We start from the raw sequence: 131,325 nt of genomic DNA on the forward strand, positions 1-131,325 counted from the left end.
TTAAAGCTATTGTTATCCAATTTTTTTGGCCTTCAAAACATCTTAACCCTCTGGGCTTCTTCGCCCGAAAACGGGCGAAAACTTGAACGTTTCAAATTGTTTAATTTTTTTGCTTCATCGGATGGGGGTGAAACTTGGTGACTTTTGTTTTATTACCTATATGAACACACAAAAAAATCAAGGAGATGATTCTGATATGTTAAAGGGTCGTAAAAAAAAAAGTCACACTTAGCTTCCTCCCGCCCGAAAACGGGCGACATAGGAAATGAATGGGAAATACGAAAAAATAGGAAAACTCAGAGAAACTTTTGGTGGTACAAGCTACAGATCAGCCACTGTGCTGAAAAAAAGTGTACAGCAATGAAGGGGTGACACTCCAGAACATCAAGAGTGCAAATAAGACACCCTCCCCCCACACACACACACACCTACACACACAAACACACACACACACCTACACACACAAACACACACACACACCTACACACACAAACACACACACACACACACACACACACACACAGAGAGAGAAATTGACTGGTAAGACTGAAACAGCAAATTTTGCCCCAAACTATATAAAAATGATATAATCATAATAACTCCAAAACTATAGCAAGGAGAGTCAAAAGGTAGGTATCGTTTGAAAGAACTCTTTTTAAATTTTTTGAAAATATAAATTACATTACATTTGGACATTGTCCTGCCAAGAAACAGCGGATAAAAGACAATATATATATATAATTTTTATGATGATTTTGCATATCTTTCTTATTTGTCATGGAATAACTCAGGAAGGAAATAAGGTAGGAGGAAAATTCTTTTTTAGTGAAGTCCCCCTACATGTTAGCTGCATCTGGATAAAAAATAATTTTTGGACAAAGGAATCAAAAGTTACAGCATTTGGAAAAGAGATAGCCTTTTTGTACAGTCTTTGACACCCCCTCATGGGCAATTTTTTCTTCATGAAGAATATCTTGTCATAAAAGCAATAGATTATGTTAATTTTGGGCTCATTTTAATTGTAATAATATGCTGTAAAAAATGAAGTGCCATTTTCAATTATCTGAGAATGTTTCATGAGCTGTATGATGTTTTTGACACATTGCAGTACATTATTTTATAGATTATGAAAAAAAAGAAATTCTATTTATCAGCAAATAACTCAGCAATACTTAAGAGTTTTTCAAAGTGGATACATTCACTGTAAAGTTCAGACTCTAAGCTTTCAAATGACATCAACTTTGTGTTAATCAAGGCAAGATTTTTTAAAAATATGGTAAAGAATATTTCCGCAGCTAGGTGGCGCCTGCTGGCGGTACACTCGGTTTTAGAGGGATTACTCAGCACTCGTTAGGAGTTAATAAATGTAATTAGATGCATTAAAAAACTGAGATCCTAAGCTTTAAAATGATATATAATTTGTGTTGTTCCATTCAGTGGTTGCTTAGTAATAATTTTTTTTTCTTTCCGAATGGGAATAAATCAAATAAATAAATAAAAAAGCTATAGGCCGCCTATAGGCGGTTATAGGACATGACACAAATTAATACATTTTGAAGCCACTAGATGGCGCTCTTCTCAGGTGAAATTTTTTTTTTTTAGGCCTGCACTCTATTTTGATGTGAAATGTTGCATTTATTGAAAAAAAAAAAAAAAAAAAAAAAAAAAATAATAATATATTAATTCTAATGGAAAAAATAGCTCATAAAAATTATATAATTAATGCAAAATATCATAAATTCCAAAAAGTTTAGTAATAATAATCAGAAAACATTATAGAACAAAAATATATTTGATTGGTTATCCTGAGAAAAAGTAAAGTAAGATTTTAAGGCTTCGCCCGTTTTCGGGCGGGAGGAAGCTAAGTGTGACTATAATATGAAGAAGCCACACATGTAGATCAGAGAAATACACATTTTCGACACAGACTGATTCATGTTCCATACTGGTCACACAAATATCAGGTCAGTTATTACAAGATGCATAATTGTATTTGATTATTTTATATCCAATTGTTGATATTTGTGTTTTGAAAAAGTTTTTGATTCATGTTTTGACTCCTAACCAATTTTCTACATTAAAAATTTTCTTTTTATTTGGGCTAATAAAAATTCATTTCGGGCTACCAAAATCTGAAGAGTGCCTGTCCGAAGGGCAACCAGCGATTTAGAAATTTTGCGAGCCCTATATATTTATTTATGTTTTATTTTCTTCAGTCATATTTAGAACAAGAATCATTTGATGACATATTCAAACACTATTTTAGGATCATAGTGCAGCCCCAAAATACTCATTAATTTTCATTTTAAGTCTTTATACTTATCCTTCTCCCACGAGCTTATCCCAATATTCTTCAAACCACTTATTTGTCAGCAAGAAGCTTTTAATCATTTAAAAATAATGAAATTTAGTATGGTCTCTTCAGAAAAAGTCTGAATAATTATGTTGTTTCATTTTTACATACAGATGTTAGGCTACACTGAATGATGATTCAACATTATTTCAACTAAATTCTGACATTTTGTCTCCACAAAAGTAATTTGAACATATACATTACATTGTATACATTACACTTGCATTTAATCTGTTTTCTATGTAGGCCTATACAAAATCACTTTTGTAAATTTAATATCAATCTGACACTAAAATTAAACATCTGGTCCTTGACCCTATTGAAACAAACTCAGTAACTGATTTTTTATTTATTTTGGCAGATCAGCTCCTCCCACAGCAATTACAACATCAGTGAAGCAATAAATGCTGTAAATTCCCATCAGCTACAAGTGAAGATGAGCATCAGAGCATCAGGACGAGCTCAAATCTGCAGAATGAAACACGCTGAAGATCCTGAAGAACAAAGAGGTTGGTGTTTATTCTACATTCATTCATGATGCTGAAGAACATTCATGTTAGAAACATTCAAGCACTTCATCATATTTAGGTAAACAGTTAAACTATGAAATGGTACAGATTTTCAACAAATGTTTAGTAGAGGGTAGTTTGAGAAACTTTCATATTGATTGTCAACATCAAATCAAGTATAATTTTAGCTCTGTTTAATATGTGGTTTCACAAACCATGTTTTTGAGAGTTACTGTTAGTCTAACGGCAAGTAGGACTGTACAGTTATATTGGAGACCTGTAAAAATGGTTAACTATCGTGTTTGTGTGGGATGTACGAATACATCAAAAACAGGGGAGATAGTAGGGAGGTTAAAGGGGTCATATAATGGTACATGCACTTTTACAAGTTGATTGTACTGAAATGTGTGTTGGCAGTGCCTGTACACAACCATCATAAAATGATAAAAATCCATCCAGTGTTTTTTTTTGTAATCTTCTTATATATTTCCTCCTGTCTCAAATCAAGCTGTTCGATATTGTGACGTCACAAAATCGACGCCCCTCCCACGATGGCTGATTGACAGCAGCGTTTCAAACACAGACCCGCCCTCGCGAGCGAGCTGTCAATCATAGCACGCGCCGACCGGTGCGTTCATTGTTGATAGCTGGAGTGCTGAGTAGAATGGCGTCTAACGATTGTGGTGTTCTGTTCTTGGGTGTAGTGTTGTCACGATACCAAAATTATTGTTTCGATACCGATACCAAGTCAAGTATTGCGATTTCGATACTTTTTCGATACTTTTCCTGAAAAGGGAGAAACACTCTCAAATATCATTGCTGTGCTTTATTTTAAAACCGGGACAACATTCTAATCATATAACACGCTAATAAATGAACATATGAACAGCAGATATATTAAACATTTGAACAAAATATGAAATATCAAAATATAAAAAATAAATTAGAGCAATGACATTCAAGGTAAAAATAAATAAATAAATTTAGCAGCATTATCTCATTTATCATAAGAAACATAAGAGTTACCAGTAATAACTTTATCTTGATTCTGAACTTTGAATAAAAATATGAACAGCGATTATATTAACCAATGTTTAATATTGGTAACATATGATAAGCCTCATTGGTGATATATTTGACATATGGGGAGAGAGTTGTGGAAGGCCTATACTTCATGTTAAACATAAATATATAGCAGCAAAGACAACGTCGGCATTGTTGATGCACTTGACGGCAAAATAGGCTACAGAATAATTCGTTCTGTATTGAGAGGTGCAATATTTGAAAATCAATAATATTTTTTTTAATTACATTTATATTGTATTTATGTCAAAACCTAGAGACTTTCAAACATCAAAATGTAATTTATTAATATGCATTCGTGTCAAAATGACATAGAAATCTTTCCCTATTCTATTTTGCCTGGAAACGCTTGCGTGTCGCGTGAAAAATAGGCGTCGGTTCTATTTCTGGCATGCATGGGTTTTCCGCGCGTCTCGAGCTGTGCCTGAGACGCGTGTCACGCAGGCAGTTAAATATTTTATTTCGCAGGCCGAAATAAAAACGGACACGCCACGCAGCCAGTGTGTCGCCGGCCTTACAAATCTGGAACTGGAACGCGGTCATTCTTAGAAGTATCGTTACTAATACATTTAGGAATCGTGACGTTTTTAATTTTCCGATTTACTTTTGAAGTATCGGTGCACCGTGCAACAGAGCAAGGTAGGCAAAGTACTTCCATATGTCACTCCTCGCGTCATCTTTTTCTACGATGTGGACCACTTGTGCTCGCACATGCAGCCATCTCGCTGTAGTGTTTTGTCACATGACACTGACAGCAGCAGCTTCTTTGCTGCGTGCTTCAGGAAAAAAAAACAGACGTCCAGATAGGGAGGCGTTTTTTTTTTTATTTTTTTTTTTTAAGTATCGATACTGATAAATTTAGGTATCGTGACGTTTTTAATTTCCGAGTATCGCGATACTTTTGAAGTATCGGTACACCGTGCAACACTACTTGGGTGTAATAAGGAACACAGCAGTCATGCTGATGTTTCTAAATCCGTACAGCTGAAGACGCAGTGGCTGAGTTTGTTTTCGAAGGGAATATTCCCCACGCCACGATCAACGTCAATGCTGTCATTTTTGCATGAATCATTTCACACACCAGACTGCTTTACAAACGAGGGTCAGTATAAAGCTGGATTTGCTAAGAAGCTGCTCCTGAAAAAAGGATCAGTACCAACTATTCGTGTTCCTGCTGAACCTCCAGAAGAACAAGTGAGTGTAACGTTTTATTGACCTTTATATTAATTAGGGGTGTGACGGTTAGTATATATAGTTGAACACCGTCATTAGAACTCTATAACCGCCAAAACTGTGTTATTAAAATATTTTTTACAAAAAAATGTTATCATAAAGAATGTTTAAATACTAATTAAAAACAATTGTTAACAGTCTGTCATTAAAGCAGCACTCAGTAGCTTCGGGATTTCTTCGCTGTATTCTCGCTTTTTGCTCGCAGGTTTCTCTCTAGAGCTCCCCCCGCAGCTTCGGAATAGATATTTGACAACACTGTTGTAAAAACTCTTTGGTGATTCTCAGACACCAGAGGCTAGTAGATCAACGACATCAAAGCAGATGGGACATTCTTTAAAACGTCTTCTTCATTCGGGTTCGGACAGTGTGAGGGAGCGCAATAATGACAGCATTTTGGCAGATTTCTTTTGGTCGTAAAGCAATTGTTTACATCGCGAGACCTGATATCACGCGAGACTTCCTGCCGCGGCTGCCGGCGGCCCACCGTCTCAAAGTTGCAAGTGCGAATTTTCCGCTCACAGGCACCAGGGGGGTGCGAAACGACCACCATTCAACCCGAAATAAGTAATATAACCATTCCAATGACTCCGAAGCTGTTCAGTTAAGGTAAAAAAGTTACTTAGTTCACCTTTAATGGTCTACGTCGTTTCCAACTGTATTCGATTCTGAGCTGGTTTTGACCAGGTAAAATGAGTGTTATCTTACAATACTAATGAGAATTTTTAATTAAAGTATATTACAAACTTTTAATTTAGACCCTAAAGAATCATATTAGCTTGTACAAAAATTACATTATATGACCCCTTTAAGTGACTTTAGACTTCAAGTCATGATGCAAAGGTCCCCTTTGGTATGGAAGTACCTTAGGGCCATAGAAATAAATTTATCCTAAGACACACGTAAGATCACATTTTGTATCTTGTATACGCACATTTTTTAAAAATGGCCACCGACCATACTTGAGAGGCCCATATCTTTGCTTCTGTTATAGCTATAATGACAAATTTGGTATCAACGTGTAGATTTTTGGGGTCAAGGAGTCCAATAAAATAGGTTCCAAGACTAAAAAACAATAATGTTGTCCTTACCATGACAATTGGAGGTGAAGTATGCAATTTTCTATTAAAAAACGCATGCCAAACACAGTGTTTCGGCGCCAGAGGTTTTTTCCTAAAATGTTCGATTTTGACATCTTAATTTCAAAAGGTTATATCTTAAAAGTGATAAAAGATAGAGACTTTCTGTAAATTAGAGAAATATTAAGGATGACCCAAAGTTTATGTAGGGTTTACATTTTCCCATCTAATTTGCATATTATGACGTCATTATGGTGGCGGCCATCTTGGATTATAGAATTTTCATTAAAAAAAGTCTAAATGATAAAGTTTAAATGATAAAATGCAGCACTTCTTTCCCTCCAAAATGTCCCTGACCTTCTGTATGCTATATTGCACAATACTGAATGCTCCGGTAAATAGTAAGTAGTAAACAAACTGTGTAAATCATTACTAATAAATTGTAGAAACAAACCGAATGCATGTAGCGGTTGGCTTTTTGCTGTAGAGATTTTCCATTTACTACATACAGTAAATCATCCTCATTGGCCAAGTACTCAAAAGCCGGCATTCCCATCAGCTTGCGATAGACTATGCATAATAGCCCCTCTGCCCCATGTCACACCGTCTCTGCTCCTGCTACGAGCAGCGCGGCCAGATCTGCCTCGTGCGCGTGCTGAGTGTGCACAGTTCGAACTACTGTCATTGCGACTCCCCACCCTGCCTCCACGTTGCTCCCTAACTGTCCTATGAATACTTCGACCTCATCTAACATACCCAGTGGCATTAGACAAAGAAAGTCTCCACCACAATACTGTCGCCGCGATTGCGGAGAGGCACACACGGTAAAAATCTCCCGCCTCGTTCCCCGCAACACTTACACGCCTGCTAACTTCGCAGTGCGCTCGTCATAGAGGGCTGTCAAGTCAGACATTGCCAGTGATTCCCCTGAGCAACGATAGTCCTCGATGTATTCGAGCAACTCATTGTGGACATGTGCTCTGATGACCTGAGTTGCATTACTTTCAGTTGAGTTACATCCAACAGTTTCTGCTTTTCTATAGAGCCTAGTCAGGCATGCACAGCATTAATAGCAACCATGTCACCAGCAGCTAGTTCAGCCAATAGATGCCTGTCACCCACCACCTGAGCACATTCTTTCACTTTTCTTTCCAAGCCAATGGTGGCAGCCCTCCTCAGTTCCTTTTTTTTGCCCACTTCACCACAGAAGAGACACAGTTTATCAAATGGTTCACATGATGATGTTGAGGGTCTGGGTAAAGCGAGTATGGTGGACTTGTCACTCATGCGCCATGTTTTTACTGGACTCACAGACTCTTCATGCTTTTTTCTTTTTCTTGCTCTCTCAACTTTTTGTTTATCAATCGCATTTCTGCAGCTTTTGTGCCAATAAATACCGTTTTGGCGCTTGTAAATGTGACGTGACGGATCCCTAGCGCACGTGAACCGATCATCTCTACTAGATAATAGTAAGTTAAATAAACATGAATGAACAATGCTAAAAGAAACAGTACAACTTACCGAAATGTATATTCATCATACATAATATCAATCAATCAGTGTTTTTCAACCGCGGAAAGGGTCAGTAAAACAGCTGGAGAACAATTGTCACATAACATTTACCTCAGGAAAGCCATTTGATGACCATAATATAGGCTGTAGCAGGTTAGTTGGCTAGAAAAAAAAAACAGCCATAGAGAGTATTTAGCTAAATATGTGTACTATATTACATATTTATTATATTTTTACTTATATCATTAAATAAAGTTGTTATTATGATAAAAAAACGCATTATATTTAATTTGAATTATTTTTAACCTTAAATAATACTACCAGCTGATAGTGGTGCAACGGATCATCATTGATCCGTGATCCGTTCGGATCAATATCTTCGGTTCGGCACACACGTGATCCGCGGATTAATTTATGAAAAAAAAAAAAAGTTGTGCGCATGTTCAGTCCACACACAGCGTGGTAATGGCGAGCGGAGGAACAGAGGAGCTTGAAAGCCCCGCGTCATTTAAATCCCCTGTTTGGAAGCATTTTGGCTTCCTTGGAACACGCATCTATTTCGCTTCAAACGCTTGCTTTATCATTATACGCGCGCGGCGCGTCCTATTCGCTTTGAACGCGCGAAAGGATTCAAACTGTTCAAGCATCGAACTAGACGCGAAGTTGACGCTCTATTCGCGTATGGTGTGAACGAAGCAAAATGAACAGGCTGCGATGTATGCTGGAATATGTGTGTGTGTGTGTGTGTGTGTGTGTCAGAGAGAGAGAGAGAGAGAGAGAGAGAGAGAGAGAGAGAGAGAGGCACGGGCGCGATCGAACAATCACACACACACACACACACACATGCTGTTTAAAAGCAAAAATTATCTCATCTTTTGGACATTCATCATATTGCATTGGTTTTCATTTCTTGTCCTCAAACAGAGTAATTTGTTTATTTTGAAGTTACACATTCTACATTGATTAAAAAATAAATCAAATGTGTTTTTAATGGTAGTAGGCCTATCATTTTATACAGAAATAAATGATTTATAATTCAGATGAGAATAACGTTAAAGTTAATTAAAATTTTAAGGAAACAAATATATTGATCTGGAATATAGCAAATTAATTTTAAATTCATTCAGGGAGCCTGCAGTTACCAAACATATCTCAAGGTCTTTTGAATAAAGGGTGACAGTCTTTCATTATCAACTGTTGTTGTGGACTATATAGGCTACTGGAGAAGTATTTGTTCTCCATTTGAGTGAGACGTTTTTATGTGGCTAATTGAGCAAAGTGCGCCCACTGTTGATTTTATATATTTTAATTTAATATTTTAAAAATGTTACAAAAACTTGTGTTTATTTGTCTTGTCTTGTCTTTTTTTTTTTTTTTTTCTGATCCGAAAAATGATCCGATCCGTGACTCTGATCCGAGAAACGATCCGAACCGTGAGTTTTTTGATCCGTTGCACCCCTACCAGCTGATAGGGCTCTCTGTATGTTTACAGCATTAGGTGAGCTTTTTTTTTCTTGAGAAAAATTAATGCCTATCTTGTGTACCTAATATTTATCCAAATTAGTCAACCTTGACATGTGCTGGTTTAAGCAGGGGAACCTTCCGTGCCATGCATGATTTCAAACCATGACGTCTTAGTGTATTACCAACAGTAACCTTGGAAACGGTGCACTGTAAAAAGTAAAACATTGGATTAACTTAATAAATTTGAAGTAACCATTCACAATAAAGATTTTACATTGACCTAATGTTCAGAAACCATTCAGTTCAAACTAATTTTCTGCATTTCATGCAAACTCTTTTCTGAATTTGGTGTAAATCAATATTTTAAATTGGCTTAAATAAATTAAAAAAAAGACTTGATCTAAATTGATTTTTCTTCAATCTGAAATATGTATTAATTGCAAGTAATATAAAATCTCAACATATATATATACACACATACATTTTAAATGAGTCAGATCAAACGTTCTTTTAAATATTTATTCAATTTTGTATGAAAATCACAGTGTTGAGGCAAAAACAAGTAACTAACAAAATAGCATCAGGCATAAGAGACATCAGGATTCAAATTGTCCTTAAAAGATATTTATTCTTGCAAGAATAGTTCCCAGTCCATCCACAGTCCAGCTGCAGGCGGAGTGAGACCCAGAGCAGAGGTTGACCAGCTACTTTATAGTGTTCTATTCAAAAGCTATCTCCTACAGCCCCCACTAAACAAAATAACAAAAGGGACCCCCCCTTGAACCCTTCACAGCACAAGGAACAAAAGGGACCCCCCTTGACCCCTCCCCAGCACGGGAATCTCCTTACCTCTGAAATCTCACACACACACACCCTGCAGCTGTATCAATATCATAAAAGAAACTCAAAATACAGCCAAAGAACGCATGGCATTCGTTTGTTAAATCGTTGAAAATAAAATACAAAGAAAAGATGAATTTTCCCACAACAATTCCTCCTCTTTATCATTCTCTGATAAACAACATAGAAAAATTCACTCTTGTTTTCTAATCAAACCCATTATACTATTAAATCTTTAAGAATATAATTAATTCAAGTCTTAATTCAAGAACAGTTATACCCTTCATGTATATCAATACTAAGCCCTAATTTGATTCAATCAAATAAAATCGCAAAACTTTTCTTCAACCATTAATTGGTCAACATTTTCTCCAGATATGTTGATCATCTCGTTGCCTCATGGACGTTCCATCTTCACCAATATGACACTTTGCATGCCGTAGAGAGGATTTTTTTTCCAACGTTGGCAGGGGAGATTTGTTTCTAGCACATATCATTGATCCCCTACTTTATTCTTTGCGCTGGCGTGTGAGGTTGTTGATGTTGGTTGGTATAGTTTAGGTCAGATGCTTGGACCCAGGTCTAATCATCCTTCAATCATTTTCAAATCCTTACAAGATTTTCCCTTAGATCACGATCGCACCCCCACTGGAATGAGTCATTTACTGTCTACTGTCACCTGCGAATGGAGGCCTTAAGTGATTTTGTTAGTGAGCGCTTGTCTTGTCGTCCCGTTGGTGTGACCTGTGAAATTTTCAACCTGAAACATATCACCGGATAATTTCTTGCTCATTGAATAGCACTCAGGGTCCTTGTTCCCCTGAAAAAAACATTCAACCCATGTTGTTCATGTTAACAAAACAATACAGAATCAGTTCTGTTTGGTTCAATCCATCCTGACATCCTGCAAAATGAAAATTTTAAGTTAGGCATTACACAGGGTTAGGCACTGTTTCTTCACTTTGCTCATGCCATGCGCAAAAGTCTGCATCTTCTGTAAAGAAAAACAAATGTTGAGGTTATTGTCACATAGTTTTCTTTTGTCTGCTGTGCTGCCACATCTGCTCCGGCGTTTCCTGTCAAAACAATTCTTGTTATTAGCACACTTAAAATACAAACAATGCACACAATTAAACCCAATGTCCTCCCAACATTTATCTTCCCACCTGTGCGATGGCTTTCAGCAAATGTGAACCCCTTAGTAAACCAGATCTAGCTGGTTAATACAAATAAAGTTCTTCAAATAAACCCCTCCTGGACTTTTACTGTCCTCATATACCGATGAGGTCAAAGCTAGATAACCTCTCAGCCTGCTGTGAAGACAATAGGTTTAGCCCTCCCCCCCTGGATTTACTGTTTTCCCACCTGTGAGGCCGAAATGTCTTTGTTTGTGGCCTGAATACAAATTATTCATACTAAAAAGTTCAAAGACTCATCTGACCACTTGTTTTACTGTGCGTTCTCTTGTTCCCGCCATGAGCATATTCATCCTCCTCTTGATGCACGACACCCATCTCGTGCATAAATTTAACATAATAAAATTCTCTTACTTTTATCAGACGCTTTTATCCATAGTGACTTCCATTTCAAAGTACACATTTACATTCTTATCAGTTCTTGCTTTCCCTCGGAAATTGAACCCATGACTTTGGCGTTACAAGCGCTAACGCTCTACTGTTTGAGCTATAGAAAACTGCAATATTTGTTCATATTTATTTGGTAACATTTGTTTGGATAAAGTTTGCTAACCCAAACGTTGTCCTTCAGCCAAATTTCCCTTAGACATCTTTCTTTGCCTCTTAAACAAAAATATTACTTAAAGCCACAATTTCATCTTCTTATCAACTTGTTTTTAATTATGGCCTCTTAACCAGTTTCAAAGCATGTCTGTTCATTATTCATTTGATTTTAGAAAAGTCAGCTGGATTGTTTTGGTTCATTATCTTATTTTGCTCCAGCTTTCTTTGGCTGACTGATAACAGAAAGACAGACAGAGTACCATCCTCTTCCTCCACTCAAGCAGTCTCTTTCTCTCTCATTATAAGCAAATAATCTTTTCAACAGCCTCCTAGGACTGTAACTAAAATAATCATAGTCATAGTCAATCCTTAATAGTTCACAAATGTCAAAATACAAATGTTTGACTCAAATTAGAACCGTTACAATAATCTAAAATACATTATGCTATGATCTTTTTTTCTAAGGTTATTTTTAGTTTAAATACTCAATTCACCTAACCTTCGTTTTTCAGAAATTTCTCTTGACTCATCACAAGCTGTTCTCATCTTTAGCCACCACCATGTCTAATGACCTTCAGGAGTTAAAAACTAGTTCAATATCAAACATTTTTCTTTGCCCATAAGGCAACCAACATCATGTTCCTTATGTCACATCTTTGAAAACAGAACGGTCAAATGTTTAAGGTGACAAGCTATTCGAAGTCCCCGTAATCAAGATGGTTGTTGGTTGTGCTCTGTGATTCTATTTACATATTACTGAGATTGGATGTAATTGTCTCTATATGATAATTAAGCTCTTTTAAGTGAAGGAACATTTTGATATATATATATTGGAGTGGAAGTTGTAGGGAACAGACCCCTCTTTGATGCTCTTGGCCCCAAGTAGCATCACAACCACTCCCTTCTTGTAGATAACACCTCCCGAACCTGGTGGGCAGGTGCCCCAGTGGCGGCGATAGTCCCTGTCTTAGGTTGTTCCCATCTATGGCCATCAGAGAATCTTACCCGTCTTTGGGATCTACGCCTCCTGCACACTGAGTTATGGCTCTACTTCACTTGAGCAAAATTATCATAGTTTGTGGTAATGAAATTTATTTATTTATTTATTTATTTATTTTTAATCGAGGTAATCAAGAACCATCATATCCACTTGGAACATTTAATATTGACATTCAGTGTACTGTTACTTCTGTAGCCGGAGCCATCAGCCCTGTTTTATGGTGGAGGCTAAAATGAGACAAAGTCACTGGTCCTAAAATAAACAAGTTCAAAACAGTATTATTTTAAAGACTTCTTTAAAGTCTTTCAGTTTTACTTTTAAAACGTTTTAAGTACAAATTGCTCTTTGAATGGCAATGATTTCCTTTAACATCTCTGTGTCTATGATTTTCAACTGAAACACTGTGCTTTACACAGGCTCAGACAACAGCTTTCAGCTGATATTGAATGAGAGAGAGACTCTTGAGGCATTCAGGACTGGTACACTGCATTCTCATAAACTTTTAACTTCAGACTTTATCTACCATCTTAAGGCATCTTTTCCATAAATTACATGTATTATAATTTAGACATTACAAATATCCACTCAGAATGAGTCTCTGTTGCACTGAAACTGTGGCAGTTTCAGTCACAGCACATGCCAGATTCAGATAAGCAAACCTCACAATCTTATCTTTTAAAATCAACATTCGTTTCATTCAAGACACAATCATCCTTTTAGTGACCGGTACTTTTAAAATATTTTGCAACTCATTTAGTCTTATCTGTAATTTTATGTCAACCGGTACTTTTTATAGTTCTTTCCTTTCAAAAGGAATTCCTTACACTTAAATCTTTCAATCTTCTTACAACTTTCAAAAGTTCCAACTATCAACTTTATTTCTCCCTCATTTACTTTTACAGTCATACAGTGCGCATACAGTCACTGAATGACCCAGCTGACTGCAATAAAACACTCTCTGTTATTCTGCCTTTTATCTTTCTAACAGCTTCACCCTATTTTGCACTTTGATGCAACAGAGCCATTGATAAGCAGTTCTCTGTCTTTTCTTTTACAGTTGCAAATTCAATTTCAATAGCTGAAACAATCTTCATCATATTAACATTGATCTACTTTCTAACCCATATTAACACAGACTTTTCTCTAAATTTGTGTCATTTTGGCACTTTCTTTGTTTGGAGCCAATTAAGTTATTGTTTATCTTTCCAATCACAATCAAACTTTTACAAAACATCATCTGCAAATCTCTTCAGAGCATGAGCAGAACTGCTTACAGCATTTGCTCTCTTTTATCTCACTATTTATCAGGACTGTTCAGTTACTCTTCATACAGTATTAAAACTTTAACGTGTCATTAATTTCATCAACACTGGTTTTAAAAGCTTATTCTTCTATCAAATGGTTAATTTGCAGATTCAACATAAATCACAAGATTGTATTATAATTATTCAGTCCTACTTATCTCTACTGTTTCACAGAAAACACAAGATTCTCTAAATCTTCTCAGTCTCTAAATTACACAGACAGCTATCTTAGCCGCTTGCACCTTCAACTCTTGTTACAAAAATATGGCAATCTATTCTTCAATACCCTTGTTTTCATAACATTAATACAATAAAGCATTCACATCGTCATTATTGGCAGAACATTAATTTTCATAAGCGACACGGAAAATCTAAATATTCTAAATGGGTTTCACAAAGTTTCTGATTAACTTTAGTCACACGTGTCTAGGGAAATTATCTCCAACCCATAATTTCCTTTATAAAACAATATATTTCCTTAAATGGCTTAATATCAACAAAATATCCAATCTTTGGACATTTTCTAATTTGATATTATCATCAACAACACTGATTACAAAACAAGTATACATTTAACATCCAGAAGCTGGTTTGAACAAGCAAGCGCTGTTGCTGTACTCCCAGCATAGCTGGACCCTTTAGGTTCAAAAGACAATCGTTTTACTTAATGAAACATTCCTTATCCTTATATCATGCCAATCCCTGTTAATCATACTCAACGCCTTATTTTTATCTAAAACTCACTTTTCATACCATTTCAACTTAATTTGACTTAATCAGGCGTTCATAAATAGTTCCATGAACTCTATCGTTCCCTACATGTCAGTTCCTTCTGTATCTGTTCTGTTCTATCTACAATCCAACAATTCACTGTTTGTAATTTCCATCAGGAAAAACATTCTATCTTTCCCTAAATGCTAATCCTTTCTGCATTTATTTTCGTTTTCTTCTATCTGCTTCTTTCCCATCCAACAATTCACTGTCCGTTCACAGTTTTACACTCATGAACAAACTTCAACAACCCTTTCTGACTAGTAACGGATAAGTTAGCATTTCAGAAAACCCTGTAGGCTACCTTTGTACAATCTCATATGCTCATCATTCACAACACTGCTCAAATCATCAGTCATAGCTTTGCTCAAAGTTTCATCAGCCACACATAAAGATTTCCAACTGTTTTTTTTTTTGTTTGTTTGTTTGTTTTTTGTTTTTTTTCATTGCAGGTAGCAGAAAGTAAATCAGCGTATGCATTCGTGTGTGCGTCCTTTACACACATGTTTAACACACACATAACAACCATTCTGTTTTCCCTCGTTCTTTTCTATTGATTCTTTTACGACATTGAGTCTTATCTTACTCAAGGTTCCCGCCTAGGGGAAATACATTTACATTTACCACCATCATTATTTCTCTTTTGACAGAAAATTGGTGTATAAAAATGATCTACTTTACTGTTAGATGACCCCATTTTGGCTGAGTTCCTCTTTTCTGGATTTCACAATTCGACACGTGTCTTACAGAATCTGTCAAACGTCTTCGACAGACCCGATCTTTTACTCCGAGATCGGACGGACCTCTGCTTGTTTACGTTCCACTCAAAGTTTTCTCACGTGCGCTTATTCGCTCGCTCAATTCTTTTTACTTGATTAATTCAACCTGGTCTTGTAATTACGTTCCACTCAAAGTTCCCCCACGTGCGCTTATTCGCTTGACTCAATTCAATGTGGTAAAACTTCGAGTAGAGCACAATCACCCAGAAACTTCTTAATCCTGTTTTAAACTTTCTCTAAGGTTTACATAAATTTCGAGTAGAACGTAATCATCTCAGCAGCTGTGATTTCTCTGAATCACCAGTGGATCCCCTGTCCACTAACGAGCTAAGTGAGGCAGAAACTGGTCTGCTTTGTCAGATCGATTTCTCCCCATAAAATTTGTGATTAACTCACCTCTCGCTCGTACCAAAAAGCAAAACTCAGCCAATATGGTTCACGTTCACTCACAATTATCAAAATAATTTAACTGTCTCTTACCCGAGATGCTTTTACTGCCTCCGAGTTCTTTCTGAATCCAGTGGGTTCCTCCTGGCCCTGATAGCAGTTTTGGCTCTTCTCTCTCAATTCGGCGAGGTAAGACTAAAGCCTTTTGTGCTTTAGGGTGATCAGTCCGTCAATACGCTTTCTCAGGGCCAGAAGAAACCTCATGGTTCGCACTTCTGACACCAACTTGTTGTGGCAAAAACAAGTAACTAACAAAATAGCATCAGGCATAAGAGACATCAGGATTCAAATTGTCCTTAAAAGATATTTATTCTTGCAAGAATAGTTCCCAGTCCATCCACAGTCCAGCTGCAGGCGGAGTGAGACCCAGAGCAGAGGTTGACCAGCTACTTTATAGTGTTCTATTCAAAAGCTATCTCCTACAGCCCCCACTAAACAAAATAACAAAAGGGAGCCCCCCTTGAACCCTTCACAGCACAAGGAACAAAAGGGACCCCCCTTGACCCCTCCCCAGCACGGGAATCTCCTTACCTCTGAAATCTCACACACACACACCCTGCAGCTGTATCAATATCATAAAAGAAACTCAAAATACAGCCAAAGAACGCATGGCATTCGTTTGTTAAATCGTTGAAAATAAAATACAAAGAAAAGATGAATTTTCCCACAACAACAGTTTTTAAGATTAGACTTTTTTGGTAAAACAAACATTGTTTTACAAATACAAATGTAATTCTGAGACAGTTCAAGTAATCAGTTCATTGCAAGTTGAATTTCATATATAGCAGTATTAAAATGTGAATATATCATATAAGAACAAAAAGAACAAGAATAAGAAATAAGAACAAATAGCCTACCTAAAAATACTGCTTCTCTCAGGAATTAACATTTTTGGCAGAAGAAATAAATGTAAATCAAATACAAAACATAGATATTACCACATCCAGTCAACAACAAACTTACTGAACTACTATTACGATGTTGAACATTGTGTTCATCAAAGCACTGAAATGGAGGCTGTCAGTCAGTCACTGACTATGCAGCAGTGTGCAGAGGCGACATATTTAGTTCTTTTGGATACTTGAGGTTTAGCACATATGTCAGTCCAAATAACATTGCTACAGCAGCTGCGGTTGAGGGCACGTTAATGAGGACCTCTGTGCCCTCAATGAGAACCCTGGTGTCTGTCTCACTGATTAAGATAGCCATTGGTTGCTCCAGTCCATCACCTGGCATATCCTGGCGAGACAATACATAGTAATGAATAAAGAGTGCTGACCAGACCCAGTTGAGTGTGTGAGAGACACCTATGCTTATTATGCATTTCCTGAACTGAGTGAGAGTGTAACCCCTGTTGTGTGATCATAAATGAGTACACCTCTGCTTGTTTTGCATTTCGTAAGCTGCATGTATATGAGAAAGACCCTGTTATGTGTGTGTGCCTGTGTTTATATGACATCCCTGCTAGAGAGAGAGAGAGAGAGAGAGAATAAACAGTTGAAAAGCAGGTTCAACAAGTTCCATTGCTAGCCAGCTATAATTTCACAGACTAAAACATATAAAATCCGCGCTCATATTGGCATGAGCGCCCGGAGCTGAGCCAGTTAGCCTAAACTCTGTGCGGGAAACGTTAGCACCAGGCTTGTGCACAATTCAGAATTGAATTGAGAATGACTCCTTAATTCCAGTTCAATTTTTGAATTTGAATTGAATTTGAATTGATGTCAAAAACAGAATCTAGAATTACAATTCGAATTTGAATTAAAGGAAGCAGAATTGCAATTCAATACAAATTCAAAGAAATTCATATACATATTTTAAGTGAAGTGTTTAACAATGAAGCTTTACAGTATATGTCAGATATGATTGCATTATAAATGATATTAGTTTGAACTACTTGTACAGATTACAGTAAAATTATATGTTTTCCCCCAGCAATGAATGTTAAAAGCTCTAGTCACAGAACAAATAATTAAGTCTGATTTATTGTAATTGTCATTTTGTGGAACATGATGGAACATGACTCCATTTCCCAGAATGCTTTACTTTAACCAAGTATTTAAAATGGTTGCTAAACAATTTGAGGTGGAAATTAGCTTGAAAGCACAATTTGATGGGCAACACTGCATTTTTTAAGTTTCAGAAGTCCCTTACAACTTCACTCTGCACCTGTTGAGAGAATCTTTAGTGTTGCAGGAAAGATATTCAGACCAGAATGGTGCAGACTCAATGAAAAACATTTGAGGAGCTATTGAGAATTAGATGAAACAGTGTTGCTCAGTAATTTTTTGCATTGGAATAAATGATAACTGCATTTACAACAACTTGTGTTTGTGTGATTACTTTGAAATGAAAATTACATTGGAACAAAACTAATTAAACAACATTGAGGGGGTAATTTATTTCAAGAATTTGATCAATATCTATTTTAGAACAAAATGTATGCAGGGTTGAGGAGTAAATAGTTACGTGAAATGAAATTTCTGTTATTAAATTACAAAATTAATGTAATTGTATTTAGTTGTATTACTGAGGTAAAATGTTTAATTCAATTAGTTACTAATCAACTTAAAATGAAATTGCTTTGCATTGATAAAGTTATCCAAATAAAGTAATCCAAACCACATTTATAATGGGTAACTAATAACAGTAAGCAATAACATTTCCAAAGTAACCTTCCTAACACTGAATGCATGCGAGACTCAACACATTCGTTCTGTTGTATGACTGTGTGGAATTTCTTTGAATTGCCATGAATTTAATTCCACTTCCTGTCATTCCAATTCAAATTCAATTCAACGTCCTGTGGGGCGGAGTAAATTCAATTCAAATTCAAATTCATGAATTGAATGGAGGCCAATTCTGAAATTCTGAATTTTGCACAAGCCTGGTTAGCACACGTCACTCGCATATTGAGGTGATTCATTTTGTCGGCAAAGAAATGCAATATACAAGCCTTAGTCATGAATACAACTTTTTTTTTCATTTCTTTTTTTACAACATTCAGAGCGAGAAAATATTTTTTTCCTTTCATAATATCAGTTCAATCAGTCTATATAATATTAAGTTCTTGGATTTCCCAAGAAAATTGTTAGCTGTAAAATGGCGCCATGTTAACGCTATAACAGTTACCGCTAAAGTCAAAATTAACGTTAGCTATAATAACTTCTAATCTGCGTGTCTGATCATTAAATGATATGACGTTAATGCTTTTCAAGTATTTAAATGCTGAATGAGTTTCCCCATTACATTTATGCTAGATAGGTCGAGCTAGCCTGTAAACACAAATGTTAATGGTCACTTGAGAGACGCCCAGACGGAGGTCCCGAAGCGAGCGGCGAGCCATAACGTTAGCTGCGGAGATCCGCGAGAAGGGCCCGGCGCACGTCCAGAGTCCTATGATTTCTAAGTGGGAGAACTTGCGAAATAGCAGGGGGATCAAATACTTATTTTAAATGTAAATAAATTATATATATATAATGTGTATGTATAATAAATAATGTGTGTGTGTGTATGTATATATATATATATATATATATATATACACACACTCACCTAAAGGATTATTATAGGGGTGTAACGATTCGTTTTAACAACGATTCGATTCGTATCGCGATTTGTGGTTGTCTATACGATTCAAGGACGATATTGGTTCATTTAGAACGATACGATCCGAAACGATTCAGTGACTTGAAATCGATTCAGTGACTTTTTAGCCAAAAATTCTTGTAAGGGAATCCGGTTTCAATTAATTATGGATATAAACAAACAAGTAAACGATTCATGTCAAATGCATTCACATTTTATTTGAATAAAGTAGGACTGCAGGATTATGACAAAAATGATAACGTCCCGGGTTACGTATGTAACCCTAGTTCCCCGAGGGAACGGACGCTGCGTGAAAACGCTGCGGGGAACGCCCCAGCGTGACGCGTCTGAAGCATGAATGAAATCAGTCAATGGAGAGATGTCATAGCGAGTGACGTCACCGACCAGGAAGCTATAAATATCCCTTGAGTAAAAAACGCCACTAGCTTCACAGTCTCTGAAGCAAGCGCCCCAGGGGATGCAGGGAGTATGGCAGGACACGCAGTTCCCTCGGGGAACTAGGGTTACATACGTAACCCGGGACGTTCCCCTTCAGGAACTACCGCTACGTGAAAACGCTGCGGGGAACGCAATACCAACGTCCCCATGCGAACAAATCCCCGTAGTGTGTGCATTAGGGAGCACAAACTGACGAGAGAACTTGGGCCCCAGGAGTGGAGCAAAAATCAAGACTATAGAACTTGATGAAAGTATGTGGTGAGGACCAGCCTGCCGCATCACAAACATCCTGAAGGGCTACTCCGGAGAGGAGAGCCCTGGAAGCAGCCATACTCCTAGTGGAGTGGGCCCGTACAGCCAAAGGAGAAGGCTGACCGGCCGACTCATAAGCAAGCGTGATGGCCTCAACCACCCACTTGCTCATTCGCTGTTTAGAAGTGGGACCCCACTTGTTTGGGGACCCGAAGCAAACAAAAAGCTGTTCAGACTTCCTCCACAGGGCAGTTCTGTGGACATAGGCATCTAGAGCCCTAACTGGGCACAACCAATTAAGCTTCTCCTGGTCTGGCGTAGTAAACGGAGGAGGACAAAAAGCCTGCAGTATGACGGGCCTAACTGAAGTGGTTGGGACCTTAGGAACATAACCTGGCCTCGGGTACAGGAACGCTTTAGCCATGCCAGGCGAGAATTCCAGACACGAGGGAGCCACTGACAAAGCCTGAATATCTCCTATCCTTTTGAGAGATGAGATAGCAAGCAAGAATAGAGTTTTTAAGGTGAGGAATTTCTCAGAAACTTCTTCAAGGGGCTCGAAGGGAGCCAGGGAGAGGCCATCCAAAACGATGGCCAAGTCCCATGGTGGTACCCTCGTGCGTACTGCTGGCCTCAGCCTCAAGGTGCCACGGAGGAAACGAGATACAAGTGGGTGTCTCCCAAGAGGAACTCCACTCGAAGGGACGCGGTAAGCAGCTAGGGCCGCCACGTACACCTTCAGTGTGGAGTGGGATAACCCTGTAGAGAGACGGTCCTGCAGAAACTCCAGCACTGTACCAACCGGGCAGTTAACTGGGTCCTGCTGGCGCTCTCCACACCACGAGGTGAAAAGATTCCACCTCGCAGCATAAAGTCTCCTAGTGGCGGGAGCTCTGGACTGGAGGATGGTCTCAACGACCTCAGTCGAGAGACCAAGATCTATGAGCTGGGCCCCCTCAGAGGCCAAGCCCACAGCCTCCACAGTTCTGGGCGAGGGTGTAAGATGAACCTGCTCGCCTGAGACAATAAGTCCCTCCTGACCGGTATCTCCATGGGAGAGCCGTCGAGAAGGGACACAAGGTCCGAGAACCATACTCGGGCCGGCCAGAACGGGGCTATCAGGAGTAGCTTGACTCCGTCCCGGCGGACCCTCTCCAGAACTCCTGGGAGCAGAGCAATCGGGGGAAAGGCGTACAGGCGAGACCTCGGCCACGCCTGTACCATAGCGTCCAGCCCCAGTGGGGCTGGGTGGCTGAGAGAGAACCACAGATGACAGTGTGATGTCTCTCTGGAAGCAAATAGGTCTACCTCGGCACGACCGAAGTGCTCCCAAAGGAGCTCCACCACCTCGGGGTGAAGTCTCCATTCCCCGGGCCTCGGCCCCTGTCTCGACAGGATGTCTGCCCCCTGATTTAGATACCCCGGGAGATAGATCGCTCTCAAAGATAGAAGTTTCCCCTGGGACCAAAGAAGGATCTGACTGGCTAGTTTGCACAAAGGGCGCGACCTCAGACCCCCCTGATGGTTTATATAAGAGACCACTGATGTGTTGTCTGTGCGTACAAGAACATGGTGGCCCCTTAGGTCCGGTAGGAAATGTTTCAGAGCCTGAAACACCGCCAACATTTCTAGACAGTTTATATGCCATAGGAGATGATGGTCCTGCCATAGACCCTGAGCTGGGCGACCACTCATGATCGCCCCCCAACCTGTGAGAGAAGCATCTGTCGTTAGCACTAGGCGACGACAGGAAGCTCCCAACACAGGACCTTGGGACAGAAACCAAGGATCGCTCCACACGACCAGGGCTCGAAGACAGCGTCGCGAACACAGGATCGTGCGGAGCGGATTCCCCCTCGGGGAGAACCCCTTGGTTCTGAGCCACCACTGCAGCGGTCTCATGTGCAGCAGGCCGAAGGGTATAACGCTGGACGCTGCTGCCATGAGACCTAACAGCCTCTGGAACTGTTTTACAGTGATTAGCTGGCCTAGCTTGATCTGTTTCACTGCGGCAAGAATCGAAGCAACATGAGCAGGTGACAAACGTGCCTGCCTCGTCGTCGAATCCCACACTACGCCAAGAAAAGTGGTTCTCTGTACTGGAGAAAGCACACTCTTCTTGGTGTTCAGTCTCAACCCCAATTTTTTCACATGAGCGAGAACGACATCTCGATGCCGAACTGCTTGATGTTCCGACTGAGCTAGGATTAACCAGTCGTCTATGTAGTTCAGGATGCGGATGCCCTGAAGCCTCAGCGGGGCTAGAGCCGCATCCATACACTTGGTAAAAGTTCAGGGTGACAGTGCTAGGCCGAACGGAAGGACCCGGTATTGGTACGCTTGGCCCCCAAACGCAAACCTCAGGAACTTCCGATGTTGAGGAAGAATCGATATATGGAAGTAGGCGTCTTTTAGGTCTATCGTGACAAACCAGTCCTCTGAACTGATTTGTAACATGATCTGTTTGAGAGTAAGCATTTTGAACTTTAGTCTCCCTACAGTGCGATTCAAGAGACGCAGATCTAAAATCGGACGTAACCCCCCATCTTTCTTCGGAACAATAAAGTAACGGCTGTAATAGGGCTGGGCGATATGGAATTTTTTTTATCACGATATGTTTTTCCATATTGATCGATCTCGATTCTTATCACGATATGTAGTTTTTGCAGATGCTGCCAGTGTAAGGGACATCCTGAAGCTTGAAGAAACAAGATATTCACTGAAACTTTAGAATAAAGTTTAATAACATAAAAAATTAAAGAATATGCCTTTCAATAATGAGCACAAAATATTTTTGTTAAGGTCTTCATGCAGCCAAAGGATTCACATTACACTCCCACATTTATGAATCTTTCTAGTCAAGAGAGCAGTGTATTTGGAGGTATTGAAAAATACAAAAATAAAAGGTTGTGCACATCATTTGTAATTGCAAACATGAGTCATCTCCCTTTATACAATAATACAAACTTTTACTTATTGAAACATTGTATATAAACTAACAGCTGTGACAACTATCACATCAAATTGCTTTGGCTGGACAGTGAACATCTCAAGTAGCCTACAAAAAAAGTAAACATGGCCCTGGCACAAATACTACCTGTAAGATTAAGGTAGATCTCTAGAACTGTTTTATAAGTAGAATGAAATCTGAGCCAAAATTGCACAAATATGTAAACATAGTAAACCAAGGGCTGGGCGATATATCGCATGACATTGTTAGGCACATCTCGTCAGTAAAGCCGGTTCCTTGATTAGTAGTAAATCGCCATCACCTGCTTTCAGATGGAGCAGCATTTACAACACAGAGACGTAGTTAACTGACAAGCTGAGCCATATCGCATTAATTATCACGGATCGGGATCGCCTGTGATAATTAATGCTATATGGCTCAGCTTGTCAGTTGTCTGCCATATCCAAACCACGCGTCCAAACAATTGACGTCGTGTTACCTTTTTTTTCAACAATGTCTTCGGTCTCGAGTTATGTAGTGATGTCGCCTTCACATTCGGCATTATTTCCGCTGTCCTCAACTTCAGTTTCGCTCAATTTTTTTTTTTTCCTTTTTACAACTTTTTTCCCTCTCTCTCAGTCTCCTTCTGTTTACTGTAGCCACGGTGCTCGCTGAGAAGTGGGCGTGCCCTGCCGGCAGATACGGCAGCCGGCAGATACTGTTGCGCTTAGTTTTTCATGTGATATCGAATAATACGTCCCAAGCATATTATCGAAATCGTTCAGAATATTATCGCGATCCCGTATCGAGATCGAATTATCGCCCAGCCCTAGGCTGTAATAGCCTGACTCCCTGCTGGGAGGAGGAACCCGCTCTATAGCCCCCTTTTGAAGAAGAGTGATAACCTCCTGTTCCATTATCACAGCCTGCTCGGGGCCCACCACAGTAGGAAGGACCCCTCTGAACCGAGGTGGACGAGACCTGAACTGAATAGCATAACCTCTTTCGATCGTTTGCAGGACCCAACGAGACACATTTGGAAGGTTTTTCCACTCTACCAAAAATTCTACTAAGGGAACCAGCCTCTGTTTGAATAGTCGGCGTGACAGACACAGCGCCCTGTAACGGCACACCGGCAGGGAAACACTGGTCTGAACACACTAGAGCCCTCCTCGGAGGCGGCGAGCGTCCCACGGGAAAACACTCGCCGGGCCCTTCTACGCCCTGTTTTGGCAGGGTTAGTAGAACAGGCCCCTGAGGGAGCCGGGAGAGACAGGGCACCATTAAAGGAGGTGGACTCGAGTCTCTCACGGCGGGGACCACCCTCAGAGCCCAGGTGCTGACAGCGTCAGGACCTTTTCGACGTGGCCTTCTTAGCGACAAGAACTGTTCTCAGAATCATGCATTTAGATCATGATAACCACAGATAAAACCAGGCATAGCCTGTAGCACCTCACTATCATGGCAAAATGTAACTTTATGGTTTCTATGGTATTTTTATGAAAAACAGTAGCCTAAATACATTAAATACTGTAATTATAATCCATTAGTCCTTTAATACATTGTCTACATTAATAATATAATACAATTATATTATTATAATAATACAATAATACAATTTCAGCGCTGTTTCATCTGCCTTTAAACTGCTTAAATCACTGAGACATTTGTGTTCCTCGCTGAATTCAAGCTCTTCTCGCTGGATCTCGTGAGCGAGAGCGATCAGAGTAAACACATCTGCTCTAGTGAGCTCGCGGTGCGCTGCCGTTTGGACTTTGACCCGAGCGGATAAACGGTCCGTGTGGTGCGCGGTTCGAATGAGTTTCGTTCCGCTTTTGGCGCATAAACATTATCGAACATTTATCGACCTCTTGATATCGTTTTATCGAGAAAAATTATATCGCGATAATTATCGTTATCGACGTTATCGTTTTATCGCCCAGCCCTACGTTAAATTAATTAGCTGGGCACTGTGCGCTGTACTTGGTAGCCTTGTTGTCCGCCTAAATGAATTATAAATAAACATAAAAAAACTAGTAGGCTATTTGCAGTATTAAATCGTTTTTGACGTAATTATTTTGCACTGAAATGAGTCTGACACACGAGTCTGTCGGCTGTCGGCTCTGACAGCGTTGCATCACGTGCACCTGCGCAATATCATAGCCTATGATTTCCGAAAATAGTACTATGTTGTCAACTAGTGATATCATGACAAGAACTTTTGAGGAATATGCAACATAATTTAGACAATTGTTTCTGTCATATGTATTAATAACTGACAGACACTATAATTTCAGCCGCTCTGTGCAGCTCGCATAGAGTGAGGCTGAACCTATTTTTTACAGTCTATGGGCTGAACATAGGAGCTCAGCTTCGCGGCTGAGACACGAATAGACTATTAACTTAAAGCTTTTACTCTTAAACATTTTTTAACGCATTTTAAGACAGAAATGTTTAAATATAAACATAGAGTACTTTAATTTACACATTAATTGGTTGTGGTGGTTAACCTGCAATTTACACTTTAAGGAAAGGCTGTGAAAGATGATTCTCTATCCAGATCAGCCTGTGATCCTGAATGTCTTCCATATGCTCTGCATTGTGTCTTTCAGATGTCAGGTATTTACGGCTTGCACGATTTGGGGAGAGTAAATATTATTTAGATTTTTAGTTTCTTTAGAAGAAACTGCAGCGCTCTTACACACACACACACGGCAGAACACACAGACTTCATATTTAATTAGAAGTCTGTTTGAGCTTTAATATTCACAGTCACTAGCAGTGGCGGCTGGTGCTAAAAAAATTTGGGGGGGGCGCAACAAACTGAATTATTAATCCAGGACTGAATGTAGGCTTATTGTTAAATAACAATTTAACAGTGATAATGTAGCTATCATTAGCCTAAAGTTTAGCTAAAACTTCAGCCGGTAGGGTTGGGAAATAGCCAATTGCCAAATAAATCAGAATTTTTGGGCTAAATGGCGATGTATGATATAATCTGAGTATTTAATTATTATTTTCTATTTGAATATAAAAAAATAAAAATAAAAAAAAACTATTTATTTTTTTAAATATTTAATATCCTAATCAATATTGTCCAACAAACAATGTTCATATTGAAGGTTATAAAAACAAACATACTGTGTAACCTTGCTGTCTATCTGCAGTCTATCCAAAAAAGGGGTCAAATCACATTACATTCTAACATTGCAACATTACAATCTAAAAACAAAATAATGTTTTTTAAAGAAGTAGTTAAATTTACTAAACCAAAAAAAAAAAAAAAAGCTAATATCATAAAAATACACATGTAGGTTTGAAATTCTCTAGCACATTTATGTTCACCAACAACAACAAATATTCAACAACAAATGTTTTAGCTAAATATATTTATAATTTAGTGCTAATGTATATTTTAGTCAGAATAATTGCGCTCCTATTCTATTGCGCTCCGTCTGTTCGGCGCGCATGCTCTGAACGTCTGAACGAGCACCCCCGCAACGAACGCGGGGGCGCTCGTTCACGGAAGTATAGCTTGCAGAAAGCTCGCCCACTCATGACAGCAAACTGGAAATATTGACTTTCTAACATTTACAGATGGAGAATATGTCCGTGAAATGTAAGTTATGCACTGAGGAAATTATTGGATGTCACTTCAGCTTATGGCTAAATACTAATAGAGGTACATTTGTTTCCACCAATCGCTGCACAAGTTAAGGTTACGTATGATGATGAAAGCACGTTAGTGCGAGCCCTCCCGGAAGCCATAGAGAATGCATTGCAGTGCCTGCAGTTCGAAAAAAAAAATCTTTGAATGTAAGTCTATGGGAAGACTCTGGGCGATTCTCAGCCAGAGTGAAATCGCCCAAAAAGAGCGTGACTTGGCGCTGATTGGACTATATCCAGAGGCAGAACAACAGTGAGTGACTGCTCTGTGGTTGAATGAGATAGTGATTGAAAAAGCCCTTTCACACTTTGGTGGTGCGTCGCCCGATCGCCCTAATGAAGAAACCGCCGCTGGTCACTAGTCTGTATCTATATCTGATTATTTGTACAGACCTACTTTTGATTTATTCATCCCACAATTCTGTGACATTCCGTTTTATACAGGAAGTTCCATTAGTGACTGGATTCTGTGATTCTGCATCTCGGGAATCAAATGCTCTGCATGGTTTTTGCAGTATTAAAGAGAGTTAGTTTTGTGAGTTATTTATTGTTGCGTTTTAAAGTTGTTAATATTAGTGTACAAAGGGTATGTATTTAATAGCGGTCCACTCTCTACACACTCTACATAGCGCTCTTCATGGCCATTGAATAGAGACAGCCGCTGTTTCAGCAACGCACCGGTATGAGTTTATGAAAAATACATATCGTCTCGAAATTGAAACCGGTTTAACGCCCAGTATTAGTCATAACCTCCGACTAATAATCAGACTTATGAGTTTGTGACCGTGAGATCAGCATTATTGGCCGTGGTGAAACTCTAAGTGACACTGGAATTTAAATGAACCAGTAAAATATAATGTAAAGATTAAAATAGAGTAATCAAATGTTTATGTAACTATGATGTAAATGATCAATAATGAATTGCCGTTCCAACTTGAACTGGAACGCAGCGAAACTTGTTTCTGGTTTCCCACGTTCACATGCGAATGAATGGGAGTCATTGGGATTAAAAGTCTAGTGTGACTGGACTATAATAATTAAAATGTTTTAAGTAAAATAAATTACATTTTAAATTAGATAATTGTGTCATTGATCAAATATATTTAATAGTTCTTGCTACAGAAACATGGGATTTGTGTCTATAATGTTTTAAAAATAATTATTAGAAGATCAATGTACCTCATTTATGGAAAGTAGTTTTTGTTATTACATCAGAGCTCTTTTTATGTCCTTTCACTTCATATTCCTCTCTTTGAATTATTTTTGTTGTACTGAAAATGAAATAACTTTCTCTTTCATCTCAGACCTGAGTGAAGTGAAGGAGGAGAGCGAAGAACTGAGTGAAGTGAAGGAGGAGAGCGAAGAACTGAGTGAAGTGAAGGAGGAGAGAGAAGAACTGAGTGAAGTGAAGGAGAAGAGAGAAGAACTGAGTGAAGTGAAGGAGGAGAGTGAAGAACTAAGTGAAGTGAAGGAGGAGAGCGAAGAACTGAGTGAAGTGAAGGAGGAGAGTGAAGAACTGAGTGAAGTGAAGGAGGAGAGCGAAGAACTGAGTGAAGTGAAGGAGGAGAGTGAAGAACTGAGTGAAGTGAAGGAGGAGAGTGAAGAACTGAGTGAAGTGAAGGAGGAGAGTGAAGAACTGAGTGAAGTGAAGGAGGAGAGTGAAGAACTAAGTGAAGTGAAGGAGGAGAGCGAAGAACTGAGTGAAGTGAAGGAGGAGAGTGAAGAACTGAGTGAAGTGAAGGAGGAGAGCGAAGAACTGAGTGAAGTGAAGGAGGAGAGTGAAGAACTGAGTGAAGTGAAGGAGGAGAGCGAAGAACTGAGTGAAGTGAAGGAGGAGAGTGAAGAACTGAGTGAAGTGAAGGAGGAGAGCGAAGAACTGAGTGAAGTGAAGGAGGAGAGTGAAGAACTGAGTGAAGTGAAGGAGGAGAGCGAAGAACTGAGTGAAGTGAAGGAGGAGAGTGAAGAACTGAGTGAAGTGAAGGAGGAGAGCGAAGAACTGAGTGAAGTGAAGGAGGAGAGTGAAGAACTGAGTGAAGTGAAGGAGGAGAGCGAAGAACTGAGTGAAGTGAAGGAGGAGAGAGAAGAACTGAGTGAAGTGAAGGAGGAACATCATGTCAAACCTGGAGAAAAACGTTTGACTCGCACAAAGACTAAAAATAAATTTTTAAAGAAAAGAAGAGCCAAGAAATCTACAACCTGCACTCAGTGTGGAAAGAGTTTATCAACCAAACAAAGTCTTGAGATCCACGTGAGGATTCACACTGGAGAAAAGCCATTTAAGTGTGTTCAGTGTGGAAAGAGTTTATCAAGCAAACAAAATCTTCAGATTCACATGAGAGTTCACACCGGAGAGAGGCCGCACACGTGTGATCAGTGTGGAAAGAGCTTTAAAAAAAAAGAACATCTTGATGTTCACATGAGGATCCACACTGGAGAAAAGTCATATGCATGCAATCAGTGTGGAAAGAGTTTTACAACCAAAAAAAGTCTTGTGATTCACATGAGGATCCACACTGGAGAAAAGCCGTACGCATGTGATCAATGCGGCAAAACATTTATTAGGGCATCAAACCTGAAGACACACCTGAGAGTTCATACGAAGGAGAAGCCGCATTCATGTTCTGTGTGTGGAAAGAGTTTTTCACTGCGGGGTAGTTTACATAGACATCAGAAAATCCACACTGGTGTGAGAGAGTACATGTGCTTTGAGTGTGAGTCGACTTTTATTACAGCAAACTGTTTAAAACTGCACCAGAGAATTCACACTGGAGAAAAACCTTACAAGTGTTCACACTGTGACAAGAGATTCAGTCGATCATCACATCTGAGAAGACATGAGAGGATCCACAGCAGAGAGATGAACACACTGGAGAGAAGCCGCACACGTGTGATCAGTGTGGAAAGAGTTTCTCTTTTAAAACTCACCTGAAGCGACACATGAGGATCCATACAGTGGAGAAACCGGATCACCATGATCCACGTGGAGAGAGGTTCTTTCAGTTTTCTTCAGTGACTCACTCAAATGGAAAATAATCACAGTCTGAGATAACAGTGAGTAGTTCATCTTTATGTGCTGAGCATTAAAGCCTCTCCTGTGTAAGTTAGTTTCCTAACAGCCATGATGAGCAACAGGACATCTTGGTGGTTGCTTGCTATCTGATTCACATTTTTTCACATTATTATGAGAGATTGAGTTGTAATTATAAGAAAATATCTCATTTTGTAAAATTCTCATTACAAGAAAGTATCTCATTATTATTAGAACATTTCTCTTTATGAGATGTTAAGTCCCCAAATCTTATTGTTACAAAAATTAATTATGAGATATTAAGTCATTACTAGAAAGTTTCTCATTACAAGAAAGTATCTCATTATGAGATGTACATCATTTTAAGAGAAAGTATTTGATTATTAGGAGCAATTATCTTTATTTTGAGACGCATGTCATTATTATGATGTTGCTGATTGTTATGGGATTAGCTGTATGTTTTAATTATGAAAAAGTATCTCATTACAAGAAAGTGTCTCATTATAATGTGAAAGTTTCTTGTTTCTTAATTTATTTTCTTACCACATAACTCATGAGAGTTTCTCATTATTATAATATACTAAGTCATAATTATGAGAACATTTATCATATTGTGACATAGTCGCATTATGTCAGTGGGACAAATGTGGCGGAGGGAAATATGCCGCCGCCTTGTGGGGGAAATGTTCAGCAATTTACTAAGACTGAGTGAGCTAGAGGATCCTAGTCCCCCCACCCAGAGCTTTTAGTCTTTGTACAACTGTCAGGCTAGTTGTATGTGGTGTCTATCGTGTTGCAACGTGTAGATGTTTATGAGGCGACGAGGTGTGCTTCAGGATTGACTCAATACATGGCAGCCACCTGAAGTGTGTGTGTGTGTGTGTGTGTGTGTGTAGAGAACTCAGGAGTTAAACCTAGTTGACTGCAAAACCCGCCCTCCCCCAATCTAACAGGATAGCTAAGACTCCCCCACTCCTTAATATAAGTGACTTAAAATTAGCTTAAACAGTTTTAGCTTAACTAAAAAGAAAAACATTTATTCATACTGCATTATTTGTAATTATTCTGTTTTCTTTGTTTTCACAGGAAGCGTTAAACCAATTTCAAGTGCAGTCAAATCAAAGTGAAATAAAAATGTAGAAAACAATAAAGAGATAAAATCAATCAATTTGTGTCCGTTTCAAGTTCAATCTCTACACAATAACAATCAAAAACAATCTTAAACTTTTTAAGTATACTGAAACTTTTCAGTTACAGTGCTATGCATAAGTTTAGACACCCATACTAAAGTTGACTAAAAAGAGGAATAAAAAATCATCTTTTGGAAATTGAACTTAATGCCTTAATTAAAAAAAATAGGAAAAATCCAACCTTTAAGGACACCAATTTTCTTTGTGAATGAATAATGCATCGTAAATAAATAAACGTTCTTCCTTAAAATACAGGGTGCATAAGTTTGGACACCCCTATGTTAAATTCCCATAGAGGCAGGCAGATTTTTATTTTTAAGTATTTTTTTTTTATTTTTTGTTTAGGATACTATGCATTCTGATAAAATTCCCTTGGCCTTTGGAATTAAAATAGCCCCACATCATCACATAGCATTCACCATACCTAGAGATTGGCATGGTTTTATTTCAGTTAGCCTAATAGCTAGTTTGATTTGCATTGAGAGATGATCTTATGGAAAGTACCCCATGCCAATCTCTATAGGCCTATAGTTGGCTGTTATGTATCCTGATTGACTTTATGATTAGTTAAATCTGTTTTGCACATGCATCGCCACAGAGTTAACCATTTCAGACAGTACCGGGCAGCCTCTGTCTCGTTCACTTCACTTCTGTGGGCGTTACGCAGAGCTCAGTGTGGCCGCTCCAATTTACCTTCAATGACATCTGTCAAAACGCGTCAAAAGAGGCGTTTACGCAGAGCAGGGTCATAAACGCGCAGAAAACGTGGCTGTGTGTCTGAGTCTGAGTTCAGCGAGCTCCACGGAGCACTCCTTCAGTCTATCCACAGAGCGCTCATTCAGTCTATCCACGGAGCGCTCTAAACTCAGACAGAGGCTGGTCACTTCCCCGGAGCAGGGCGCGAGCTCAGGGCCTTGCTGAACTTGGTTCATCTGGTCGTGCGTAAAAACATTGGTTCTGAGAAGTGCCAGCCGTGCGCGTCATGTATATTCCGTAACACCTTCCAGCAAACTCTGTCCCTCAAAAAGGAAAGACGCCGTCGCCCTGGTCACATTACGATGGTTAGAGTCCTGCACGGGTTCGGGTACCCGTCGGGTGACCCGCAAATTTTGCTCAAACGGGTGAAAAATATCCAACTGTGTCGGATACGGGTGCGGGTCGGGTCGGGCACGGGGAAACACGGGTCTAAAACAATCACATGCAAACGTAAAAATATAGCCATGCATATTTTTAGGAACACATCTACAAAAATATGCCTGTATTTCAAGTTGATAAAATAATTCAAAATCCACATCAGTTTATTTGTGCCCACGCGCCACGCCCTCCCAGGATAACGTTACCTACTTTCAGTTTTAAAAATTCATCATAACCGCGCGCGCGATCTGCTTGCAGTCGTCGAGATGGATGCTGAGGAGTTGAAGAAAATAATAGCTAGTGGAGATTGTAAAGTTGTCGACAATACGTCATCAAAAATCAAGTCCAGTGTGTGGGAGAAATTTGGTGTTATCTGAAGAAAATATGGTGAAAGGCTTTGCTGCATTTTCATGCTGGATTATAGCCGCAAATGTGGAACTTCATCGCTGAGGAAGCACACAGATAACTGGTAACAAACCAAGCCGTTAATTCTATCTAACAGTATTTTTCAAACTTAACACTGTTAAGTATGTGTGGTGTGCAGGGCGTGTTTGAACCCAAAATTGTCAGATGTAGGCTAGACGAAATTGCGTGGCATATAGTGTTGTAGCCACGTCTGTTCGATTGGTAAAATGTTAGTTTTGTGGTAGGCTAATGTTAGCCATGTTCTTCATGTACCGGCCTTTTGACAGCTTCGGCTGAAGTTGTCCTTGTGTTAATTGTCGTGTGATAACCTGGCAATAAACATTTTTGTAAGTGTGTCTATAATGTGATTGGCTAAAATGATTTTATTTCGGGTGCGGGTCGGGTGTCGGTTCTATTTTAAGCGGGTCGGGTGCGGATTTGAATTAGTGCTGCTGTCGGAAAACGGGTCGGATGCGGATTTACAAAATCGGACCCGTGCAGGACTCTGACGCTGGTTACTCTTCAAGTTTGATCAAATGATTAGAGTTTTCCAAAACGGCCCAACTCCCTGTGCAACACGGCGAAATGCGCTCTCTTTGGTCCATCAGTGCTTGAGTCACTGATCACATTAAAATAAAATATCTCATGATAAAATACAAAATTGACTGATTTATTAATGTATATGCATAGTTCTCATCAGTCGGAATCAGTTGTTGTATTTTTGATCCTGAAAGAAAACAGAACAAAAGAGTGAATCATAGGCCTACACGGAGTCTGTACGTGTTATGCTATATGCTTAATAGAATAGAATAGAATAGAATCGGGCATTTATATAGCGCTTTCATATGTACTACTGTACACCCAAAGCACTTTACAATCATGTCAGGGGATCTCTCCTCAACCACCACCAGTGTGCAGCATCCACTTGGATGATGCGACGGCAGCCACAGTACAACGGCGCCAGTGCGCTCACCACACACCGGATATAGGTGGAGAGAGGAGAGAGAGTGATAGAGCCAATTCAATGTAAGGGGAATATTAGGAGGCCATGATTGGTAAGGGCCAATGGTGTGTGGCCATGACACCGGGGTTACACCCCTACTCTTTACGAGAAATGCCATGGGATTTTTAATGACCACAGAGAGTCAGGACCTCGGTTTAACGTCTCATCCGAAGGACGGTGCTCTTTGACAGTATAGTGTCCCCGTCACTACACTGGGGCGTTAGGACCCACACAGACCACAGGGTGAGCACCCCCTGCTGGCCTCACTAACACCTCTTCCAGCAGCAACCTGGTTTTCTCAGGAGGTCTCCCGTCCAGGTACTAACCAGGCTCAGCCCTGCTTAGCTTCAGTGGGCAACCAGTCTTGGGGTACAGGGAGATATGGCTGCTGGGAGATAATTTAATGCTTAAATTATGTCTCCGCTGCGGCTGCGCATACAACATATTAAAAACAAGAAATTTTATGACACAAAATTTTGAAATGTAAGCTTAAATCAAACACATTTTAATTAGTATTCTGTATTTATATATATTTTTTAAAACAACAGAGAAAAAAAAACAACAAAACAAACAGGTGGCTGACCCCTAGAGGGGTGGGGAAAGGGGGAAATGATGTTCAATGGATGGCAGGGTAATGTCTCTTCACTCAATAATGCTCAGCGATTGTCCTCGCGATCCTGACGACAGCAGCTTGATTCAACGAGGCCGCAATCCCAGCTGATGGAGGCGCAATGAGAAGACGAACAACACACGACCCTATCCGACGACTAAGCAAACCTTTTTTTACACGATCAGTAGCAGCATTCACTGTTTCAAGTTCGTTTGAACAAATAAACCAAAAACTGTATATAAACAAAAAAGAAAACACAAGAGTATTTTAAGTCCCTGTAAATTCAGTTGAGCTCCTGGCCCCGCCCTTACTGTCGATGACACACTGGAGCTGCCACCCTACTGTCAATGACGCACTAGAGCCGCTGAGCTTCTAGCCCCGCCCCTACTGTCGATGACGCACTGGAGCCACTGAGCTTCTAGCCCCGCCCCTACTGTCGATGACGCACTGGAGCCGCAGAGCTCCTGACCCCACCCCTACTGTCAATGACGCACTAGAGCCGCTGAGCTTCTAGCCCCGCCCCTACTGTCGATGACGCACTGGAGCCACTGAGCTCCAGTCCCTGCCCCTACTGTCGATGACGCACTGGAGCCGCTGAGCTCCTGTCCCCGCCCCTACTGTTGATGACGCACTGGAGCCGCTGAGCTCCTGTCCTTCCCCCTACTGTCGATGATGCACTGGAGCCGCTGAGCTCCTGTCCTTCCCCCTACTGTCGATGACGCACTGGAGCCGCTGAGCTCCTGTCCCCGCCCCTACTGTTGATGACGCACTGGAGCCGCTGAGCTCCTGTCCTTCCCCCTACTGTCGATGACGCACTGGAGCCACCGATGCTGCCCCCTCCCCTATCAGTTCGCCGCTCAACCGCGAATTACTGTCAGTACTATTTACTACATCCTTCAGTTTGCTAGCTAGCTAGCTATGCCTTCATCACGGAAATGCGTATCGCCTGGATGTGATCACTTACAAAACAGATCTGTGTCCTTTATTAAATTTCTGAACAATGATCATATCAACAAGAGGTGGATTATTTTTGTGAAGAGCCTCCTTGTCAAGTTCTGTGTGTTTTCTGACTGACCACAGCTCTGCCCAAACTTGAAAACTGCTTAATCTCTGATGGACGCAAAGGACAACTCAAATCTGTTCACTTTCCCCCGGTTTCACAGATCAAGGCTTAATCCTAGTCCCAGACTAAAATGCATTTTTGAGCTGTTTTAACTGAATGCAATTTACACTGACATATCTTAAAATATGTCACTGCCATGATATGGCAAAATATGCCAAAACTGCCAAAATATGTCTCAAGTACTTATTATTACCAGTAATGTTTTTTTTTTTTTAGGCATGTTTATAAATGCTACTTAAATGTCCTAATTGAACTAAGGCCCAATCCTGGCTTAATCTAAACTCTGTCTGTGAAACCGGGCCTGTATGATTTATTTTCTTAAAGATGGTTTGACAGATTGGGATGGAACAGAATACCTTTAAGATACACAAACAAAAGACATGAATTAGTTACAAGTAAGTCTCAATAACATTTTCTCAAAGTAATAATAAAAAATGTTACTGAATCAAACCAAACAAAGTAATTTAGATTAACCTAGGATCTCTAATAGTTAATAATTAAAATACCAATCCCATAATTAAACTTATAAAATAATTAAACAATACACATGCTTAGAGTAAATTACTTCTGTCAAGTTCTACGTTCACATAATAAAGTCTTCACTATTTAACTTAAATTGCATGTTATTGTTACCATAGATATCATATATAAACGCTAGATGTCTTATGGCGCAGTCACTTCCGGCATCACCGTTCGGCCATCTTGTGACAGTGCTCTGTGCATTAAGGTGAATGATCAGCACGCACACAAATCCTCTTATCTCGCTGAAATCTTGACGGATTTACAAACGGTTTGGTTTCTTACAAACGTTATTAACGTGGCTATAATTCCGAATGCTTGAACATGTATGTTATAATTTTTCATATGTATGCAGTGTATGTATGCAGTGTCATAACTACATCTCTGACGTTTATAACAAACCAAACCGTTTGAAAATCGGTAGAAAAATGAGCAAGTTATGGTTATTTAAAAGTACATGCACCATTGAAGTAGTGAGCGAGTACACTGTCGCAAGATGGCCGCCACGTGCGGACGTCGACCTCCATTGGCCAGCAGTGCGCACGAGACATCTAGCCTTTATATATGATATCTATGATTGTTACTCTCCCTGTGGGTGCGCAGGTCAATATGGTCCCAAGAGCACTTCCTGAGCAGTTGGTTCCACCTACTCCGGTTGCATGGTTGCCCCCTGCAGGTTGGGAGTGCTCTGAGTGTGCTGGGTGAATCCAGGCTGGAGTGCTCAGTACAATTTGTAACCATGAATTGACACAACACTCCTTGTTGGAGAGCTGAAGATCACCACCAACATCCGCCTCTGTAGTGATCATTTTACACAGGGTAGTTTTATAAACTTTCGTCGGAGACAACTGGGATTCACTGATAATCTGTTAACGCTGTTACCGTGAATGGGGCAGAACCGACTTTCTCCTGCCTCGGCCTTCATCCTCCCGTTGCGCCGACAACTGGTGCCATCATCTGCATTGTGTGCCCGCGGGTCAACTTTCCCGTGAGTGGGCGTGATTTCAGCGCAGCCAGCGGACACGTCCCCAGCGTTTGAGAGCAGAGACCACTGCTTATTTTTTTCTAATTTTTGATGTCTTATTTTATTTACATGCTGCTTTTTTAATCTTTTTTTATTATTTCCTATCTGCCGCTGCAATCTGCCATTGCTGTCCTGCAGTAAGAGAAGACTCAGTTATTAACTGCTGGATTCTGTACTCATCATTGTTGTTCTATGAACAGAGAGATCTCGTTATCCGCCACTGCATTCTGCCATTGCTGTTCTGTGATAAGAGAAGACTCAGTTATTAACATAGACTGTAAAAAATATGGACAAAGCGTCTGTGACGTCACCCATAGACTTTCTGAAGAACGGGTTTGAAGCCGTTTATGGGGGGTATGGGCGGCGCCATCTTGGAAAATCTTGGGAAACCCTAACCCCGCCCACCTTCTGACACAGCGCGCGTCACTCAGCTTGCTCTGCTACTCCGGTTATCTCTGTGTATATTTTAGGCAACGAAATATGTTATAAAAAACCATACTAACTCTTTTCGTTTTCATTTAAAGAAATCTTAAACATTATAGCCACACATTCAGGCAACGCGTATTGATTATATTCACTGCACATAACGTTTGCCTATTTATAACAAAACGAAATATAAAACACAAACCTGCCTCTTTTCGTTTAAAATATAATATAAAAATATTAAACATTTTAATATGGTCCAGGCAATATGTGCATTTCTACTAAACAACAGATGTTGCAGTAAACAACATTACAGATCATATTCGTTGTATTAAAATTTAAAATGACAAAACTCAACCCAGTCTCTTTTTGTTAAATTTCAGTTTTATCAATATTAGCTATAAAAGTATAAGTAAAAGGTAAAGTTACAAGAAGCTATACAAATAAAGCAAACAATTCAGTCAAACATAAAAAGTCATGCGCGCGATCTAGTCTAACCATACAACGGTAAAGTTAAATATAGCTTATAAAGTTATGAAACTTCCCCTCAGCCAAAACGATTGCCCAGGGAACAAATTATAGATTCACGAGACCAAAAATCGCCCGTTAGATATACACAAGACGAATTATATCTCATGTTTAACCACTACAGAGACGCCAGAGTCCGCGCCAAACCTCAGAACGTCTAGCCGATGAAAAGCTGTTCCAGGCGGGGTACATGAGCGCCGAGCGCCCGGTCATCGCTGGATCTCACAACTGGATACAATTTTCATAAATCTTTATAAACAAACCACAGATTTGAGCTTTAAACAACTACATTCTCGCCTGAAAAACTCTTAAAACTACATTTCATGATACAGAAACAGTAGTATTATATGTCAACTGTATGAAAAAATGGCGCTTCTTATGTTGTCATTCTCCGTGGCGCTGCCTTTCAGCTGTCAATCAAGCTGTCAATCAAAGTTAACCACGCCCTTATTGTCATACATTTTATATCTAAATACTAACGAGTTAGAAAAAAATTCACTACCCTCGCCGTTGTCAGGCACTCGGAACCTATCGAAAAATCCAATAAAAGTCCATGGGACCAACCTGTAAAAACATGAATTTATGCTGTGAAAACGGACATTTTAACATGGGGGCTATGGACATTTGCTCCCTTTTGGGACCTTCCCCTAGCGGATTTTCGATGTATTGCAGTTTTTCGCACTTCCGGGTAGGCTTCATTTTTCAGATCAGAATGTTGCCCCTTGGTTATTAACTGCTGGATTCTGTACTCACCATTGTTGTTCTATGAACAGAGAGATCCCGTTATCCGCCGCTGCAATCTGCCATTGCTGTCCTGTGGGAAGAGAAGACTCAGTTATTAACTGTTGGACTTTGTCCCCCCCCCACACTGTTGTTCAGTAAAAGGAGATGACCAACTGCCGGCTGGCCTGAGCCTTCCTCCATCGAAGACTCCTTCGACCTGTTTCAATGAGCGGCCCCTACGAGGAGTTCTGCGTCAGTGACATTGCCTTAAAGTTGTTTTTACATTCAATAAAAAGAATCAAGCTTTTATATACACGTCGTTGTCTGGCCTCTTGGTGTACTTTGGTGTAGCTCCTCCGGAGTGGTGGTGGTCCTCGGCCCTGTTACACATGCATGATTATTTTTACTCTTTTCTTGTAATCACTCATATGGGTCTAATAAATTTAATGCAATTAAAATTAAATTACAACATTAATGTCTTATCTTTAAGAATGGAAAACAAAAGACGAGTTAGCAGGAGAGAATATATGAGACACTGGAGAGTAGCTAAAAATATTCGTTCTAATCGTCACCAAAATCTGGCCAAAAACCATATTTGCACTAATTATATACTTCAAGATACCTTACAACAGTGTTCATCCTCTGCAAGTTCAATTTCAGAGTGTAGCACAGCTTGTTCTTTAAGAGAGAGTGAAAATATATCCTTAAATCAAGAGGAAACACTCAGCAGCGATGAAAGCACTCCAGATCATGACACATATTTGTCACTCTCTGAAGAGGATGATGGAACAAATTCTTTGAGAGAAGACCTCATTGCATGGGCCAACAAACACCAAATCCGACACTGCGCTTTAGATGACCTTTTAAAAGTCTTGCGTTCACAGGGACATTACACATTGCCTGCTACAGCACGCACACTTTTGAATACTGCACGAGCAGTTGATATTCAGAATAAATCTGGAATGCAGTACATTCATCTATCATTGCCTGAAGAAATTGAAAAAGCATTGAAAAGGTATCCTTCTGAGGTAACTTCTAGAATTGATTCTCTGGAGATTTATTTCAATATTGATGGACTTCCACTCTACAAAAGTTCATCATTGTCAATGTGGCCTGTGTTGTGTTCCATTCATCTTGAACCAGTGATTGTATTTCCTGTAACACTGACATTGGGATCTCAAAGACCCTTGGATCTTACATTTCTTGAAGATGCTGTTACAGAAATTAAACAATTACTAGAAAGTGGTCTTACATTTGATGGAAGGATAATTCAAGTCAAGATGAGGTGTATTGTATGTGATGCACCAGCCAAAGCAATGGTGAAAAGAACCAAGCAATTTTCTGCATATTATGGTTGTGACAGGTGTGGACAAAAAGGATGCTGGGAAAACAGAATGACATATCAAGAAGTTAATGGGTTTAAATTAAGAACAGATAATTCATTTAGAGCTCAAAATCAACCAGAACACCATAATGGAAGTACACCTTTGACCGATTTACCAATTGATATGATTGGCCAATTTCCCATTGACTATATGCACCAGGCATGTCTTGGTGTTATGAAGAAATTGTTGACAATTTGGACAAGAGGGGAAAAGGGACGAAGACAAACCATGATGTCCATTGGTCAGGTAGACATAGTGAGTGCAAGGCTTCTTGATCTTCAGGGATGCATTCCTTCATGTTTTGCTAGAAAACCACGAAGTCTGTGAGACCTGGAAAAGTGGAAGGCTACAGAGCTTAGACAATTCCTGGTTTATACGGGAAAGCTGGTTTTACCAGGAGTTCTGCGGCAAGACCTGTATGAGCATTTCCTAAGTTTCAGTGTTGCAATAAGCATCTTACTCTCCCCCTCCTTGGTCAGCCAACATGCATCATATGCACACAAGTTGCTACAGTATTTTGTAGCTAAGGGCAGGGAGCTGTACGGACCATCGTTCTTGGTGTACAATGTACATTCAGTGCTTCATCTTGCTTCTGATGCAATGACTTATGGCTGTCTGGATGACTGCAGTGCCTTCCCGTTTGAGAATTACATGCAGAAGTTGAAGAGAATGGTGCGCTCAGGAAAGAGCCCTCTTGTACAGATTGTGAAAAGGATCAAATAAATCCAAGATGGCCCAACTTCACAAAGTATTCAAAGAGGCAATGCAATTTCTTCAAAGCAGCCAGACAACTGCATTATTTTGGAAGATGGCAAATATTGTGAGGTCATTGATAAAACAGAGGATGAATACCTGTGTCGAGTTTTTTTCTGCAACCATCTCCCCTCTTTATGGAGCCCTGTTAATCATCACTAATAGGAGCATACATGTGCCAAAAGAACACTGTTCTACAAATGATCCCAAAAGAAAAAGTCAGTCAAAGTAAAAGAGCAATCAAGATTGATCAGAAGCAAAGAATAGTCTATTTGACTGTCCTTCACAATCATGACAAGTAGACATCAACAAATTCTCTCTGTTCTGGATACTTATTATGTGTGCAAATTATGTGAATTATAACTTTAAAAAAAAAAGAAGCTGTATTATTATACCACTAATTAGTTTTGTTTTTTGATTACTCGTGCACCTTGTCTTTCAGAATGTTTTCAGTTGTGGAATTCACCTCAGATCACAGTGTAGCTGTAATCCCTAATGCATGGAAAGAAATATTAGACAAGGTAAGGGGTATAGACTTACAGTACTGTGTGGAAATATTGTTAGATTTATAATTCTATTGTCTTAACATAGTATAACTATCATAATATGGTTGGTTTCTAATAATAGAGGGTATGCATAGCGTGACGTCACCATCAGCCGGAGTGACTGCAGTTACGCCCACTGAGTGGTAAAAAGACTAACCGGCACCATTGCTTTTCAGCGTGAATGCCGCAAAAAAACACTTAAAACACATGTACGGGAAAGCTTTGAGATTGACTGTACAAATAGATTTGACAAGAAATCTGAGATATATTTGTATATGCCTATTGACAGAATTGACAGAAACAACTGGACTCAGGAAGAGGAACGTGAATTTGCAGTTATTTTGTGACAATATGTTGACTTTTGAGGTAAAATCATACCCTATATATTTTATTTTTATATATTGCATTGACAACTCATAAATTAAATATTTACCATATTGTATTTAGCATTCATAGGCAAATTTGCTTTTATTTAATTTATTTAAATTTTTATTTAAATTTGCAAATTTATCCGGCATCGAAATCAGGCACATATAAATGTCAGGAAACACGATTCCTGGCTGCATGTCAATATTAATGGATCTTTGGTAAGTTGCAAGGAACACTAGATTGAGTACAACCTTTACTTTAAAAGGGTAATTATTTGCTTTAGTCGTGTTAAATCCAGTCATGCAGCAGCTCAGTCCGGCTGAGGGGTTGTGTCCCGGCGGGAAAGTGACGTCAATGCATACCCTCTATATAGAAGTCTATATGCTTAATATGTAGTTGTGTTTGACATATTTTGTATCGGGGGTCCCTGCTCTCTGTCTCTGTCAACTAAGGGGTACTTGCCCTGAACAACATTGAAGACACCTGATCTAACATCACAATGTTCTGTATATGTTATATGCATGTAGCAGATTGTATATTTTCTTACATCTCTCTCTCTCCCTCTCCCTCTATCTCTCCCTCTCCCTCCCTCAGAACATCTATTGTTACTGGCCACCCAACAATGTACAAAGTCTTAAAAAAAAAAAAAAAAAGACCTTACCAGATAAACAAAAGTGGAACAGGCTACAAATATGTAGAGTCTTTAAATCATCAGGTATGTCATGTCATTTGAGATATTGGATTTAAATGGTGATGGAGGGTTTATAGTTGCTGGTATTTGGAGTTGGTAAAACCAAAAAGAATGTGTATTAAAAAATGTATCTAAAATGTGTAAAATATACAATGAGTTCTTCATTCTCGTCATTGTAATTAACAAAGTTTTAATTAGCTGATATGTAAAGATTTAGATAATGTTTTTTATGCTTTGTTAACAACCATAAAGAGTTCTCAAATCGGAAAATGTCATTAAGTGCTTTAAACCAACCTTTATTAGACATTAATTGCATTCATATTCAGTGTTGCTTAATTTTTTTTACAAGTACATTAAACACAAGCACACACATTTCTATGAATTATAGGGAGTATCCATAAAAATAATTACTTTTTATACTGTAGAAACTGTATATTCTTTCCCCTAAACCTAAATGATGTAATTTAACAACATAATCTACTGAGTAATTTTAGGTATTTCATATTGATAGCATTATGCTATTTATTGATTTTTTTAAAGCCACAGTATGTAACTTTTTTGCTTTAAAATTAACAAAAATCACTATATCTATGTTATATATATTTTTTTTGTTGTGTACTTACATTATCCCGACTGTTTCCAACAACTTTCAAACCAGGAGAAATTTTAATAAAATTTTTAGACACGGCACGTTTCTTTATTTCCGTTTTGTCGCAGTCAATGGCGTCATATCCGCGTTGTCCCTGGTTTCCGCCTATGGTTTCCGCTCGTACTGCCATGGTAACCAGAGCTATGAGCAGAGCCTGTCGGTACACGATTCGTTCCACCTGCACGATCCGTTCTACGCATGCGTAGTAGACGCAGTAGAAAACGCGCATGCGCAAATGATAATTCTATTTTGCGACGATTTACGACACTGCACGATATGTTCCACGCATGCGCATATTTGTACCGCGAGACTTAATTCACTCACAGCGAAAGAAAATGGATTTCAGCGGAAGAAACGAGAAGTTTGCCCTTTACGATGCCGTTAGGCAATATTTGTTTGACGGGTTAGTGGATGTGGCATTGAAGAAGAAGATCTCACGAATGGCTGCAAATTTCGCTGTAAGAGGTAAGTGAGTGTGGGCATTTGAAATAATACTAGCTAGGGCTGGGTAACGTTACCAAGTTCGATACTTTTTAGGTACCGACCGAATTACCTATCGAGTATTGAAAAATTACTTCTTGTTCGGTACCAGATTTCGATACCTAAAGGGATAACTCGTCAAAGTCAGTGCTTAAACAAATACATAAGAAATGCACAACGACACACCTAAAACATACTCATATGAGACGCGCGCGCACACACAAACTCTCCACGCACATACTCAATGAGACGCGAGCACACACACAATACCCTAAAGATGTGGAAAAGTCGATCAAAAGTGTGCCTACATTTCTCCAGGCTCACGTTCAAAAATGTGTTGGTTAGTCACAATTTTTTTTTTTTCAGTAAGGAAAAGTGATAAAAATCGTGAACTTAAAACATGTGCAATGTTACAAAAGATTTCTGTTTCAAATAAATGCTGTTCTTTTGAAATTCTTATTCATCAAAGAATCATGAAAACATTTATCATAGTTTCCAAAATATTAAGCAGCAAACTGTTTTCATATTTCTGAAGGATATGTGACACTAAAGTAATGATTTTGAAAATTCAGCTTTGACATCACAGGAATAAATTACATTTTGAAATATATTCAAATAAGATTTTAAATTGTAATACTATTTCACAATGTTACAAGTTTTACTGTATTTTTGATCAAACAAATTAAGCTTTGGTGATCATGAGCTCTTTATAAAAAAAAAAGTGCACTGGCTAAGGAGCATGAGTCAAACTGAAAAAATAAAACCAAAGTTTTCTGAGGTAATGTGTTATGTAATCTTGTTAAAAATGGATTTCATAAAATTGATATCAAAAAAAGTATCGTTCAGGAACCGGTATCGGAGTCAAGGTATTGGTATCGGTATTGGTATCGAAATTTTTTTGAACGATACCCAGCCCTAATATTAGCATTGTTTTAGTTAACACGTGTGAGCATGTCAGTAACATTCCATCTAGTCAGACATAGTAACTGCCAACATTTTTTCACCACACATGTTTGCATCCCTGAACAAAGACACGTGCACATAAGTGCTGTATTGTAATACCAAACAAAGCATCAAAATCATTACGTAACATTAACAAACATTGTTTGTCTATCACAGAAAGTAAATTATTCTACACTGGCCCCAGTGCTCAATTCATGAGGCTGGTTGTGCTGTCTGATGAGCAGAGGCAGGCTGTCCTGGAGGAGTGCCACAACAACCCTGGCACAGGGAACCATGGGGGCGTGAGGGCGACCATGGACAGGGTTGTTGTGGGGTACTACTGGGATAATATAAAGGCAGATGTGGCAGACTGGGTACTTTTTTGGAACTTTCATGGAATTTAACACGATGGCTCTCAGGCAATTAATTGATTTAGTGGCTTTGTTTGACTTCAGATAATTATTTGGTCTAAATAATAAATGTATCCATCAGGTCACAGGGCTCGCAAAATTTCAAAATCGCTGGTTGCCCTTCGGGCAGGCACTCTTCAGATTTTGGTAGCCCGAAATGAATTTTACTAGCCCAAATAAAAAGAACATTTTTAATGTAGAAAATTGGTTAGGAGTCAAAACATGAATCAAAAACTTTTTCAAAACACAAATATCAACAATTGGATATAAAATAATCAAATACAATTATGCATCTTGTAATAACTGACCTGATATTTGTGTGACCAGTATGGAACATGAATCAGTCTGTGTCGGTGGCTCAGCCCCCAATGAGGGTATGATTTAAAAAAAAAAAAGGTAACACTTTAGTTTAGGGTCTAATGCTCACTATTAACTAGTTTCATTAACATGCACATGGCAGGGTTTTATCATCACTGAGGTCCCGAATGTGAGGTAGGCTAGTTAGGGGGGTTCAGGGGCTCCCCCAGGAAAATTTGTATTTCTCTGATCTACATGTGTGCATTTTAAGATGTTTTGAAGGCCAAAAAAATTGGATAACAATAGCTTTAAAACCATGTCATCCGACAGTAGATTATTTGTCAATACCTGCTCTCACTTCTTATCCATCACTCTTTCTTTTTCTCTCATCTTGCCCTGTCTCTTCCCCTCCTAAAGCTGAACTTTTTTAATTTACTGAAGGCTACAAATTGTATTATATTAATTCTCAACATGTACACATTCATTATTCATTTTATGCCTAACATGATGAAAACGGCTTTGTTAATGTTTCTTGTCCCCTCACAGTGACAGTAAACTACCGGTTATTATTACATTACATCGAGTCACGTTACATAGGCCTATTTTCAGTTAAAAATGGCGAAATTCGACAAAAGTATATTTGTTTCAAACGAAATCGAAATCGATTATTTTTGTCATTCGTTTCACATTTATGACCTAAAAAACTGTCAAATGTGAAATGTTTAACTGTTAGTTTAGCTACTTACATCTTATCTGTTATCTCGCACTTGACTGCGTCAGTCGCTCTGCTCAAATTCGCGCTCAGCAACTTCTGTGAACATAAATCCCGCCTACTTTGTTTTGATTGGTCATCTCAAATATTCTGACACTGAAGCAGTGACGGATCAATGAGACTCAGATGAACACACACACACACACACCCTGTGCTCTCTTTCTGACGTGCGCTCTGCTCGACGCCACTGCGGATTAAAGATGAAGAACACGCTGAATCTGATTATAACAAGACTGAAGCGAACACTATTTCAGATGTTTCAGATAGCCCAACGGGCAGGCCGGTTATGCATTTTGGTAGCCCGACTGGAAAACACTATAGCCCCGGGACGTCGGGCAGGCGATTTTGCGAGCCCTGGGTCAAAAGCTGTCACAGATGCCAAAAGAATGACCCCATAAAGACTGTGTCTCCTGCCCTTCACCCTATTAAGGTAGAGCTTACCTTGGTGTACCACTTGAAGCAACAAGTTAGGTGATGTGGTAATATTACATATCTCTACAGGTGAAAGAGCCGTGGGAGGTGGTCGGTATGGACCTCATTGGTCCACTGAAAAAAACCATGAAGGGCCATCAATACGTCCTCACGGTGACAGACCTCTTCACGAAGTGGGTAATCGCTGAGCCTTTGAAGTGTGGCTCCAGCACTGAGGTGGCTGAGGCACTTGTGTCAAACCTCTACAAATTTGGTATGGTCCGGAAAATCATCACTGACAGGGAAAATACGGAAAGTTAATGTTGCGCAGTTAAGGCCCTACTTTCGGCCACAAGGTATTGTAATAATCCTACTTGGTGACATAGCAAATATAAACATGACACTTGACAATGACGATTAGTATTTACTTTCCTGTTGTGTAGATCATAGCCATGAATCTGAGGGCAGCCAAAACGATGCAGAAGACATTGGACTCAATACATTGCAGATATGCTCACTGAATATAAACCCAACAGATCGCTCAGATCATTAGGATCATATCAGCTAGAAATACCAAGGGTTCACTCTAAGCATGGCGAGTCCGCTTTTAGCTATTATGCCAGCCGCAGCTGGAACCAGCTTCCAGAGGAGATCAGATGTGCTCCTACTGTAGTCACTTTCAAATCCAGACTCAAAACACATCTGTTTAGCTATGCATTTACTGAATGAGCACTGTGCCACTGTTCGTCCGACTGTTTGTACTGTATTTTATTTTTTATTTTCTAAACTGTTTTAATTATTCTTATTTCTTTTTATTTTTTAAAATTTTTCTATGTAAAGCACTTTGAATTGCCATTGTGTATGAAATGTGCTATATAAATAAACTTGCCTTGCCTTGCCTTGCCTTGGTGGACCACCAGTATGCCAATAAAGGTCCACTGTGGTCCAAGAGGTTGTGTCCTCCGCAAGAACAAGTGGTGAGTGCCAAAAGAAATGGGATTGTTCACATGCACAGCTTGTTGGTGTGCTTTAAATAATAAATGCATAATTGCTCATTCCTAACAGGGATATTTTTTATTTCTAGCTGACCTATGTGCTGGACAGAACACGTCCAGCAAAAGAAATTGTTGTTCTGGATTGGCCCAGTTTGTCTTCAAAGGGAGGACTTTTGGAGCCTGGGGCTAGATGAACAGGTGGAGAGCAATGTAAGTGGATATTGCTGTAAAGAGTTTGGATGGTTCTAATGCCTTTATTGTAATTATGCAAAACATTATGTGCTTTCAGATTGGGAATGCGTGCTTCAGGCTGGTAGAGGAGGCAGCCAGGAGACATGTATGTATTTGTATTTACCTTGATGACTTACACATAAATTTGTGCAAAAGTGAGTACACCTCTCACATTTTTCCCAAATACTTTGTCTTTTCATGGGACAGCACTATAGAAATGAAACTGTGATGCATCTTAAGGTAGTCGCTGTACAGCTTGTATAACAGTATAGATGTATTGTCCTCTAAAAATAACTCTACATACAGCCATTAACGTCTAAACAGCTGGCAACAAAAGTGGAAGGTAGAGGAGAGCAAGGAGCTTTTGTGAGATATGTATATGAAATGCAGACATACAATTTTATTCAGGGAATGGATGTCCACATTGCTGACCTATTTGAAGTCCCTAAGTGGAAACTTAGGGAACCTAGTTTGCCGGTAAGTTGCATAATGTGTTGACAAGTCCAGCAGATACACCTCTTTAAGTGAAGATATGTCAAAGGAGATCTGAACATATATATTTTTTTTCATAGGACAATGTGGAATCTAAAGACATCATCATTTTGCCAGCATGGTCTAGGGGGTCACAAACAACAAGCCACTACATGCTTTGTGTACAGTTACATTGTTTTTTAGTTTTTCCTATATTTTTAAACCAGTTGGTGCCCCTATAACTGACATTAATAGAGTATGTTCTTCACAGGTGTTATTAGTTGCTAAGAAGGAGGCTATTTTTCTGGACTCAATGGCCCTCATTTATCAAAAGTGCGTACACCAAATTTCCAGCGTACACCTGGCGTACACCCAAAACCACGGTGACTTTGAGATTTATCAATATGGACGTTGGCGTACGGCACGCTCAAATCCTACGCCAGCTCAGGAGGTGGTGTACGCACGTTTCGAGTGTGGGAATGCGCAGAAAAACAATTTCTAAAACCATACAACGCACTGACAAACTAAAAGATATGATATATTATGACCCACTGTAAAAAAACAACAACAACATAGTAATTATAAACTTAAGTGTTTATTTTTGTGCAACATGGACTTCAATGTTTAATTTGTGTGACTTTACCAAAGCATTTGAATTGTAGGCATATGTATTCCTTAAGTTGCGAGCCTGTGCGCTTTACCTGACGTTTCAAGCCTTGTTTATACTTTCGCCTGGCTCCGCAGCGCTAGTCTCCGCAGACTGCGCGCGCACCTCCCCAAACGGACGAGGCGTTTATATTCGACGCGCTCGCTGTTGTACTATTCTTTGAAACGATGGTTAGGCCAGGGTTAGGCCCGGCAGGTGTGCACGGGGTTTAGTAATGAAAGGCTTTCAATGACCAAAAAAAAAAATAATTCAGACTGACAAAATAATAAAAATGAAATTCTTCTTCTTTTAAATAATAATAATAATAATAATAATAATAATAATAACGACATTCTTCTTCTAAATAACAATAAGCGTCATTAATAATAAAAATCTAGAAATCAATTTTGTTTCTTTCCACTTCCCTGGTTTCGCTTTCTCTTTCTCAAAGAAGTTTCTCTTCTTTGCCGTCTTCCGTGTGTCCATGGCGTAAAATGAGGGCGTGGGGGGAGCGGAGACTTGAATATATAGGGGCGTGTTATTCTAATGACGCTCGTTTTCAGCCGCGGCATTTATCAAGGGCAGGTATTGCGTACACCTGGATTTCAAAGGTACGCACAGCTTAATAAATCAGGCGATGAGAGGAGTGTAAGCATAATCTTACGGCAATATATACGCCCGTTTCTACGCAAGAATGATAAATGAGGGCCATTATGTCCAAATGGGTTTGGAGATGAGAAATACCGAACCATATTTAGGTTTGAAACGCATAAGCAGAGGACATTAGCAAGGTTTGACCTGTGACCGAATAAGGCTAACACAGAGAACAGAAAGTGCATGTAGTTACATGCTACTATGGAAATTAAAGTTAATACATGATAGGGGGTGTTTTCTACATTTTTCATCCAGTTAAGCCTGAACAGCACTCTGAAAATCTTCAATCTGATGCCACTGTGTAACAGCCTTAACAAATACAGATCAAACTGAGTGAAATGGACTGATATCCTGTTCAGGCAAAGCCTTGTTCTCTGACTTTAGAATTGAGTAAAAGCCTTGTTCTCTGGCTTTAGGATTGAGTAAAAGCCTTGTTCTCTGGCTTCAGGATTGAGTAAAAGCCTTGTTCTCTGGCTTTAGGATTGAGTAAAAGCCTTGTTCTTTGGCTTTAGGATTGAGTAAAAGCCTTGTTCTCTGGCTTTAGGATTGAGTAAAAGCCTTGTTCTTTGGCTTCAGGATTGAGTAAAAGCCTTGTTCTCTGGCTTTAGGATTGAGTAAAAGCCTTGTTCTCTGGCTTTAGGATTGAGTAAAAGCCTTGTTCTTTGGCTTCAGGATTGAGTAAAAGCCTTGTTCTCTGGCTTTAGGATTGAGTAAAAGCCTTGTTCTTTGGCTTTAGGATTGAGTAAAAGCCTTGTTCTTTGGCTTTAGGATTGAGTAAAAGCCTTGTTCTCTGGCTTTAGGATTGAGTAAAAGCCTTGTTCTCTGGCTTCAGGATTGAGTAAAAGCCTTGTTCTTTGGCTTCAGGATTGAGTAAAAGCCTTGTTCTTTGGCTTCAGGATTGAGTAAAAGCCTTGTTCTCTGGCTTCAGGATTGAGTAAAAGCCTTGTTCTTTGGCTTTAGGATTGAGTAAAAGCCTTGTTCTCTGGCTTCAGGATTGAGTAAAAGCCTTGTTCTTTGGCTTCAGGATTGAGTAAAAGCCTTGTTCTCTGGCTTCAGGATTGAGGAAAAAACCTTGTTCTATGGATTCAGTTTTGCATAATTTTTTTTCCAGACAACTTGCAGGAGCAGTGGCAAATGGACCGTGGGTGGAGAAGACGGGCAAAGATTTTGATGTAACTTTGCTTACTATGTAATTTTGCCATTTCATTTTGCTCAGCGGACACTATATATGGTTGTCAACATCACATCTGAGTAACTGTATATTACTTTTCAGCCATTTCCAGTTCAGTCAGATGGACAGAGCTGTGGGATATTCATGCTTATGGTAAACTTATACAATTCCTATTCATTTTTTCCTGTTTGTCCTAAATCTCCGTAATCATTATTTTTCTCTTTAACAGTATGCCCTCTGCATCTGTACTGGTGCCATGTTTCACTTTTTGGATGTAAGTTGTAATTCATGGAATGTATGTATCCAAGAATGTTAAAAAACAAACAATGCAAGACTCCAATATTACATGTGTATTACAGACTGACATACCATCTATTCGGAAGTGGTGGTGTCTCCAGATTCTGGAGAAATTCTCGATCGCAAGGTAGGACACATTTCAAGCAGTAAAACATTGGTCTGCTTTACAATTATGCTACATTAAAAGTACCATACTTTCGAATAGGCATGGGCAGAACTTCGGGCAGCACTTTGCCTTCTGGACAAAGGAGGCAGAACAGCTGATGGCAGGCACCCTACCACCTATTTATAGGATTTCTCGACCCCAAATATTCAAGGTATGGCCAAACTAACCAGACAACCATTTTCACGTATGCATTCTATACAGGTAGGTCTCAAAAAATTAGAATATTGTGGAAAAGTGTGTGAATTACTGAATTAAATGTAAAACTTGGAACTGATACATTATGTAAGGGATAATGTATAGAGAGGCGGTCGTTATAGCGAATAAATAGAAGATCGTAACAAACAGTTCAAGTCAAGTGGGTCAAATGTACACCAATAATGCGATTATTTCCAATGATCAGAGTAAGGAGTTAATCGCAGTAAGATGTTTACATGACTGGAGCAAACCTCTTCACTACATGCAGTTTTTATTTTCTGATTATTCACACATAGCCCAACGCAGAGCACAAATGATGAACTCATATACTGTCCACTGTTTTAAATTTACGTACGTTAAATAACAAACGGGTTCTTATGGATGTATTTTGTTATTCTGTGCCGTGATAAAGAAAGAAATATTATGTCAGTGCCTGTAACAGTTTTATCCACTGCTGTCACATTATTTGAGCTGTTTCTGGATGAAAGCAGACTGCTGACAGTGAGTCGTGTTGACAGAGTTCAGGGAAAACTTCCTAATGTCAAGTTTAAAATGAATACACGCTTAAGGTGCGTGACAAACACGCGCGCTACAGTTAGTGCGATTAAAGTGTTTACATGGCCGCATACTGCGATTAAAAAACGCAACACGTCCAAATGATCTGACAGCGCGGGCGGGTATAGATATATACATAGATGTCGCCTTGGCTACGGTTTCGTTCCAATGAACTGCAGTAGCGAAGGCGACATCTAGTGTATACATCTATACCCGCCAGCGGGTGGGTATAGATATATACACTAGATGTCGCTTGGCTACGGTTTCGTTCCAATGAACTGCAGTAGCCAAGGCGAAATCTATGTATATATCTATACCCGCCCGCGCCGTCGGATCATTTGGACGTGTGCTGTTTTCAAGAGATAACAACGATATAAATACTGTTCATTTTCTCACACCAACCGCTCGTTTCGTGTCTTAGGCCATCAATGTGTACTTATGATGGGGAATTGTTTCATTTGGACGATGGGGAATTGTTTTAATTTGGACTCTGTGCTTGTGTTTTGAGCCAGTGACCATAGACCTGCATTATATGACTGACAGACAAGAACGGTTTGACCTAAAAATATCAAAATTGAAACTACTGCGGAAACAAAGACACCTACATCTTGGATGCCCTTGAGGTAAGCTAAAACATATCAAAAATTAATTTCAAAGTGAACTATCCCTTTAAACACAATACAACTAACGTTACACAAATATGCCGCAAGTTGTGCCGCCTGGCCGTCAAGTGTTTCATCGCATGCGTGGTACCGATAGTGTAGGAAAACAGTGACGTAAACCGTGACGTTTTCTACTACGTAATTACGCGCATGCGTAGAACGGATCGTGCAGGTGGAACGGATCGTGTACCGACAGAGCCCTCTGATTAACCAAAGCGACAGACGCAGACAACTGTGGAGTTCGCAATGTTTATTTGCACGCTGTTGTTGTTGTTTCGGTCAAACATTATGGACCATGGCAAGCAGACTTTGGATAAAAAAGGATAACTAAAAGGAGAATCAATATCAGCGCGGTGTTTTCGAGATGCCGAGAGCTCCCATCGACAGTAGCTGTAAACGAGAGCTCCACGTCCGAGACTTCGACCGCTCCTACATGTACTTTATTAAACAGGTGAGTACATTTACATAAAACTAATCAATGTTATATAGTTCAACAATGATAAAATGTTAGAATATGATCTGTATGTTATTCTAATGTTGATCTAGCTTACTGCTAGTCAAACTAACACATACTTTTAAACACATTCAAATGCAGTTTAGTGTGCTAACGTTAGTGTAATGTTAGACCAATGAAACAGCGCTGCGTTACCTCACAAGTTTAATTTGTCTAATAAACTGACCTGTGAGTTGTAATTCTGCGTGTAGTTCGGTAGAATGAAATGTCCATATTCCTTTTATATCCGCGGGACTCGCGTCGCGTTTGGAGCTGATAGCTGTCTCTTAGCAATCCTGAACTGCTTCATATCACAGTCATGATAAAAGCATCAATGTATTCAGTCATCCATAAACATTATTAGATCGGCCGACTTGACGTTGACGACAAGATCCATAATTCTTAGCAAATGTTGCGTCATCAATCTACGCCTTTGTTATTGTAAAGAGGTTAGCGACCCCTAGTGGAGAAAAATTCCATACTGTGGCTTTAAGATATGTTTAACTTTGGGGGATAGGCTTAATATAGTCATAAACATCTTAATTCTAATGCAATTATTGTCCAACAAAGGTTGGTTTAAAGCACCAATGACATTTTCCAATTTTCCATGACTTAATCTAAATTGAGAACTATTAACAGTTAATAAGTTGTTAACAAAGCGTTATCTAACTTTTTACATATGAGCTAATTAAACAGTAACACTTAATTACAGTGCCTTCGAATGAAGAACTCACTATTTATATTTAGTCTATTAATATATTAACTCAGTGGTTCTCAAACTTTTTGGGTCGCGCCCTCCTTTAAACTTTTAAAATGAATCTGGTTAAATGTTTGGCAACAGTTATTTTAACCTTAAAAAATGGAGTGTGTAGCTTTTCATTTCTTAAAAAAACAAAAATGTATGCACCTCTTGATGGAAATAAATGTTATGTTATTTCATTTAAGAGGTGCATACATTTTTGGTCAAGATCTTGTATTGACAATGCAAGAGTCCAGCACTCTGTAAATTCTCCCAAATCCCAAAGGATTTCAATTAATTTAATGTCTGGACTCAGGTGCCAATTTCAGAAGAATCAGAATCAGAATCAGAAAGAGCTTTATTGCCAAGTGTGCTTGCACCCACAAGGAATTTTTCTTGGTACTGAAGCTTCCAGTGCACATATACAAATACAAATACAACAAGAACATAGTAATACAAATTCTAAGAATAAAAATATATAAAAAATAAATAAAAATAGTATAAAAGTAAAAAAGTAGGGTCACAGTTGGGTTTAGTCTGAATAAACATTTACAGATTATGAACATATTTACAGTATTTTGAGTAGTATGAATAATATAAATATAAATATCACCTGAATTAGAGAATATTACACTAGACAGTGGGAGTCTAGCGCATGTTACAGATTATAAACATATTTACAGTATTTTGAGTAGTATGAATAATATAGATATAAATATCACCTGAGTTTATTGCACTAGACAGTGGGAGTATTGCACTTACAGGCATATGCTTTGGGGGGCATGTTAAGTGTTCAGAAGGGAAATGGCCTGTGGGAAGAAACTGTTCCTGTGCCTGGATGTTCTTGTGGCCAGTGATCTGTGTCGCCGTCCTGACGGTAACAGTTCAAACAGGGGGTGTCCAGGGTGAGTGGAGTCCGTGATGATTTTACCTGCTCTCTTCCTCACTCTGGAAGAGTACAGGTCCTGGAGGGTTGGCAGGGGGGCACCAATAATCCTCTCTGCAGTCCGGACTGTCCGTTGTAGTCTCCTGATGTCCGATTTGGTAGCTGAACCAAACCAGACAGTGATGGAAGTGCTTAAAACAGACTCAATGACGGCTGAGTAGAACTGGATCAGCAGCTCCTGTGGCAGATTGAACTTCTTCAGCTGGCGAAGGAAGTACAGTCTCTGCTGGGCCTTTTTCACAATGGAGTCAATGTGATTTGCCCACTTCAGGTCCTGGGAGATGGTAGAGCCCAGGAACCTGAATGACTCCACTGCTTCCACAGTGCTGTTCATGATGGTGAGAGGGGGGAGTGCTGGGGTGTTTCTCCTGAAGTCCACGATCATCTCCACTGTTTTGAGCGTGTTCAGCTCAAGGTTGTTATAACTGCACCAGACAGCCAGCTGTTCAACCCCCAGTCTGTAAGCAGACTCGTCACCATTTTGGATGAGACCGATGACAGTGGTGTAGTCTGCAAATTTCAGGAGCTTGACAGAGGGGTCTTTAGAAGTGCAGTCATTAGTGTACAGGGAGAAGAGCAGTGGGGAGAGAACGCACCCTTGGGGGGCGCCAGTGCTGATGGTGAGGGTCCTGGATGTGAGTTTCCCCAGTCTCACTAGCTGCTGCCGGTCCGTCAGGAAGCTGGAGATCCACTGACAGATTGTGGATGGCATGGAGAGCTGAGTCAGTTTGGCTGTGAGAAGATCAGGGATGATGGTATTGAAGGCCGAACTGAAGTCCACAAATAAGATCCGTGCATAAGTCCCAGGTCTGTCAAGATGTTGCAGGATATAGTGCAGTCCCATGTTGACTGCATCATCCACAGACCTGTTTGCTCTGTAAGCAAACTGAAGGGGATCCATCAGGGGTCCAGTGATGTCCTTCAGATAGGCCAACACCAGTCTTTCAAACGACTTCATGACCACAGACGTGAGAGCGACAGGTCTGTAGTCATTAAGTCCAGTGATTTTAGTTTTTTTGGGAACCGGAATGATAGTGGAGCGTTTGAAGCAGCAGGGAACTTCACACTGCTCCAATGATCTGTTGAAGATCTGCGTGAAGACTGGGGCCAGTTGGTCAGCACAGGCTTTTAGACAAGCAGATGAGATGCCGTCTGGGCCTGAAGCTTTCCTAGTCTTCTGTTTTTTGAAGACTCTGCTCACGTCCTCCACACAGACCTTAAGCTCAGGTTGGATGGCAGAAGGGGGGAGGAGAGGGGTTGCAGGAGGTGATGGTGGATGTGTGAAGTGCACATCAGGGCGGGTGTGAGGTGTGAGTCTGGGCTTCTCAAACCTGCAATAGAATGCATTGAGAGTGTCAGCCAGTTGTTGATTCTCCACAGATGGGGGGGATGGTGATTTGTAGTTGGTGATGTTCCTCAGGCCTCTCCAGACTGATGCCGGGTCGTTGGCTGAAAACTGGTTTTTCAGCTTTTCAGAGTAGCTTCTTTTAGCAACTCTGATCTCCTTTGTCAGTTTGTTTCTGGCCTGGTTATACAAGATTTTATCCCCACTTCTGTAAGCATCCTCTTTGGCATGACGAAGCTGTTTGAGTTTCCCAGTAAACCATGGTTTATCATTAGTGAATGATAAGAATGTCCTGGTAGGAATGCATGTATCCTCACAGAAACTGATATATGATGTTACAGTATCTGTGAGCTCATCCAGATCGGTGGCTGCATCTTCAAAAACAGTCCAATCAGTGCAATCGAAGCAGGCCTGTAGATCCTGCTCTGCTTCGTTGGTCCATCTTTTTACAGTCCTTAATTCAGGTTTAGCTGATTTCAGTTTCTGCCTGTAGGTCGGTATAAGATGAACCAAACAGTGATCAGAGAGCCCCAAAGCTGCCCGTGGGACGGAGTGATACGCATTCTTTATCGTGGTGTAACAGTGGTCCAATATATTACTGTCTCTGGTAGGACATGTAACATGCTGTCTGTATTTTGGCAGTTCACGGGAGAGATTTGCTTTGTTAAAATCCCCAAGAATGATTAAAAGAGAGTCTGGGTACCTTTGTTCCATTTCAGCTATATGTTCAGCCAGCTGTTGTAGCGCCGCGCTCACACACGAGTCTGGAGGAATGTAAACATTCGCGAGAATGAATGAGGAAAACTCCCGCGGCGAGTAGAAAGGTTTACAGTTTATGAAATGCGCCTCTAAATTAGGAGAGCACATCTTCTTCAGTGTTGTTACATCTGAACACCAACTTTCGTTAATGTAGAAACACAATCCACCACCTCTCGTTTTCCCCGTTAGTTCCGCGATGCGATCCACTCGGAACAGCTGGAAGCCCGGCAGATGTAGTGCGTTGTCCGGTATGGCTTCACTCAGCCAGGTTTCAGTGAAGCACAGAGCAGCGGAGTTTAAAAAATCCTTGTTAGTGCGGGTGAGGAGAAGAAGTTCGTCCATTTTGTTAGGAAGAGATCGGAGATTCGCAAGATGAATACTGGGTAGTGCAGTGCGGAGGCCGCGCTCGCGGAGTTTAACCAGCGCGCCGGCGCGCTTCCCGCGTTTGCGTCTGACCGCGCGTTTTAACAACACCGCTGCCCCTCCAACGAGAATGTCCAGTAAAACGTCTGAGTAATCAAAATCTGTAAAAAACTTGTCTGGTGTGTGTTTCCTAATGTCCAGAAGTTCGTCTTTGGTGAAACTGATAGGAAAAGAATGACTAAACGCAGAACAAACGAACAAAAACAACACAATGACTGGAGAGCTCCACACCGAGGCAGCCATCCGCGGCGCCATCTTGGATGTTACCAAGATGGCGAATCTTGGAAGAATCATTTTCACAATTTATGTGTGAAAATGATTCTTCATGCCATTCTTTCACTATCTGAGCCTGATTGATCTTGACATCTTCATCCTGAAATATGGCCATAATATGTCTTCCGACATTGTTGTTTAAGAAATGAAAAGTTATAGGCCTACACTCCATCTTTTAGGGTTAAAAGAACTGCTATTTATTTATTTTTTGTCCAGGCAGTGTATTTTATAAAAAAAAAAAAATTGTTGTCATTTTCATATCAACTAACACACTTATTTATTTAGTTGACTACATAACAGCCATTAAGCTCATGAGAAAAGCTGAAACCTCCTCATGTCCCGAACTCTCCGATTCCTCCATCACCGAGAAAAGGCCAATCAGACTGAAGAGACCACCACTACATCTTTTAGAGTCAGATAGTGATATCACAGATATTGAAGACAGTATGCATGAGTTCACATTTCTTTTTAGTTAATTAGGTAATTACTATGGCAGATTTAAATTCAATAAAAGTGATTTTTTTTTAGGTAATATCAACACCATACCACCAGCAAAAAGACCAACCCTGCCCTCTCCACCAAGAACAATGAAACCAAGTAATTTTTTTTCTTTAGCAATTTACTAGGTTTGATGTATGAAAGCAACTATTATCTTTACAAATTAAAAATGTATTTAAATATGCAAATGTTAATGAAATAGAATCATAACACTATTTTTGTCATGATTCTGCCATCTTGTTCTTGATTTTTCTCTTGTCTTGTGGCAGAATCATGACAGACCCATGTTTTATGTTCACACACATGTGCTGCGTTCCAAACCGCATACTTCCCTACTATTTAGTATGGGAAAAAGAGTAGGCGAGCGAAAAAGTATGTACGAATCCAAAAGAGTAGGCGAGAATAACCTGGGTGACGTACGAATTATCGCGAGATTCGGACTTAAGTGCGTTCCAATATGCCTACTTTCCTACTATATAGTAGGCGAAAACAGTACGTGAAGGAAGCAGTACGTTCGAAACATCAGTATTCATAAAAGAGTAGGCGAGAAGTTCCCGGATGGCTTACTTCTTCCGGCCAGATTTTTGAGTGCTCATCCGATGGATACTCTTCTATCCCAGGAGGCCACGCGAGAGGATACGTCATTATCAAACAGCGCAGAGATCGGCGACGCGGGTGCTTTCAAATGTGAGTAAACACAGTTCCTTTTGTCAAAATTGCATGTGTTGAACTACTGTAGAGTAAACTGTTGAATTGTTGAAGGTGTAAAGACGTTACACAGTGTAGTATAGTTGTGATTTTGCTGTAAAAACACGTTTTATTGTATACAACGTTAGCTAACAGGGGAGCTCCAGTAAAGACACGTAAGTTACGTCTCTAAAGTGGATTTACATAAACAAACCATACATCAAAGACGCTTATTTTAAATGTCTATTTACATCTGACAGGAAAATCTTGAAATATCACAACATGAAATAGACATCTGAGTGAAATGTGTGCTATTATGTAGAACAAATCTATAAAGTAACTAGCGTTAAACATAAGTTATCTATTTTATTTGTCCATTACTGTTGATAAATTGAGGAACATTTATGTTGGATAAAAAGTTAAAACAACCTCAACATGTAAATGTAGTGTTGAGTTCATAAATCACAGAGGTAACGTGGATCTTGTCTGGATGTTACAGGGTCAGATGAACTGATGTGTGTTTATCCGGTGGAGAGTGGCTCATGAAGGCTTTGAGTGAGTATACTACAGAAATGAATAACAACTATTTAAATCTTAAGTTGTAGTTTATTTTAATTATTGTAATTTCAAACAGAGCTATTACAGCACTTTTCTGATTCTTGATTTCTGTGCATTTGCCGCACAGCTTTTGTGGTGGAGCAGGACCTGCAAGGGAAGATGATGGCGGCATTTGTGGAAAAAAAGTGTTTTTGTCTTCTAGATAATACTGAAATCAAATGACATTGTGTGGTTAAAATGACTGCTTTTGTGTTATATTTGTGCATTTTGTAGGATCTGAAATGTCAGCGGGCTGGTGTGAGCACTGAGGATGAGGAGCCCAGAGCTGAATCCTGGAGATGGTCCCTCCATCACTCCACTTGCCTCAGATTGTGAAGCACAACACATCACGCAACAACCTCCGCTACAAGGGAACGGCTCACCTCTGGCGGTCAGCTGATTCATCAGAATAAAGTTGCAGAATGGGAACCGCTGTGTTGAGACGGCAGAAGGATGTGGGGTTCAGTGCCTGTAGTCTACATAAATGATTGTAGTTTGAATAAAGCTTGTTTCATGTGTTGACTTGTATATGCATTTGTTTATTGTGTGATGGACTTTCATTCATTCTTTTACTAATTTATTAATATTTCTCATTGTTGTCAGTAAATAAAATATAATTATTTAATTAATGTTTGATTTAATTGTTTGAAAGAAGATGTAGATATGTTCATTATATACACATCTAGAGTGTATTCAATCATGCATAGCTATGTCATATGACATACATTACAATTTGTTTGTTTTATTGAATTATATAATTTTCAGTAAAAAGTCATATAATTAAGTATTGGTCAGCATTTATCGTTGTTATTATTGTATGTTTTGGGGTGGGATAGAAATGCAATTCATTCTGAGGTAATATTCATTTTTAATATTAATGATACTTAAAATTTTCGAGTATAAAATCAACAGTTTTCCTCCAAAGGCGAATCTTCGCACAGCTGCCCTTTGTGCAGACATTACAAACGCTGAGGAAACCCGTTCTAGGTAGGGCTGTCGAGTTACTGATGTTATGAGATCTGTAAAAAATCTCATTATGTATGCAAACCCAATATATATATATATATATATATATATATATATATAATTGGTTTGCATACATAATATGAGATTTTTTACATAGGAAAAAAGAACCTACAAGGTTGAATATCTTAATATATATTTTCTTAAATAATTCATTATAATACATTAAAAAAAGCATTTTTTGTTATTTATAGGCCTGAGAGATGAAACGACAGTTAAATTCAACAAGAAAAAGAGGAAAAAATAAAGCAGTTAGCCACTTTTGCTTGTGGATGAAAATATTTGGATATAAAAAATTAACAACATATTCAAGAGATGACAATTTTGGGATTTCGTAATAAAAATAAATAACATCGTTAAGGATAAAACGGTAGTTCACATTAGTAAGGTTAAATAAAATAACTTAAATCAACCCTAAATGTATTCACAAAATAAATGGGCAGCAGTTTCTTCAAAAAGACCACAAAATGAGCAAGTTTAATCAATATCAAGATATTTACAGATAGATGAATTAAACGTGTCCGTTCGAATCTTTTAAGTTGTTGCGCGTGTGATAACGCGTCGTAGGTCACATGATAACGTCAACATGGCAGATGTCCGGTTCGCATTCATACTCAACGAGATTTGGCTATTAAGTACCTACTCTTTTAGCGCTCGTTAAGTAAGTACTCATTGAAATTAAGTACCTACTCATTGAGTATGCGGTTTGGAACGCAGCCATGGCCTTTTGCTGGCCATGTGCTTGTGTTGTCTCGTTCCTTGCCCCGCCCCCCTTGTTATCCTCGTTTAGTCATCATTGCTTTACCCTTGTCACCTGTTTCCCTCATTAGTTTCTCCCTATTTAATCCCCTTGTGTTTGCTGTCCTGTGTTGGTTCATTGTCATTCTTTATGTGAAAACCAAACGTGAGTAACCTGTTGAAAGTCTTGTGAAGAGTTTGATCCTGTCTTAGCTGTTAGTTTATTGTTCAGTTTTCAGTCTGAGTCTTAGTCTAGTCTTGTTAGTCTTATATAGTCGATCCTGTCTTGTTTTGCCCCCTCGTGGGTTTTGTTTTCCCTGTTTTTCTGTAATAAACGTAGTTCACTTGCACACTGTCTGCATTTGGGTTCATCTCCTTGCATCATCATAACAATTTTAGAACAATAATATAAATATAATTTCTTTTTTTGTAGCAGCAAGAGTGGAGTCACGGACATAATTCAAATGCTGATCAACACCAATACAGTATGTTACATCTTTTTAAAATGAAAAAGCATGACACTTTGCAACTTGATCATGACGGAGCACTGGTGGTTTCACATCTGTTAAAGGGTCAGTTCACCCAAAAATGAACTTTCTGTCAACATTTACTCTTCTCAAGTTGTTCCAAATCTGTATGAGTTTTTTTCTTCTGATGAACACAAAAGAAGATATTCTGAGGAATAGAAATACTATGGAAGTCAATGGGGACCCAAAACAGTTTGGTTATCAGCAATCTTCAGAATATCTTAATTATTATTATTATTATTATTATTATTATAATAATAATAATAATTACATTTATATTGCGCTTTTCTCTGCACTCAAAGCGCTTTACATAGAATGGGGGAATCTCCTCAACCACCACCAATGTGCAGCATCCACTTGGATGATGCGACGGCAGCCATATTGCGCCAGAACGCCCACCACACACCAGCTTACTGGTGGAGAGGAGACAGAGAGGAATCTTCTTTTGTGTTCAACAGAAGAAAGAAATTCATACAGGTTTGGAACAACTTGAGGGCAAGTAAATGATGACAGAAAGTTCATTTGTTGGTTGAACTATCCCTTTAATGAAATCGTGTGTGTGTGTGCCTAGAATCAGCAGCAGGGGCTGTCAATGGTGGACATCACCCAGATAATGGAAGACAAAATCAGTCATGTAAGTAATGTATAAATGGGTAATCCACACCTAAAAATGAAAAATTATCTCATCTACTCTTCCTGTCCCAGATGTTTTCTTTCTTTTGTAGTACACAAACAGTTTTTTCTTTAGAAAAAAACAACAACTTTAAAGTATTTTTCTCTTACACACATCATTTTGCTTCAGAAGATACTGATCCATCAGCTGGGGTCATGTGAATTACCGTTGGGGTAAAAGTTTGAGTGGTTTTTGAAGCGTCACCTTTATGGGTCCTGTACATTGGCACTATATGGACTCACAGAGATGTTTTTTTTTTTTTTTTTTTTTTTTTTTTTTTTTTTAAATCTTAGTTTGAGTTCATCTGAAAAAAAAGGAAAGGCATATACATCTGCCACAGCATGAGGCTGAGTAAATGATTTTTGAGCAGAGTACTACCCTTTTAAGTAAATATTTGTGTGTTTTTTTATTCATATACAAAAATTGCTTTTCTTTCAGATGACTTTAATGCAAAAGGGCAAAACTGTACTTCAAATAACAGTAAGTATTGTGTCATATTTTTAATCAACCTTATCAGCAGATGTTCTTACAAACTTAAATGATATAACAGATTTCCAGTTAAATGTCCTCATGAAGCTGGATAAAATAATCGCAAAGCAGGAAGAGCATTCTCTAGTATTTCGCCGACTACTGCAGGCAAGAGAGGAAGATACAGGGCCAGAGAACCCTATTCTAGCTATTGGTCAGTTATCTGACTTTCTTTCATTTGAGGAGAAGCTGAGGGTGGATGAGTTCAAAAAAAAAAAAAAACGGTTAAGAATGTTTTGATGTTTTATTTTACAAAATACAGCTGATCTGTAATGTGTATATGCATATTATTTGACTTAGAGCATTTAATTTAAATTCAGGTTAAATATCTTTCTACAATTGGAGGACCAAACTTTGGGGAAACGGTGCGGCGAATGATGAGAAAAATTGCTCCTTCTGAAGTGTGGGCACATTACAGTGTCGAAGGAAGGAAGGGGAAGAGGAAACTTGAAGAACTTTCTGTTTATCGAGTTCTACTATGTAAAAAAATAAAATAACAGTATTTGCATATATTACTGTAATTTTAATTATCTTAGATTTAATATCAGGAAGCATTAAAGTGACAGAATTCTACATAATAGCCATTTCTCAATGTCAAGGAAGGATCCTCGGAAGCCAGAATTTCGAGGATGCTACGTCATCGACATCCGTCGAAGGACTGTTCCAATGTCGAGGATCCTCGGAATTTCAACCAAGGACTGCGTCCTTCGTTCGAAAAATATCCCATACACAGGAAAGGATGCATATGTGTAGCCTTCGCGCTCTTCGCGCTCTCAAATCACCCACAATCCTATGCGCGCAGCTTTGCTATCTTGTTCAAAAATACAAAATGTCAGATGTTAGCGGAGTCGGAGCGGCAACGGGGCAATATGCTTTCAAATGTAAGTAACGTATATTTACAAATTACTTAAACATTTTTTTGTATTAAAAAGTACAGATTACTACCGTATTGATATTATAAATTATACAAATTACGTTATTGATGGCTAACTGAACCGGACCTGTCATTTCACAATTGTTAGCCGTCACGGCATTTCTTTTGTAAATAACTAACTTAGTTAAGTTGTCCAAAGTAATTTAACGTTAATATTATACCATTCACAGCGTTATTCATAGCTTTCTCGTCTTTTTTAACAGGGACCAAGGAACAAACGGAGGCGTTCATTCGTCTCCGTGTAGAAAAAAAACAGCTGTTTACCGGGGGGAGAGACACCGCGGCGAACGGATATTGGTGAGAAGCAAATTATTTAATTTTCAGAAGTGATAGCTGTGTAATCTTCTTTTTATTTCTCCCCCCGTCATTCACATAGGCTTATTTTGGAGAAGATGGGGCTCGAAGGGAGGGTTTCCCACGCCCAGGCAAAAAAAAGAGTTGGACAATTTAAAAACCAAGTACAAGGTGGGAGACAAGTATGGAAATAATTGTTTATCCACATTTTAATGTAACTTGTGATTTTTGAAGTAAGCCTTGAATGTTAATCTGACAGACTTGGGCCTGCTTCCAGTAAGTATATGCAGGGTAGTGTACAATAGTACTAATACACTACCATTCAAAAGTTTGGGGTCAGTGAGAATTTTATTTTTATTTTTTTGGAGGAAAGAAATCAATACTTTTATTTATCAAGGAATAATTAATTTGATCAAAGTGACAGTAAATACATTTAGAATGTTACAAAAGATTCTATTTCAAACAAATGCTGTTCTTTTGAACTTCCTATTCATCAAAGAATCCTGGGGAAAAAAAATGTATGTAATGTAAAAACCAGGGCCAAGCACTGTACAAAGCCGCGTTTCCACCGCAGGAACTTTCCCCAGGAACTAGGAACTTTGGGCTGGTACTCGATGTGTTTACACCGCAGGAACCAGGGTCTAAATGAAGTTCCGGGTAAATATTTCCCCCTCCGATAGTCCCTGCTCATGAGGTAGTACTTTTTCAAAGTTCAGGAACTTTCAGGGGTGGGACTTGTGCGCTGCACAAGCTGATTGGTTGTGTTCACGCCGCATTTTGGTTGGATGACTCCACGCAGCATTTTCTTTATTTTTAACCTCCCTTTTAAAAAGTGGCTTCATGCAGTAAAGTTGTCTGTCTGCAAATATGGAATTTAATAAAAAAAAACTGGGGGACTGGCGACGAGTTTCAGGCTTTATTATTTGGGTATTTGTGGAAGAGGAAACTTTCTGCGCGTTCGTCACAGCCATCTCACGGCCAATGTCCGCAATAGCTGATAACATACAATTTTATATCTAACGTTAGCATTACGAGCTCTGAACACGCTTTATCAGTGCTCGTCTCTTTTCTGCCACAGCTTTTAATATTAAGTCATTATGTTTACACATTGTCATCTATTGCAAGGCAAACCATGTTACAAATTTACTATAACAGGATTGAAATAGCGCATTGAGGTTGGTAACAAACAACTATTTAGCTACAAGACTGTCACTATTTATGATTGATAGACGGGGTTCAGGCTTTTTTTTAAGCGTATTTGCGCAAAAGGACATTTTTGCGCGTTCGTCCCAGTCATCTCACAACATACCTTGTCTAATTTTATAACCATACGAGCTTTCTGAACACGCTTTAGTATCAGTGCTCGTCTATTTTATGTTAATTACATCGTTAGTAAACCAATAACTGCAGCACAGTTTGAATCTCCTCCATACTTATAAATGTGGCGCTCAAAACTGATTACTGTCCGTCGCAGACTGGGAGGAGCAGTTGCGCGCAGTTTACCTTCCCGGTACTTTAGATCGCGGTGTAAACGCAGAAAGCAACCGGTCTGGGGCAAAAAAGGTTCCTGGGAAAAAGTTCCTGGGACAAATTGTTCCGGGTAATTTCGGTGGAAAAGCGGCTCAAGAGGTAGATGAAGGGAGAGGCGAGGAAGAGGAGGAGGAGAGAGTGAGAGACAGCAGCAAAGAGAGAGCAGGGCACAGAGGAGAAGGGAGCGAGAGGATCCAATCCTACAGCTACTTAAGGAGGATATTAAATACCAGAGGGAGGCAGATGAGAGGAGGGAAGCAGAGGCCAGAGAGAGGTCCAACTGCTTTTTTTTTGCTGTTGGAGAGGTTGGCGGAAAAATAAAGTCAATTAAATTGAACTGGTTTTGTCTTTGCCCCTTAATTATTTAATATAAACTGTATATCCATTTTTAAAAAAAAACTTGTTCTTTAGACTGCAATAGAAAAACCATGTATTGAACAATATCTTCACCCTTATTTTACAACGTTTTGTGATTCGGTATTCCAAGCTCTACAAAAAGCATTAATTTCATCTTTGTTACATAAAAATTTTTTTTTTTAAACATTTCTATATTGACAACTATATACATGAAGCAGCAAATTCATTTAGAAAACATTCTCATATCTACAACTATATACAACAACTTAAACATTTACAACTATATACAAGAAGACGAGAAGAACACGGCCATCAGCCACACTGTCTACAGCACCGCCGGTGCTGCTGTTGTTGCTTCAAGGCTGCAGACAGAAGAAGAAAGTTTAGGTTAGTCCAGTGGTAATCCAATCTGTCATGTAAGATGATAATTGATTCTACAACAGTTGCAGTATATTTAATATTGTATCACTGAAGGTAAATAAAATATACTTAAAGGGATAGTTCACCCAAAAATGAAAATTCTGTCATCATTTACTCACCCTCAAGTTGTTCCAAACCTGTATGAATTTCTTTTTTCTGCTGAACACAAAAGAAGATATTTTGCAAAAATGTCTGTAACCAAACAGTTGATGGACCCCATTGACTTCCATAGTATTTTTTTTCCTACTAAGGAAAGGCATAGGTTTAGTTACCTATGATCACGCGCATGAACTCGACAATCGACTACTTTGGACTTCGACCGAAAACAGGATGTAAACACAGGTATGTGCGCTGGCTGAATTAACGTAACTTTTATTAATATCTTTCACATCTACTGCAGTCAGATTCACCCGTGTTCACTCTGAAGGAATCACTCACATGGCTGGTGCACTTGTAATGACACATCAAGGATGTTAAGAGGCTAAAAGCAGGTTTAAAACTTGCCCCATTGAAGTCAAGAGGGTGCAAATTTTAAAAAGAGGATAACACGGTGTAGGAAACACTGATTTTTGTAGTTGTTCTCTGTACTGACAGCACTCCAAATTTACAAAAAAAAAAATGAGCTCAATGTTAAAATTGACCGGAGTTCTCCTTTAATAAAACTGTATAAAGTGTGTTTGATGGTTGTGTAAATATGAGAAATTCCGTGAACTGCTCTCCTCACCTCAGAAGACTCGACGCTGAAACTCCATGAGGGAAAAAACGGCGCAAGCAAGCGGTGACGTCGTCGGCCTCCGACGCATGAGCAAACGGGACACCCCGGCAGCCAATGAGGGCCACGCAGATTCCAATATTAACTAGTAGCATTCAATTAGTACTATTTTAGAACTGAAGTGACTCCAGTCCAGTTACTAAATGTGAAAGGATTTTTTTTTTAAATGAAGCACAAAACAGGAAGAATTATGCTGATAGAGCACATCCTGTATTTTAGTGTATTTTAATGATTATTTAACTGATCATGTAGAATAATACATCAACCAGAGCTGCCAACTGTCACACGTTCACCGTGAGACTCACGCGATTGACACTTTTGACACGCTCTCACGCCACACATCCATTTTCTCACGCACAGAAAAATCGCAAAGCAAAGAGGACACGGAGACCGTCAGACTAGATCAGGGGTCACCAACTGGCGGACTCCGGTCCTAACCGCAAAATGCGTCCATACGGACCGCGAAGCCTTTTGACATAATGAAATAAATGCCGCTATTTTCTAATTAAATCACATTTATTTCAGGCACATCAAAGTCAGTTCAGAAGAGCCGTTTGGGTCCTACAGCGCAACGGGTTGCTATGGTTGATACTACAGTTACTATGCTGTTCAGACGTGCGTAGTCATGCGAGCAGTGAAGAGAGCAGAGAGCGCGCAGACAGATGAAACTTTCAGTGAGTGAAAAACGCAGATAGATAAAACTTTCAGTGAGTGAAAAACAATGGCATTTTCAAAAATTACTAAAGTTGACGCTGAAAACATATTCCGAGATGAATAGGTGGAAAAATACGCATTTATTCTTCCTGCATCGAGCTGTACGAGGCCTGTGTGTCTCGTTTGCTCTGAGTCTGAGCAAAAGTGTCAAAAGTGGAAACATTAAACGTCATTACGAAGCTAAACTAATGGTGCGTTCAAGTCATCTCGTATAGATCGGATTTACGAGTTGAACGCACTTGAACGCCACCACAATGTCGTAAATACAAGTGGGGAGCTCGGGATTTTCTCTAAGCTCCGATCTTTACGAGTTGGGGGCGTGTCAGTGATTAACATGGCGGAATACACAATACGTAAAGGTATTTAGCTGTGATATTGTCAGGCTTTTCTATTAACAGCTCAGTTAGCTAATCGCCAACACAGAATATGATAGTATTATAATATAACAATGCAACATGTAACAATGTGTTGGCAGTGGCTTCATAAATTAATTAAAAACATAAAAATACAAAGTACACCTGATGCACATTTCTTTGTTCTTCATTTTCTAGAACAAGAGTTTAAGAATCTTACTGTATTTTTGTGTAATTAATTAAGAGAAAGTACTCCGCCATTTTGCTCCGACGAAAGTGACTTGAACGCACATGCCGTTATAAGCACGACTTCCCACCTCGTACGTACGAACTTCCCAGGAGGACTTGAACGCACCATAAGACACTTTGAAGCAAGGTGAGGGCACGGAAAATAAATGAGCTCAAAGCCCAGTATGAGCGATCTACACGGGTCCTCTCTCACTCATTCACCGCCCAACAACGAGTGTTCACTGAGAATACAGTGGATTTTAGACAATTTTATTAACATTTCATAAGAGGTTATTTACATTTTTATGGACTTAAAGGAACAGTACAAAATAAGAGATAAAGGGTTTCTTGCACTTTTTCATTTTTCCAACACTGGTGGTGGCACTATTTTTGCCTGTTTGTATTCTTAATGATATTGCTGATTATCTTTTACCAATGCAACTTGAAGCACTGAAGAGAGCAGTGTTCAACATTAGATACATTTAGTTAAGTAGAGACAATACATGTAAATGAAGATAAAATGGGATATGAGATTTCTGATTTATTTGAACAGGGAGGTTTGCGTTCATTGATTGTGATTGTTAATCTCAGTTCAGCCAAAAAAAAAAAAACACTTTAGTTTTCCTTTTAAGTTGTTAATGTTGAAATTAATGTATGTTCAGTGCATATTTAGAGATGAAGGCATTTTGCACAGTTTCCTTTATCATATTTTTGTCAGACATTGTTGCTGGTTGAATTCAGATATTTTGTACCAAAGCAGCTTGAAGGACATAACAGAACAACATTAAAATGAGATCAGTTTTGTGAAGGATTACTTAAATCTGCTTATACATAAGAAAAACATGTTTATCCATAACATTATATTTTGTTCAATGAACAATTTTTTTGTTTAATCTACACTCATTTCTTTAGTCTAGTTAAACCCATCAATTCATATTTTTAGGTATATAATTGTCGGCATACCTCACCTCGGCTGGTGAGGAGGGTTCATTTACTGGACCTCAAGCGATTTTAGTTGAAGACCCCTGGACTAGACAGAGCAGGTTACTTATGATATAAAAAAAAATCTCAGCTCTCAGATTCTCTCGATTTTATTAAGAAATTCAAGCAATAAATACCGTTTGGCGCTTGTAAATGTGACGTGACAGATCCCTAGCGGCAGAACCCATCATCTCTACTAGCTAATAGTAAATAAACATGAACACTGTTGAAAGATACAGTACGGCTTACCGAAATGTATATTTCTCAAACATAATATCGATCAATCAGTGTTTTTCAACTGCGGAAAGGGTCAATAAAACAGCTGGAGAACAATTGTGTCACAAAACATTTACCTCAGGAAAGCCATTTAATGACCATAATATAGGCTATAGCACGTTAGTTGGCTAGACAAAAAGAGCTATAGAGAGTATTTTGCTAAATATGTGTACTATATTACTATTTTTACTTATATAATTAAATAAAGTTGTTATTATAATAATTTAAAAAAAGCATTATATTTAATTTGAGTTTTTTTTTTTTTTACCTTAAATAATACTACCAGCTGATATGGCTCTCTGTATGTTTACAGCATTAGGTGAGTTTTTTTTTTTTCTTGAGAAAAATTAACGCCTATCTTGTGTAGCCTACCTAATATTTATCCAAATGAGTCAATATTAAATCAAATCACAAGAATTGAATTGAAATCATGAAATTTGTGTCAAGCAATAATACAAAAAACGAAATTGTACGATGTAAATATTGTGTATATTGTATAGTATTTCCATAATTCTAACTCCAAGCAAAACTCAAAAGTTGGCAGCTGCATCAATTCTCCTAGACATTTCCTCTGCATTTGATACAATCTCTCATAGTATTCTCATTTCACGACTCTCTGCTCTTGGTATTTCTGGAACTGCCCTATCCTGGTTCACCTCCTACCTGTCTGATCGCCAGCATTACATCTCCAATCCGCCAGTCAAAGTCCACTTCTGCCTCTGTCCTGCACGGTGTTCCTCAGGGTTCTGTTCTTGGACCTCTTCTCTTCATTATCTACATGCTTCCACTAGGTGATATCATACGTCATCATGGCTTCAAATTCCACTGTTATGCAGACGATACCTAACTATACATCCATTCCCAACGCAATTCTCCTTTCCCAACACTTTCCATATCAGCTTGTATTGATGAAATAAATGCTTGGATGGCCAGTAATTTTCTCAAACTCAACACAGACAAAACAGATTTACTTCTTATTGGTTCACCTCAAACTACATCCCGGGTCTGTGTTGACAATCTCAATATTGCTGGAGTTCAGGTTCAACCTTCCACCACTGTCAAAAACCTGGGTATAATCTTTGATTCCTCTCTTTCCTTTCTTCCTCACATCTCCTCTCTCACTAAATCTGCCTTCTTCCACCTTCGCAATATTGCACGCTTACATTCATTTCTTACCATCAGTGATGCTGAGACCCTAGTTCATGCTTTCATCAGTTCACGGCTTGACTACTGCAATTCTCTTTTCTATGGCCTACCAAACTCATCATTAAATAAAATTCAATATATCCAGAATTCTGCCGCCAGAGTCCTCACTTACACTAAGAAATCTTCCCACATTACTCCCATCTTACGCAGTCTACATTGGTTACCCATCCGCTATCGCATTCAGTACAAGATACTCCTTATTACATTCAAAGCACTCCATGGTCTTGCCCCAAACTATATCTCTGACCTCATACATACACACCTGTCCGCACACTTAGATCATCTGATACCGGTCTGTTGAAAATCCCACGACACAAACTATCATCATTTGGTGGAAGGGCTTTTTGCACCGCTGCGCCAACTCTTTGGAATTCAATTCCACAACAAATCCTTGTTTCCCTGACCCCTGAATGTTCTGATTTTATATGTACAATACCTCTACTATGTTATCTTTCACAGTTTATATGTATCCTCTCTATGTCATGTTTCTATGTTTTGTGTATTTGCAATTATTGTAAAGCGACCTTGAGTCCTCAGAAAGGCGCTATATAAAATAAACATATTATTATTATTATTATTATTATTATCAACAGACATATTCAGCACAAAGGTTGCTAAATACAAACATTAAATCAGCTCATGTAATCACCTAACATGCATAATTTAATTGCCTCAAAACCTCAAAGCCATATAAATATAGGTTTAGGAAGGATGGTTGGAAAACAAGCATATGTGGAGAAGTAGAAACTGTGAGCCATGCACTAATGGACTGTTAATGTCATTGATCAGAAATAAATCTCATGTACTCAGAGCTGTCGGAAGCTGGAATTTCAAGCTATTTATAATCATTAATGTACTAATAGACAAAACTTTTTTGCACTTTTTAATTCTTCAAATGAACTGAGGAGGGCAGCAAAAGCAAGTAGTACAAGTAAAAATATATAGTGCGATAATGAAGTATCTTAAAACAATAGGAGTAGATTGGAGAATTTGAAGTATAGGGGATAGAGTTTTTATTTTTTTTTTATTTTTTTTTTATTCTTTTTTTAGTTGTTTATTGTTTTTTTAGTGCTTCACACTCCAGTCCAGTTGGTGGCGGTAATGCACCGAAAGTTGGTTTGCCAACCGCCATAAAACACCAAACGAAGAAGAAGAAGAAGAAGAAGAGGAGAGGGGCAGTTCACGGTATTTCTCATATTTACACTCCATCACACACACTTTATACAGTTTGATTAAGCGACAGGCTCATTTCTGTATTGTTTTCATCGATCACAGCGATACTTGTGCGTCTTTTCTGGCGTCTTCCTACTGAAATAAACATTTAGTGCAACAGCAGCGAGCATGAGGAGAATATGTTGAGTTCATTCAGACCTGAGCGATTTTGTGTTCGTTTGTGTGATTGTCTCGATGTTTGCAGTGAGAACTGTTACTGAATGTCAAGAGTTAAAGTTTGAGATCTGTGAGGGGAATTGATGCTGCCGTTTTATTTGATCTTTAACAAATTAAATGTGTTACTCCATATTGTTAATATACTGGAACATATGTCTAAATACTTCACATTGAGCTTAATGAGGATTATAATTTTTAGGATCATTGTCGGTTTTAATCTAATAACATTAGTGCAATAAATGTAGTTACTACAAAATCAAAATATATATTTAGATATTGACATGATGCTGCTGCTGTAGTTATTTAGATGAGGTGGTTAAATAAGATGAATGCCATTAGTGTTTTTTTTTTATATTTTTTTATGTTTTATCTTTATCATGTTGTGAGAACCAACAGTATTATCTTTCAATAGAGCAGTTTCACAGGCTTTTATCATGTATCCTGACTCAAATAATGTGTTTCTAACAGCAAACACTCAGAATAAAGTGAGATGATCTGCTGATGATCCTGAATGGCTTGTTGAATGAGTGTTGATAGTCTGAGGCTCATCAATATTAACAGATCTGCTGAAAACACTCTTAATTTCATGACAATAGTTCCTGTTTTCACCTCATTTATTATGCTGATGTCTTCAGATCTCCTGTAAATTGACACTTAAAGCTCATTGCATTGGTGTCAGCAGACTGTAGCCTATTTGTTGCTCACAAAGATACATTTGAAGAGTTAAGATGCAACCATCTGAGTGCCATCTGAAATTTTCTTCGAGAATGATCATTTTTATATTTATATTAATATAATTATATATATATATATATATATATATATATATATATATATATATATATATATATATATATATATTTAAGTTCAGTAATTTCACTTAAATGACAATTAATAGGTAATTTCCATTGCCATTTAAGTGAAATTACTGAATTTAAATATACTTGATAAAGATGATCATTCTAGATCTTGCTTTCAACTGTTTTTTTTTTCTTCTGTTTTTTTTCTGACCTTTGTCAATATTCGGAAGACATTATGATGTTTTATATACTTTTTTTGTTCTAGAGATATTGTAATGGAAAAAGCAGGAGAGTGTTCTGGTTAGCCATAGCATAAGTTATAAATTCATGAATAGGCTACATCAGTTACTTTATTTCAGACAGACATAAAGGCTTAGATGTGATATTTAGTATAAAAACATATTCAGGAACTGATATTATTTTTTTATTTTGTCAGATTAGCTCCTCCCACTGCAATTACATCACCAGTGAAGCCCCTCTCACTGTAATTACATCATCAGTGAAGCTCCTCCCACTGTAATTCTCCAATAAATGCTGTAAATTCCCATCAGCTACAAGTGAAGACGAGCATCAGAGCATCAGGAAGAGCTGAAATCTGCAAAGACTGAGTTTATTAAAGAGGACAGTGAGAACATGAGTGATCCAGAACCCTGCAGAATGAAACACACTGAAGATCCTGAAGAACAAAGAGGTTGGTGTTTATTCTTCATTCATTCATGATGCTGGAGAACATTCAGGTTAGAAACATTCAAGCACTTCATCACATTTTTGATCTACAGTTAAACTATGAAATGGGTACAAATGTTTTTTGTTTGTTATCAACAAATGGTGAGTAAAGGGAGGTTTGAGAAACTTGAGCAAAACCAGATTTGTAAGGAACGTTGTATTAACAGGGTTTTTCCTACATTGAAATTTAAATTAAGCCCGCCCTAATTTACCTGAAACTCGAACTGCAACATTTGGGAAAGCAAGCGCAGAACATGGAAAGAAGAGCGAAGAGAAAAACAGCACAAGCGTACAAAAGAGTAAAATATTGCCAGCTCCAGTCTATTTAACGGATCTTCTATCGCCCTATAATCCATCGCGCTCTTTAAGATCACTAAATTCAAGGCTTTTGGTCATACCTAGGATATCCAGATCCACCAAAGGAGGAAGAGCATTTTCACATTTAGCTCCAAAACTCTGGAATAGTCTTCCTGATAGTGTTCGTTGCTCAGACTCGCTCTCCCAGTTTAAAACTAGATTAAAGACGCATCTTTTCAGCCAGGCATTCATATAATATTTTTAATCTTACAGTTAAATCCGGTCTCTATAGTTCATAAACGCCAGAGGAGAACTGGCCCACGACTGAGCCTGGGTTCTCCCAAGGTTTTTTATTTCTCCATTAGGTCACCTGATGGAGTTTTTCGGTTCCTTGCCACTGTTGCCTTTGGCTTGCTCAGTTGGGGATACTTAATTTAATTTGCTTAATTTAATTTAATTTAATTAATCAATCAACAATGCTATTGATCAGCATTACCAAACGTGGACGTTTTACACTAGAAACAAACACTGATGTATTATTTTAATTGAATACTGTGAAGCTGCTTTGATACAATCTGTATTGTGAAAAGCGCTATACAAATATACTTGACAGACACTATCATTTCAGCCACTCTGTGCAGCCGCTCTGTGGAGCTCAGCTTCGCGGCTGAGACACGAATAGACTATTAACTTTAAAAAAAAAATGCTGCCACACTGCCGATGTCTTTGTTGACATGGTAGAAGAAGACTGAATGACTATGAATTAAACGCTCTAACAATTAAATAATATTCAGCAAACCTTCTAGTAGCCTACTTTCTTCAATCTGTCTCTCTTCTCCAGTGGGTTGGGCTAATCCAAAAGAAGTGAAACCAAGGGGGGTGTTCTGAAGACAGATTGTTACCTGTGAAACAGGGGTGCTCTGAAAACACCCCCATTAGCAATTAGTGCTTTCCACCTGATGAAAATGAATGCGGCAAAACTGATGAAATGACCGCGGCAAAAAAATCGACCAATCAGAATTTTGGTCGAGCCAGAACGTATCGACCAAATCATCGACTAATCGACTGGGAGATTACAGCCCTAGATAATAGGGTTTAAAAAGACTTCTGTAGAAGTTGAAGTATCAACTCAAGCTTTTTACTCAAGTAAAAGTACTGGTTTCAAACCTAATTAAAGTATAAAAGTAAAAGTAATGTAATGAAGGACAAAAGCCTAGGCTGCGGCACAGGGGCCTATAGTGCACTACCCCACCTCAAAAAAAAAAAAAAGCCAAAAAGCTTTTTCCTACAAGCCATAATGACTATGTTATATTAAAATGTTAATGTTGAAAATTTTGGGATGCACTAGGCTACCTGTTTCAGCCGCATATATGCCCATTGAAAATTAACACATTTTAAGTCAAGTCAAGTATATTTGTATAGCGCTTTTCACAATACAGATTGTATCAAAGCAGCTTCACAGTATTAAATTAAAATAATACAACAAGGTTTGTTTCTAGTGGAATTTATTGATTGATAAAATCAAATTAAATATCTATTTTATCTATTTTAGTACAATGCAAATACATTAAAGAACCATATACACTCACCTAAAGGATTATTAGGAACACCATACTAATACTGTGTTTGACCCCCTTTCGCCTTCAGAACTGACTTAATTCTACTTGGCATTGATTCAACAAGGTGCTGAAGCATTCTTTAGAAATGTTGGCCCACATAGGATAGCATCTTGCAGTTGATGGAGATTTGTGGGATGCACATCCAGGGCACGAAGCTCCCGTTCCACCACATCCCAAAGATGCTCTATTGGGTTGAGATCTGGTGACTGTGGGGGCCATTTTAGTACAGTGAACTCATTGGCACCAGCCTACACAGTGGTAACAAGGCATGATGGATCCATGTTCTCATTCTGTTTACGCCAAATTCTGACTCGACCATCTGAATGTCTCAACAGAAATCGAGACTCATCAGACCAGGCAACATTTTTTCAGTCTTCAACTGTCCAATTTTGTTGAGCTTGTGCAAATTGTAGCCTCTTTTTCCTATTTGTAGTGGAGATGAGTGGTACCCGGTGGGGTCTTCTGCTGTTGTAGCCCATCCGCCTCAAGGTTGTGCGTGTTGTGGCTTCACAAATGCTTTGCTGCATACCTCGGTTGTAACGTGTGGTTATTTCAGTCAAAGTTGCTCTTCTATCAGCTTGAATCAGTCGGCCCATTCTCCGCTGACCTCTAGCATCAACAAGGCATTTTCGCCCACAGGACTGCCGCATACTGGATGTTTTTCCCTTTTCACACCATTCTTTGTAAACCCTAGAAATGGTTGTGCGTGAAAATCCCAGTAACTGAGCAGATTGTGAAATACTCAGACCGGCCCGTCTGGCACCAACAACCATGCCACGCTCAAAATTGCTTAAATCACCTTTCTTTCCCATTCTGACATTCAGTTTGGAGTTCAGGAGATTGTCTTGACCAGGACCACACCCCTAAATGCATTGAAGCAACTGCCATGTGATTGGATGATTAGATAATTTCATTAATGAGAAATTGAACAGGTGTTCCTAATAATCCTTTAGGTGAGTGTATGTGTACCACTGAGCATTAAAGGGGTCATATAATGCCATTTTTGTACAAGCTAATATGATTCTTTAGGGTCTAAATTAAAAGTTTGTAATATGCTTTAATTAAAAATTCCCATTAGTATTGTAAGAAAACACTAATTTTACCTGGTCAAAAACAGCTCTGTTTTCAGCACGCCGTTTCAGTGCATGTGTCTTTAAATGATAATGAGCTTTGCTCACCCCGCCCCTCTGTTCTGTGCGGACACCGTTTGAAATAATTAACACAATAACCATAACGCGTTGTTCATTATAAACGTGGGATTATGAATTATATTGAGAACGTCGTACATAGAAAACATGCTGTTATGTACCTGAGTGTAAAAATAGCTGCATTCATAGTGAAGCGTGCAAGCGATTTGCAAAGATTAATATAAATATCAATATAAAGCTTAATAAAACATTACACTCACTTCAGTTCTTCTGGAGGTGAAGCAGGAACACGAATAGTTGGTACCGATCCTTTTTTCAGGAACAGCTTTTAGCAAAACCAGCTTTATACTGACCCTCGTTTATAAAGCAGTCTGGTGAAATGATTCGCGTAAACATGAAAGCATTGACGTTGATCGTGGGGAATATTCCCTTCGAAAACAAACTCAGCCACTGCGTCTTCAGCTGTACGGATTTAGGAACATCAGCATGACTGCTGTGTTCCTTATTACACCCAAGAACAGAACACCACAATTGCTCAGATGCCATTCTGCTCAGTGCTCCAGCTATCAACAATGATGCGCCGGTCCGCGCGGGCTATGATTGACAGCTCGCTCGCTCACGAGTGAGGGCGGGGCTGTGTTGAAACGCTACTGTCAATCAGCAATCATGGGATGGGCGTCGATTTTGTGACGTCACAAAATCGAACAGCTTGATTTGAGTTGGGGGGGGGGGGGGGGAGAAGATAAAAAAAAAAACACTGGATGGATTTTTATCATTTTATGATGGTTGTGTACAGGCACTGCCAACACACATTTCAGTACAATTAACTTGTAAAAGTGCATGTACCATTATATGACCCCTTTAACGTGTTTCATGGAGCGGAGGATATGATGACTATTCGCCTATAAGTACTGTAATGGTGCACAGTGTTGCCAGATTGGGACGGTGATTTCCAGCCCAAAATCTCACCAAAACCCGTCCACAAAAAAACGGCCAAAATTTTACTGCCAAAATAATGTGATATAATTTTATTACCATGTCATTGAAGGTTGATAAGCACAATTTTATCTGCTTAAAACAAAATAACGCTGATAAAATAAAATAATGATGGTATCGTCAATCGGCCCAACCCTAATCTGCAATACATTGATGTTGGTTCTGTTGTGTTTACCCTAAGGGGGGTTATTGCTGCTCGGCTGGTATCGGATGTGCAGGGAGTTCCCGCCCAGAACTGAACCATACCGCCAATCCAAACTGTATGCTAATTTTCAATCGTATTTGACGATAGTGGTCCTGACAGAAATCACGATTCACGATTTTATCAATTCTTTTTCATGTTGCTTTTACAATTTTGCAAGTGACTGAGCATTACAGCCAAATTAATGTCCCACTTTTAAAAACAAAGGCGTACAAGGTAACAATATAAAATAAAAAAGAATGGCAGACATTTATAACAAAGTGGCGAAGGTAAAAATCTTTTCTTTATTTAAAATTAAGAACAAAGATACACATTACATATAAACACAATGTACAAATTAAATAAACAGTGCTTTATTTTTTTCAGCTACAGGTGTAGGCTATTTAACAATAGCATTCAAGAAAGAAATAAAATGAACAAATAAAAAAGTAAAACACTAGATAAGACTTTCCCAGTCGAGAGCAGATTTCCTCTGTGTTTTGTTGTTTTATTAACAGTAAAGGGATAGTTCCCTCCAAAATGAAAATTGTCATCATTTACTCTCTCAAGTTGTTTTAAACCCGAATAAGTTTCTTTCTTCAGTTAAAAAATTTAAGTTAAAAAAAAGTTATTTAGAAGAATGCGGGTAACCAGACAGTTGCTAGTCCCCAGTGACCTCCATAGTATATTTTTTCTTTCTGTGGAAGTCAGTGGGGACCAGCAACTGTCTGGAATATATTATTTTGTGTTCAGCACAAGAAATAAATTAATACAGGTTTGGGACAACATTAGAAAGTAAATAATGACAGAATTAAAAATTTGGGGTGAATTATCCCTTTAAGGACAAGCATGTTTACTATTAGGCTACTGTCACTTTAAGACAGACACGCATCTAATATACAGGCATATGACAAGCACCCGATTTTCTCCCAAATGATTGCTTACACTTTAGACATAACGAACTGTGTTTATGTAAACCTTGTGTGTATTTGACAGTATTAGCGCAATGCGACTCGAAAAAAGATAACTTGGTCCAGTAACCAGGCGCTGTTCGACAGGCTTTTAGTGCCGGTGCGCTTCGGGTGTTTGCACTCAGAAAAGCGCATGTTAGAAACAGCGCATCAGCACGTGAATGAATGCGAATGAAATGTTTAATCGGCAAGGTTTCACAGCACATGCAACAGATGAACTTTTGTGAATTGCAGTGTCCCGTACCTCTGCATTAACGTGTGATGTGAATGTACGTTGCGTTGTACACTGTTGAGACGGAGGCGTCAGAAGTGCAACTGATAGAATGCGCTGTGGTACGATACTACGATATTTCTTCAAAATGAGATCGTGGAGGCAATTTAATCGTCCACAAACAAAAATCGTGATATCGCACACCCCTAATGTAACTGACACGGTTTGTTTTTGTTAGCTTATCCAGTACGCGGTGCGGCTGCATTGATAATTTGAAAAATGGTGGGAAAAGGCCTGCTGACAAAAACAGTACAGTGCTTTTTACCTTTACCATTAAGTATTTCCTTAAGAATTTTAATATAGTTCGAAGTTTGCTAATATTTAACAAAGAAAATTAGCTTTTCAGGCATTTTGATAGCTGGGTTGAGTGAAACGTAGGACACAGATAATGCAAATAAAGATTAACTAGTTTTAAACTAGCTAAAGCGTGATTTAATGTCACACTTTTTTTTTAGATAAATTCAACATACAAATTGTGTCGTTCAAATAAAATTTCAGTTCTCACTACAGAAACATGTGATATGTGCCTATAATGTTCTGGAATAGCTGGAAGATTTACCGAAATGACCCCCCCCCCCCCTTTCATTTCAGACCTGATGGAAGTGAAGGAGGAGAGTGAAGAACTGAGTGAAGTGAACGAGGAGAGTGAAGAACTGAGAGAAGTGAAGGAGGAGAGTGAAGAACTGAGTGAAGTGAAGGAGGAGAGTGAAGAACTGAGAGAAGTGAAGGAGGAGAGTGAAGAACTGAGTGAAGTGACGGAGGAGAGTGAAGAACTGAGTGAAGTGACGGAGGAGAGTGAAGAACTGAGTGAAGTGACGGAGGAGAGTGAAGAACTGAGTGAAGTGGAGGAGGAACATCATGTCAAACCTGGAGAAAAACGTTTGACTCGCACAAAGACTAAAAATACATTTTTAAAGAAAAGAAGAGCCAAGAAATCTTTCATCTGCACTCAGTGTGGAAAGAGTTTATCAACCAAAAAAAGTCTTGAGATCCACGTGAGGATCCACACTGGAGAAAAGCCATTTAAGTGTGATCAGTGTGGAAAGAGTTTATCAAGCAAACAAAATCTTCAGATTCACATGAGAGTTCACACCGGAGAGAGGCCGCACACGTGTGATCAGTGCGGAAAGAGCTTTGCATACAAACAAAGTCTTGAGCTTCACATGAGTAAACACACTGGAGAGAAGCCACATCATGCATGCCATCATTGTGAGAAGAGTTTCTTGCTATCACTTCTACTTAAGAAACACATGAGAGTTCATACAGGAGAGAAGCCGTTCACATGTGATCAGTGTGGGAAGAGGTTTCCATACAGAGAATGTCTTAATGTTCACATGAGGAGACACACTGGAGAGAAGCCGTTCTCTTGTAATTGCTGTGAAAAGAGTTTCTCAAGCAAACAACAACTAGAGGTTCACATGAGAGTTCATACTGGAGAGAAACCGTTTACATGCACTCAGTGTGGGAAGAGATTCACATACAGAGAAAATGTTAAAGTTCACATGAGGATCCACACTGGAGAAAGACCGTTCACATGTGATCAGTGCGGGAAGAGTTTCACACAATTGGCACATCTTAAACGGCACAAGAATATCCACACCGGAGATAAGCTGTTCACATGTGATCAGTGTGGGAAAACATTTATCTGGGCATCAGACCTGAAGACACACCTGACAGTTTATACGAAGAAGAAGCCACATTCATGTTCTGTGTGTGGAAAGAGTTTTTCACTGCGGAAAACTTTACATAGACATGAGAAAATTCACACTGGTGTGAGAGATCATGTGTGCTTTGAGTGTGGGAAGTCTTTTATTTCAGTGGGCTTTTTAAAACAGCACCAGAGAATTCACACTGGAGAAAAACCTTTCAAGTGTTCACACTGTGAGAAGAGATACAATCAGTCAACACATCTGAAATCACATGAGAGGATCCAAACTGGAGAGAAGCCGCACATGTGTGATCAGTGTGGAAAGAGTTTCACTGCTAAAGTTCACCTGAAGCGACACATGAGGATCCATGTAGTGGAGAAACCACAACACCAGTCTGAAATCACAGTAAGTAGTTCATCTTTATAAACTTTGAGCTGCTGCAAATTCACATTTAAGAGCATTTGGTGGCACTAGTGAAACCAGCATTAAAGATTAAATTACTTTAAATGAAACATTAGCATTTCTGCTAATTCTTCTATTTCTGCATTTCTGGACACTTTGAACTGAAGCGATTAATCCATGATTAGTCAATTGTGTAAAATAGTCCATTGAAAGTTTTTTCTTACATTTACATTTATTGCTTTGGCAGACATTTTTACAACAGCTTTTCCTTCAGTCCAACACATATTTGTTTGATGCTGGTTGTGAAAGGGCCGTCTGCCAACAAGTTGTTTAAAATTTTTGCATAGCTTAGAGGCCAATCAGCTTGTGTCATGTAGGAAACTATGTGATTTCTTACAGATCACGTCAAGCCTGCGTCATCTAGAGTTTCATGACCAAACTGGTGATCAAGTCAAGTATATTTGTATAGCGCTTTTCACAATACAGATTGTATCAAAGCAGCTTCACAGTATTAAATTAAAATAATACAACAAGGTTTGTTTCTAGTGGAATTTATTGATTGATAAAATCAAATTAAATATCCCCAGAATATCCCCAACTGAGCAAGCCAAAGGCAACAGATGATTTAATAACACAAATCATCTTCATGACATTAAAATTGATCATAATCGTGCACAGCAGTTGTTGACTAGATTTGATGAGATTAAAATGACTGTTGAACTCATCAGTGATCTTGACTTTGAGCTTCACTTTTCATTTCACGTTTGTCTCTCATTTGAAATCTCACTTGATTTTATGTTTCTTTTAGATCTGATGGACGTGAACAAGAAAGGAAAAACAGAAGCTAAAAATGCAGTCTGTAAACCTAAATCTGTAAATCATCTCTTAAGCGTCACATGAGAGTTCACACTGGGAAGAAGCGGCTCAGGCTTTCGCTCTTAAATCACATCTTCTCATTCTGAAGAAAGACCATTTAACTGATCAGTGCGGTAAACAGTTTCATTGGGCGTCAGTCCTGAAGAAACACCTGAAGATTCACACAAAGGAGAAGATTCATTAGTAATATTACAGCAGAAAAGACACGGCGGTGTGTGTTTCAGTGCTGAAGTCCTTTACTACAGAACATGAACTGAAAGAGTGCCAGAAAATTCACACTGGAAAAAAACATCTCAAGGCAAAGTTCAGGAGCTGAAGAAGAAGCCATAACACTTTTAGAGAGACATGAATCTGAAATTAATTTTTCTTCAGAACATCTAGTTTCTCTTCCACTTCTACTCTTCCATGCAAACGCAATATATATTTTCATGTATCTTTGAAACTGTACTCTTTTCTTCTCTTCTTCTCTTGAGATGCTTTGGCTCTTATAAGTCAGTAAAGAGAGAGATCTGCCTCATTTGCTTTTACTTTTACTTTATTTTTGTATTTGCTTCATATAATTATTGATTAAACTCTTTACGCTTTTTATTAACATCTCATTGTTATTGTCCTTTATTTTCTGCTGATTCTGCTTGAATCAGGAATCAGTTCATTATTTTAGTATTTTACTTTTGATCTCTCCATGTTTAATTTTCTGAATACAGCTTTTAAATGCCTAATAAATTATATTTCACTGCACACATGACTGACACTGAATGAGACTGCTGTCTGTCTACATTATTAACAGTTTCACCCTTGATATCCAGTATCATATATACATTTCATAGAGTTTGTTCTAGTCAGTTTGAAGTTTCATTCACACCATGAGGCTTCATGAAGTCAGAGCAATTACTATGAACTAGAGGGCTGCATTTGGTTTGGGCTCCCGCGGGACCCGACGCAAATCTCGCGGGAGCGGGCGGTTTTACCTTTGCTGAGGACGGGAGTGGGCGGTCAGAAAATTTTGCGGGAGACCCGCGGGAATCGGTGGGATTTGGCGTGCAATAAAAATGGAGTCAACACATGAAGTTGAGAAGAAAATTAAAGCGTCTGTTTACATGACAAAAGCAAAGCAAGGCAAGTCAGACATCTGGAAACAATTTTGAATTGTCACGGAAAAAAATGGGAAAGAATTAAACTTCGTTAGTTGCGATAAATATGCAAAAGTGGTAGTTTATAACGGTCATAAATCTGGCACCTCTGCCCTGAGGCGACATACCTGCACAGTTCTCTCTGGTCAAAGCAAGCTCTCATTCCCCAATACAGCACTTCCTGCTCACGTTAAAGGCACAATATGTAACTTTTGCTTTAAAATGAGCAAAAATCACTATATCTATGTTATATAGTTTTTTTAGTTGTGTACTTACATTATCCCGACTGTTTCCAACAACTTTCAAACCTTTGGATAAAAAAGGAGAACTAAAACGAGAATCAATATCAGCGCAGTGTTTTCGAGATGCCGAGAGCTCCCATAGATAGTATATAAACGAGAGCTCCACGTCCGAGACTTCGACCGCTTCTACATGTACTTTATTAAACAGGTGAGCACATTTACATAAAACTAATCAATGTTATATAGTTCAACAATGATAAAATGTTAGAATATGATCTGTATGTTATTCTAATGTTGATCTAGCTTACTGCTAGTCTCATACAGACAAATTAACACATACATTTCAACACATTCAAATACAGTTTAGTGTGATAGTGTAATGTTAGACCAATGAAACAGCGCTGCGTTACCTCACAAGTTTAATTTGTTTAATAAACTGACCTATGAGTTGTAATTCTGCTCTTGCGTGTAGTTCGGTAGAATGAAATGTCCATTCCTTTTATATCCGCGGGACTCGCGTCGCATAAAAACATAAAAAACATAACATAAAAAACTTGCTGTTCCAGAAACTCTGTGCATTTGGAATAGACACGTCACTGCTTATTGGCCGTGTTGTGTTTGTGACTGATCGCGGAGCCAACATAGTTGCTGCTCTGCGTGGGTACACCAGGCTGAACTGCAATGCACATATCCTGAACATCATCCTGTCCAGCGCATTTGCCCCAGATGTGTTGGCCAAGACACCCGAGCTGTCTGAACTGTTGACCAGTGCAAAAAAACTGGTAAAGTATTTCAAACATTCAGGACAGCTTGAAGACATCCCTCAAACAATCCATCGAGACCAGGTGGAATATGATGGATTCAATAATGCAACAGTATGAGGAGATCTCCACATTGTTGATGGCCAATAACCAGTATGACAAAAGATAATTGAAAACAGTCGTTGCGTTTCTCAAGTTATTTAGGGGTGGTGGTGGCGCAATGGATAAGACACATGCCTTTGGTGTGAGAGACCCGGGTTCGAATCCACTGTGAGACACCAATGTGTCCCTGAGCAAGACACTTAACCCCTAGTTGCTCCAGAGGCGTGCGACCTCTGACATATATAGCAATTGTAAGTCGCTTTGGATAAAAGCGTCAGCTAAATGAATAAATAAATAAATAAATAAATTTAAAGAGGCTACTAACGACCTCGAGTCCTAAAACTCCTCTCCAAACGCATCACTTGCGCTGCCATGGTCCGTCAGACTCCTTGAACACTGCCAAGCTGCATCCCTCGAGCCTCTGCTCTCTGAAGTTGCCAGTGTGTGTGTCTCACGTCTGGAAGAACTGATGGGCACTAGTGACACATCAGCAAATCCCCTCCACATGATCTACAGAATTGCAACTTTTCTGACTCCCAAAATGCGATTACTATGGATGTTGTGCCCAGATGCCCAAGTAGATCTTAAATACTATTATTTATATTTTTTTTACAGCTTTATTGTATTTTTGTTTCAGATTTTAAGCCGGGACAGTTACCCGGAATGACATTTTGGGACTGAGCTGACCCTCTCAGGAAAACATCTTTTGTATATTCCCAGGCAATAACCTATTTCTGACTTTGAACATGAATACTGCAATTCGATATTCAATTTGATCGTGGTATTTTAATAATCTAGACTGCAAAAATAATGAATTTGTGTGTTCCCAAAATCCCACCTTATGAAAGAGTCTCATAGCTCTTTTTTGTGCACTATGACTAGTGGCTGTAGTGAATGTTGGTAAGTGCTTCCCCAAACCTCTACACAGTAATTAAAAGTGCACGGGTCTCAGGTGCACGCCCCCTTTGTTTTGGAGACAAGTCTTTCTGTCATAAAAATGTAAATACGCTTAGTATTATAACTATATTTGCAGGTATTGTTTAAAACATCAATATAATTATGCCCAAGTAGATCTTAAATACTATTATTTATATTTTTTTTACAGCTTTATTGTATTTTTGTTTCAGATTTTAAGCCGGGACAGTTACCCGGAATGACATTTTGGGACTTTTGAGCTCAATAGTTCCGATTAATCATTTATAAAACATTCTCACATGAGTAATTAAAGAGGGGGAAGTTGAGTAATTTAATGAAGTGCATTTAAAAATGTATACATTTTTAATATTATCAGTATGCTTTTGTGACCGGTCTTCATTTCACTCTGCGTTGTGTTTGTATTAAATGAGACCGGGCAACAGGAATTTCACAGGCCGGTTTTTATTCTGTATGAATAAAAAGACAAATGTAAAGCAAACTGCAATCTGTGGCCTCTCAATCCAGCCTCTCTTCAGTCGCATTTACCGCGAACTGAAAGACATTTTACTCATTTGACATATTTGAGTTTCTCAAATAAACAACTCAATATTGTTTAACATATTTCATAAAAAAAATAAAGCATTTTACATAAATAAAAAACAATATACAGAAACATGAAAGTGAACATACCTGTATGAATAAAAAGACAAATGAAAAGCAAACTGCAATCTGTGGCCTCTCAATCCAGCCTGTTAGTGAAAGGCATTATTTTAACCAACAGATGCACACTCATGCTTAAATTCTCTTCTCTTAAATTAAATTGAGTTCTCTCCGAAAAATACATGCTATAACTCATAACATCATTCACACAAACTTCATACATGTTTGAATAAGATTCAAGTGCATTTTAGAACAAATTACATGTTATATTACAATAAACAAAACTCATATAAAACTTTTCAGACAGAGCGTCAGTACAACCCACCTCTCTTCAGTCGCATTTACCGCGAACTGAAGGAGAGCAACCGGAACCGGAACATGAAAGAACATTAATCTTAAAGGAGCCACGCACCCTATTTAACAAAACTGAAAAATGACCATGTAACCATAGAAATATGACATCTTAATTAATAGAAATCAATATTAGAAGAATAAATGAAATTCCAGAATACAAAATAATGAAAGAAATATAACAAATGATAATAACAAAGGATAATAACAAAGGAGATTTTGAGTGAAATTAATAAATAAATATAACATCTGTTACACTTTGGACACCAGAATTGACACGCCACGTCATTGACCCAGATATCAATCAATCAACAAAGTGTCCTGTGCTCACCACACAGCGGCTATAGGTGGAGAGGAGAGATTTGGCTATAGAGTGATGTGTGTCTAACTTACACAGAAGAGACTTTGTTACTCAGCACATAAAAATAAACTACTTCTGTGGTTTCAGACTGCTTAAGCGGTTCATCCACTGCATGGATCTTCATGTGTCGCTTCAGGTGACTTTTAAAAGAGAAACTCTCTCCACACTGATCACACGTGTGCGGCTTCTCTCTGCTGTGGATCCTCTCATGTCTTTTCAGATTTGATGACTGAATGAATATCTTGTCACAGTGTGAACACTTGTAAGGTTTTTCTCCAGTGTGGATCATCTGGTGCTGTTTTAAACAGTTCGCTGTAGTAAAAGTCTTCTCACACTCAAAGCACATGTACTCTCTCACACCAGTGTGAACTTTCTGATGTCCATGTAAACTATCCAGCTGTGAAAAACTCTTTCCACACACAGAACATGAATGTGGCTTCTCCTTCGTATGAACTCTCAGGTGTGTCTTCAGCTCTGATGCACAGATAAATGTTTTCCCACACTGATCACATGAGAACGGCTTCTCTCCAGTGTGGATCTTCATGTGTTCTTTAAGGGATGAAGATCGACTGAAATCTTTCCCACATTTATCACACTTAAACGGCTTCTCTCCAGTGTGGATCATCATGTGTCGCTTCAGTTCACTTTTAAAAGCAAAACTCAGTCCACACTGATCACACGTGTGCGGTTTCTCTCCAGTGTGGATCATCTCGTGTGTTTTCAGATGTCCTGACTGACTGAATCTCTTGTCACAGTGTGAACACTTGTAAGGTTTTTCTCCAGTGTGAATTCTCTGGTGCAGTTTTAAACACTCCGCTGTAGTAAAAGTCTTCTCACACTCAAAGCACATGTACTCTCTCACACCAGTGTGAATTTTCTCATGTCTATGTAAATTTTGTAGCTGTGAAAAACTCTTTCCACACACAGAACATGAATGTGGCTTCTCTTTCGTATGAACTCTCAGGTGTGACTTCATGTTTGATGCACAGAGAAATGTTTTGCCGCATTGATCACATGAGAACGGCTTCTCTCCAGTGTGGATCCTCATGTGAATCTCAAGACTTTGCTTGTGTAACTCTTTCCACACTGAGTGCAGGTGAAAGATTTCTTGGCTCTTCTTTTCTTTAAAAATGTCTTTTTAGTCTTTGAGCAACTCAAAGATTTTTCTTCAGGTTTGACATGATGTTCCTCCTCCACTTCACTCAGTTCTTCACTCTCCTCCTTCACTTCACTCAGTTCTTCACTCTCCTCGCTCTCTTCCATCAGGTCTGGCATGAACGAAAAATGTATTATATACAATTTTCAGTACATCAAAATAATTCAATGAGAGAAATATAAAGTGAAAGGAAATGAAAGTGAGCCCTGATGTAATATAAAAAAGTAGACAATTTCTATAAAATATGATAATTTGATGCCTTTTTATAAACTGATCATATGTCCTTGAAACTTTCCATGAATGAGGTAAATTTATCTACCAATTATTATCTTTAAAACATCTAGAATCCCATGTTTCTTTAGCAAGAACTATTAAATATATTTGATCAATGAAACAATTATCTTACATAATTTTAACATTAAAATATACAATACTGCCATATTTTGACATCAACTTTGAGACTGATATTTATTTTACTAAAAAGGTTTTAATTACTGTACAGTGCTGATTCATCAACGCTGTTATCAACGTTACTGCAAGAAGAATCTTCTAAAATTCTGGTAACGTTGTTGCAAAATTGCAAATTGGGAACCAGGTTTAAAATAAATGAAGAGGTCAGATGCAAAAGCCTCTAAATGCCATCTGAAATTTTCTTATAGAATGATCATTTTTATCAAGCTCATATATTTAAATTCAATAATTTCACTTAAATGGTAATGAAGATTACCTATTATATGTCATTTAAGTGAAATTACTGAACTTAAATATACAAGCTTGATAAAAACGATCATTTTATAAGAAAATTTCAGATGGCATTTAGATGCTTTTGCATCTGAACTCTTCTAATGTAAAATACAACAGTTAAAACAGTATTCCCAGCTAGCAAAAAGTCGTCTATTAGACGTTGAATAGACGTAAATCTTCAACGTCTAATTACGGTCCGCTGAAGGTTGAAAATGAAAATTGAAAAGGCGTCAAATTTGTCCGACTTTTCAACGTTGAAAACAGGTCAATCTTCAACGTCTAATTACGGTCCACTGAAGGTTGAAAATGAAAATTGAAAAGACGTCAAATTTGTCCGACTTTTCAACATTGAAAACAGGTCAATCTTCAACGTTTACTCGATGCCTATTGACAATTGTCAATTCTCAAGTCCCAACACATTACAGATTTACATTTACATTTGGCAGACGCTTTTATCCAAAGCAACTTACATTGCATTCAAGATACACATTTTGTCAGTTCTTGCTTTCCCTGGGAAACGAACCCATGACCTTGGCGTTGCTAGCGCCAACACTCTACTGTTTGAGCTACAGGAAAGCTACATTAACATGCCATTAACCTGACATTAACATGCCAATTAACATTTTACATTTAAACAAATAAGAGCGAATAGCTTTATTATACTTAAAACAGCACATTTTAAATAAAATATAGTGCAATAAAACACAGATTTCACATTCCAAAAGCACATTCCAAGAGTCAACACAAAACACAACTCAGAAAATTTACAATACAAATGTTCACACTTTGCGACCTCCACCTCCAACTCTCCCGGGAGCATGTTTAAGTTTCTCAGCCATAGCAGCCCTGATTTCAACTTCTGTGGCAGTTTTACTCCACTTCACTTTAATGGTGCATTACTGCCGCCAGCTGGGGTGTGGTAATTCTTTCCAAGTATGAATCCTCATTGCACGTACAGTTTCAATGTATTTTTTTATAACTTTGACGGAATATGTAAAACTCTTTAAATTTATTTGAGATAATAATGCACATGGTTTGGTAATTTGTTTTCTCCGTTGTTTTAGCATGTAGGCCTATAACAGACTATCCTAGCTGTCTTAGATCAGTTGATAACACGTAGTCAAACAGTCCGGCCGAAACTACTTAGTTGAAATCACGTCGTAAACCAGTCCAAGGCGGACCGACTTATTTTCAACCTTATTTCAACGTTGAAAGACGGTAATTGTTTTAGTCAAACAGTCCGGCCGAAACTACTTAGTTGAAATCACGTCGTAAACCAGTCCAAGGCGGACCGACTTATTTTCAACCATATTTCAACGTTGAAAGACGGTAATTGTTTACTGGGTTAGCTTGATCTGATGTTGACAATCAATATAAAAATGTCTCAAACCTCCCTTTACTGACCATTTGTTGAAGAAAAACCCAGAACCTTCTGTACCATTTCATAATTTAACTGTTTATCTAAATGTGATGCTTGAATGTTTCTAACATGAATGTTCTTCAGCATCATGAATGAATGAAGAATAAACACCAACCTCTTTGTTCTTCAGCATCTTCAGTGTGTTTCATTCTGCAGGGTTCTGGATCACTCATGTTCTCACTGTCCTCTTTAATAAACTCAGTCTTTGCAGATTTCAGCTCTTCCTGATGCTCTGATGCTCGTCTTCACTTGCAGCTGATGGGAATTTACAGCATTTATTGGATAATTGATGTGGGAGGAGCTTCACTGATGATGTGACTGATGTGGGAGGAGCTTCACTGATTATGTAATTGCAGTGGGAGGAGCTTCACTGATTATAGGCTTGTTCGACTTGAACCGGCGCTGCACAGACCGATCGGTTTATGACATCAAAGTACCGCGAGAGCAATTCAAAAGCATAAGGAGCCGTCTACTTTCTATTCGCTCTCGCGGTACTTTGATGTCATTCACCGATCGGTCTGTGCAGCGCCGGTTCAAGTCGAACAAGCCTTATGTAATTGCAGTGGGAAGAGCTTCACTGATGATGTAATTTGTGTGGGAGGAGCTGATCTTCCTAAAATCTAAAATATATCTGTTACTGAGTTTGTTTTTATACTAAATGACACTTCTATGCAACATATTATTAGCACTTCTAACATATATTGATACATTTGCAGAATGCCTTTTTATAAATTGATTATTCTGATTCTGATTATTCTGATCACTGATTGAAAAACAGTGAATTTGTTGTGAGAAATAACAATTCATTCATTATTTGAATTGCTAATCCTAACATTATTCTGCTTCTTTATTAAAATACAGGTATCTTAAAATAAAGAAAAGAATATACATAGTTTAAATTCTTCCAAATATAAATAATAGTAAGAAAAAAAAGTTAAATCATAAACACAGAAATAAATGTACAAATAGTAACCAACAAATCCCCTCAGTCTGCTGACACCAATGAAATGAGCTTTAAGTGTCAATTTACAGGAAATCTGAAGACATCAGCATAATAAATGAGGTGAAAACAGGAACTATTGTCATGAAATAAAGAGTGTTTTCAGCAGATCTGTTAATATTGATGAGCCTCAGACTATCAACACTCATTAAACAAGCCATTCAGGGTCATCAGCAGATCATCTCACTTTATTCTGAGTGTTTGCTGTTAGAAACACATTATTTGAGTCAGGCTAGATGATAAAAAGACTATTAAACTGCACTCTTAAAAGAGATTGAACCTTTGGGGTTCAAAAAATAACTTTAAAGTGCAAATAACTTCTAACTATAAAAAAGGTACAAAGTTGAACCTATAGGTGCTATAATGATCCACTGTTTATTTGGCACATGTTCTCAGTTCATTTTAGAACCTTTGTTGTGGCAGAAGAACCTGCCTGTTGTCACGGTTCCTTTTTGAACCCTATAAGATGGACTGTAAGAAAAAAAAGTATTTTATTATTAGGCCCTTGCTTTGCTATTAGCCCTTGAACATACAAGAATGGAAGTTTTAAAAGTGTACACATTCAAAGCACTTGATCATTAAAGATGCTCCATTATTGTTGTTCACCTGTGAGTTTAAAAATACTTTGCACAATTATAAGCAAAACTACAGCCCTGAAAAAGATGCCCTTTCAGGATGATAAATGCACATTTTTATATATAGAAAAGTCAATAAATTATAATTCAGTAAACATTCATCAAAAAACAATTTCTGTAAATTGCAAAGTGAACTACAAACCTTTGCTCGTATGGTTAAATTGGGCCGGGGCTCTCCAGGGCTCAGCCCCAATAGGCCTAAGCATGCTCGTTTGTGCCTGTTTGCAGTCTGGAAATTATGTCACATAAAATTTGATGAAAGTGATGCTTTTGAAAACATATTTCTGACAATAAATGAAAGATTTTTGAAATGGCATGTCTATTTTGTCTCGGCGGAACTGAGATGAGAACAATCGGAACACGGCCGTATTCTTGTTCAGCTGCTTAATCTCGTCAGTCGGCCATGATCGCGCACCGCTCGCGCAGGCCATGCGCATGTAGGCTACTGCAGAACTCCGACATGGATAAATGTACGCAGCAATATATAATGAATGTTCCTGGGAGATCCATAGTTGCGCGGTATGTGGAAGCGCGCAAAAGTTCCAACCTTTGAGAAAAAAAAAAAACTCACGCTGCTGGCCGCCGCTGCAGCAGATGATCAATAATAAATAATGAATCCCAATTTAACCTCTGTGTATATATATGTCAAGGGAAACTGTGGTATCAGTGGAGTAAGAATAACAAAGAACTACATCGACCTCAAGGAGAAAATATAGAAATGGTATCAAGTGCAAAAAAAAAAACAGAGATGAAGATAATCCATAAAAAACAGCATAAATGTGACATCAGCAAATTTATGTTGCAATTTATTGAAGAAATTAACTCAAATGCTAAACATGATAAGATGTTTTTTCTCAAATGGCTCAGAATCCTCCTGGATGAACACACATCAGCTGACCTTTCTGCTCTACTCCAGAAGTATGATGAAACATGGTCAACAGTCTTGAAACTGAAAGACAACAGTAATAAATCTGAACAACATAAAGCTAAACAAACACACCTTGAGAAATTATCTGAGGAACTTTAAGTTGCCTTTGGTTTGGAGCACATCATGAGGGAGATCGGTCAGATCTATGAATCATGTTCATCTGTGGAGAAGAACAAGAAAGGCCTGCAGCTTGAGTTATCTTCTCTCCCGAGTCTTGCCGCAGAGATGATCTCTGGATTTCCACTGGAGCTGATAGATGGAGATGCTGCTCATGTTCCTCTTGTCTGGATCTCTGCTGTTCTAGAAGAACTCATCCAGAAACTGGGACACCAGACCAGAGTCTTTGTGCTGTCAGTTTTAGGGCTTCAGCGCTCTGGGAAATCCACCATGCTGAACGCCATGTTTGGGCTCCAGTTTGCCGTCAGTGCTGGCAGATGCACCAGAGGAGCTTTCATGCAGCTGGTCAGAGTCTCAGACGAGATGAAAACACAGATTAACTTTGACTATATTCTGGTCGTTGATACTGAGGGTCTTCGTGCTCTAGAACTGGCTGGAAGATCAACACAGCATCATGACAATGAATTGGCCACATTTGTTGTTGGTCTAGGAAATCTGACATTGATCAACATCTTTGGAGAAAACCCATCTGAGATGCAGGACGTTCTTCAGATTGTTGTTCAGGCCTTCATGAGGATGAAGAAGGTAAAAATGTCTCCCAGCTGTGTGTTTGTGCATCAGAACGTTTCAGACATCACAGCTGGAGAGAAAAACATGGAGGGAAGGAGACGACTGCAGGAACACTGGATGAGATGACAAAACTCGCTGCTAAAGATGAAGTCTGTGAAGCAGAACGTTTCAGTGATGTCATTAGATTTGATGTTCAGAATGATGTGAAGTATTTTGCTCAGCTCTGGGAGGGAAGCCCACCAATGGCACCAAACCCAATCTACTGTGAGAATATACAAGAACTAAAGAAAACTATTATGTCTCATGCCTCAAACTCACATGGAATGATGCTGATAGACCTAAAAGATCGTGTTAAAGATCTCTGGGAGGCTTTACTGAATGAACGATTCGTCTTCAGCTTCAGAAATTCAGGAATACTGGAAACTGGAGACCGAATACAGCAAGTGGCCCTGGAGTCTTCGCAGTGCCATGATGGAAACTGAGAACAAACTACACAACAAAATAGAAAATGAAAAAAATTTGCGAGGTTAAGGAAACTGATCTTCAAAGAGAACTGAAGAAGACAAGTGAAGTAGTGAAAAAAATCAATGGCCGAGTTCTTTGAGAAAGACAAAGATAAAGATATACTGATTCACTGGAAAACATCATTTGAAAACAAAATCAAAGAGCTTCGAGAAAACATTGTGAGAGAATCAAAGAGGAAATTAAACAATATTCTTCAGCAGCGAGACCTCAAGAAAAAGATTGATGCTCAGAAGATAAATCATGAAAACACTCTCTATGAAAAGAGCAAAGAACTTGCCTTGAATCTAAAAGACAAAGACAAAGATGAAGAAACACTGAAGAAAGAGTTTAATTTGTTTTGGGGACTGAGTATGAAGAAGATCATCACATACACTCCAATACAAGACATTGATGTAATGAGAGATGTGAGTTGACTAAAAGTTGCTAAATGCTAAAGTTGACTAAAAAGAGGAATAAAATATTTTTATGGGGGAAAAAAATTACGGGCCCAAGCCGGTGGCACCGCAACCCCGGTGCCTTTAGTTACCTAAAGACACCGGGGTGGCGGTACCACCGGCTTTGGCCCTCCATCGCTGCTCGCAGCTATATTTATGGGGGCTATATTTATGGGGTTTGGGGTCAGTAAGATTTTTTATGTTTTTAGGAGAAGTCTCTTCTGCTCACCAAGGCTGCATTTATTTGATTAAAAATACAAACAAAAACAGTAATACTGTGAAATATTATTCCAATTTAAAACAGCTGTTTTCAATTTTAAAATATTTTACATAGTAATTAATTTCTGTGATCAAAGTTGAGTTTTCAGCATCATTACTCCAGTCTTCAGTGTCACATGATCCTTCAGAAATCATTCTAATATGATGATTGATGCTCAATAAATATTCATTATTATTTTGAATGTTGATTTTTTTTTTCAAAATGCTTTGATGAATGTAAAGTTCAAAAGAACAGGATTTATTTCAAATATATATTTTTTAACATTATAAATGTCTTTACTGTAACTGTTGATCAGTTTAACTCATCCTTCATAAATAAAAGTATTGATTAATTTTATTTCTTTCCCCCAAAAATAAAATTTAAATTATTACTAACCCCAAACTTTTGAGCGGTAGTGTTTAATGTTACAAAAGCTTTAGATTTCAGATAAATGCTGTTCTTTTGAACTTTCTATTCATCAAAGACTGTACACAACTGTTTTCGACATTTAAAATAATAATGAATGTTTCTTGAGCATCAATCATCATATTAGAATAATTTCTGAAGGATCATGTGACAGTGACGACTGGAGTAATGATGCAGAAAACTCAGCTTTGATCACAGGAATAAATAACAGTTTAAAATATATTAAAATAGAAAGCAGCTGTTTTAATTTGGAATAATATTTTACAATATTACTGTTTTTGTTTGTATTTTTAATCAAATAAATGCAGCCTTGGTGAGCAGAAGAAACTTCTCTGTTATGTGCGCGCCACAGACTGCACGCACGTCCGCTTAGAGTTCCGCCTTTTGCCTTCCGTCAATATTACGTTATTAGAAAAATATTTTTTTAGAGAATCGATTTTTGGACATTTGTGAATCGATTCAGAATCGTCCACGTCCGCATCGCGATGCATCTAAGAATCAATTTTTTCTCCCACCCCTAGATTTCATACAACAGGTTAATAAACAGTTACAATTAAGTCACTTACATTTTAGATGCAATGTTGACTGTTTTTGTTCTGTTTCAGCAGCGAAAATAGTTAAACAAAGATCACAGCAGAACCATCACGCATCACGTGTTTTCTCATAACTGAACGATTCAGCATTTTTAACGAATCGGTTGACTCAAAGATTGAATGATCAATCCGTAAACATCTGTTTTAATCATGATCGACTCATTCGAACGAATCGTTTGAACGAATGAATCAATGACTCGCTTATTAAGATGGATGCCTGGTGACACCTAATGGCGGTTTAGTGTTGTTTAAAAGCATCATTCTTTCCAACGTGTGTCTGATTTGTGTGTTCAACATTATCAATGTCCGTGTGGACGTCCGTATTTTTCTTTCACTTTTATATTAGCGATTTAAAAGCACCCGCTCGTGTCACACGTCGATTAACCGGTGGGAAAATATCCTCAGACACATACCTAATAAATGTATATTTAAATATAATATTGGCCTACCTGGTAAAAAGTTGTATATACTATTTTGATGTCCTTTTGGACACAAGAGGGCAGTATCGCCCTATGTATGACTTTATTTTTTTTTGTACTTTACTGTTTTTAATTTTAGAATAAAATTAGAATACAATTCTTTTTAAAAACAGAATTTTTATGTAATTTAAGAAAACAGAAAAAATATTGTATAAAAAATACAATAAATTTTCTGTATAAAAATTGTGAATTTTTATTTTACAGATATTATTTGTAATTTTACAGTGTTTTGAGTACAATTTAAAATGAAAGAAAATGATCGTCAAAAAATCACAGTTATTTTCTGTAAAATTAGGATTTTTTTTTTTCACAGTGTAGCTCTGAGCTCAGCAACTCTTGGACTCTCTTCGACCTTGCCAATATCAATCTGGAAAACAGCTGTCTGTACGAATGTGTACATGTTGTGCAGCACTTTGCTGTAAGATGCGCCAAAAACAAAGTCAAAGGCACCCAGAGCACCCACTGATTTGCATGGTATGGCTTTCTTGTCGAGAATTATGTAGTACGCATGAATGTTGGTCTTCTTTGTCCCCATGGCAAGCAGGTATGGCTGTGTGCTCTCTTCAATGGTATCAAGGTGATCGTGGATGTTAGTCCCTGCCTAGATAAAACAAAGACAAACACTCAAAGTCAGCTCTCTAATTGCCTCTTGTCCTTAAATCCGTTTTCCGAAATACAATGAACCCAACTGGCAATATTTCGAGGCAGACAACAGGTACTGACAGAAAAGTCAAATTTGATCTTTTTGAAGACGACGAGGTGTTTATCAGCTTGACGTGCGGACATCTTTCCAGGTCTCTTGCGGCCTTGAGGTGATGGTGGAATTAAATAAAATAAAAGAAGAATTGAAGCAAGATCTCGGTCCCATCCTGAATAACAGATATGGCAACTTCAGAAAAAAAATCAGAAACATCTAGATATTCTTATTCTAAAAGAAAACAATCTAAGCTGTATCATCTGTTTCATCCTGTTTCATCCTGTAGCTCAAACAGTAGAGCGTGGGTGCTAGCAACGCCAAGGTCATGGGTTTGATTCCCAGGGAAAGCAAGAACTGACTAAAATGTATACCTTGAATGCAATGTAAGTTGCTTTGGATAAAAGCGTCTGCCAAATGCATAAAGGTAAATCCTCGTCCACAGCTGATTCTGCGGAGTCAATAAGGTCCTGAAGGTCTTGGGAGAAGTGAACTTGATTTTTGACCCTTTGCTTTGTAGAATGACCTTCTGCATAAATGTAGTTGGCCATTTCCAGAAACTTTGCTGACGTCTTCTCACCAAAAAAAAAAAAAAATCCTGCTCAATCTGTAAAAACCAACAGGACCATCCATTTACTTCACAAGGAATATTTTAATAAAAGTTGAGAACAAATGTTGTCAATTAAGTTTAACTTAAATTAAGCCCATAACATTTATTTAACATACCGGGCCTTTATCTTTTATCTTACCGGGCCTTTAATGTCCAAAAAACGGGGAAGTGCAGTCAGCACATCAGTGGATCTGCTTGGGTCTTGAATCTGTAACAGTGTCTGGTTTGTGTTCCCTGGGTGTCCACTAGAGGTTCTCTTCCCCACGGTGTCATCCACATTATGAACTGCATTCCCCACAATCCTTGTCTGTACCCATCACTATAACATTGCACTCAGCTGTTCCCCATCATCGTTAGTTCTGTGTTATATATACCCTGCCTGTTTAGTGTTTGTTACGGAGTTCTTGTGGTTTAAATGTCACACCACTTCCTAAGGTCTGGTCTTGCTTGTTTCTCGGCTGTTTCTTGTTTTTGGATTGCCTTATGGATTTTTGACCCTTGCCTGGACTGGTTTTGTGAGTACGGATTACCCTAATAAAGTACTGCACTTGGATCTTACCACTTTGTGTGCAAGTCGTGATGGAATAATCTTGCGACGATACTGAAACGTCTCCCTCATTTTGACCTTTACGGTTTCCAACTCTGATGAATGTTTCATAAGAGAAACAGCTTCTCTACACTGCTCCTCTGTCAGGATAACTTAAGTGCTGGATGAAGCCTCTCTTTCTGTAGTTGGGCCACCACTGAAAGATTGGGGGAGAGATCTGCGGTTCTCTGATGGTGCAATGTTCCTCTGAATGTTTTTTATTTTCCAAGTCAAGTACCCTTGTCCACTTTGAGGATCATAAAAATGTTCCTTTGTAAAACAAAATGTTTTCATTAATACAAAAGTGACCAACTATCCCATAACTAAATTTTACCAAGAAATATTTTCACTTACATATCCATTCTTTGTGTAGGGATCACAAAGATATGGAAACAGGGCAACAATTCCTTGGGCATACATTTCTCTGATACGTTTAGGAGGAGATGTGCTGTCAAAATTAAACAGACAAACATTTACATTTCTGAATATTAATTTATATGAATATACAGTACTGTGCAAAAGTCTTAGGCATATTCATATCCACCCTCCCCCCCAAAAAATGGTTTTAAGTCAGTTATTTATATCTTTTGCTGTAGTGTGTCAGGAGGAAATATCAGTTTACGTTTCCCCAAAAAAATTTGCCATTAATTGTAATACTCCAGTGAGATTTGTGTATGCACAAGGAGTCTGACAACAGCCAGGATGATCTGATCTCACCATCATCAAGTCAAAGCTACCTGAAAAACTACCTGAAAAACTATGCGCAAGTGTACCTGGACAAAAGCCGTTTTAAACGCAAAGGGTTGATACACCAAATATTGATTTTAATTAGTTAATAGACGTTAAATCATAAATTCAATTTGTGATTTTATTTTTGAAAGCATTCTCACTTTACAGCATTTTAACACAAGTGCCAGTACTTGTCACAGTACTGTAGCTTTGCTGATCCGTTTCTTCAAGCATCTTGGAGACGTTCCTGCAGTTCTTCTGGATATAGTTTGTCTCAGTTTTTTCTGTTTCTTCATGTAATCACAGACGGACTCGATGATGGTGAGATCAGATCATACCGGCTGTTGTCAGACTCCTTGTGCATAAACAAATCTCACTGGATTATAACAATTAATGGCAAAAAGAATGTTTGGGAATGTAAACTGTATTCTGAGCTCCACTGCCGTCCTGAGGAAACAGAGAAAGCTAGTCACTCACGCTGCTCTGAGTTAGCGACTTGAAGACCCTTATATTCAGAGTATTCTGTGTCTTACCGCTGTTCTGAGGAAACAGAGCAAGCCAGCTCTTCCCGCTGTTCTGGGTTACTCACCTGAAGAGTCCTTGTATCCTGAGTATTCCGAGTTTCACTGCTGCCCTGAGGAAACAGAGCAAGCCAGCTATTCCCGCTGTTCTGGGTTACTCACCTGAAGATCCTCTTAGTCCAAGTATTCTGAGCTCCACTGTCGTCCTGAGGAAACAGAGAAAGCCAGTCACTCACGCTGCTCTGAGTTATCGACTTGAAGTCCCTTATATTCAGAGTATTATGTGTCTTACCGCTGTTCTGAAGAAACAGAGTAAGCCAGCTCCTCCCGCTGTTCTGGGTTACTCACCTGAAGATCCTCTTAGTCCGAGTATCCTGAGCTCTACTGCTGTCCTGAGGAAATAGAGAAAGCCAGTCATCCACGCTGTTCTGGGTTACTCACCTGAAGATCCTTGTAGTCCGAGTATTCAGAGCTCCACCGCTGTCTTGAAGAAACAGAGCAAGCCAGCTCCTGCCGCTGCCCTGGGTTATTCGTCTGAAGATCCTTGGGCGCCGAGCATCCTGAGCCCCCTGGTCGCTCTGAAGAAGAGAAAGAGTTTCAGTACTCCATTTAGTCCTCCAGGCTGATGCTATTTTAAGTATGTTTTAACATCCAATAAAGTCAACTGATTTATCTCATCTGTTGTCCTGTCTCGTGGTGTTCCCTTGGTGAATGGAGAGCCCAAGTGGAGTATCTGGCAGGATTGCAAGGGCTGAGCGACCCCCAGAAGGTTCAGTTCGTCTTGAACTCCCTGGAAGGGGAAGCGAAAAGAGAGGTCCAAGTCACGTCTGCGGCCACTCGCGCCAATGCACAAGCCATCTTCGAGTTCTTGGCAGGACAGTACAGTGATGCCACCCCTTCGCCCTACGCTTACGGGAGCAGTATACCCGACTGAAAGGGCGAAGAGATCATGGGCTGGGGGCAGAAGAGACTTTACTGTGAGACCAATTCTTCCTGGGCCTACGAGAGGGGCCTTTGCGGCAGAGCCTGCGTTTACAGCTTCGCAGGGATGCGACCTTAACCTTCGAAAACCTCCGCCGGGAAGCTCTGGCTTTGGAACAAGATCACGCAGAGACAGTGGATTCGCCCATATGTATGGCCGCCAGGGAGGCTAGTGTTTCGGTGCTCCCTGGGCCGTCCGACTGGAAACAAGATCTACGGGCTGAGCTCATGAAAGATGTCCGTGAACAAATGGCCGAACTGTCCAAGACTCTCCTAGAGGAGCTTCGTCGTGGACGGCCTGATCCCTCAACTCTGGCTCGAGAACGTTCGTGGTCGAACGGAGGACGGGACCCAGGAAGACACCCAGGTCGGGCCGGTGGCCCTAAGTTCCAGTGGGACGAACAGGGGCGCCCGATCTGCAACGGTTGTGGAGAACCTGGCCATTACAGCCGCCAGTGCAGTTCACGTCGAAATTCGCAAGGTTTTTTTTAGAACGACCGGCCACTGTGGTTTAAGTGGTCGGGACCCCCTTTATTGACCCTCCCCTAGCTACGGCCTCGAGAGACAGTTTGGTCGGGCAGTGTCCGCTTGTGGAGATCCGAGTGAACGGCACCACGGTTCGGTGCCTAGTGGATACTGGGTCCCAGGTTACCCTGTTCTCAGAGAGTTTGGCCAAGGAACTGTTTGACGTTCATTACTTACCTGAGGCAGAGGCCCCGTGGCTTACCCTGCGAGGGGCCAATGGGCTGGATATCCCATACAGTGAGGAAAATAAGTATTTGAACACCCTGCTATTTTGCAAGTTCTCCCACCTAGAAATCATGGAGGGGTCTGAAACTGTCATCGTAGGTGCATGTCCACTGTGTGAGACATAATCAAAAAAAAAAAAAAAAAATCCAGAAATCACAATGTATGATTTTTTAACTATTTATTTGTATGATACAGCTGCAAATAAGTATTTGAACACCTGAGAAAATCAATGTTAATATTTGGTACAGTAGCCTTTGTTTGCAATTACAGAGGTCAAACATTTCCTGTAGTTTTTCACCAGGTTTGCACACACTGCAGGAGGGATTTTGGCCCACTCCTCCACACAGATCTTCTCTAGATCAGTCAGGTGTCTGGGCTGTCGCTGAGAAACACGGAGTTTGAGCTCCCTCCAAAAATTCTCTATTGGGTTTAGGTCTGGAGACTGGCTAGACCATGCCAGAACCTTGATATGCTTCTTACAGAGCCACTCCTTGGTTATCCTGGCTGTGTGCTTCGGGTCATTGTCATGTTGGAAGACCCAGCCTCGACCCATCTTCAATGCTCTAACTGAGGGAAGGAGGTTGTTCCCCAAAATCTCGCAATACATGGCCCCGGTCATCCTCTCCTTAATACAGTGCAGTCGCCCTGTCCCATGTGCAGAAAAACACCCCCAAAGCATGATGCTACCACCCCCATGCTTCACAGTAGGGATCGTGTTCTTGGGATGGTACTCATCATTCTTCTTCCTCCAAACACGTTTAGTGGAATTATGACCAAAAAGTTCTATTTTGGTCTCATCTGACCACATGACTTTCTCCCATAACTCCTCTGGATCATCCAAATGATCATTGGCAAACTTAATTGACATGATGCTGGTTTAAGCAGGGGAACCTTCCGTGCCATGCATGATTTCAAACCATGACGTCTTAATGTATTACCAACAGTAACCTTGGAAACGGTGGTCCCAGCTCTTTTCAGGTCATTGACCAGCTCCTCCTTTTTTTTGTTCTGGGCTAATTTCTCACCTTTCTTAGGATCATTGAGATGGGTTAACCCCACGAGGTGAGATCTTGCATGGAGCCCCAGTCCGAGGGAGATTGACAGTCATGTTTAGCTTCTTCCATTTTCTAATGATTGCTCCAACAGTGGACCTTTTTTCACCAAGCTGCTTGGCAATTTCCCTGTAGCCCTTTCCAGCCTTGTGGAGGTGTACAATTTTGTCTCTAGTGTCTTTGGACAGCTCTTTGGTCTTGGCCATGTTAGTGATTGTATGGGGTGGACAGGTGTCTTTATGCAGCTAACGACCTCAAACAGGTGCATCTAATTTAGGATAATAAATGGAGTGGAGGTGGACATTTTAAAGGCAGACTAACAGGTCTTTGAGGGTCAGAATTCTAGCTGATAGACAGGTGTTCAAATACTTATTTGCAGCTGTATCATACAAATAAATAGTTAAAAAATCATATATTGTGATTTCTGGATTTTTTTTTTTAGATTATGTCTCTCACAGTGGACATGCACCTACAATGACAATTTCAGACCCCTCCATGATTTCCAAGTGGGAGAACTTGCAAAATAGCAGGGTGTTCAAATACTTATTCTCCTCACTGTATATATACTAATTGGCTTCATCACTCTGTCTCCTCTCCACCAGTATGTGTGTGGTGGTCGTTCTGGCACGATATGGGTGTCGTCACATCATCCAGGTGGATGCTGCACATTGGTGGTGGTTGAGGAGATTCCCCCTTCTATGTAAAGAGCTTTGAGTGCAGAGAAAAGCACTATATAAATGTAATGAATTATTATTATTATTATTATAGCATTGTTTGAAATTCAGCAGATCAACAGCCTTGAGCAAACCATCAGTTTAGTTCTAACACGCCCTTCTTTGAAAGGAGGAAGGATAGTTAATGTATCAAATAATCAGACTAAGTTTGATACTTGCATGTCTGTCATTGGCTAATTGCTGTAATGAGTTCTTTCTTAAAAATAATTCTTAATATAAATAGCACACAACGTTGGCTATTTTTTAAGCAGTGTTTATTTGTGTTCGGGATCTCTGGTAGGCCTTATTGCAAGTTTAACTCCTTTACCTGTTTTCATCAATAGTAATGTTATGATGATGTGCAATTGCAGTGCTGTCACAACGATTAGACAATGTTTTAATACTAATAAATATGAATAGCGTTTTACCCTTGGAACAATAGTGCAACTACATGGAACATAAAGTTTTATGATCATTTTCAATTTCTGCGCATATAAAATGTTAGTATTTTAATGATCGAACTACTTTATAGTGATTAATGTAGTTACCATACGATCAAACTAGCTATGTTTAGATTAATTTGGACATATTATGCTGCTTTAATCATTTTTCTGTAGTGGTTGATGAAGATGAGAGTGATTGTTTTTTTGTTATTGATGTTTATCCATGCCATAGTGTGAGAAATAACAGTATTGTCTTTCAGTGGAGCAGTTTTACAGGCTTTTATCATCTATCCTGACTCAAATAATGTGTTTCTAACAGCAAACACTCAGAATAAAGTGAGATGATCTGCTGATGATCCTGAATGGCTTGTTGAATGAGTGTTGATAGTCTGAGGCTCATCAATATTAACAGATCTGCTGAAAAAACTCTTTATTTCATGACAATAGTTCCTGTTTTCACCTCATTTATTATGCTGATGTCTTCAGATCTCCGGTAAATTGACACTTAAAGCTCATTTCATTGGTGTCAGCAGACTGAGGGGATTTGTTGGTTACTATATATACATTTATTTATGTGTTTATGATTTTAACTGTTTTTCTTACCATTATTTATATTTGGAAGAATTTGAATTATTTATATTCTTTTCTATATTTCTAGATACCTGTATTTTAATGTAGAAGCAGAATAATGTTAGGATTAGCAATACAAATAATGGATGGATTGGCATCAGTTGTGTACTGTATGATGAATAGATAGACAGACATAAATGCATAAATACAAACATAAAGCTCAACATATAACAAATAATAATAAAATAAACAATCAATTCCACTTGAATGCTAAACGTTTGTGTTATTTCTCACAGGGTTATTCACTTGAGCTTGTGTTTCTGGTGTCCCACTTTCACATGCGTATGAATGGAAGTCAGTGCAAGGAAAAGTCTAGTGTGAACGGCCATAATAATTCAAACATTTTTAGTAAAATAAATTTCAATCTCAAAGTTGGTATCAAAATTTGGCAGTATTGTATATTTAAATTTTAATATCATGTTCGATAATTGAGTCATTTATCAAATCAAATATATTTAATTGTTTTTGCTAAAGACACATGCCTATCATGTTTTAAAAATAATAATTGGAAGATAAATTTACCTCATTCATGGAAAGTTTCAAGGACATAATAGTAAATTTATAAAAAGGCATTCTGCAAATGATCATTATATTTTTGAAGTGCTATTTATATGTTGCATAGAAGTGTCATTTAGTATAAAAACAAACTCAGTAAGATCAGATCAGCTCCTCACACACAAATTGCATCATCAGTGAAGCTCCTCCCACATCCGTCACATGGTCAGTGAAGCTCCTCCAATGGGAGGAGCTTTACTGACCATGTGAGGAGTTCAGCAATAAATGCTGTAAATTCCCATCAGTATTTTAGGACATCCTCAGACCTCAGACATATGAAGACAAGCATCAAAGCATCAGGAAGAGCTGACTGAGTTTATTAAAGAGGACAGTGAGAACATGAGTGATCCAGAACCCTGCAGAATGAAACACACTGAAGATCCTGAAGAACAAAGAGGTTGGTGTTTATTCTTCATTCATTCATGATGCTGAAGAACATTCATCTTAGAAACATTCAAGCACTTCATCACTTTTAGATAAACAGTTGAACTATGAAATGGTACGGAATGTTCTGGGGTTTTTTTCTTCAACAAATGGTCAGTAAAGGGAGGTTCGAGACATTTTTATATTGATTGTCAACATCAGATCAAGCTAATACTATTTTAACTGTTTTATTTTACATTTATTTTATATCTGGTTCCCAATTTGCAATTTTGCAACAACATTACCACAATTTTTGTCATTTTCAACATAGTTTACAATAGTAAATAGTTTTTTTTAAACACCAAGTTACTGATAAAGTTGTATTTGTCAAATATCATATAAGTTATTCATAGTTATAAAGATTCTTCTTACAGTGACGCTGATAACAGGGTTGATGAATCAGCTATGTACAGTTTGTGTAAAAAAAAGAAAAATAAATGCTCTGTTTTTAAAAGAAGGAAAATCATGTAAGGAGTAACAGGGTTGAGTGAAACATGATGGTGGGACACAGATAAATCTGATAAAAAAATATGAATTTAAAACTAGTTAAAGCCACGGCCACTCTTTTATCATGTGAAATTTCTACACGCACTGTGACGGTCGTGAAATGAAAAGTTTTTTTACAAACATAAATTCAACATATAACAAATAAAAATAATTAATTAAAAAATAAACAATCCACTCTACTTGAATGCTAAACGCTTGTGTTATTTCTCACAGGGTTGTTCACTTGAGCTTGTGTTTCTGGTGTCCCACTTTCACATGCGTATGAATGGTAGTCAGTGGAAGGAAAAGTGTGAACGGCCATTAATAATTCAAGACGTTTTTAGTAAAATAAATATCGATCTCAAAGCTGGTGTCAAAATATGGCAGTATTGTTGTTAGATAATTGTTTCATTTATCAAATATATTTAATAGTTCTTGCTAAAGAAACATGGGATTCGGGATGTTTTTAAAATAATAATTGGAAGATAAATTTACCCAGTGGTCGAACTGAATCAAGTTTTATGGGGGTCCCCAACATAAAAGAAATTTCACCATAAAAAAACATTTTCTGGGTGGGGGGTTGTTTAGTTTAGTCTCGCAATATACAATTTATACAATATATTTGATCATAATATGCATGTCACACAGGCTGTCACTTCCGGTGGGAGTACGCTGTGCGCGCCTTGCTGCCGCTTCTCGCTGGAACTTTTTGTATGTTTGTTTTGTTTTGAACACTGTGCTGTGTTTCGCGTCTACCGTGTCATCTCCCTGCTGAACTGGACGTTTGCTTGGACTTTATTGCTGTCACGACTCACTTTCTCTGGATCTTATTTCGGATACAACGCAGACACGGACTTATTCGGATACAACGCAGACACGCTGTAACTTTTGTCTGTCTGTTTTGTACACTGCTGTGTTTCGTGTCTACCGTGTTATCATCTTCCCTGCTGAACTGGACGTTTCCCTGGACTTTATTGATTGTCACTTGCCTCTGCATATTATTTTGGATACAACGCAGACACTGACAACTCTTCAACTCATCACTGGCATTCATCCAACTCACACTACTCATCTGCTGTTTGTTGATCCTCGCACTACTCCACTGTACCTTCTACATAGGTGGCCGGTGAGTCTCCACTCCCTCGCTTATCTATTGTGGACAGTCTTTTGGATGGTTGGTTACCCCAAGTCATTCAATTTATCTGAAAGGTCGTCATGCTGTGTTGATCGTGCACAATTAGCAACGAGAGTAACGTACTGCTTCTTTCTTGCATTTTTTGCAATGAAAGTACGTTTTCCAACTGCCAGTGTTGTGTTGTCCCGCGGTCTGAATATGCATATCATTTGCAATTTTGCAACTGCTTGGAGATTTAACTCTGGGTTTATTGCTCAACTGTGTACCTATGGCTCTCAACTATTCATTACTCCAACTGGGTGATTCTCGCGAAACTAGACTTGTGAGGTGTCATGAGGCATTTTGATGATAAAAGTAAATGCTATCAAAATAAGAAGAATACAGTTATAAACATCTCTTTATGTAGGCCTACTACTTTGCACTTGATTTCAAATAACATCATAAATACCAATGTTATTGTTTTTTCCACATTTAAGGGGAAATTCCTCATTACCGCAACGTGTCCATGACTGGATTTAAAAATAAGAAAAATAAAAAGCTTCAGTGTAGGCCTATGTTATACTATAAGCATTTACAGTAAAGAAACATGTGTTATTTGGTGATCATTGGTAAATGTAGTGACAATAATAAGGAATATATGTGTCCAAGACCAATTTTCTCATCCTCCACAACAATTTTCAATCATTGTTTAAGTCCTCTAAGAATGAACTTTTTCAAGGAATTTTGTTGGAAGGGACATAATTGACTGTGACACTCAAGATGGCTACTAGGTAAGCAATTCATATTTTTTTTTTCTCTCCAGATAAAAGTTAAAATGTTGTTTGTCATAGTACCTACACAACTTTTTAGTTCTCATTACCGAAACATGAATTTGTGAAGTTTTAAAAAATGTTGCCGTTTTAATTTTTTGATTACTATATACCCAATTATGGTCTAAATATAAAAAGAGAGGGAAAGTTTAGCTAACCCTTATTTAGCCTCCACAGTTAGCAAGAATGTTTAAGGTCACTCATCCTCCGCAACACCATTATCATTCACCGCAACAATTGAAGGCCTGTTGCGGTGGAGATACTCAATGTTTCGGTAATGAGAAACAGACTTATGAAGGAGGGACGTGCACTATAACTCTTGCTCATTTCAATATCTTGATATTTGCCTTAGCACTACTTGAACAGATTGCATAAACAAAATAGCTATTACAACCCCCCCAGCAGGAGTCACTAATTTTTTTTTTTATGAAGTGCTTCCTCAAAAAGCAGTATGAATGCAGTATAGGCCACCTACTATACATGTAATATTATTTAATATGCAATAGTTTTACTGTGAAACAATGTATTTCTATGTCTTTTTTACAAAATGTTACATTCAAGATGGCTATTGTGTATTTTGTTACAGGCAAGCATCAGTTGATAAAAAAGGGGATCAGCAAAAGACAGGCTGAAAAAGCACAGGGAAAAAATATACAGCAATCCAATCCTTCTTGATGAGTACAGAAGAAAGGAGAGAGAGCGGTCAGGGAACAGGGTGATAATAGGGAAAAAACAGTCACGGTTCGGTTCATAAATTTACACGGAATAAAAATAAATAAAACTCACGTGCAAATTAATTAATGTAATGCGGAACTACTGTTAGATACACGGGTTCTTTAGGGACACATAATCTGTAGCCCCGCCTTAGCTCTGAAGCAGGGGGCCAATGTTTCGGAAAAAGCTTCCCCGGACGCCGCCATTGATTAGCAGACCCCCACCTGCTGTTAGCATTCCATTGACTCCCATTCATTTTGGCGTCACTTTGACAGCGAATAACTTTACATCTGAGGCGTTTAAAGACTCCTTGGGCCCTATTTTAACGATCTGAAACGCAAGTATCAAGCGCGAAACGCAAGTAACTTTGTGGGCGGGTCTTGGGCGCTGTTGGTATTATACCAGCGAGATAAATGACTCTTGCGCCTGACGCAAATCTAAAATGGGTTGGTCTGAAGTAGATTCATTATTCATAGGTGTGGTTTAGGCGTAACATGAAATAAACCAATCAGAGCGACATCTCACATTCCCTTTAAAGGCACACTATGCAGCTTTCCGTTTTTGTCAAACAGCGACCCCTAGAGTCGCTGTGGAGTACTTGTATTTAACGTTACTGTCGTAAATACCACTCGCGCAGAGCCGTCTCTGCACTCACGGCCTGGTCCCTTCCGCCCTCTATACCGGTACCTGTTTAGTAGGATGGAAGCTGTAATGAGTGGAAATAAGGTGTGGCCCCTTTAAGAGCTGCGCGCGCCCTGTTGAACTGTCGTCGGCAGTCTGTGTTGTATGTGCACCTCGAGCACCCGTATGCGGGTTATTTCAGTTTGATGCTCATTCTTATCCTACTTTTGTTTATCAAGTAAAGATGTGGATGGTAGAACGGGTGACAGACAGTTACACGAGTTCGACTGGGGAATAAAGTGCAAGTCTGTGAGCTATCCCTATTTCTCCTCCTGACAGAACGCGTTACAAAGCGTCGGACATCGAACAGGCACAGATAACCTCTGAAGATGTCTACTAGTCCATCAACAAGAACGATATTTACTTGAGTCTGACTATATAGACAGGAGGAGAAGCTTGCGCGCAATCTGGGGGACGCGGAGGCAAAATGACAAAATAATTAATCAGAATACTTAGCAAAAGTTTCTCCTGCTCCTAGCTCATGGACAGCTCCTACTCACACTCTCCGTCTCTGCAAGTTTTGGAAGGGAATGATTCAGATTTCTCTTGGCACAGCTACTAGAAGACAGACGGGTTGCTCATGTCACATCTACGTCGTCAAGCTCAGTTTGAGTCTGCGCAGTACGCTCAGCCATCAGGAAGTGAGAGTTTCTAATTGACTTCACTTTTCTCCGTTGAATCCAATGTCATGCTGTGTCCATTTATTTTACTGTCTATGCTCTGAAGCAGGCTGCGATGTAAAGTCATAGACAGTAAAATAAATGGACACAGCGACCCCATAGGCTTCAACGGAGAAAAGAAGCACTCACTTCCTGATGGCTGAGCGTACTGCGCAGACTCAAACTGAGCTTGACGACGTAGATGTGACATGAGCAACCCGTCTGTCTTCTAGTAGCTGTGCCATGAGAAATCTGAATCATTCCCTTCCAAATCTTGCAGAGACGGAGAGCGTGACGCGGGCACGATCGAAAAGTCGCAAAGTGTTTACTTATATTTGTGTGTGTGTGTGAGTGAGGCGCAGGCACGATCGAACAGTGGAAACATAAAAACATACTCCGTCATTTTGTTTATACAGTCATTCAAAAAGTGTTTAAGTTACTGTTAATTAAAATTAAGGAAAACAAATATATTACTCTGAAATGTAACAAATTAATTTTCAATTGACCTTTCGCCGAGCCCCGCCCCCCTTAGTTACTGTTGCTACGTCCGACAAACAAATGGTCAAACACGACCAGCGCGACAGATTGCATTGACTGGAAGTGGTATACCCGTGCGTGTCAGTGACCATTTTTGGAGCAATACCTCCGCGATATACTCCAGATCGAGGCAAAAGGGGTTACAGTATGCAGTGGAGGGATATATTCAAAATATAAAAATACGCAATGAAGGAGACACGACTACTATCTACGTCTCTGTCGAGGCTAATGCTTACCGGTGTTCATACACATCATTTGTGATATGACAAAGAACAAGAAAACAAGTGTTTAAAAGCATTGAAAGACACTCACTGTTGTGTTTTTGTGTGAAAGAAAAAACTCTCTGAAAATAAAAGTGCTGTCAGCAATAATTTTTTCTTATGTGTTTTTTCGCATAACACAGTATTACTAAAATTTTAAATGCTGCAAAACACATGGGAGTTATATTCTCGATGCTGTAGTTTATCTGATCAGTCACAGTATATCATTAATCAAGCTTAATTTGACTTTTCAACTAGGCAGGGTGAACTGAAAGCTTTTACAATCTTTTAGCTATAACTTATATCATTGACAAAAGTACGTGGTGCATTTTCTTCCAAAAATGATTTTCTTTCTCAAATTCATGCTTCAAGTTGACAACGCACAATAAACGAAATCACACAATAACTGTTTAACCAGACATAGCCTTAATTTGCATCTAAATAACTTTCATTGCTTGTCTTTCATAATGCACTTACCATAATATTTATTAGGGGGACAACAGGGGCCCGTTCTTCGTACGTCGCTAACTCAGTTAGCTGGATTTGATTGTTGGGGATTTGGCATGATCTTGGATTGTTTGGTTCTTCGACGCTCATCCTAGACTTGCTGTCATAGCAACAGGTGCGCAATCTTAAACCTGCTCGGGAGCAGGCTTATTTCATGTTAACAGGATTAGACTGCGGCTTCATAAGCGGAGCTGATACGGGAAGTCCAGCGCAGCGCGATAGTGCACTCTCCGAGATATATATTTTTTCTCGGGACTCGTGAGATTGTCGTTTACATTATTAATTTGTTGGAAACGCACATTTATTTTCGACTTGTCGGAGTCGGGCTTTAACTAGGCTACAGCACAAACTGTTTGCATTGCCCTAAGATTATTTGCGAGTGGCTCTTTCCTTTACACTATTGGAGATGCGGAGAACTTGATGTAAAGTGCTGTCTGTCGTGTCATTCGGAGTTTACCTGGCGCTTTTAGGTTTAAGAAACAGTTTTAGTTTTTTTTTTTTTTTTGTGGAATTTCCAAGCCACTTAAGACCCAATGTTGTAAAGCATTTTTTTTAAAGCATTTTTTTTTTTTTTAGGCTATCATAATTTTTTATGAAGATCATGCAATCATGACCATGGTCCATGCCGATTACAGTATGTCACTCAGGCTTCACTAACGTGATTGGTAGACTATAGGCTATAGACTGCCATCAAGGCCTCAATAAGGGGATTATGTGAACAGAAAGAGGGTTCACAATGTAAATGTGCAGCCCAGTTACTATTGTGATTCTTAATATTCCAGATTAGTAATATTATATAAAAAAAAAGAAAGAAGGCAGTTGACTAAAATCTTCCATATCACAAATGTGAAAGCAAAATGGCCAGGGTCTGTGCATGACTTAAGCATTTTCAGAGATTCACAAAATGCACATTATTTGAAAGTGGTAAGAAAAATTACACAATTAAATATCAAGCTCATTACATACACTTATGCTGATCCTAACAGAACTGCATTTTGTCATAGGTGATTATGACATGTTCCTGCCTGCAGACAGGTGTTTTATGACCCCATTGACCCAAACCAGTTACAATGCAGCTCTTGCCAGGACAAGGGCACACAATGAAATGAACTTTGGCTAACTAAAGGGAAGATGTCAGTGTCTGAAAAGTCTGAGGGTTGCACACCTGACAGGGCCTGTGACATTGTTGCATGTGCCATATTACACAACATTGCCAAAAAAACACACTTTTCATTAAATGTTTAATAAAATACAAATATGCTTAGTTCCTTGAGTTTTATTTCAGTTGTTCTTTGTAAAGAAAAGCCAGTGGTCAAGTGCCTGCAACAAGTGATATTAGACACATGCCTCATGCAACAAATAAAAAGGAAAAGTTGGCTATACACTGCCCACCTGTAGGCCTATGTTTCCTCTGTCTGTGCAGACTCTTCTGTAGGCCTTTCTGTAGATGTGGAATCCTGCAACTTATATTGCAGCCATAAAGCATACAAGTATATATTAAGTAAAGTTATTTATGCGCTTGCAGGTAGGCTAGTTCCTCCATATGACAGTTATCTGAGAGGGTTTATTCACTGTCCAGTGCAATGGAAACAAATGGACATTATAAAGTCTTATACTTTATTTATTTTGGAAAGTTAGAAAATGTCCACTTACTGCACATATTTCAGCCACCACTTTCTTGGGAACAGATACAAGTGTTAATATTTTTACATTAACATAACATAAGTTTATCAGTTTTCACTTTCACAAGTCAAAGCAATTCATCATTCAAGATTTAACAGTTGAAATGACTATACAGCCTTAATTTAATGCAGCAAAAATTATTTTACAGTGTAGGCTACTAAGATCATTTCTTTTCTCAGCCTTTTTCTTGGTTGCTTTTATAATCTGACAACCATTTATTTAACAGTGCCTTTTATAAAAGAGACTATATAACAAAAAATACCATTATGTAGAATATTTTTGTACCTTTTATTTGTTCCCATGTTCTAGTGTGGTGACTCTGACATTACAATGAACAAAGTAATTATGCAATTATTAAAATACAAAAATATAGGCTAATAAGTGATAAAAACATCTAACATGGCCACTTCTAACGGATTTAAATTGTCTGCTACTTTTTGCCAGCCCTCTCTCCTGGCTTTTGCAGACTTTGAGGTGTTCCCTGGCGTTTTAATTAAACATTAAAATTCCGAATAAACTTTGACTATTAGTTCTTGCTCTGCTAAGGAGAAAAACTGAGCGCGCTCTTTGGCCACGCCCACGCTGAGCAGCCAATAGCAGCGTTGATGATCAATGTTTCTACTATCGATACATATCCCCTTTTAACCAGCGCATGAACGCGCAATTATCTCAGATGACTCAAACCAGCTATACTAATCATATCCGGCAAGTGTGTTCGAAGAACCGAGTTAGCCAGATCATGATTAGCACAATGATATCATCTTGGATGTCTCATTTGATCTCGGATGTTTTAAGCAACGTACGAAGAACAGGCCCCAGATCACAAAACTCGCGGTTGAGACCATAATATTTATTAGTGGGGCAACGGACCATAAAACTCGCGGTTCAGACAATATTATGTTTTTTGAGTAACAGATAGGATAGTTTTTCAGATCAGAAAAACAAAACAAAAAAAACTTTAAGTAGCCATCGACACCACAGCCAGCAGACGTATTTATGCTTCGTAATGTTTGACACATTTAACTGGGAGTGGGGTCGTCCACACTGTTTTATCCATTGTAGGCATCGCTCACGTTGTGTTTTCGGCTTTGGGAATGGAAAGAACGACTCCTCCAGACAATCTCTCGGGGTATCTAGTGTCCGATTTACAAACGCCACGGGCGCACGCTTCACCATCTTGCTAATGTTTGTCGGACCTGCTCACATAGTAACGGTTGCTATGATGTGTGATTGGACAATGACCGTTTTGGGGGAGGGGCCGGCGAAAGGTCAATTCATTCAGGCACAATTACCAAACATGTCTCAAGATATTTTTGTCTTTTTATTAATTTAATTCATAAACTAATTATATAAAACTATTGTCAGTGCACTACAAATAAACTGGTTCTATGCCTTACTTTATTAATAAAACTTATTTAAAAAATACAAGGCTTAAGTAATTTATTTTCCTTTGGTGGTACAGCCTGAAACATGCACAAGCCTTCTGCATTTTTGTTTTGCTTTTCCCTCCATTGTACCGAACTCGTACCGAACCGTGATGTCTGAACCGAGGTATAAACCGAACCGTGACTTCTGTGTACAGTTCCACACCTAGTATTTTATATTCAGTGAGGAAAATAAGTATTTGGACACCCTGCTATTTTGCAAGTTCTCCCACTTGGAAATCATGGAGGGGTCTGAAATTGTCATCGTAGGTGCATGTCCACTGTGAGAGACATAATCTAAAAAAAAAATTCCAGAAATCACAATATGTTTTTTTAACAATTTATTTGTATGATACAGCTGCAAATAAGTATTTGAACACCCGTCTATCAGCTAGAATTCTTACCCTCAAAGACCTGTTAGTCTGCCTTTAAAATGTCCACCTCCACTCCATTTATTATCCTAAATTAGATGCACCTGTTTGAGGTCGTTAGCTGCATAAAGACACCTGTCCACCCCATACAATCAGTAAGAATCCAACTACTAACATGGCCAAGACCAAAGAGCTGTCCAAAGACACTAGAGACAAAATTGTACACCTCCACAAGGCTGGAAAGGGCTATGGGGAAATTGCCAAGCAGCTTGGTGAAAAAAGGTCCACTGTTGGAGCAATCATTAGAAAATGGAAGAAGCTAAACATGACTGTCAATCTCCCTCGGACTGGGGCTCCATGCAAGATCTCACCTCGTGGGGTCTCAATGATCCTAAGAAAGGTGAGAAATCAGCCCAGAACTACATGGTAGGAGCTGGTCAATGACCTGAAAAGAGCTGGGACCACCGTTTCCAAGGTTACTGTTGGTAATACACTAAGACGTCATGGTTTGAAATCATGCATGGCACGGAAGGTTCCCCTGCTTAAACGAGCACATGTCAAGGCCCGTCTTAAAGTTGGCAATGACCATTTGGATGATCCAGAGGAGTCATGGGAGAAAGTCATGTGGTCAGATGAGAGCAAAATAAAACTTTTTGGTCATAATTCCACTAAACAAGTTTGGAGGAAGAAGAATGATAAGTACCATCCCAAGAACACCATCCCTACTGTGAAGCATGGGGGTGGTAGCATCATGCTTTGGGGGTGTTTTTTCTGCACATGGGATAGGGTGACTGCACTGTATTAAGGAGAGGATGACCGGGGCCATGTATTGCGAGATTTTGGGGAACAACCTCCTTCCCTCAGTTAGAGCATTGAAGATGGGTCGAGGCTGGGTCTTCCAACATGACAATGACCCGAAGCACACAGCCAGGATAACCAAGGAGTGGCTCTGTAAGAAGCATATCAAGGTTCTGGCGTGGCCTAGCCAGTCTCCAGACCTAAACCCAATAGAGAATCTTTGGAGGGAGCTCAAACTCCGTGTTTCTCAGCGACAGCCCAGAAACTTGACTGATCTAGAGAAGATCTGTGTGGAGGAGTGGGCCAAAATCCCTCCTGCAGTGTGTGCAAACCTGGTGAAAAACTACAGGAAACGTTTGACCTCTGTAATGGCAAACAAAGGCTACTGTACCAAATATTAACATTGATTTTCTCAGGTGTTCAAATACAGCTGTATCATACAAATAAATAGTTAAAAAATCACACATTGTGATTTCTGGATTTTTTTTTTTTTAGGTTATTTCTCTCACAGTGGACATGCACCTACGATGACAATTTCAGACCCCTCCATGATTTCTAAGTGGGAGAACTTGCAAAATAGCAGGGTGTTCAAATACTTATCTTTTTAAGACTACTCAGGACCTCACACGATTGTAACTTAAACAAAACACGTGTTAACACAAGGCATGGTACTGTGGTGATTACAATAAATGAGAAAATGAAACACTGTTTATGAAATAAATATACTTTTAACAATTGTATGTGTTTTAAATATGTAAAATAGAGTTAGGCATCAAACCCCTTTGTCAACAGTGAATGTGTGTGCTAAATCTCATTTCCGAAACATTGATCCTCATTACCGAAATGGCATTTTCATTACCGCAACATGTAACTTTTTTACAAATTGAGTAATAATTAGATACTCATATTTTGTTTTAAAATACATATTATACAACACTACTTATTTAAGGTCTTCTACATAACAAATGTGTATGTTATCTTTTAGTGAAACAATTAAATAAAAGAAACTGTAAATCATCACGTGTTTCGGTAATGAGAGAAAATAAGGAAATTACAAAAAATAATAAATATAAAAAAGTAATTTCTCCAGAGTTTTACATAGGTTTGAGCACGAGTAATAAGAGTCTACTTTAACATTAGCCAAAAATACACATTTTTAACCATATATTTAATGTAATGTCATGTTACGGTAATGATAATTTTTTTATGGACTTCATCTAAAAAATGTAAATAATTATATAGGATTTTTTTTTTAAATCTTCTAAAAATAATGGTTATAGTAAGTTCAGACCTTAATCTTATATGTGCAATAAGAAAATTGGCTTCAAGGTCATTTTAAAAATTCTGATGCTATGTGGTCGCATCAAGACGAGGATGAGATTTCAGGCTACGCAGTTGGGTGATTCTCACGAAATCCAGGTTTAGAAGGTGTCCAGAGACTCTGCACGGAGCTCGGGGTTGCTAGGCGACTGCGCTATGTACATCGTCTGTCGTCACCATTTCTCATCGCGCTGCCCTTTGTCGGTAGCCATTCCTTCCATCTAGTCGAACAGATCGGATATCTGTAATTCTATGCTGCCGTCTACTCACCGTGGTATACATCTTACCTCACTAATAACGGTTTCCTGTGATCTGTCTCTGACTAATCCATATACACGCAATAATTGCGCGCTCGATCCTGCAGTTGCGCTGTTTAACTGTCGGTCTCTCACTGATAAGGCTACTGTTCTTTGCTCACTACTAACTGAGAAAAAACTTTGACTTTTTGCTCCTCACTGAAACATGGCAAACTCCTAATGACTATTTCCACCTTAATCTACTCACTCCCTCTGGATACAGCTACCTGGCCAAACCTCGTCTGACATCAAGGGGTGGTGGCCTGGCTGCTGTTTATCGCAACAGCATTTCTGTCAAAACTATTGACTTTCATGTGACTTCAACCTTTGAATATTTAGTTCTCAAAGTTTCTGGCACATCTCCAATGCTCTTGATTCTCCTGTATCGTCCACCTAAATCTATGTCAAACTTTTTCAGTGAACTACATGAACTGTTAACCCTTTCATCTGTCTTATCTCAATGTGTTATATTACTTGGTGACTTCAATATACACGTTGATACCGATTGTGCTGAATTACGAGAACTCTTGTCAGTATTTGAATGTTTCAATCTTGTACAACATGTCGATTTTGCTACACACTCAAAAGGTCACACACTTGATCTCGTTTGCACTACTGGTTTACATAATGTTTCCGTGCTTGGTTCTCAGATTGGACTGTCTGATCACCACCTCGTTGAACTAAAATGTGAAATGCCTCTTCCCCGCCTCAGGGTGAAATCCACTATAACATACCGTGACCTAAATTCTGTTGATCCTATACTGTTTTCTGAATCTGTACAAACTCATCTCTCTGACATCACTGAACACACAAGCTCACTTGATATCCTTACCAATTATAATGCCTGTATTTCCACTGCCCTCAATATCCACGCCCCTCTTAAAAGTAGATTTGTGCCTTCTACGCACACATCTCCCTGGTTTACCCCAGCACTTCGCAATCTAAAAACAGCTGGTCGTCGTCTTGAACGCCTGTACAGGAAAACTGGTTTAACTGTTCACCTTACTGTTTACAATGACCATATTCAGTTCTACAAATCTGCTAGAAATACTGCACGCTCTAGTTACTACTCTACCATCATTAACAATGCATCCTCTCGACCAAAAACACTGTTTTCTATAGTCAACAAACTCACCAACCCTCCTGCACCCGCTATGAGTAACTCCGCAGACCTCTGTGAGTCATTTCTGCACTTCTTTCAAAGTAAGACTCTTCCAATCCACTACCTCTACTATTGTTACACATGTCTTCCCCACCTCTTCTACACTTGGTACTCTCACTGCTTTTGCCCCTCCAACCCCTGCTTATATCTCTGAGCTAATTAACAAAGCAAACTCATCTTCCTGTCATCTTGATCCTGCTCCTACTACTCTACTCAAAAAATGTGCACCTGTTATTTCACCATCGATTTCACTTCTCATCACTCAACTTCTAAGCACTGGTGTTGTTCCTCTGGAACTTAAAACAGCTGCCGTCACTCCTGTCCTAAAGAAACCTGGCCTCGACCCCTCTGACATGGCCAACTACCGACCTACTTCTAATTTACCATTTCTTTCAAAACTGCTTGAGAAAGTGGTCGCTGCTCAACTTCAAACTCACTTGTCATCCAATAACCTTTATGAATGTTTTCAATCTGGTTTTCGCACCCTTCACAGCACTGAGACTGCACTTCTTAGGGTTGTTAATGATCCCCTTGTGGCCACTGACTCCGGCTCCACAAGTATTCTAATTCTCCTAGACATTCCCTCTGCATTTGATACAATCTCTCATAGTATTCTCATTTCACGACTCTCTGCTCTTGGTATTTCTGGAACTGCCCTATCCTGGTTCACCTCCTACCTGTCTGATCGCCAGCATTACATCTCCATCCGCCAATCAAAGTCCACCTTTGTCTCTGTCCCGCACGGTGTTCCTCAGGGTTCTGTTCTTGGACCTCTTCTCTTCATTATCTACATGCTTCCACTAGGTGATATCATCCGTCATCATGGCTTCAAATTCCACTGTTATGCAGACGATACCCAACTATATAAAAAATATATGAAATAAAAAAAAACAGCCGAAAACGTAGGGTAAGTGTACCCATTAAGCCCACCAAAATCTAAATCTAGGTTTTTTTCATAGATATTGACATAGTTTATAAGAAAAATAATTTGTTAAAATGCAAGATCAATCTCTCATTTGAAAATTTATTAATTAGTTGATGTACATTTTAGAATATAAAATTAAGAAAATTTAGGAATAAAGTCAGAAGTCTGGCATGGGCTTAATTGGTACTTTGGCACCATTTAAGCCCGCATGTGTTCCAAATAAGCCCACATCATCTTTGATTCACAAAATATATATTTTTTTATTGATTTTAAAGAAGTAAAACATCAATATATTTATTCAGTGACAGGGAAGAATAAAAAAAAATCCTTTTGCTAATGTTTGATTAAAGCCCCGGGTGGGATGGGTAGGTGTTAGTGGCCGGTGGTCTGGAGCTTTAAGTTGGCTTGACTGGAGTTGTAGCTGGAAGTTAGGCCGGGTGTATCTCGGGAGCCAAGCCGAGTTGGGGCTCCAAATTCTGGGCTTAGGAGGGGCTCCTAGTGGGCCCCCCACACCGGGAGTCTGGAGCCTTAAGCCGGCTTAGCTCCCAAGTTATGCCTGGTCAAAGGTGGAAGTTTAACCGGGTGTATCTCGGGAAGGAAGCCGAGTTGGGGCTCCAAACTCTGGGGTTTCTGGGGACTCTCAGGTCACACCGGGAGTATGCAGCCTTAGGTCGGCTTGATTCTGGAGTTATGCCCAATCAAAGTTCCACTGGAAGTGACCATACCTCGGGAAGAAAGCCGAGTTAGGGCTCAATACTCCCGGCATAGGCGGCCCACTGGGTGACCCCTCCATGCCCTTAGTCCAGAGCCCCATCTCGGCTTGGGCCGTTTTGCCGGTCAAAGCTGGACAGGAAGTGGTGGTATCCCGGAGCCGGACGGTCCCAGGGGCTCAAGACTGTGGGGAATACAGGGTCCCTCTGGGACCTCTCCATGCCCAGAATCTCAAGCCTTAACTCAGCTTGGCTCCCGAATTATGCCCGGTTATACATACAGGACTTTAGGACAAACCGGGCTCTATCTCATTGGAATGAATGTGTGTAATTTGTGTGTAAGTAAGGTAAGGTTAAAAGGTTAGTAAGGTAAAAGCACACAAAGACATGTTATCTTTAAACACTTTCAAAAAATGTATCAAAGTTTGCAATTAGAGGGATTCCTCATTGAAATACATAAGGTGGGCTTAAATGGTACATAGTGAGTAATGGTGAAAAAAGACAATGTTTTCCTTTAAAAATGTAAGATATGTTTACAAATACATGCATGGAGCTTAAATATACTGTGGACTAGTATCATAGTAATTTTCATTGTGCCCACATTAAGAAATGTTACGTTTTTTTTCATTCAAAGTTAGCTTGTGTTGGCTCTAGTTTGCATGCGTTTTGTGGCGCTGTACCATTTAAGCCCATCTTAAAAAAAAGTTAATTTATAAAAATAATCTTCTCTACAAAACAATTTATGATGCATTTATTTGTAAATTAATGTAAAATGAATCACAAAACATTCATTGTATGCAGTTCACATGCTTAATTCTTTGGCAGTCTATCTTTCTGTAAGGCTAATGGTTTGACCTAGAGATTAGCTTTGAACACAAGCTAATAAAACTCATCTTTCCATTTAAAGGAAAATGATATAAAATGATAAAGTACTATTTGTTCATACACAAAAAACAATACATTTATCTCTTATTTGACATAATATCAATGTAGTTACCAAAGAAATGGCTGAAAATTGCTGAAATGTGTTGATTTCTGAAGGGTCCCGAAACACCAAAGTTTTGGGGTGACTTTGTGTGAGGTCCCCTGAGACAGCGTGCACATGGGTGGGGCTAACTCAACATTGCCAAATGTAATTGGTATGCAATTAAAAATGCCAGGGAAGTAACAAATCACTGGATTGGTTAAAATAATAAGCAGCATAAAATATTATTTTCTCTTTTTTTAATTTGACTTAGGAGTTGAAAGTGGGCTTAAAGGGTACATGGGCTTAATGGGTACACTTACCCTAAACCGAAAATGAATGTCACCCGCCCCTCCCATCCGTGCGCAAGCGCTTAGGTTTCACTCACGGTCGAGCTGTTATCACGCGTCTCGTCTGCCTATCAAAGATTAAGCATGTCAGAGGGCTGTCACTTATTGCACAATCGATCGGACCAACCAACACAAGTTTCGAAAACGAAAATAGGGAATCGATTTTAACGGCCTTCTCTCGGAGCGCGTCCAGCTCGTCACTATACGCTCGCAGCGAACGCGCGTCACACAGCAACTGCAGGTTCTGACACACACACACACACACACACACACACACACACACACACACACACACACACACACACACACACACACACACACACACACACAGCCTATTTCTGCATAATATAGTGCATAATATGTAGCCTTCAGTAATGTTTTTCATTGATGTTATGGCAGTCCACATTCCTAACTTGTGCGCGTCTCAAGCGCCCTCTTTACGTTCGCCCTAATGCCTGTTTAGTTGTCCGTGGATTTGCCTATATTTGGCATTGAAAACGGATCAACGCCAAATATAGGCAATTTACTAACGATTCAATGAACACTTTGCCTATGTCTCAAAAATCGAACAGGATTTTTTTTTTTCACAAAAGTGACAGCCCTATACGAGAGGACACCAAAGTTATAATATGTAACATTTGTTCTGCAAAAATCTCCAAAATTGTGGATTTTTTTTTGCACAACTTTTAAAAAACTATTTTATTTGATGGAACATAAAACTTGAAGAATAATATTATTTGGTATTATTATTTATATTTATTGTTAAAAATATTTTATGTTTTGTTATGTAACTGTTAATAAAAGTTTGATTATTATATTGTGATTTTTCATTTCAGATCCATTAAATTCAAGCAATAATATATAAGTTTTTAAAAGAAGCCATTTTCGGCTTCAGTTTCGGTTTTCGGCCAAGTGCATCCTAAATTTTCGGTTTCGGCCCAGAATTTTCATTTCAGTGCATCACTACCCCAAACTATATCTCTGACCTCCTCCATACATACACACCTGTCCGCACACTTAGATCATCTGATACCGGTCTGTTGAAAATCCCACGACACAAACTATCATCATTTGGTGGAAGGGCTTTTTGCACCGCTGCGCCAACTCTTTGGAATTCAATTCCACAACAAATCCTTGTTTCCCTGACCCCTGAATGTTCTGATTTTATATGTACAATACCTCTACTATGTTATCTTTCACAGTTTATATGTATCCTCTCTATGTCATGTTTCTATGTTATGTGCATTTGTAATTATTGTAAAGCGACCTTGAGTCCTCAGAAAGGCGCTATATAAAATAAACATTATTATTATTATTATTATTATTATTATTATTATTATTATTATAAATATTTTTTATTTTTTATAAAGAATGATTATATATATATACACAAACATATACCAGGGCACTACATATAAGGCACTTGAAGACCCGTAAAAGCATGTGGAGGTCCTCTTTACCTGCACACTAGACCAGTGGTTCTCAACCCTGCCCCTGAATGACCCCCAACACTGCACATTTTATTTGTCTCCCTAATCAAACACACCTGATTCAACTCATCAGCTCATTAACCCATGTGATAATGAGCTAATGAGTTGAATCAGGTGTGTTTGATAAGGGAGACAAAGAAAACGTGCAGTGTTGGGGGTCCTTCAGGGGCAGGGTTGAGAACCACTGCACTAGACAATGCCATGTTTTGGTTTCAATATTTTTTTTAAATAAATATGCATAATAAAATGAAATATACACTACCTTTCAGAAGTTCAGATTGATAAGATTTTTAAAAGAAGTCTCTTCTGCTCAAAGCTGCATTGATTTGATAAAAAAAAGAATATTCTGAAATATTGTCTATTTTCTATGTGAATTTATAGTAAAATGTAATTTATTTCTGTGATCAAAGCTGAATTTTCAGCATCATTACTCCAGTCTTCAGTGTAACATGATCCTTCAGAAATCATTCTAATATGATGATTTGATGATCAACAAATATTTATGATTATTATCAATGTTGGAAACAGTTTATATTTGTGTGGAAACCGTCATACATTTTATTTTTCAGGATTTTTTGATGAATAGAATGTTCAAAAGAACAGCATTTATTTGAAATGGAATCTTTTGTTACATTATAAATGTCTTTTCCATCCTTCAGATGAGAGGTTAAAGGTCCCGTATTATGCCCCTTTTCACAAGATGTTAAATAAGTCTCTGATGTCCCCAGAGTGTGTATGTGAAGTTTCAGCTCAAAATACCCAACAGATCATTTTTTACAGCATGTTTAAATTGTCGTTTTTTGGGGCTCAGAAAAACGCGCTGTTTTAGTGTGTGCCCTTTAAATGCAAATGAGCTGCTGCTGGACGACCCAAGGGGCGGAGCTTCATGAGCTTGCGCTCAGTCTGTCAGGACAATTTCATCTCACGGAATGATGATAATATCAGAAACTCTCAGTAACAGTGTTCATTTCGAGTCAGACAATAATGCCTACAGAGTCAGAGTGCTGTATAGAGATGGAACAGGTATAGTTTAGTAGTTTAATTACGGTTATTATAACGTATTTGTCATCTGCTTGTATGTATCCATTATTTATTAATAGCCTACAAGTCTGCTGTCTGAATGATGATCAAACATGTACTGATGAGTTTAATAAAGTTTATTGTACATCACACAAAAGATGAAGCGTCAGTTTTACTTCAGAAAATCACCGTAAGAGCTGAGTAAACATAGTAAGTTATAAGAAGTGCACAAGTACATACACGAATTTTGGGGAAGTTGAGGAAGCATTCCTGTGGGTGGAGGTTAGTCAAAAAACGTTTCTAGTGACGTCATTAAAGAAGGAAGTAGAGGGATGTAGTCCAAACGGGCCGTTCACTGTAGTCAACTTCTGTTAAATAAAATTTCTTGCTTGGTATTGAACTTTGAGCTTTATAATTTTACAGATATTATTTATGCTCTAACAGCAACATTACACACTAACTTAAGTTTGAAACATGGGATCACGAAGAACGGGACCTTTAAACTGAGGTCCTGACTCTCTGTGGTCATTAAAAATCCCATGGCCAAATTTGCCCCTTGGCCTCTGTCCATCATGGCCTCCTAATCATCCCCATATACTTATTGGCTTCATCACTGTCTCCTCTCCACCAGTAAGCTGGTGTGTGGTGGGCGTTCTGGCGCAATATGGCTGCCGGCACATTATCCAGGTGGATGCTGCACATTGGTGGTGGTTGAGGAGTTTCCCCCTTTCCATATGTGAAGCACTTTGAGGAGAGGACCCAGAAAAGCACTATATAAATGTAACAAATTATTATTATTTTAATATCAATTTAATGCAATAAAAGTATTAATTTCTAGTGCCGAGTTCAGTTACCTATGATCACGCGCGTGAACTCGACAATCAACTACTGTGGTCTTCGACCGAAAACTATAAGTATATACAGGTATGTGCGCTGGCTGAATTAACATCACTTTTATTCATATCTTTCACATCTACTGCAGTCAGATTCACCCGTGTTCAGTCTGAAGGAATCATCTAACATGGCTGTGCACTTGTAATGACACATCAAGGATGTTAAGAGGCTAAAAGCAGGTTTAAAACTTGCCCCATTGAAGTCAACAGGGTGCAAATTTTAAAAAGAGGATAACACGGTGTAGGCAACACCGATTTTTGTCGTTGTTCTCTGTATTAACAGCACTCCAAATTTACAAAAAAATGAGCTCAATGTTAAAATTGACTGGAGTTCTCCTTTAATGCTTCAACGATTGTCCCCATTTGTAAAACTAAACGTTTCAAAGTGTAGGCAAACTTATACTTGGCAAACCAACGTTTTTATTTCACATTTTTAAATCAGCACTATAACCAGTAGACTGAAGATTTAAAACTACATTTGTAAAAGATTTATGTGTTATATTTAAGAGTAAAGAGAAAGGAATATGCTGGAATATTCGCTGGAATATATGTATGTATTTTCAGAAAAGTAAACAAAACAACGAATACATCATTGCAATTACCAAGTCCATCTCATCTGGCATGTTATTAGAATTACTGATAATGTTTTAGAACTCATCTCTGTTTATATGACACATTAGTTACAGTTTCTGTTTTCATAGACGTTAAAGGTAGGGTAGGTTATCCTGTTCAGAAACACTTTTTTTTATACTGGGTGAAATGGTTCTTCCATCCTGATAGTAGTCAATACATTATGTGTTTAGAAAAAGGAATGAAAAAAAATCAGACCTCTGTAGCAGCTGCAGGACAGTAAAAACTCTGACCAATCACTGCCATTCGGTGCGAATGTAAAGAACCAATCAGATGCCTTCATGTCTCGTGCCCGAGCCCCACTGCGCGCGCTGCCCTGCGTGCACTCATCACATGTCACCGTTCCCGGAAATATTCAGCTCAAAGCACCTGCATATGCAGTCAGCGAAGGCAAACAAGGCAAAAACTACTTCCGCGGACCCTGCCCGCACTCTTGAACGACCTCCTCTGCTTCGCCCTCAACCCCCGGACCTGTCCTCGAACCGACGATGCGGTACTTGTCTCCGGACTCGGAGTGTACGTTAGTCTTCATTAGAGTCAACAATGTTTTCATCATGGAAACTTACATGCAAAACACCGTATATGTTATGAATCTTACACGAAATCCACCTTCATTACAGTGTAACTGATGGTAATGGAAAAACGTGTATCAATCAGAGCATGTGAGCGGAGTGGAGCGGGAGCGAGCGGGGAGCGTGAGCGGGCGGATCTTGGACAGAGCGCAGAGCGGCAATTTCAAAAGGACGGAGCGTCGCATTTCTCGCTCCGCTCCGCTCACACCACGAGTCTGAAGCATGCTCAGTCAAGCCTGACCCTGAATCCATTTGTCTTGCACAGTCATCAACAGTAGACTATTTTCAGGCAAAACTCGGCTCAATAATGGAGTTCAAAAAGTAAAATGAGAATTCAGACAGGTGTAGCCTATCAATATAAGTCGCTCCGGAGTAGCCTATAAGGCGCATCAGTCAAAAAATGCGCCATGAAGAAGAAAAAACATAGGCCTAGCCTCGCACTGGACTATAAGTCACATTTATTTAGAAATTTATAAAAAAAATAAAAAAAAATGTTATGGACGGGACAGTTCTCCGTTACGGACGTGAGCGCTCTGAAAGCGGCACTAAGACTGCTTTAAAACTTTCACTCAGACCTCAAACAGAAAGCACAAAGCCTGTCTTTAAATTTAATTTCGTTTTGTATTAATTGTATCTTAATTTTAATCAAGGTTTCATCAACCAATTGTCTGGATTTAATAAGAAGTAAATATATTAGAAAATAGATAACCACGATACGAAGGCGCCGGCGTGAACCTGGAGTTTGTCTCATGAATGAACCGAAACTCAGCGTATAGCCTACTTGCCTCACACACCTGAGACATATATATATATATATAAAGCTTGAAATGTCTACTTTTAAACAGAACAATTCAAAACGAAAGAAAACAGACTACTCTCCCGTATGAAATGTGCATTTCTCTCAGGCGCGTTCACTACTGCGAAGATCACGAGTCAGCATCTTTCCAGCCGACAGACATAAAAAAAAATTAAAATGTCTTCTGCTATATTTTACATATTCATAATCATTTTGCCGGTTCGTTGTGACAGCTTTTAGGTGCCCACTCCGCTCCACTCCGCTCACATGCTCTGGTATCAATGCAACCTGTTTTTAGTTTTGCCTTATAAATATAGCTCGTTACCGAATGAAACTTTACCAGTATCGATATGCTAGCTTGATAGTGAGTGAGTACTAAAAGAAATCTTATTTGTTTATATTCATAGTGATAAAGTTAGGTATTTTATTACATGTGATTCTGACATGATGTCACTGTATGTACTGCGCTCCTTCCTCTCCACTCGTCTCAGGTAATAAATGCGTCTTGTTCCAGCCTGAGCATTTGGCGTCGCGCGTTCATGTGTTTTGGGGGCGTGGCTTTGGAAGGAGCTCAGAAGGGAGGGGGTGGAGTGAATGGAAATAATGAGCTGTGTTTATTGCAGATTAAAAGGTCTACAGTCACTCGATTTTTATATTTTCTTTTTCAGAGTACTTACATTTTAATTATGTATTGGTATATAAAGACAGTTTAAACAAATTTGGAATGTTTTTTTTTTAGAAAAAGGATTACCTACCCTACCTTTAAATGTAGGTTTTAAATCCTTCATGTTAATCTTCTATGAACAATGTAGATTAATGTAGAATAAACAAATGTGTATTTTAGTCAGAATTATTGCTCATCATCAACTAGAGGTCCTGGAGCTCGTTCTGTAAAGTTGAACAGAGACTCACTCGCTCTCGGGACAAGCATTTAAAGGGACACTTCACCCATTTGCATTAAGCTTTGCATTGTTAGAAACCCTCTCATACTATTGAATGGTCGTGCAACACTCTCTCATTTTCCCCTGAGACGGGAGAAATCCGTTATTTACCTCTTACACTTCCTCCTACAATGACGCAAAAATCGTCATTTTGCGTCATTGTAGGAGGAAGTGTAAGAGGGGGGGATTTCTGTTGAGACTACAAGCACTCGTTCCTCATCTTTCCCAGGGGGCGGGACCCGCTCACGCTACAGACCTATTACAGATCAGTGGGTGGGACTTTACTCTCTGAAACTGAAAGCAATATCCTCCATCTTGTTTGAAGCTAAGCTAACAGGCGCTGTGGAGACAGATGTAAAGTTATGACAATAGCGGAGGAGAGTGCTCAATATGATATAGACTAGAAGAAGAGGATTTCGGAAGTCTGATGCTTGAATCAGGTGTTTGTGGCTACCTTTACAAGCCGCATTATAGCGAAGAGCCGCAGAGGCAGAAGACCTGCCTGCCGCGGACGAGGAGCCCGGACTGGCTCGGGTTAGGGCGGACTGGTGGCGCCGGTGATCTCACTATGCAACTACGAACCGCTACGAACACAGAGATAGAGTCCATCTGCGGCAAAGAATTTCAACGATGACAATTTCTCCTGGACGAAATCTCTGAATCAGACGAGGACACGGACGTTTGTGTTGTGAACTAGTTTCCTAGTTTCGCACCGCATATGTTCTGACTGAACATCCAGGTACCATGCAATAATTAACCTTTTCGAAAGAAATACAAACGAGGAGTAATGCACTAATGAGTTCGCCAACTAACTAGACATTTTGTGTGAATGTGAAATGAATTTCAAGCTCTGGTGGTAGCTAGACTTGTAGACGGAAGAGTGATTTCTCTTATAGGCAGATATGCGCTTTCTGGATTAGTGGGAGTGGCTTGCGGAGCTGTGCAATGTGGTGCATTGTGGGAGTTGTTGTCTTTCATACAAATGCGTCCTAAAGTTATTTTTTGTCTTTTCTCGGTCACGAAGGCACCAAATTCAAAATTTCTTTTACATTTCGACTACATATATGACCCACTTTAAATAAAAAACAATGTTCAAATGGGTGAAATGCCCCTTTAAGGAAAATGGAAATACACACACGGCTTTCTAACATTTACCGATAAGGATATACTTAAATATAAGAATGTGCCTCAAAAGTGCCTCAATCTCTGCATTTAATAAAACTACTAGTGAGTGTTTTATCACAGCTTGTAAATGTTTTAAATGAATGTGTGTATGTGTGTGTTTTGTAATGTATGATTTTATTTCTGTCAAGCTGTTGGTGAAAATAAGTTCTTCAGTGATTTTACCTGGTTAAATAAAGGTTAATAAGTTACACAAAGGGAACACCACATCAGAGCAAACAACACATGCATCTGAACGACGTGTTAAACTGTATGCTTAAGAGTTTATTTGAAGCGCTGAATATGAAGCATTTTCATGTTTAGGAAAACTTGGCTTGTTTCAGCACTAGGTGATTTATGTTAGTTTTGTTTGTTGTGTTTGTTGTGGCTTCGACAAAACCTGATAATCTTAAGTTACATGATCAAGGTCACTATATTTTTCAACATGTGATTAGCCTTAGTACTTAGTTCAGAGTCTAAAATATTGATTATTCCTCTCTCATCATGATTGTAAGAAATGAAACTTGTTTGTTTTTAGCAGAACTGCCAGAAAACATCTGGAAGGAGAGGACGGAGAGAACGCCAGTGATCCAGAACCTGCAGAATGAAACATCAAGATACTGAAGAACAAAGAGGTTGGTGTTTATTCTTGATTCCTCATTCATTCTTCATGATGAAGAACATGCTGATGCTCACCAGATTTACATTGTTTCATGACAAAACTAGTTATTTATAACACAAATAATCTTCATGACATTAAAATAGATCATAATCGTGCACAGCAGTTGTTGACCAGATTTGATGACCCTAAAGAAAAAGTTTATTCAAGTGTTCTATTAGTATACTTCTTTTAAACTAAAAATAAGAAAGTATACTTTCAGTCTACTTTTTATATACTTCTCAGAAATATACTTTATGTACTTCTCAGAAATATACTTCAAATTGCACTTAAGTATACTTGACTTATACTGACAGAAAAGTCTAAGTATATTTGGCCTATACTTGTTGATCGAGATATACTTAAAAGTATAATTAAGTATTCTAAGTATTCTTGGCTTGTACTTTTGTTTACTATTTTGATTGAGTAGCTTATTAAATACTTAAAAAAAATAATATTACATAATGTCTTATAAACTAACATGTTCAGCTTTATATAGTAACAAACTTTCGGGTGGAATAGCTTATAGAGTAAATAAAATTAATAAAAGCATGGAAAATAAGTTTATTCAAGTGTCTTTTCAACTAAAAAGAAGAAAGCATACTTTCAGTCTACATTTTATATACTTCTCAAAAATATACTTAATTACACTTAAGTGTACTTGACTTATACTGAGAGAAAAGTCCAAGTATATTTGCCCTATATTTGTACTCAATCTTTTGATCGAGATATACTTAAAATTTTAATTATTCAAAGTATACTTGGCTTGCAGTTGTGTTAACTCTTTTGATCGAGTAGCCTATTAAATATACTTTTTTTTACATTGTTTTTCATATACAGCCTTATGAAACTTTGTTTGAAAATATTGATTAAAATGTTGATATAAAACAGATATGTTTCTAATTCTGCATATCTGAATTTTTTCTGTAGGCTAGTTCACTGGTAGTGTACATATTTACTTTAATTAAACTTTTCCCCACCATTGACTGAATTTTCCAGCTATCCATGTTTTCACTGGTATACGGTAGGGGGCGCTATGGCAGTTCTAGTACAGAATCTCTAGATCAAAACACAGGAGAAGAAGAAGCTGAACCATGTGATAGAAGATTGCTCACTCAAATGTAAAATAATGTGATCATCAAACATTAAACAGCTTGTAAATCAAAACTGCTTAATGTTTCCAAATGAAATGAAGCGTAGGCCTAACCCATGAAGAGAAAACGACTGTGAAGCTTTGGGGGTGTTGGACTCGATCTACGCCATCTGTGTTTTGATCATCGTTCTGGATCTGATCAAGGCGTAGTCTTTGACAAAAATGTGATTTTCTCAACTATTTTCTCAACATTTTTAACAAAATGTTGCCTTTCTTTATGAAACTTACTGACATTCGAGTGTTGATAAAAAAGGATGCATGAAGCTAATAAAATGTTTTTAAAATTAAAGTAGAGTTAAAGGTATTTTTCAAGTATAAAAAATAACATTTGAACATAGTAGTATACTGTTAGTAGGCCTACTGCAACTGCAAAAATTGTATATAAATAGTAAACTATAAGTATAATGTTAAGTTCACTTAAAGAAAACGTGTAGAATAAAACTACTAAACTAGTAGTTTACTGAGAGTACACTAAAAGAGTAAAAATAATATAAATGGTAAACTATAAGTATGATGTTAAGTTCACTTAAAGAAAACTACTAGTTTAGTAGTTTTATACTACAAGTTTTCTTTAAGTGAACTTAACATCATGCTTATAGTTTACCATTTATATATTATTTTTACTCTTTTAGTGTACTCAGTAAACTATAAGCATGATGTTAAGTTCACTTAAAGAAAACTTGTAGTATAAAACTACTAAACTAGTAGTTTACTGAGAGTATACTTCAAAGTTGCTACAAGTATTAAAATAGTAAACTACTAGTATACTCATAAGTTCACTTGCAGTACAAATGAGAAACGTAATTATGAACTAGTTGTGCACTTAAAGTTTACTACCGTTACACTTATAGTACACTTAAACATATACTTTTATATACTTCAAGTGGGCCAATTTAGTCCCAAGCGGTATTAAAATAGTACACTTACAAGTTTACTACTAGTACATATTGACATTGCCTATACTTACTACATAAAGTATACTTAAAAATATACTTGAACATTACTCAAGTATACTTCATAAAATGAACTTGAAGTATACTTTTTTTTTTTCGTAAGGGGAGATTAAAATTACTATTGAACTCAGTGATCTTGACTTTGAGCTTCGCTTTTCATTTCATGTTTGTCTCTCATTTGAAATCTCACATGATTTAATGTTTCTTTTAGACCTGATGGACGCGAACGAGAAAGGAAACCAGAAGCCTAAAAAACTCTACAAATGTAAATGAAGTCTGAAGATTCTCATGAGGATCCACAGCGGAGAGAAACTTTACACGTGTGATCAATGCGGGAAAAGTTTCACTCGGGCCTTCGTTCTGAAATCACTTCTGCCTTCTCATTCAGAAGAAGAGCACCAGAAAAATTACACTGGAAAAACACTTTCATGTTCAGGAGCTGAAGAAGAGGCTGTAACACTTTCAACAGAGACATGAATCTGATATTAATTTTAACTCATTCATTGTTTTTCAGAGATCTGTCTCATTAGTTTTATTTTTTACTAATTTTTGTACGTCAAGTTATGATTGATTAAACTCATTATAATTTTATCAACAGCTTGTTGTTTTTGTCCAATTTTATTTTCTGCTGATTCTTCTTGCTTAAGGAAT

At 38.7% G+C, this 131,325-nt stretch overlaps 3 protein-coding genes across 8 annotated transcripts in view; all 3 read left to right on the top strand.

The window, feature by feature from the left end:
* Positions 1-2,713: 2,713 nt before the first annotated feature.
* LOC308690762 (uncharacterized protein) lies at positions 2,714-82,715 on the top strand. 6 transcript variants are annotated; one of them, XM_081365442.1, is made up of 5 exons: positions 2,714-2,745; positions 73,486-73,676; positions 79,786-81,248; positions 81,645-81,687; positions 82,054-82,715. In XM_081365442.1, exons 2-5 carry the CDS (start codon positions 73,619-73,621, stop codon positions 82,143-82,145), a joined length of 1,656 nt encoding a protein of 551 aa, XP_081221568.1. In that variant the 5' UTR covers positions 2,714-2,745; positions 73,486-73,618; the 3' UTR covers positions 82,146-82,715. The 6 variants fall into 6 exon arrangements, with proteins under 6 accessions (XP_081221568.1, XP_081221570.1, XP_081221569.1 ...); XM_081365441.1 differs by lacking the exon at positions 2,714-2,745 and adding an exon at positions 71,937-71,981 and having other exon boundaries at positions 73,422-73,676; XM_081365444.1 differs by lacking the exon at positions 81,645-81,687.
* A 9,934-nt stretch (positions 82,716-92,649) lies between these two features.
* Positions 92,650-93,695, top strand: LOC308695130 (interferon-induced very large GTPase 1-like; the record flags this gene model as incomplete). The annotated part of the gene is given in 2 exon segments (XM_081373115.1): positions 92,650-93,322; positions 93,325-93,695. Coding segments are annotated over 2 exon segments (1,044 nt in total).
* Positions 93,696-105,756: 12,061 nt separating this feature from the next.
* The window catches only part of LOC308691089 (uncharacterized protein), a 115,747-nt gene continuing 90,178 nt past the window's right edge, over positions 105,757-131,325 (top strand). Inside the window, exon 1 of the mRNA XM_081365977.1 lies at positions 105,757-106,228. The gene's annotated coding sequence lies outside the window, so the exon portion shown is untranslated. The remainder of the gene's footprint in view (positions 106,229-131,325) is intronic.

The sequence above is a fragment of the Scardinius erythrophthalmus genome, assembly GCF_964197995.2.
Source record: "Scardinius erythrophthalmus genome assembly, chromosome: 1".
Lineage (NCBI taxonomy): Eukaryota > Metazoa > Chordata > Actinopteri > Cypriniformes > Leuciscidae > Scardinius > Scardinius erythrophthalmus.

What these genes read in the sequence shown, in the direction of transcription:
- LOC308690762 (XM_081365442.1), top strand. Translation starts at nt 73,619, where the DNA reads ATGAGTGATCCAGAACCCTGCAGAATGAAACACACTGAAGATCCTGAA. An exon ending in AACACCAGTCTGAAATCACA is followed by an intron (nt 81,249 to 81,644) that starts GTAAGTAGTTCA and finishes GATTTCTTACAG; the next exon opens with ATCACGTCAAGCCTGCGTCA. An exon ending in AGAGTTTCATGACCAAACTG is followed by an intron (nt 81,688 to 82,053) that starts GTGATCAAGTCA and finishes TGTTTCTTTTAG; the next exon opens with ATCTGATGGACGTGAACAAG.